The 133,815-nt window shown below is 39.5% G+C and overlaps 1 protein-coding gene across 6 annotated transcripts; it reads right to left on the bottom strand.

Annotated features, from left to right (window-relative positions):
- Positions 1-55,673: 55,673 nt before the first annotated feature.
- LOC114382809 (protein FAM91A1-like) lies at positions 55,674-108,153 on the bottom strand. 6 transcript variants are annotated; one of them, XR_003660291.1, is made up of 12 exons: positions 107,921-108,153; positions 107,643-107,808; positions 98,921-99,038; positions 98,001-98,097; positions 96,369-96,475; positions 79,016-79,138; positions 78,729-78,882; positions 71,759-71,819; positions 71,300-71,661; positions 69,583-71,194; positions 56,186-56,571; positions 55,674-55,905 (listed from the first exon to the last, which is right to left on the bottom strand). XR_003660291.1 is itself a non-coding variant. In XM_028342434.1 (11 exons), exons 2-11 carry the CDS (start codon positions 107,768-107,770, stop codon positions 55,848-55,850), a joined length of 2,820 nt encoding a protein of 939 aa, XP_028198235.1. In that variant the 5' UTR covers positions 107,771-107,808; positions 107,921-108,153; the 3' UTR covers positions 55,674-55,847. The 6 variants fall into 6 exon arrangements, 5 of the variants coding, with proteins under 5 accessions (XP_028198235.1, XP_028198234.1, XP_028198233.1 ...); XM_028342434.1 differs by lacking the exon at positions 56,186-56,571; XM_028342433.1 differs by lacking the exon at positions 55,674-55,905 and having other exon boundaries at positions 55,993-56,571; positions 107,643-107,823.
- Positions 108,154-133,815: the final 25,662 nt, after the last annotated feature.

Raw genomic sequence — 133,815 nt, 5'->3', positions numbered from 1 at the left:
TCATGCGGTGATGCTTCCTTTTTAACCTCGATCGGTCATCTTCCTGGCCGATGTCGACTGGCATTTTTTTCGATCAATATCGGTGAAAAATATTTTTTTGCCAGAGATGGGCTAAATGTTTTCCTGGCCGAATAAATGCGAACATGCCAGTTTCGGCCGAAAACAAAACGTCGGTTGAGCTCGCTCAAAAAAACCTAGCCGACCTACATTGTACATTTTTATGCAACACCAAAACAAGAAACTTCTCTGCCGTAAAAAAAACATTATCGGCCAGCGAGCGTTTTTAAAAGAAATTGCGCAATGTCAACTGAAAAATATCAGTCGGGGCTACTTCACGACAGATGTCGGCTATTGAGTTTTCTATCAATCCCTTAATGAAATATGCATGATGTCGGTAAGGAAATGTTCGATCGGCGTCATGCGGTGATGCTTCCTTTTTAACCTCGATCGGTCATCTTTCCTGGCCGACGTCAACTGGCATTTTTTCGATCAATATCGGTGAAAAATATTTTTTTGCCGAGATGGGCTAATGTTTTCCTGGCCGAATAAATGCGAACATGCCAGTTTCGGCCGAAAAAAACGTCGGTTGAGCTTGCTCAAAAAAACCTAGCCGACCTAAATTGTACATTTTTCATGCAACACCAAAACAAGAAGAGTTCCTCTGCCTCAAAAAAACATTATCGGCCAGCGAGCGTTTTTAAAAAAAATTACGCAATGTCGCTGAAAAATATCAGTCGGGATACTTCACGACAGATGTCGGCTATTGAGTTTTCTATCAATCCCTTAATGAAATATGCATGATGTCGGTAAGGAAATGTTCGATCGGCTCATGCGGTGATGCTTCCTTTTTAACCTCGATCGGTCATCTTTCCTGGCCGACGTCGACCAGCATTTTTTTCGATCAATATCGGTGAAAAATATTTTTTTGCCGAGATGGGCTAATGTTTTCCTGGCCGAATAAATGCGAAAATGCGAGTTTCGGCCGAAACAAAACGTCGGTTGAGCTCGCTCAAAAAAACCTAGCCGACCTACATTGTACATTTTTTATGCAACACCAAAACAAGAAAACTTCCTCTGCCGTAAAAAAACATTATCGGCCAGCGAGCGTTTTTAAAAAGAAATTGCGCAATGTCAACTGAAAAATATCAGTCGGGCTACTTCACGACATATGTCGGCTATTGAGTTTTCTATTCAATCCCTTAATGAAATATGCATGATGTTGGTAAGGAAATGTTCGATCGGCGTCATGCGGTGATGCTTCCTTTTTAACCTCGATCGTCATCTTTCCTGGCCGACGTCGACTGGCATTTTTTTCGATCAATATCGGTGAAAAATATTTTTTTGCCGAGATGGCTAATGTTTTTCCCTGGCGAATAAATCGAAATGCCAGTTTCGGCCGAAAAAAAAACGTCGGTTGAGCTGCCAAAAAAACCAGCCCACCTACATTGTACATTTTTCATGGCAACACAAAACAAGAAACTTCCTCTGCCTAAAAAAAACATTATCGGCCAGCGAGCGTTTTTAAAAAAAATTACGCAATGTCGCTGAAAAATATCAGTCGGCGCTACTTCACGACAGATGTGGCTATTGAGTTTTCTAATCAATCCCTTAATGAAATATGCATGATGTCGGTAAGGAAATGTTCGATCGGCGTCATGCGGTGATGCTTCTTTTAACCACATCGTCATCTTTCCTGGCCAACGTCGACACAGCATTTTTTTCGATCAATATCAGTGAAAAATATTTTTTTGCCGAGATGGGCTAATGTTTTCCTGGCCGAATAAATGCGAAAAGCCAGTTTCGGCCGAAACAAAACGTCGGTTGAGCTCGCACAAAAAAACCTAGCCGACCTACATTGTATATTTTTTATGCAATACCAAAACAAGAAAACTTCCTTTGCCGTAAAAAAAACATTATCAGCCAGCGAGCGTTTTTAAAAAGAAATTGCACAATGTCAACTGAAAAATATCAGTCGGGATACTTCACGACAGATGTCAGCTATTGAGTTTTCTATTCAATCCCTTAATGAAATATGCATGATGTCGGTAAGGAAATGTTCGATTGGCGTCATGCGGTGATGCTTCGTTTTTAACCTCGATCGGTCATCTTTCCTGGACGACGTCGACTAGCATCTTTTTCGATCAATATCGGTGAAAAATATTTTTTTGCCGAGATGGCTAATGTTTTCCTGGCCGAATAAATGCGAAATGCCAGTTTCGGCCGAAACAAAACGTCGATTGAGCTCGCACAAAAAAACCAAGCCAACATACATTGTACATTTTTTATGCAACACCAAAACAAGAAAACTTCCTCTGCAATAAAACAAACATTATCGGCCAGCGAGCGTTTTTGAAAAGAAATTGCGCAATTTCAACTGAAAAATATCAGTCTGGATACTTCACGACAGATGTCGGCTATTGAGTTTTCTATTTAATCCCTTAATGAAATATGCATGATGTCGGTAAGGAAATGTTCGATCGACTTCATGCGGTGATGCTTCCTTTTTAACCTCGATCGGTCATCTTTCCTGGCCGAAGTCGACAGGCATTTTTTTCGATCAATATCGGTGAACAATATTTTTTTGCCGAGATGGGCTAATGTTTTCCTGGCCGAATAAATGCGAAAAAGCGAGTTTCGGCCGAAACAAAACGTCGGTTGAGCTCGCACAAAAAAACCTAGCCGACCTACATTGTATATTTTTTATGCAATACCAAAACAAGAAAACTTCCTTTGCCGTAAAAAAAACATTATCAGCCAGCGAGCGTTTTTAAAAAGAAATTGCACAATGTCAACTGAAAAATATCAGTCGGGATACTTCACGACCGATGTCAGCTATTGAGTTTTCTATTCAATCCCTTAATGAAATATGCATGATGTTGGTAAGGAAATGTTCGATCGGCGTCATGCGGTGATGCTTCCTTTTTAACCTCGATCGGTCATCTTTCCTGGCCGATGTCGACTGGCATTTTTTTCGATCAATATCGGTGAAAAATATTTTTTTGCCAAGATGGGCTAATGTTTTCCTGGCCGAATAAATGCGAACATGCCAGTTTCGGCCGAAAAAAAACGTCGGTTGAGCTTGCTCAAAAAAACCTAGCCGACCTAAATTGTACATTTTTCATGCAACACCAAAACAAGAATAGTTCCTCTGCCTCAAAAAAAACATTATCGGCCAGCGAGCGTTTTTTAAAAAAAATTACGCAATGTCGGCTGAAAAATATCAGTCGGCGCTACTTCACGACAGATGTCGGCTATTGAGTTTTCTAATCAATCCCTTAATGAAATATGCATGATGTCGGTAAGGAAATGTTCGATCGGCGTCATGCGGTGATGCTTCCTTTTTAACCTCGATCGGTCATCTTTCCTGGCCGACGTCAACTGGCATTTTTTTCGATCAATATCGGTGAAAAATATTTTTTTGCCGAGATGGGCTAATGTTTTCCTGGCCGAATAAATGCGAACATGCCAGTTTCGGCCGAAAAAAACGTCGGTTGAGCTTGCTCAAAAAAACCTAGCCGACCTAAATTGTACATTTTTCATGCAACACCAAAACAAGAAGAGTTCCTCTGCCTCAAAAAAAACATTATCGGCCAGCGAGCGTTTTTTAAAAAAAATTACGCAATGTCGGCTGAAAAATATCAGTCGGCGCTACTTCACGACAGATGTCGGCTATTGAGTTTTCTAATCAATCCCTTAATGAAATATGCATGATGTCGGTAAGGAAATGTTCGATCGGCGTCATGCGGTGATGCTTCCTTTTTAACCACAGTCGGTCATCTTTCCTGGCCAACGTCGACACACATTTTTTTCGATCAATATCGGTGAAAAATATTTTTTTGCCGAGATGGGCTAATGTTTTCCTGGCCGAATAAATGCGAAAAAGCGAGTTTCGGCCGAAACAAAACGTCGGTTGAGCTCGCACAAAAAAACCTAGCCGACCTGCATTGTATATTTTTTATGCAATACCAAAACAAGAAAACTTCCTTTGCCGTAAAAAAAACATTATCAGCCAGCGAGCGTTTTTAAAAAGAAATTGCGCAATGTCAACTGAAAAAATATCAGTCGGGGCTACTTCACGACCTATGTCGGCTATTGAGTTTTCTATTCAATCCCTTAATGAAATATGCATGATGTTGGTAAGGAAATGTTCGATCGGCGTCATGCGGTGATGCTTCCTTTTTAACCTCGATCGGTCATCTTTCCTGGCCGACGTCAACTGGCATTTTTTTCGATCAATATCGGTGAAAAATATTTTTTTGCCGAGATGGGCTAATGTTTTCCTGGCCGAATAAATGCGAACATGCCAGTTTCGGCCGAAAAAAAACGTCGGTTGAGCTTGCTCAAAAAAACCTAGCCCACCTAAATTGTACATTTTTCATGCAACACCAAAACAAGAAGAGTTCCTCTGCCTCAAAAAAAACATTATCGGCCAGCGAGCGTTTTTTAAAAAAAATTACGCAATGTCGGCTGAAAAATATCAGTCGGCGCTACTTCACGACAGATGTCGGCTATTGAGTTTTCTAATCAATCCCTTAATGAAATATGCATGATGTCGGTAAGGAAATGTTCGATCGGCGTCATGCGGTGATGCTTCCTTTTTAACCACAGTCGGTCATCTTTCCTGGCCAACGTCGACACACATTTTTTTCGATCAATATCAGTGAAAAATATTTTTTTGCCGAGATGGGCTAATGTTTTCCTGGCCGAATAAATGCGAAAAAGCGAGTTTCGGCCGAAACAAAACGTCGGTTGAGCTCGCACAAAAAAACCTAGCCGACCTACATTGTATATTTTTTATGCAATACCAAAACAAGAAAACTTCCTTTGCCGTAAAAAAAACATTATCAGCCAGCGAGCGTTTTTAAAAAGAAATTGCACAATGTCAACTGAAAAATATCAGTCGGGATACTTCACGACAGATGTCAGCTATTGAGTTTTCTATTCAATCCCTTAATGAAATATGCATGATGTCGGTAAGGAAATGTTCGATTGGCGTCATGCGGTGATGCTTCGTTTTTAACCTCGATCGGTCATCTTTCCTGGACGACGTCGACTAGCATCTTTTTCGATCAATATCGGTGAAAAATATTTTTTTGCCGAGATGGGCTAATGTTTTCCTGGCCGAATAAATGCGAATATGCCAGTTTCGGCCGAAACAAAACGTCGATTGAGCTCGCACAAAAAAACCAAGCCAACATACATTGTACATTTTTTATGCAACACCAAAACAAGAAAACTTCCTCTGCAATAAAACAAACATTATCGGCCAGCGAGCGTTTTTGAAAAGAAATTGCGCAATTTCAACTGAAAAATATCAGTCTGGATACTTCACGACAGATGTCGGCTATTGAGTTTTCTATTTAATCCCTTAATGAAATATGCATGATGTCGGTAAGGAAATGTTCGATCGACTTCATGCGGTGATGCTTCCTTTTTAACCTCGATCGGTCATCTTTCCTGGCCGAAGTCGACAGGCATTTTTTTCGATCAATATCGGTGAACAATATTTTTTTGCCGAGATGGGCTAATGTTTTCCTGGCCGAATAAATGCGAATATGCCAGTTTCGGCCAAAACAAAACATCGGTTGAGCTCGCTCAAAAAAACTTAGCCGACCTACATTGTACATTTTTTATGCAACACCAAAACAAGAAAACTTCGTCTGCCGTAAAAGAAAACATTATCGGCCAGCGAGCGTTTTTAAAAAGAAATTGCGCAATGTCAACTGAAAAATATCAGTCGGGGCTACTTCACGACCTATGTCGGCTATTGAGTTTTCTATTCAATCCCTTAATGAAATATGCATGATGTTGGTAAGGAAATGTTCGATCGGCGTCATGCGGTGATGCTTCCTTTTTAACCTCGATCGGTCATCTTTCCTGGCCGACGTCAACTGGCATTTTTTTCGATCAATATCGGTGAAAAATATTTTTTTGCCGAGATGGGCTAATGTTTTCCTGGCGGAATAAATGCGAACATGCCAGTTTCGGCCGAAAAAAAACGTCGGTTGAGCTTGCTCAAAAAAACCTAGCCGACCTAAATTGTACATTTTTCATGCAACACCAAAACAAGAATAGTTCCTCTGCCTCAAAAAAAACATTATCGGCCAGCGAGCGTTTTTTAAAAAAAATTACGCAATGTCGGCTGAAAAATATCAGTCGGCGCTACTTCACGACAGATGTCGGCTATTGAGTTTTCTAATCAATCCCTTAATGAAATATGCATGATGTCGGTAAGGAAATGTTCGATCGGCGTCATGCGGTGATGCTTCCTTTTTAACCACAGTCGGTCATCTTTCCTGGCCAACGTCGACACACATTTTTTTCGATCAATATCGGTGAAAAATATTTTTTTGCCGAGATGGGCTAATGTTTTCCTGGCCGAATAAATGCGAAAAAGCGAGTTTCGGCCGAAACAAAACGTCGGTTGAGCTCGCACAAAAAAACCTAGCCGACCTAAATTGTACATTTTTCATGCAACACCAAAACAAGAAGAGTTCCTCTGCCTCAAAAAAAACATTATCGGCCAGCGAGCGTTTTTTAAAAAAAATTACGCAATGTCGGCTGAAAAATATCAGTCGGCGCTACTTCACGACAGATGTCGGCTATTGAGTTTTCTAATCAATCCCTTAATGAAATATGCATGATGTCGGTAAGGAAATGTTCGATCGGCGTCATGCGGTGATGCTTCCTTTTTAACCTCGATCGGTCATCTTTCCTGGACGACGTCGACTAGCATCTTTTTCGATCAATATCGGTGAAAAATATTTTTTTGCCGAGATGGGCTAATGTTTTCCTGGCCGAATAAATGCGAACATGCCAGTTTTGGCCGAAACAAAACGTCGGTTGAGCTCGCACAAAAAAACCTAGCCGACCTACATTGTATATTTTTTATGCAATACCAAAACAAGAAAACTTCCTTTGCCGTAAAAAAAACATTATCCGCCAGCGAGCGTTTTTAAAAAGAAATTGCACAATGTCAACTGAAAAATATCAGTCGGGATACTTCACGACAGATGTCAGCTATTGAGTTTTCTATTCAATCCCTTAATGAAATATGCATGATGTCGGTAAGGAAATGTTCGATCGGCGTCATGCGGTGATGCTTCGTTTTTAACCTCGATCGGTCATCTTTCCTGGACGACGTCGACTAGCATCTTTTTCGATCAATATCGGTGAAAAATATTTTTTTGCCGAGATGGGCTAATGTTTTCCTGGCCGAATAAATGCGAATATGCCAGTTTCGGCCGAAACAAAACGTCGATTGAGCTCGCACAAAAAAACCAAGCCAACATACATTGTACATTTTTTATGCAACACCAAAACAAGAAAACTTCCTCTGCAATAAAACAAACATTATCGGCCAGCGAGCGTTTTTGAAAAGAAATTGCGCAATTTCAACTGAAAAATATCAGTCTGGATACTTCACGACAGATGTCGGCTATTGAGTTTTCTATTTAATCCCTTAATGAAATATGCATGATGTCGGTAAGGAAATGTTCGATCGACTTCATGCGGTGATGCTTCCTTTTTAACCTCGATCGGTCATCTTTCCTGGCCGAAGTCGACAGGCATTTTTTTCGATCAATATCGGTGAAAAATATTTTTTTGCCGAGATGGGCTAATGTTTTCCTGGCCGAATAAATGCGAACATGCCAGTTTCGGCCGAAAAAAAACGTCGGTTGAGCTTGCTCAAAAAAACCTAGCCGACCTAAATTGTACATTTTTCATGCAACGCCAAAACAAGAAGAGTTCCTCTGCCTCAAAAAAAACATTATCGGCCAGCGAGCGTTTTTTAAAAAAAATTACGCAATGTCGGCTGAAAAATATCAGTCGGCGCTACTTCACCACAGATGTCGGCTATTGAGTTTTCTAATCAATCCCTTAATGAAATATGCATGATGTCGGTAAGGAAATGTTGGATCGGCGTCATGCGGTGATGCTTCCTTTTTAACCACAGTCGATCATCTTTCCTGGCCAACGTCGACACACATTTTTTTCGATCAATATCGGTGAAAAATATTTTTTTGCCGAGATGGGCTAATGTTTTCCTGGCCGAATAAATGCGAGAAAGCGAGTTTCGGCCGAAACAAAACGTCGATTGAGCTCGCACAAAAAAACCAAGCCAACATACATTGTACATTTTTTATGCAACACCAAAACAAGAAAAGTTCCTCTGCAATAAAACAAACATTATCGGCCAGCGAGCGTTTTTGAAAAGAAATTGCGCAATTTCAACTGAAAAATATCAGTCTGGATACTTCACGACAGATGTCGGCTATTGAGTTTTCTATTTAATCCCTTAATGAAATATGCATGATGTCGGTAAGGAAATGTTCGATCGACTTCATGCGGTGATGCTTCCTTTTTAACCTCGATCGGTCATCTTTCCTGGCCGAAGTCGACAGGCATTTTTTTCGATCAATATCGGTGAAAAATATTTTTTTGCCGAGATGGGCTAATGTTTTCCTGGCCGAATAAATGCGAATATGCCAGTTTCGGCCAAAACAAAACATCGGTTGAGCTCGCTCAAAAAAACTTAGCCGACCTACATTGTACATTTTTTATGCAACACCAAAACAAGAAAACTTCGTCTGCCGTAAAAGAAAACATTATCGGCCAGCGAGCGTTTTTAAAAAGAAATTGCGCAATGTCAACTGAAAAATATCAGTCGGGGCTACTTCACGACCTATGTCGGCTATTGAGTTTTCTATTCAATCCCTTAATGAAATATGCATGATGTCGGTAAGGAAATGTTCTATCGGCGTCATGCGGTGATGCTTCCTTTTTAACCACAGTCGGTCATCTTTCCTGGCCAACGTCGACACACATTTTTTTCGATCAATATCGGTGAAAAATATTTTTTTGCCGAGATGGGCTAATGTTTTCCTGGCCGAATAAATGCGAAAAAGCGAGTTTCGGCCGAAACAAAACGTCGGTTGAGCTCGCACAAAAAAACCTAGCCGACCTACATTGTATATTTTTTATGCAATACCAAGACAAGAAAACTTCCTTTGCCGTAAAAAAAACATTATCAGCCAGCGAGCGTTTTTAAAAAGAAATTGCACAATGTCAACTGAAAAATATCAGTTGGGATACTTCACGACAGATGTCAGCTATTGAGTTTTCTATTCAATCCCTTAATGAAATATGCATGATGTCGGTAAGGAAATGTTCGATCGGCGTCATGCGGTGATGCTTCGTTTTTAACCTCGATCGGTCATCTTTCCTGGACGACGTCGACTAGCATTTTTTTCGATCAATATCGGTGAAAAATATTTTTTTGCCGAGATGGGCTAATGTTTTCCTGGCCGAATAAATGTGAATATGCCAGTTTCGGCCGAAACAAAACGTCGATTGAGCTAGCACAAAAAAACGAAGCCGACATACATTGTACATTTTTTATGCAACACCAAAACAAGAAAACTTCCTCTGCAATAAAATAAACATTATCGGCCAGCGAGCGTTTTTGAAAAGAAATTGCGCAATTGCAACTGAAAAATATCAGTCTGGATACTTCACGACAGATGTCGGCTATTGAGTTTTCTATTCAATCCCTTAATGAAATATGCATGATGTCGGTAAGGAAATGTTCGATCGACTTCATGCGGTGATGCTTCCTTTTTAACCTCGATCGGTCATCTTTCCTGGCCGAAGTCGACAGGCATTTTTTTCGATCAATATCGGTGAAAAATATTTTTTTGCCGAGATGGGCTAATGTTTTCCTGGCCGAATAAATGCGAATATGCCAGTTTCGGCCGAAACAAAACATCGGTTGAGCTCGCTCAAAAAAACTTAGCCGACCTACATTGTACATTTTTTATGCAACACCAAAACAAGAAAACTTCCTCTGCTGTAAAAGAAAACATTATCGGCCAGCGAGTGTTTTTAAAAAGAAATTGCCCAATGTCAACTGAAAAATATCAGTCGGGGCTACTTCACGACCTATGTCGGCTATTGAGTTTTCTATTCAATTCCTTAATGAAATATGCATGATGTCGGTAAGGAAATGTTCGATCGGCGTCATGCGGTGATGCTTCCTTTTTAACGTCGATCGGTCATCTTTCCTGGCCGACGTCAACTGGCATTTTTTTCGATCAATATCGGTGAAAAATATTTTTTTGCCGAGATGTGCTAATGTTTTCCTGGCCGAATAAATGCGAACATGCCAGTTTCGGCCAAAACAAAACGTCGGTTGAGCTCGCTCAAAAAAACCTAGCCGACCTAAATTGTACATTTTTCATGCAACACCAAAACAAGAAGAGTTCCTCTGCCTTAAAAAAAAAACATTATCGGCCAGCGAGCGTTTTTTAAAAAAAATTGCGCAATGTCGGCTGAAAAATATCAGTCGGCGCTACTTCACGACAGATGTCGCCTATTAAGTTTTCTAATCAATCCCTTAATGAAATATGCATTATGTCGGTAAGGAAATGTTGGATCGGCGTCATGCGGTGATGCTTCCTTTTTAACCTCGATCGGTCATCTTTCCTGGCCGACGTCGACAGGCATTTTTTTCGATCAATATCGGTGAAAAATATTTTTTTGCCGAGATGGGCTAATGTTTTCCTGGCCGAATAAATGCGAATATGCCAGTTTCGGCCAAAACAAAACATCGGTTGAGCTCGCTCAAAAAAACTTAGCCGACCTACATTGTACATTTTTTATGCAACACCAAAACAAGAAAACTTCGTCTGCCGTAAAAGAAAACATTATCGGCCAGCGAGCGTTTTTAAAAAGAAATTACGCAATGTCAACTGAAAAATATCAGTCGGGGCTACTTCACGACCTATGTCGGCTATTGAGTTTTCTATTCAATCCCTTAATGAAATATGCATGATGTCGGTAAGGAAATGTTCTATCGGCGTCATGCGGTGATGCTTCCTTTTTAACCACAGTCGGTCATCTTTCCTGGCCAACGTCGACACACATTTTTTTCGATCAATATCGGTGAAAAATATTTTTTTGCCGAGATGGGCTAATGTTTTCCTGGCCGAATAAATGCGAAAAAGCGAGTTTCGGCCGAAACAAAACGTCGGTTGAGCTCGCACAAAAAAACCTAGCCGACCTACATTGTATATTTTTTATGCAATACCAAGACAAGAAAACTTCCTTTGCCGTAAAAAAAACATTATCAGCCAGCGAGCGTTTTTAAAAAGAAATTGCACAATGTCAACTGAAAAATATCAGTTGGGATACTTCACGACAGATGTCAGCTATTGAGTTTTCTATTCAATCCCTTAATGAAATATGCATGATGTCGGTAAGGAAATGTTCGATCGGCGTCATGCGGTGATGCTTCGTTTTTAACCTCGATCGGTCATCTTTCCTGGACGACGTCGACTAGCATTTTTTTCGATCAATATCGGTGAAAAATATTTTTTTGCCGAGATGGGCTAATGTTTTCCTGGCCGAATAAATGTGAATATGCCAGTTTCGGCCGAAACAAAACGTCGATTGAGCTCGCACAAAAAAACGAAGCCGACATACATTGTACATTTTTTATGCAACACCAAAACAAGAAAACTTCCTCTGCAATAAAATAAACATTATCGGCCAGCGAGCGTTTTTGAAAAGAAATTGCGCAATTGCAACTGAAAAATATCAGTCTGGATACTTCACGACAGATGTCGGCTATTGAGTTTTCTATTCAATCCCTTAATGAAATATGCATGATGTCGGTAAGGAAATGTTCGATCGACTTCATGCGGTGATGCTTCCTTTTTAACCTCGATCGGTCATCTTTCCTGGCCGAAGTCGACAGGCATTTTTTTCGATCAATATCGGTGAAAAATATTTTTTTGCCGAGATGGGCTAATGTTTTCCTGGCCGAATAAATGCGAATATGCCAGTTTCGGCCGAAACAAAACATCGGTTGAGCTCGCTCAAAAAAACTTAGCCGACCTACATTGTACATTTTTTATGCAACACCAAAACAAGAAAACTTCCTCTGCTGTAAAAGAAAACATTATCGGCCAGCGAGTGTTTTTAAAAAGAAATTGCCCAATGTCAACTGAAAAATATCAGTCGGGGCTACTTCACGACCTATGTCGGCTATTGAGTTTTCTATTCAATTCCTTAATGAAATATGCATGATGTCGGTAAGGAAATGTTCGATCGGCGTCATGCGGTGATGCTTCCTTTTTAACGTCGATCGGTCATCTTTCCTGGCCGACGTCAACTGGCATTTTTTTCGATCAATATCGGTGAAAAATATTTTTTTGCCGAGATGGGCTAATGTTTTCCTGGCCGAATAAATGCGAACATGCCAGTTTCGGCCAAAACAAAACGTCGGTTGAGCTCGCTCAAAAAAACCTAGCCGACCTAAATTGTACATTTTTCATGCAACACCAAAACAAGAAGAGTTCCTCTGCCTTAAAAAAAAAACATTATCGGCCAGCGAGCGTTTTTTAAAAAAAATTGCGCAATGTCGGCTGAAAAATATCAGTCGGCGCTACTTCACGACAGATGTCGCCTATTAAGTTTTCTAATCAATCCCTTAATGAAATATGCATTATGTCGGTAAGGAAATGTTGGATCGGCGTCATGCGGTGATGCTTCCTTTTTAACCTCGATCGGTCATCTTTCCTGGCCGACGTCGACAGGCATTTTTTTCGATCAATATCGGTGAAAAATATTTTTTTGCCGAGATGGGCTAATGTTTTCCTGGCCGAATAAATGCGAATATGCCAGTTTCGGCCAAAACAAAACATCGGTTGAGCTCGCTCAAAAAAACTTAGCCGACCTACATTGTACATTTTTTATGCAACACCAAAACAAGAAAACTTCGTCTGCCGTAAAAGAAAACATTATCGGCCAGCGAGCGTTTTTAAAAAGAAATTGCGCAATGTCAACTGAAAAATATCAGTCGGGGCTACTTCACGACCTATGTCGGCTATTGAGTTTTCTATTCAATCCCTTAATGAAATATGCATGATGTCGGTAAGGAAATGTTCTATCGGCGTCATGCGGTGATGCTTCCTTTTTAACCACAGTCGGTCATCTTTCCTGGCCAACGTCGACACACATTTTTTTCGATCAATATCGGTGAAAAATATTTTTTTGCCGAGATGGGCTAATGTTTTCCTGGCCGAATAAATGCGAAAAAGCGAGTTTCGGCCGAAACAAAACGTCGGTTGAGCTCGCACAAAAAAACCTAGCCGACCTACATTGTATATTTTTTATGCAATACCAAGACAAGAAAACTTCCTTTGCCGTAAAAAAAACATTATCAGCCAGCGAGCGTTTTTAAAAAGAAATTGCACAATGTCAACTGAAAAATATCAGTTGGGATACTTCACGACAGATGTCAGCTATTGAGTTTTCTATTCAATCCCTTAATGAAATATGCATGATGTCGGTAAGGAAATGTTCGATCGGCGTCATGCGGTGATGCTTCGTTTTTAACCTCGATCGGTCATCTTTCCTGGACGACGTCGACTAGCATTTTTTTCGATCAATATCGGTGAAAAATATTTTTTTGCCGAGATGGGCTAATGTTTTCCTGGCCGAATAAATGTGAATATGCCAGTTTCGGCCGAAACAAAACGTCGATTGAGCTCGCACAAAAAAACGAAGCCGACATACATTGTACATTTTTTATGCAACACCAAAACAAGAAAACTTCCTCTGCAATAAAATAAACATTATCGGCCAGCGAGCGTTTTTGAAAAGAAATTGCGCAATTGCAACTGAAAAATATCAGTCTGGATACTTCACGACAGATGTCGGCTATTGAGTTTTCTATTCAATCCCTTAATGAAATATGCATGATGTCGGTAAGGAAATGTTCGATCGACTTCATGCGGTGATGCTTCCTTTTTAACCTCGATCGGTCATCTTTCCTGGCCGAAGTCGACAGGCATTTTTTTCGATCAATATCGGTGAAAAATATTTTTTTGCCGAGATGGGCTAATGTTTTCCTGGCCGAATAAATGCGAATATGCCAGTTTCGGCCGAAACAAAACATCGGTTGAGCTCGCTCAAAAAAACTTAGCCGACCTACATTGTACATTTTTTATGCAACACCAAAACAAGAAAACTTCCTCTGCTGTAAAAGAAAACATTATCGGCCAGCGAGTGTTTTTAAAAAGAAATTGCCCAATGTCAACTGAAAAATATCAGTCGGGGCTACTTCACGACCTATGTCGGCTATTGAGTTTTCTATTCAATCCCTTAATGAAATATGCATGATGTTGGTAAGGAAATGTTCGATCGGCGTCATGCGGTGATGCTTCCTTTTTAACGTCGATCGGTCATCTTTCCTGGCCGACGTCAACTGGCATTTTTTTCGATCAATATCGGTGAAAAATATTTTTTTGCCGAGATGGGCTAATGTTTTCCTGGCCGAATAAATGCGAACATGCCAGTTTCGGCCGAAACAAAACGTCGGTTGAGCTCGCTCAAAAAAACCTAGCCGACCTAAATTGTACATTTTTCATGCAACACCAAAACAAGAAGAGTTCCTCTGCCTTAAAAAAAAAACATTATCGGCCAGCGAGCGTTTTTTAACAAAAATTGCGCAATGTCGGCTGAAAAATATCAGTCGGCGCTACTTCACGACAGATGTCGCCTATTAAGTTTTCTAATCAATCCCTTAATGAAATATGCATTATGTCGGTAAGGAAATGTTGGATCGGCGTCATGCGGTGATGCTTCCTTTTTAACCTCGATCGGTCATCTTTCCTGGCCGACGTCGACAGGCATTTTTTTCGATCAATATCGGTGAAAAATATTTTTTTGCCGAGATGGGCTAATGTTTTCCTGGCCGAATAAATGCGAATATGCCAGTTTCGGCCAAAACAAAACATCGGTTGAGCTCGCTCAAAAAAACTTAGCCGACCTACATTGTACATTTTTTATGCAACACCAAAACAAGAAAACTTCCTCTGCCGTAAAAAAAACATTATCGGCCAGCGAGCGTTTTTAAAAAGAAATTGCGCAATGTCAACTAAAAAATATCAGTCGGGCTACTTCACGACAGATGTCGGCTATTGAGTTTTCTATTCAATCCCTAAATGAAATATGCATGATGTCGGTAAGGAAATGTTCGATCGGCGTCATGCGGTGATGCTTCCTTTTTAACCTCGATCGGTCATCTTTCCTGGCCGACGTCGACTGGCATTTTTTTCGATCAACATCGGTGAAAAATATTTTTTTGCCGAGATGGGCTAATGCTTTCCTGGCCGCATAAATGCGAATATGCGAGTTTCGGCCGAAACAAAACGTCGATTGAGCTCGCACAAAAAAACCTAGTCGACCTACATTGTACATTTTTTATGCAACACCAAAACAAGAAAAGTTCCTCTGCCGTAAAAAAACCATTATCGGCCAGCGAGCGTTTTTAAAAAAAACTTGCGCAATGTCGGCTGAAAAATATCAGTCGGGGCTACTTCACGACTGATGTCGGCTATTGAGTTTTCTATAGAATCCCTTAATGAAATATGCAAGATGTCGGTAAGGAAATGTGCGATCGGCGTCATGCGGCGATGCTTCCTTTTTAACCTCGATCGGTCATCTTTCCTGGCCGACGTCGACTGGCATTTTTTTCCGATCAATATCGGTGAAAAATATTTTTTTGCCGAGATGGGCTAATGTTTTCCTGGCCGAATAAATGCGAAAATGGCAGTTTCGGCCGAAACAAAACGTCGGTTGAGCTCGCTCAAAAAAACCTAGCCGACCTGATGAGGACATGACCAAGAGCAAGGGCAAGGATCCAGTTGAAGGGCTTGGAGGACCTATGACAAGGGCTAGAGCAAGGAAAGCCAAGGAAGCTCTTCAACAAGTGCTGTCCACACTGTTTGAATACAAGCCCAAGTTTCAAGGAGAAAAGTCCAAGGTTGTGAGTTGTATCATGGCCCAAATGGAGGAGGACTAAATGACACCACTTTGTTTCAATTTTAGAGTGTTTAGTTTGTCTAAATAATGGCCCAATCCTTGTAAAGTTGGCTGACCAAAAATATGTTTTGGGTTAATTAACTAAAAGGGCTTTAGTTAGGTTTAGTTCAAGTTGTAATAAGGGCCCAATTGGCAACCTAGGCATCAGCCTTTTGGGAGACCAAATGGTGGCTGACTTGTTGGCTGTTGGGGGTGACTTTTGGTTGCCACAATTTCAGTTACACTCAGCCATTAAGTTTTTTTTAATTCCCTAGGTTAATGGCATTAAGTTATTTTAATTCTAGGTTAGTGGGTCATTACTAAAATCTGCTGTAAAGCTTCTATATAAGCTGAACCATTTTATCAATAAACACAAGTTGAGTTTTATTCAGAAAATTAGAGTTTATCTCTTTTATCTTAGTGAGAGTGATTCTCCTAAATTCTTGAGTGATTCAAGAACAACTTGGCTGTATCAAAGGACTTTCACAACCTTTGTGTGTTGCCTTCGCTGGAAAGAGTGATTCTTTCCTTCCTATCATCATCACCCTTGTTCTTTCAAACCACAATTCCAGAAAATCCACCTCTGCCCAGAATTATCTCGTGGCCATAACTCCCATTTTACGCACTCAAATTAAGTGATTCTTGAGCCTACATTGAATTTCAAAACGAGACCTTTCACCTCGTTTTGGAATCACCTCATTTGGAGCCCTGTAGCTTCAGTTATTGCCATTTCTATATTTCTGTCCAGCCACCACTTAACCTACGTTTTACCATCCCATTCATCCATTTTATGCCAAGAACCACCTTATTAAGACCCACGAAATTAGCCACCTTATTTTCCATCCTTTCCTTAATCAATTTCCGCATTTTCCATCAAGGTTTAATCCTAGACGATCCTAAGTCAGCCCTTGTGCCATGTGGGTTCATATCATGAAATATGCATGATGTCGGTAAGGAAATGTTCGATCGGCGTCATGCGGTGATGCTTCCTTTTTAACCTCGATCGGTCATCTTTCCTGACCGACGTCGACTGGCATTTTTTTTATCAACATCGGTGAAAAATATTTTTTTGCCGAGATGGGCTAATGTTTTCTTGGCCGCATAAATGCGAATATGCCAGTTTCGCCCGAAACAAAACATCGGTTGAGCTCGCACAAAAAAACCTAATCGACCTACATTGTACATTTTTTATGCAACACCAAAACAAGAAAAGTTCCTATGCCGTAAAAAAAACATTATCGGCCAACGAGCGTTTTTAAAAAAAAAGTCGGCTGAAAAATATCAGTCTGGATACTTCACGACAGATGTCGGCTATTGAGTTTTCTATTCAAACCCTTAATGAAATATGCATGATGTCGGTAAGGAAATGTTCGATCGACGTCATGCGGTGATGCTTCCTTTTTAACCTCGATCGGTCATCTTTCCTGGCCGAAGTCGACAGGCATTTTTTTCGATCAATATCTGTGAAAAATATTTTTTTGCCGAGATGGGCTAATGTTTTCCTGGCCGAATAAATGAGAAAAAGTCAGTTTCGGCCGAAACAAAACGTCGGTTGAGCTCGCTCAAAAAAACCTAGCCGACCTACATTGTACATTTTTCATGCAACACCAAAACAAGAAAAGTTCCTCTGCCGTAAAAAAAAACATTATCGGCCAGCTAGCGTTTTTAAAAAAAAATTGCGCAATGTCGGCTGAAAAATATCAGTCGGCGCTACTTCACGACAGATGTCGGCTATTGAGTTTTCTAATCAATCCCTTAATGAAATATGCATGATGTCGGTAAGGAAATGTTCAATCGGCGTCATGCGATGATGCTTCCTTTTTAACCTCGATCGGTCATCTTTCCTGGCCGACGTCGACAGGCATTTTTTTCGATCAATATCGGTGAAAATTATTTTTTTGTCGAGATGGGCTAATGTTTTCCTGGCCGAATAAATGCGAATATGCCAGTTTCGGCCGAAACAAAACGTCGGTTGAGCTCGCTCAAAAAAACTTAGCCGACCTACATTGTACATTTTTTATGCAACACCAAAAGATGAAAACTTCCTCTGCCGTAAAAAAAACATTATCGGCCAGCGAGCGTTTTTAAAAAGAAATTGCGCAATGTCAACTGAAAAATATCAGTCGGGCTACTTCACGACAGATGTCGGCTATTGAGTTTTCTATTCAATCCCTTAATGAAATATGCATGATGTCGGTAAGGAAATGTTCGATCGGCGTCATGCGGTGATGTTTCCTTTTTAACCTCGATCGGTCATCTTTCCTGGCCGACGTCGACTGGCATTTTTTTCGATCTTTATCGGTGAAAAATATTTTTTTGCCGAGATGGGCTAATGCTTTCCTGGCCGCATAAATGCGAATATGCCAGTTTCGGCCGAAACAAAACGTCGATTGAGCTCGCACAAAAAAACCTAGTCGACCTACATTGTACAATTTTTATGCAACACCAAAACAAGAAAAGTTCCTATGCCGTAAAAAAAACATTATCGGCCAACGAGCGTTTTTAAAAAAAAAGTCGGCTGAAAAATATCAGTCTGGATACTTCACGACAGATGTCGGCTATTGAGTTTTCTATTCAATCCCTTAATGAAATATGCATGATGTCGGTAAGGAAATGTTCGATCGACGTCATGCGGTGATGCTTCCTTTTTAACCTCGATCGGTCATCTTTCCTGGCCGAAGTCGACAGGCATTTTTTTCGATCAATATCTGTGAAAAATATTTTTTTGCCGAGATGGGCTAATGTTTTCCTGGCCGAATAAATGAGAAAATGTCAGTTTCGGCCGAAACAAAACGTCGGTTGAGCTCGCTCAAAAAAACCTAGCCGACCTACATTGTACATTTTTCATGCAACACCAAAACAAGAAAAGTTCCTCTGCCGTAAAAAAAAACATTATCGGCAAGCTAGCGTTTTTAAAAAAAAATTGCGCAATGTCGGCTGAAAAATATCAGTCGGCGCTACTTCACGACAGATGTCGGCTATTGAGTTTTCTAATCAATCCCTTAAGGAAATATGCATGATGTCGGTAAGGAAATGTTCAATCGGCGTCATGCGGTGATGCTTCCTTTTTAACCTCAATCGGTAATCTTTCCTGGCCGACGTCGACAGGCATTTTTTTCGATCAATATCGGTGAAAATTATTTTTTTGTCGAGATGGGCTAATGTTTTCCTGGCCGAATAAATGGGAACATGCCAGTTTCGGCCGAAACAAAACGTCGGTTGAGCTCGCACAAAAAAACATAGCCGACCTACATTGTACATTATTTATGCAACACCAAAACAAGAAAACTTCCTCTGCCGTAAAAAAAACATTATCGTCCAGCGAGCGTTTTTAAAAAGAAATTGCGCAATGTCAACTGAAAAATATCAGTCGGGCTACTTCACGTCAGATGTCGGCTATTGAGTTTTCTATTCAATCCCTAACTGAAACATGCATGATGTCGGTAAGGAAATGTTCGATCGGCGTCATGCGGTGATGCTTCCTTTTTAACCTCGATCGGTCATCTTTCCTGGCCGACGTCGACTGGCATTTTTTTCGATCAATATTGGGGAAAAATATTTTTTTGCCGAGATGGGCTAATGTTTTCCTGGCCGAATAAATGCGAACATGCCAGTTTCTGCCGAAACAAAACGTCGGTTGAGCTCGCTCAAAAAAACCTAGCCGACCTATATTGTACATTTTTCATGCAACACCTAAACAAGAAGAGTTCCTCTGCCTTAAAAAAAAAACATTATCGGCCAGCAAGCGTTTTTAAAAAGAAATTGAGCAATGTCAACTGAAAAATATCAGTCGGGATACTTCACGAAAGATGTCGGCTATTGAGTTTTCTATTCAATCCCTTAATGAAATATGCATGATGTCGGTAAGGAAATGTTCGATCGGCGTCATGCGGTGATGCTTCCTTTTTAACCTCGATCGGTCATCTTTCCTGGCCGACATCGACTTGCATTTTTTTCGATCAACATCGGTGAAAAGTATTTTTTTGCCGAGATGGGCTAATGTTTTCCTGGCCGCATAAATGCGAATATGCCAGTTTCGGCCGAAACAAAACGTCGGTTGAGCTCGCTCAAAAAAACCTAGGCGACCTACATTGTACATTTTTTATGCAACACCGAAACAAGAAAAGTTCCTCTGCCGTAAAAAAAAACATTATCGGCCAGCGAGCGTTTTGTAAAAAAAATTGCGCAATGTCGGCTGAAAAATATCAGTCGGGCTACTTCACGTTAGATGTCGGCTATTGAGTTTTCTATTCAATCCCTTAATGAAATATACATGATGTCGGTAAGGAAATGTTCGATAGGCGTCAGGCGGTGATGCTTCCTCTTTAACCTCGATCGGTCATCTTTCCTGGCCGACGTCGACTGCCATTTTTTTCGATCAATATCGGTGAAAAATATTTTTTTGCCGAGATGGGCTAATGTTTTCCTGGCCGAATAATTGCGAATATACCAGTTTCGGCCGAAACAAAACGTCGGTTGAGCTCGCACAAAAAAACCTAGCCGACCTACATTGTACATTTTTTATGCAACACCAAAACAAGAAAACTTCCTTTGCCGTAAAAAAAAACATTATCGGCCAGCGAGCTTTTTTAAAAAGAAATTGCGCAATGTCGGTTGAAAAATATCAGTCAGGGGCTACTTCAAGACCGATGTCGGCTATTGAGTTTTCTATTCAATCCCTTAATGAAATATGCATGATGTCGGTAAGAAAATGTTCCATCGGTGTCATGCGGTGATGCTTCTTTTTTAGACCTCGATCGGTCATCATTCTTGGCAGACGTCGACTGTCAATTTTTTCAATCTATATCTGTGAAAAATATTTTTTGCCGAGATGGGCTAATGTTTTCCTTGCTGAATAAATGGAAACATGCCAGTTTCGGCCAAAACAAAACGTCGTTTGAGCTCGCTCAAAAAAACCTAGCCGACCTACATTGTACATTTTTTATGCAACACCAAAACAAGAAAACTTCCTCTGCCGTAAAAAAACAACATTATCGGCCAGCGAGCGTTTTTAAAAAGAAATTGCGCAATGTTGGCTGAAAAATATCAGTCAGGGGCTACTTCAAGACCGATGTCGGCTATTGAGTTTTCTATTCAATCCCTTTATGAAATATGCATGATGTCGGTAAGGAAATGTTCGACCGGCGTCATGCGGTGATGCTTCCTCTTTAACCTTGATCGGTCATCTTTCCTGGCCGACGTCGACTGCCATTTTTTTCGATCAATATAGGTGAAAAATATTTTTTTGCCGAGATGTGCTAATGTTTTCCTGGCCGAATAATTGCGAATATGCCAGTTTCGGCCGAAACAAAACGTCGGTTGAGCTCGCACAAAAAAACCTAGCCGACCTACATTGTACATTTTTTATGCAACACCAAAACAAGAAAACTTCCTTTGCCGTAAAAAAAAACATTATCGGCCAGCGAGCTTTTTTAAAAAGAAATTGCGCAATGTCGGCTGAAAAATATCAGTCAGGGGCTACTTCAAGACCGATGTCGGCTATTGAGTTTTCTATTCAATCCCTTAATGAAATATGCATGATGTCGGTAAGAAAATGTTCGATCGGCGTCATGCGGTGATGCTTCTTGTTTAGACCTCGATCGGTCATCATTCTTGGCAGACATCGACTGTCAATTTTTTCAATCTATATCTGTGAAAAATATTTTTTGCCGAGATGGGCTAATGTTTTCCTGGCTGAATAAATGGAAACATGCCAGTTTCGGCCGAAACAAAACGTCGATGAGCTCGCACAAAAAAACCTAGCCGACCTACATTGTACATTTTTTATGCAACACCAAAACAAGAAAACTTCCTCTGCCGTAAAAAAAAACATTATCGGCCAGCGAGCTTTTTTAAAAAGAAATTGCGCAATGTCGGCTGGAAAATATCAGTCAGGGGCTACTTCAAGACCGATGTCGGGTATTGAGTTTTCTATTCAATCCCTTAATGAAATATGCATGATGTCGGTAAGAAAATGTTCGATCGGCGTCATGCGGTGATGCTTCTTTTTTAGACCTCGATCGGTCATCATTCTTGGCAGACGTCGACTGTCAATTTTTTCAATCTATATCTGTGAAAAATATTTTTTGCCGAGATGGGCTAATGTTTTCCTGGCTGAATAAATGGAAACATGCCAGTTTCGGCCGAAACAAAACGTCGATGAGCTCGCACAAAAAAACCTAGCCGACCTACATTGTACATTTTTTATGCAACACCAAAACAAGAAAACTTCCTCTGCCGTAAAAAAAAACATTATCGGCCAGCGAGCTTTTTTAAAAAGAAATTGCGCAATGTCGGTTGAAAAATATCAGTCAGGGGCTACTTCAAGACCGATGTCGGCTATTGAGTTTTCTATTCAATCCCTTAATGAAATATGCATGATGTCGGTAAGAAAATGTTCCATCGGTGTCATGCGGTGATGCTTCTTTTTTAGACCTCGATCGGTCATCATTCTTGGCAGACGTCGACTGTCAATTTTTTCAATCTATATCTGTGAAAAATATTTTTTGCCGAGATGGGCTAATGTTTTCCTTGCTGAATAAATGGAAACATGCCAGTTTCGGCCAAAACAAAACGTCGTTTGAGCTCGCTCAAAAAAACCTAGCCGACCTACATTGTACATTTTTTATGCAACACCAAAACAAGAAAACTTCCTCTGCCGTAAAAAAACAACATTATCGGCCAGCGAGCGTTTTTAAAAAGAAATTGCGCAATGTTGGCTGAAAAATATCAGTCAGGGGCTACTTCAAGACCGATGTCGGCTATTGAGTTTTCTATTCAATCCCTTTATGAAATATGCATGATGTCGGTAAGGAAATGTTCGACCGGCGTCATGCGGTGATGCTTCCTCTTTAACCTTGATCGGTCATCTTTCCTGGCCGACGTCGACTGCCATTTTTTTCGATCAATATCGGTGAAAAATATATTTTTGCCGAGATAGGCTAATGTTTTCCTGGCCGAATAATTGCGAATATGCTAGTTTCGGCCGAAACAAAACGTCGGTTGAGCCCGCACAAAAAAACCTAGCCGACCTACATTGTACATTTTTTATGCAACACCAAAACAAGAAAACTTCCTCTGCCGTAAAAAAAAAACATTATCGACCAGCGAGCTTTTTTAAAAAGAAATTGCGCAATGTCGGCTGAAAAATATCAGTCAGGGGCTACTTCAAGACCGATGTCGGCTATTGAGTTTTCTATTCAATCCCTTAATGAAATATGCATGATGTCGGTATGAAAATGTTCGATCGGCGTCATGCGGTGATGCTTCTTTTTTAACCTCGATCGGTCATCATTCTTGGCAGACGTCGACTGTCAATTTTTTCAATCTATATCTGTGAAAAATATTTTTTGCCGAGATGGGCTAATGTTTTCCTGGCTGAATAAATGGAAACATGTCAGTTTCGGCCGAAACAAAACGTCGATGAGCTCGCACAAAAAAACCTAGCCGACCTACTTTGTACATTTTTTATGCAACACCAAAAAAAGAAAACTTCCTCTGCCGTAATGATGAGAATCATGAAACTGGCCAAATACAGGCTAAAGGCCCAAGTGGAGAAGGACGAAGGCCCAAGTGGAGAAGGACAAAGCCCCCGAGTGGAGAAGGATGAAGGCCCAAGTGGAGAAGGATGAAGGCCCAGAGGCAGAGACACTATCAAGACTATTAATTGTTGCTGAAGGCCGAAACTAATTTGAAGGCCCAAGTTAAATAAGTTTTTAGTTATAATTTATTGTAATTTTGGCCCAAACTGTTTAAAAGGCCCATGTCTATTTTTATCTTTTTGTTTAGCTACACTATAAGTATGGGTTTTTGTTTTGAATAAAAAAAACTTTTGGCATTTGATAAAATTTGGTGAGAGTTTCTCTCTAGGTTCCTTGTTGAACCAATTATCAGACTTATCAAGGTAACCCTTGTGGCGTCTGTCCAGACTTATCTTCCTTCACCGGAAGTGGCGTCTACCCAGACTTATCTTCCTTCATTGGAAGTGGCGTCTACCCTGACTTATCTTCCTTCACTGGAAGTGGCGTCTACCCAGACTTATCTTCCTTCACCGGAAGTGGCGTCTACCCTGACTTATCTTCCTTCACCGGAAGTGGCGTCATCCAAAAACTCTACAGCCTGTATCAAACGATCCGCCCCGTAAGATTCACATCACGTAAAAATAAACATTGTCGGCCAGCGAGCGTTTTTTGAAAAGAAATTGCGCAATGTCAACTGAAAAATATCAGTCGGGCTACTTCACGACAGATGTGGGCTATTGAGTTTTCTATTCAATCCCTTAATGAAACATGCATGATGTCGGTAAGGAAATGTTCGATCGGCGTCATGCGGTGATGCTTCCTTTTTAACCTCGATCGGTCATCTTTCCTGGCCGACGTCCACTGGCATTTTTTTCGATCAATATAGGTGAAAAATATTTTTTTGCCGAGATTTGCTAATGTTTTCCTGGCCGAAAAAATGCGAATATGCCAGTTTCGGCCAAAACAAAACGTCGTTTGAGCTCTCTGAAAAAAACCTAGCCGACCTACATTGTACATTTTTTATGCAACACCAAAACAAGAAAACTTCCTCTGCCGTAAAAAAACAACATTATCGGCCAGCGAGGGTTTTTGAAAAGAAATTGCGAAATGTCAACTGAAAAATATCAGTCGGACTACTTCACGACGGATGTCGGCTATTGAGTTTTCTTATCAATCACTTATTGAAATATGCATGATGCCGGTAAGGAAATGTTCGATCGGCGTCATGCGGTGATGCTTCCTTTTTGACCTCGATCGGTCATCTTTCCTAGCCGACGTCCACTGGCATTTTTTTCGATCAATATCTGTGAAAAATGTTTTTTTGACGAGATGGGCTAATGTTTTCCTGGCCGAATAAATGGGAACATGCCAGTTTCAGCCGAAACAAAACGTCGGTTAAGCTCGGACAAAAAAACCTAGCCGACCTACATTGTACATTTTTTATGCAACACCAAAACAAGAAAAGTTCCTCTGCCGTAAAAAAAAACATTATCGGCTAGCGAGCGTTTTTAAAAAAAAATTGCGCAATGTCGGCTGAAAAATATCAGTCGGCGCTACTTCACGACCGATGTCGGCTATTGAGTTTTCTACTCAATCCCTTAATGAAATATACATGATGTCGGTATGGAAATGTTAGATCCACGTCATGCGGTGATGCTTCCTTTTTAACCTCGATCGGTCATCTTTCCTAGCCGACGTCCACTGGCATTTTTTTAGATCAATATCCGTGAAAAATATTTTTTTGCCGATATGGGCTAATGTTTTCCTTGCCGCATAAATGCGAATATGCTAGTTTCGGCCGAAACAAAACATCGGTTGAGCTCGCTCAAAAAAACCTAGCCGACCTACATTGTACATTTTTTATGCAACACCAAAACAAGAAAACTTCCTCTGCCGTAAAAAAAACATTATCGGCCAGCGAGCGTTTTTAAAAAGAAATTGCGCAATGTCAACTGAAAAATATCAGTCGGGATACTTCAGGACAGATGTCGGCTATTGAGTTTTCTAATCAATCCCTTAATGAAATATGCATGATGCGGGTAAGGAAATGTTCGATCGGCGTCATGCGGTGATGCTTCCTTTTTGACCTCGATCGGTCATCTTTCCTGGCCGACGTCGACTGGCATTTTTTTCGATCAATATCGGTGAAAAATATTTTTTTGCCGAGATGGGCTTATGTTTTCCTGGCCGAATAAATGGGAACATGCCAGTTTCAGCCGAAACAAAACGTCGGTTGAGCTCGCTCAAAAAAACCTAGCCGACCTACATTGTACATTTTTTATGCAACACCAAAACAAGAAAACTTCCTCTGCAATAAAATAAACATTATCGGCCAGCGAGCGTTTTTAAAAAGAAATTGCGCAATGTCAACTGAAAAATATCAGTCGGGATACTTCACGACAGATGTCGGCTATTGAGTTTTCTAATCAATCCCTTAATGAAATATGCATGATGCAGGTAAGGAAATGTTCGATCGGCGTCATGCGGTGATGCTTCCTTTTTGACCTCGATCGGTCATCTTTCCTGGCCGACGTCGACTGCCATTTTTTTCGATCAATATCGGTGAAAAATATTTTTTTGCCGAGATGGACTAATGTTTTCCTGGCCGCATAAATGCGAATATGCCAGTTTCGGCCGAAACAAAACATCGGTTGAGCTCGCTCAAAAAAACTTAGCCGACCTACATTGTACATTTTTTATGCAACACCAAAACAAAAAAACTTCCTCTGCCGTAAAAAAAACATTATCGGCCAGCGAGCGTTTTTAAAAAGAAATTGCGCAATGTCAACTGAAAAATATCAGTCGGGCTACTTCACGACAGATGTCGGCTATTGAGTTTTCTAATCAATCCCTTAATGAAATATGCATGATGTCGGTAAGGAAATGTTCGATCGGCGTCATGCGGGGATGCTTCTTTTTTAAACCTCGATCGGTCATCTTTCTTGGCGGACGTCGACTATCAATTTTTTCAATCAATATCGGTGAAAAATATTTTTTGCCGAGATGGGCTAATGTTTTCCTGGCTGAATAAATTCGAATATACCAGTTTCGGCCGAAACAAAACGTCGGTTGAGCTCGCACAAAAAAACCTAGCCGACCTACATTGTACATTTTTAATGCAACAAGAAAACTTCCTCTGCCGTAAAAAAAAACATTATCGGCCAGCGAGCGTTTTTAAAAAGAAATTGCGAAATGTCAACTGAAAAATATCAGTCGGACTACTTCACGATAGATGTCGGCTATTGTGTTTTCTTATCAATCACTTATTGAAATATGCATGATGCCGGTAAGGAAATGTTCGATCGGCGTCATGCGGTGATGCTTCCTTTTTGACCTCGATCGGTCATCTTTCCTGGCCGACGTCGACTGGCATTTTTTTCGATCAATATCGGTGAAAAATATTTTTTGCCGAGATGGGTTAATGTTTTCCTGGCCGCATAAATGCGAATATGCCAGTTTCGGCCGAAACAAAACGTCGGTTGAGCTCGCACAAAAAAACCTAGCCGACGTACATTGTACATTTTTTATGCAACACCAAAACAAGAAAACTTCCTCTGCCGTAAAAAAAACATTATCGGCCAGCGAGCGTTTTTAAAAAGAAATTGCGCAAGGTCAACCTAAAAATATCAGTCGGGATACTTCACGACAGATGTCAGCTATTGAGTTTTCTATTCAATCCCTTAATGAAATATGCATGATGTCTGTAAGGAAATGTTCGATCGGCGTCATGCGGTGATGCTTCTTTTTTAGACCTCGATCGGTCATCTTTCTTGGCAGACGTCGACTGTCAATTTTTTCAATCAATATCTGTGAAAAATATTTTTTTGCCGAGATGGGCAAATGTTTTCCTGGTCGAATAAATGGGAACATGCCAGTTTCGGCCGAAAGAAAACGTCGATGAGCTCGAACAAAAAAACCTAGCCGACCTACATTGTACATTTTTTATGCAACAACAAAACAAGAAAAGTTCCTCTGCCGTAAAAAAAAAACAATATCGGCCAGCGAGCGTTTTTTAAAAAAAATTGCGCAATGTTGGCTGAAAAATATCAGTCGGGCTACATCACGACAGATGTCGACAATTGAGTTTTCTAATCAATCCCTTAATGAAATATGCATGATGTCGGTAAGGAAATGTTCGATCGGCGTCATGCGGTGATGCTTCCTTTTTAACCTCGATCGGTCATCTTTCCTGGCCGACGTCGGCTGGCATTTTTTTCGATCAATATCGGTGAAAAATATTTTTTTGCCGAGATGGGCTAATGTTTTCCTGGCCGAATAAATGCGAATAAGCCAGTTTCGGCGGAAACAAAACGTCGGTTAAGCTCGCACAAAAAAACCTAGCCGACCTACTTTGTACATTTTTTATGCAACACCAAAAAAAGAAAACTTCCTTTGCCGTAAAAATAAACATTGTCGGCCAGCGAGCGTTTTTAAAAAGAAATTGCGCAATGTCAACTGAAAAATATCAGTCGGGCTACTTCACGACAGATGTCGGCTATTGAGTTTTCTATTCAATCCCTTAATGAAACATGCATGATGTCGGTAAGGAAATGTTCGATTGGCGTCATGCGGTGATGCTTCCTTTTTAACCTCGATCGGTCATCTTTCCTGGCCGACGTCCACTGGCATTTTTTTCGATCAATATAGGTGAAAAATATTTTTTTGCCGAGATGTGCTAATGTTTTCCTGGCCGAAAAAATGCGAATATGCCAGTTTCGGCCGAAACAAAAAGTCGTTTGAGCTCGCTCAAAAAAACCTAGCCGACCTACAATGTACATTTTTTATGCAACACAAAACAAGAAAACTTCCTCTGCCGTAAAAAAACAACATTATCGGCCAGCGAGCGTTTTTAAAAAGAAATTGCGCAATGTCGGCTGAAAAATATCAGTCAGGGGCTACTTCAAGACCGATGTCGGCTATTGAGTTTTCTATTCAATCCCTTAATGAAATATGCATGATGTCGGTAAGGAAATGTTCGATCGGCGTCATGCGGTGATGCTTCTTTTTTAGACCTCGATCGGTCATCATTCTTGGCAGACGTCGACTGTCAATTTTTTCAATCTATATTTGTGAAAAATATTTTTTGCCGAGATGGGCTAATGTTTTCCTAGCCGAATAAATGGAAACATGCAAGTTTCGGCCGAAACAAAACGTCGATGAGCTCGCACAAAAAAACCTAGCCGACCTACATTGTACATTTTTTATGCAACACGAAAACAAGAAAATTTCCTCTGCCGTAAAAAAAAACATTATCTGATAAGAATCTTACAGGGCAGATCGTTTGATACAGGCTACGAAGGTTTGGATGACGCCACTTCCGGTGAAGGAAGATGAGTCAAGGTAGACGCCACTTCCCGTGAAGGAAGATAAGTCAGGGTAGACGCCACAAGGATTACCTTGATAAGTCTGATAATTGGTTCAACAAGGAACCTAGAGAGAAACTCTCACCCAATTTTATGAAAATGCCAAAAGTTTTTTTTATTGAAAACAAAAACAAATACTTATAGTGTATCTAAACAAATAGATAAAAATAGACATGGGCCTTCTAAACAGTTTGGGCCAAAATTACAATAAAAATAAATTATAACTAAAAACTTATTTAACTTGGGCCTTCAAATTAATCTGGGCCTTCAGCAACAATTAATAGTCTTGATAGTGTCTCTGCCTCTGGGCCTTCATCCTTCTCCACTCGGGGGCTTTATCCTTCTCCACTTGGGCCTTTGCCCTTCTCCACTTGGGCCTTTAGCCTGTATTTGGCCAATTTCAGGATTCTCATCATTATCGGCCAGCGAGCGTTTTTAAAAAGAAATTGCGCAATGTCGGCTGAAAAATATCAATAAGGGGCTACTTCAAGACCGATGTCGACTTTTCAGTTTTCTATTCAATCCCTTAATGAAATATGCATGATGTCGGTAAGGAAATGTTCGATCGGCGTCATGCGGGGATGCTTCTTTTTAAAACCTCGATCGGTCATCTTTCTTGGCGGACGTCGACTATCAATTTTTTCAATCAATATCGGTGAAAAATATTTTTTGCCGAGATGGGCTAATGTTTTCCTGGCTGAATAAATTCGAATATGCCAGTTTCGGCCGAAACAAACGTCGGTTGAGCCGGTACAAAAAAACCTAGCCGACCTACATTGTACATTTTTTATGCAACACCAAAACAAGAAAAGTTCCTCTGCCGTAAAAAAAAACATTATCGGCCAGCGAGCGTTTTTAAAAAGAAATTGCGAAATGTCAACTGAAAAATATCAGTCGGACTACTTCACGACTGATGTCGGCTATTGAGTTTTCTATTCAATCCCTTATTGAAATATGCATGATGCCGGTAAGGAAATGTTCGATCGGCGTCATGCGGTGATGCTTCCTTTTTGACCTCGATCGGTCATCTTTCCTGGCCGACGTCGACTGGCATTTTTTTCGATCAATATCGGTGAAAAATATTTTTTGCCGAGATGGGCTAATGCTTTCCTGGCCGCATAAATGCGACTATGCCAGTTTCGGCCGAAACAAAACGTCGGTTGAGCTCGCACAAAAAAACCTAGCCGACCTACATTGTACATTTTTTATGCAACACCAAAACAAGAAAACTTCCTCTGCCGTAAAAAAAACATTATCGGCCAGCGAGCGTTTTTAAAAAGAAATTGCGCAATGTCAACCAAAAAATATCAGTCGGGATACTTCACGACAGATGTCAGCTATTGAGTTTTCTATTCAATCCTTTAATGAAATATGCATGATGTCGGTAAGGAAATGTTCGATCGGCGTCATGCGGTGATGCTTCTTTTTTAGACCTCGATCGGTCATCTTTCTTGGCAGACGTCGACTGTCAATTTTTTCAATCAATATCTGTGAAAAATATTTTTTTGCCGAGATGGGCAAATGTTTTCCTGGCCGAATAAATGGGAACATGCCAGTTTCGGCCGAAAGAAAACGTCGATGAGCTGGAACAAAAAAACCTAGCCGACCTACATTGTACATTTTTTATGCAAAACCAAAACAAGAAAAATTCCTCTGCCGTAAAAAAAAACAATATCGGCCAGCGAGCGTTTTTAAAAAAAAATTGCGCAATGTGGGCTGAAAAATATCAGTCGGGCTACTTCACGACAGATGTCGACAATTGAGTTTTGTAATCAATCCCTTAATGAAATATGCATGATGTCGGTAAGGAAATGTTCGATCGGCGTCATGCGGTGATGCTTCCTTTCTAACCTCGATCGGTCATCTTTCCTGGCCGACGTCGACTGGCATTTTTTTCGATCAATATCGGTGAAAAATATTTTTTTTGCCGAGATGGGCTAATGTTTTCATGGCCGAATAAATGCGAATAAGCCAGTTTCGGCTGTAACAAAACGTCGGTTGAGCTCGCACAAAAAAACCTAGCCGTCCTACTTTGTACATTTTTTATGCAACACCAAAAAAAGAAAACTTCCTCTGCCGTAAAAATAAACATTGTCGGCCAGCGAGCGTTTTTAAAAAGAAATTGCGCAATGTCAACTGAAAAATATAAGTCGGGCTACTTAACGACAGATATCGGCTATTGAGTTTTCTATTCAATCCCTTAATGAAACATGCATGATGTCGGTAAGGAAATGTTCGATTGGCGTCATGCGGTGATGCTTCCTTTTTAACCTCGATCGGTCATCTTTCCTGGCCGACGTCCACTGGCATTTTTTTCGATCAATATAGGTTAAAAATATTTTTTTGTCGAGATGTGCTAATGTTTTCCTGGCCGAAAAAATGCAAATATGCCAGTTTCGGCCGAAACAAAACGTCGTTTGAGCTCGCTCAAAAAAACCTAGCCGACCTACATTGTACATTTTTTATGCAACACCAAAACAAGAAAACTTCCTCTGCCGTAAAAAAAAAAACAATATCGGCCAGCGAGCGTTTTTAAAAAGAAATTGCGCAATGTCGACTGAAAAATATCAGTCAGGGGCTACTTCAAGACCGATGTCGACTATTGAGTTTTCTATTCAATCCCTTAATGAAATATGCATGATGTCGGTAAGGAAATGTTCGATCGGCGTCATGCGGTGATGCTTCTTTTTTAGACCTCGATCGGTCATCTTTCTTGGCAGACGTCGACTGTCAATTTTTTCAATCAATATCGGTGAAAAATATTTTTTTGCCGAGATGGGCTAATGTTTTCCTGGCTGAATAAACTCGAATATGCCAGTTTCGGCCGAAACAAAACGTCGTTTGAGCTCGCTCAAAAAAACCTAGCCGACCTACATTGTACATTTTTTATGCAACACCAAAACAAGAAAACTTCCTCTGCCGTAAAAAAAAACATTATCGGCCAGCGAGCGTTTTTAAAAAGAAATTGCGCAATGTCGGCTGAAAAATATCAGTCAGGGGCTACTTCAAGACCGATGTCGACTTTTGAGTTTTCTATTCAATCCCTTAATGAAATATGCATGATGTCGGTAAGGAAATGTTCGATCGGCGTCATGCGAGGATGCTTCTTTTTTAAACCTCGATCGGTCATCTTTCTTGGCGGACTTCGACTATCATTTTTTTCAATCAATATCGGTGAAAAATATTTTTTGCCGAGATGGGCTAATGTTTTCCTGGCTGAATAAATTCGAATATGCCAGTTTCGGCCGAAACAAAACGTCGGTTGAGCTGGCACAAAAAAACCTAGCCGACCTACATTGTACATTTTTTATGCAACACCAAAACAAGAAAAGTTCCTCTGCCGTAAAAAAAAACATTATCGGCCAGCGAGCGTTTTTAAAAAGAAATTGCGAAATGTCAACTGAAAAATATCAGTCGGACTACTTCACGACAGATGTCGGCTATTGAGTTTTCTTATCAATCACTTATTGAAATATGCATGATGCCGGTAAGGAAATGTTCGATCGCTGTCATGCGATGATGCTTCCTTTTTGACCTCGATCGGTCATCTTTCCTGGCCGACGTCGACTGACATTTTTTTCGATCAATATCGGTGAAAAATATTTTTTGCCGAGATGGGCTAATGTTTTCCTGGCCGCATAAATGCGAATATGCCAGTTTCGGCCGAAACAAAACGTCGGTTAAGCTCGCACAAAAAAACCTAGCCGACCTACATTGTACATTTTTTATGCAACACCAAAACAAGAAAACTTCCACTGCCGTAAAAAAAACATTATTGGCCAACGAGCGTTTTTAAAAAGAAATTGCGCAATGTCAACCTAAAAATATCAGTCGGAATATTTCACGACAGATGTCAGCTATTGAGTTTTCTATTCAATCCCTTAATGAAATATGCATGATGTCGGTAAGGAAATGTTCGATCGGCGTCAAGCGGTGATGCTTCTTTTTTAGACCTCGATCGGTCATCTTTCTTGGCAGACGTCGACTGTCAATTTTTTCAATCAATATCTGTGAAAAATATTTTTTTGCCGAGATGGGCAAATGTTTTCCTGGCCGAATAAATGGGAACATGCCAGTTTCGGCCGAAACAAAACGTCGGTTGAGCTCGCACAAAAAAACCTAGCCGACCTACATTGTACATTTTTTATGCAACACCAAAACAAGAAAAGTTCCTCTGCCGTAAAAAAAAAACAATATCGGCCAGCGAGCGTTTTTAAAAAGAAATTGCGCAATGTTGGCTGAAAAATATCAGTCAGGGGCTACTTCAAGACCGATGTCGACTATTGAGTTTTCTATTCAATCCCTTAATGAAATATGCATGATGCCGGTAAGGAAATGTTCGATCGGCGTCACGCGGTGATGCTTCCTTTTTGACCTCGATCGGTCATCTTTCCTGGCCGACGTCGACTGGCATTTTTTTCGATCAATATCTGTGAAAAATATTTTTTTGCCGAGATGGGCTAATGTTTTCCTGTCCGAATAAATTGGAACATGCCAGTTTCGGCTGACACAAAACGTCGGTTGAGCTCGCACAAAAAAACCTAGCCAACCTACATTGTACATTTTTTATGCAACACCAAAACAAGAAAACTTCCTCTGCCGTAAAAAAAAAAAAAAAAAAATCGGCCAGCGAGCGTTTTTAAAAATAAATTGCGCAATATCAGCTGAAAAATATCAGTCGGGCTACTTCACGACGACTTCGGCTATTGAGTTTTCTTTTCAATCCCTTAATGAAATATGGATGATGTCGGTAAGGAAATGTTCGATCGGCGACATGCGGTGATGCTTCCTTTTTGACCTCGATCGGTCATCTTTCCAAGCCGACGTCGACTGGCATTTTTTTCGATCAATATCGGTGAAAAATATTTTTTATCCGAAATGGGCTAATGTTTTCCTGGCCGCATAAGTGCGAATATGCCAGTTTCGGCCGAAACAAAACGTCGGTTGAGCTCGCTCAAAAAAACTTAGCCGACCTACATTGTACATTTTTTATGCAACACCAAAACAAGAAAACTTCCTCTGCCGTAAAAAAAAAACATTATCGGCCAGCGAGCGTTTTTAAAAAGAAATTGCGCAATGTCAACCGGAAAATATCAGTCGGGATACTTCACGACATATGTCGGCTATTGAGTTTTCTATTCAATCCCTTAATGAAATATGCATGATGTCGGTAAGGAAATGTTCGATCGGCGTCATGCAGTGATGCTTCATTTTTAGACCTCGATCGGTCATCTTTCTTGGCAGACGTCGACTGTCAATTTTTTCAATCAATATCGGTGAAAAATATTTTTTTGCCGAGATGGGCTAATGTTTTCCTGGCCGAATAAATGGGAACATGCCAGTTTCGGCCGAAACAAAACGTCGGTTGAGCTCGCTCAAAAAAACCTAGCCGACCTACATTGTACATTTTTTATGCAACACCAAAACAAGAAAACTTCCCCTGCCGTAAAAAAAAACATTATCGGCCAGCGAGCGTTTTTAAAAAAAAAATTGCGCAATGTCGGCTGAAAGATATCAGTCGGGGCTACTTCACGACCGATGTCGGCTATTGAGATTTCAATTCAATCCCTTAATGAAATATGCATGATGTCGGTAAGGAAATGTTCGATCGGCGTCATGCGGTGATGCTTCCTTTTTAACCTCGATAGGTCATCTTTCCTTGCCGACGTCGATTGGCATTTTTTTCGATCAATATCGGTGAAAAATATTTTTTGGCCGTGATGGGCTAATGTTTTCCTGGCCGCATAAATGCGAATATGCCAGTTTCGGCCGAAACAAAACGTCGGTTGAGCTCGCTTAAAAAAACTTAGCCGACCTACATTGTACATTTTTTATGCAACACCAAGACAAGAAAAGTTCCTCTGCCGTAAAAAAAAAACATTATAGGCCAGCGAGTGTTTTTAAAAAAAATTGTGCAATGTCGGCTGAAAAATATCAGTCGGGGCTACTTCACGACCGATGTCGGCTATTGAGTTTTCTATTCAATCCCTTAATGAAATATGCATGATGTCGGTAAGGAAATGTTCGATCGGCGTCATGCGGTGATGCTTCCTTTTTAACCTCGATCGGTCATCTTTCATGGCCGACGTCGACTGTCAATTTTTTCAATCAACATCGGTGAAAAGTATTTTTTTGCCGAGATGGGCTAATGTTTTCCTGGCCGCATAAATGCGAATATGCCTGTTTCGGCCGAAACAAAACGTCAGTTGAGCTCGCACAAAAAAACCTAGCCGACATACATTGTACATTTTTTAAGCAACACCAAAACAAGAAAACTTCCTCTGCCGTAAAAAAAACATTATCGGCAAGCAAGCCTTACCGCATCGGTCGTAAACTAGACCGGACTGATTTTTGTGGACAAGCCTTACCGGAAAGCTTGGCACAATATTTTTTTTTTTTGCCGACATTGTGCAATTTTTTTCTTATTTTTCACCAACGCCAGGCAATAATTGTTTTAGTACGATCAAGCTAATTTTCCTTGTTGATTTCGCTCTATGATAGGTTTACCATCGAGGTCGCCTTTGGTATTTCGTGGGAACTCAACCGCCGTTGTGTTTCGGTCGACATTGGCCTGCGCTGGTAAAAGAGGCAAAGAAAAATATAGCCGACCTTGGCAGCAAAAACAAATCCCTTGACAAACTTTGATAAAAAACAACTCTAGCCGACATCGGCCAAGAAAGATTAACTGTCGCTGTATCCCAAAAAGAATCACCGGATGAAGACAATCGAAAATTTCCTTATCGACATCATCCGAAAATTATTCTGCGATTGAACAGAAAAGCAATAGCCCAAAACGGTCGTAAACTACACCCAACTGACATTTGTGCACAGACCTCACCGGAAATCCTGGCAGAAGAATGTTTGTTTTTCGGCCGACATTGTGCAATGTTTTTATTTTCCATCAGCGCCGGCCAATAATATTTTTCGTACCATCGAGGATGTTTTCTTATTCATTGTCGCTCAAAAAGTTTTCCGTCAAGGTCGCCTATGGTATTTCGTGCACACTCAACCGACGTTCATTTCGGGTGACATTAGACTGCAGAAATTGAATAGGCAAAGAAAAATATAACAGACCTCAACAGAGAAAAGACTCCATTACAAACATTGATCGAAAATAATCCAATGCGACATCGGCCAAGAAAGATTACCAGTCCAGGCATGCCAAAAGGCATCACCGGATGAAGCCAACCGAACAGTTCCTAGTCGACATCATCCAAAAATTATTCAGGGATTGTACTGAAAACAATAGCCCGCATCTGATGAGGACATGTTCAAGAGCAAGGGCAAGGATCCACTTGAAGGACTTGGAGGACCTATGACAAGGGCTAGAGCAAGGAAAGCCAAGGAAGCTCTTCAACAAGTGCTGTCCATACTATTTGAATACAAGCCCAAGTTTCAAGGAGAAAAGTCCAAGGTTGTGAGTTGTATCATGGCCCATATGGAGGAGGACTAAATGACACCACTTTGTCTCAATTTTAGAGTGTTTAGTTTGTCTAAATAATGGCCCAATCCTTGTAAAGTTGGCTGACCAAAAATATGTTTTTGGTTAATCAACTAAAAGGGCTTTAGTTAGGTTTAGTTCAAGTTGTAATAAGGGCCCAATTGGCAACCTAGGCATCAGCCTTTTGGGAGACCAAATGGTGGCTGACTTGTTGGCTGTTGGGGGTGACTTTTGGTTGCCACAATTTCAGTTACACTCAGCCATTAAGTTTTTTTAATTCCCTAGGTTAATGGCATTAAGTTATTTTAATTCTAGGTTAGTGGGTCATTACTAAAATCTGTTGTAAAGCTTCTATATAAGCTGAACCATTTTATCAATAAAGACAAGTTGAGTTTTATTCAGAAAATTAGAGTTTATCTCTTTTATCTTAGTGAGAGTGATTCTCCTAAATTCTTGAGTGATTCAAGAACACCCTGGCTGTATCAAAGGACTTTCACAATCTTTGTGTGTTGCCCTCGCTGGAAAGAGTGATTCTTTCCTTCCTTTCATCTTCACCCTTGTTCTTTCAAACCACAATTCCAGAAAATCCACCTCTGCCCAGAATTATCTTGTGGCCATAACTCCCATTTTACGCACTCAAATTAAGTGATTCTTGAGCCTAAATTGACTTTAAAAACGAGACCTTTCACCTCATTTTGGAATCCCCTCATTTGGAGCCCTGTAGCTTCAGTTATTGCCATTTCTATATTTCTGTCCAGCCACCACTTAACCTACATTTTACCATCCCATTCATCCATTTTATGTCAAGAACCACCTTATTAAGACCCACGAAATTAACCACCTTATTTTCCATCCTTTCCTTAATCAATTTCCGCATTTTCCATCAAGGTTTAATCCTAGACGATCCTAAGTCAGCCCTTGTGCCATGTGCGTTCATATCAGCATCGGTCGTAAACTAGACCGGACTGATTTTGTGGACAAGCCTTACAGGAAAGCTTGGCACAAGAATTATTTTTTTTGCCGACATTGTGCAATTTTTTTTTATTTTTCACCAACGCCGGGAAATAAATGCTTTAGTACGATCAAGCAAATTTTCCTTGTTGATTTCGCTCAATGATAGGTTTACCATCGAGGTCGCCTGTGGTATTTCGTGGGAACTCAACCGCCGTTGTGTTTCGGTTGAAATTGGCCTGCGCTGGTAGAAGAGGCAAAGAAAAATATAGCCGACCTTGGCAGAAAAAAAAAATACCTCGACAAACTTGGATAAAAAACAATTCTAGCCGACATCGTCCAAGAAAGATTACCGGTCGCTGTATCGCAAAAAGAATCACCGGATGAAGCCAATCGAACATTTCCTTATCGACATCATCCAAAAATTATTCAGGGATTGAACAGAAAAGCAATAGCCCAAAACGGTCGTAAACTACACCCGACTGATATTTGTGCACAGACCTCACCAGAAATCCTGGCAGAAGAATGTTTGTTTTTCGGCCGACATTGTGCAATGTTTTTATTTTCCATCAGCGTCGGCCAATAATATTTTTCGTACCATCGAGGATGTTTTCTTATTCATTGTCGCTCAAAAAGTTTTCCGTCAAGGTCGCCTATGGTATTTTGTGCACACTCAACCGACGTTCATTTCGGGTGACATTGGACTGCGGTAATTGAATAGGCAAACAAAAATGTAACCGACCTCAACAGAGAAAAGACTCCATTACAAACATTGATCGAAAATAATCCGATGCGACATCGGCCAAGAAAGATTACCAGTCGAGGTATACCAAAAAGCATCACCGGATGAAGCCAACCGAACAGTTCCTAGTCGTCATCATCAAAAAATTATTCAGGGATTGCACAGAAAACAATAGCCCGCATCGGTCGTAAACTGGACCGGACTGATTTTTGTGGACAAGCTTTACCGGAAAGCTTGGCACAATAATTTTTTTTTTTTGCCGACATTGTGCAATTTTTTTCTTATTTTTCACCAACGCCAGGCAATAATTGTTTTAGTACGATCAAGCTAATTTTCCTTGTTGATTTCGCTCAATGATAGGTTTACCATCGAGGTCGCCTTTGGTATTTCGTGGGAACTCAACCGCCGTTGTGTTTCGGTCGACATTGGCCTGCGCTGGTAAAAGAGGCAAAGAAAAATATAGCCGACTTTGGCAGCAAAAACAAATCCCTCGACAAACTTGGATAAAAAACAACTCTAGCCGACATCGGCCAAGAAAGATTAACTGTCGCTGTATCCCAAAAAGAATCACCGGATGAAGACTATCGAAAATTTCCTTATCGACATCATCCGAAAATTATTCTGCGATTGAACAGAAAAGCAATAGCCCAAAACGGTCGTAAACTACACCCAACTGACATTTGTGCACAGACCTCACCGGAAATCCTGGCAGAAGAATGTTTGTTTTTCGGCCGACATTGTGCAATGTTTTTATTTTCCATCAGCGCCGGCCAATAATATTTTTCGTACCATCGAGGATGTTTTCTTATTCATTGTCGCTCAAAAAGTTTTCCGTCAAGGTCGCCTATGGTATTTCGTGCACACTCAACTGACTTTCTTTTCGGGTGACATTGGACTGCGGTAATTGAATAGGCAAACAAAAATGTAACCGACCTCAACAGAGAAAAGACTCCATTACAAACATTGATCGAAAATAATCCGATGCGACATCGGCCAAGAAAGATTACCAGTCGAGGTATACCAAAAAGCATCACCGGATGAAGCCAACCGAACAGTTCCTAGTCGTCATCATCAAAAAATTATTCAGGGATTGCACAGAAAACAATAGCCCGCATCGGTCGTAAACTGGACCGGACTGATTTTTGTGGACAAGCTTTACCGGAAAGCTTGGCACAATATTTTTTTTTTTGCCGACATTGTGCAATTTTTTTCTTATTTTTCACCAACGCCAGGCAATAATTGTTTTAGTACGATCAAGCTAATTTTCCTTGTTGATTTCGCTCTATGATAGGTTTACCATCGAGGTAGCCTTTGGTATTTCGTGGGAACTCAACCGCCGTTGTGTTTCGGTCGACATTGGCCTGCGCTGGTAGAAGAGGCAAAGAAAAATATAGCAGACCTTGGCAGCAAAAAAAAAATACCTCGACAAACTTGGATAAAAAACAATTCTAGCCGACATCGGCCAAGAAAGATTACCGGTCGCTGTATCCCAAAAAGAATCACCGGATGAAGCCAATCGAACATTTCCTTATCGACATCATCCGAAAATTATTCAGGGATTGAACAGAAAAGCAATAGCCCAAAACGGTCGTAAACTACACCCGACTGATATTTGTGCACAGACCTCACCAGAAATCCTGGCAGAAGAATGTTTGTTTTTCGGCCGACATTGTGCAATGTTTTTTATTTTCCATCAGCGCCGGCCAATAATATTTTTCGTACCATCGAGGATGTTTTCTTATTCATTGTCGCTCTAAAAGTCTTCCGTCAAGGTCGCCTATGGTATTTCGTGCACACTCAACCGATGTTCATTTCGGGTGACATTGGACTGCGGAAATTGAATAGGCAAAGAAAAATATAATCGACCTCATCAGAGAAAAGACTCCATTACAAACATTGATCGAAAATAATCCGATGCGGCATCGGCCAAGAAAGATTACCAGTCGAGGCATGCCAAAAAGCATCACCGGTTGAAGCCAACCGAACAGTTCCTAGTCGTCATCATCCAAAAATTATTCAGGGATTGCACAGAAAACAATAGCCCGCATCGGTCGTAAACTAGACCGGACTGATTTTTGTGGACAAGCCTTACCGGAAAGCTTGGCACTATAATTTTTTTTTTTGCCGACATTGTGCAATTTTTTTCTTATTTTTCACCAACGCCGGGCAATAATAGTTTTAGTACGATCAAGCAAATTTTCCTTGTTGATTTCGCTCAATAATAGGTTTACCATCGAGGTCGCCTTTGGTATTTCGTGGCAACTCAACCGCCGTTGTGTTTCGGTCGACATTGGCCTGCGCTGGTAAAAGAGGCAAAGAAAAATATAGCCGACCTTGGCAGCAAAAAAAAATCCCTCGACAAACTTGGATAAAAAACAATTCTAGCCGACATCGGCCAAGAATGATTACCGGTGGCAGTATCCCAAAAAGAATCACCGGATGAAGCCAATCGAACATTTCCTTATCGATATCATCCGAAAATTATTATGGGATTGAACAGAATAGCAATAGCCCAAAACGGTCGTAAACTACACCCGACTGATATTTGTGCACAGACCTCACCGGAAATCCTGGCAGAAGAATGTTTGTTTTTCGGCCGACATTGTGCAATGTTTTTATTTTCCATCAGCGCTGGCCAATAATATTTTTCGTACCATCGAGGATGTTTTCTTATTCATTGTCGCTCAAAAAGTTTTCCGTCAAGGTCGCCAATGGTATTTTGTGCACACTCAACCGATGTTCATTTCGGGTGACATTGGACTGCGGAAATTGAATAGGCAAAGAAAAATATAATCGACCTCTTCAAAGAAAAGACTCCATTACAAACATTGATCGAAAATAATCCGATGCGGCATCGGCCAAGAAAGATTACCAGTCGAGGCATGCCAAAAAGCATCACCGGTTGAAGCCAACCGAACAGTTCCTAGTCGTCATCATCCAAAAATTATTCAGGGATTGCACAGAAAACAATAGCCCGCATCGGTCGTAAACTAGACCGGACTGATTTTTGTGGACAAGCCTTACCGGAAAGCTTGGCACAATAATTTTTTTTTTTTGCCGACATTGTGCAATTTTTTTTTTTTTATTTTTCACCAACGCCGGGCAATAATTGCTTTAGTACGATCAAGCAAATTTTCCTTGTTGATTTCGCTCAATAATAGGTTTACCATCGACGTTGCCTGTGGTATTTCGTGGGAACTCAACCGCCGTTGTGTTTCGGTCGACATTGGCCTGCGCTGGTAGGAGAGGCAAAGAAAAATATAGCAGACCTTGGCAGCAAAAAAAAAAATACCTCGACAAACTTGGATAAAAAACAATTCTAGCCGACATCGGCCAAGAAAGATTACCGGTCGCTGTATCCCAAAAAGAATCACCGGATGAAGCCAATCGAACATTTCCTTATCGACATCATCCGAAAATTATTCAGGGATTGAACAGAAAAGCAATAGCCCAAAACGGTCGTAAACTACACCCGACTGATATTTGTGCACAGACCTCACCGGAAATCCTGGCAGAAGAATGTTTGTTTTTCGGCCGACATTGTGCAATGTTTTTTATTTTCCATCAGCGCCGGCCAATAATATTTTTCGTACCATCGAGGATGTTTTCTTATTCATTGTGGCTCTAAAAGTCTTCCGTCAAGGTCGCCTATGGTATTTCGTGCACACTCAACCGATGTTCATTTCGGGTGACATTGGACTGCGGAAATTGAATAGGCAAAGAAAAATATAATCGACCTCTTCAAAGAAAAGACTCCATTACAAACATTGATCGAAAATAATCCGATGCGGCATCGGCCAAGAAAGATTACCAGTCGAGGCATGCCAAAAAGCATCACCGGTTGAAGCCAACCGAACAGTTCCTAGTCGTCATCATCCAAAAATTATTCAGGGATTGCACAGAAAACAATAGCCCGCATCGGTCGTAAACTAGACCGGACTGATTTTTGTGGACAAGCCTTACCGGAAAGCTTGGCACTATAATTTTTTTTTTTGCCGACATTGTGCAATTTTTTTCTTATTTTTCACCAACGCCGGGCAATAATAGTTTTAGTACGATCAAGCAAATTTTCCTTGTTGATTTCGCTCAATAATAGGTTTACGATCGAGGTCGCCTTTGGTATTTCGTTGGAACTCAACCGCCGTTGTGTTTCGGTCGACATTGGCCTGCCCTGGTAAAAGAGGCAAAGGAAAATATAGCCGACCTTGGCAGCAAAAAAAAATCCCTCGACAAACATGGATAAAAAACAATTCTAGCCGACATCGGCCAAGAAAGATTAACGGTCGCTGTATCCCAAAAAGAATCACCGGATGAAGCCAATCGAACATTTCCTTATCGATATCATCCGAAAATTATTCAGGGATTGAACAGAAAAGCAATAGCCCAAAACGGTCGTAAACTACACCCGATTGATATTTGTGCACAGACCTCACCGGAAATCCTGGCAGAAGAATGTTTGTTTTTCGGCCGACATTGTGCAATGTTTTTATTTTCCATCAACGCCGGCCAATAATATTTTCCGTACCATCGAGGATGTTTTCTTATTCATTGTCGCTCAAAAAGTTTTCCGTCAAGGTCGCCTATGGTATTTCGTGCACACTCAACCGACGTTCATTTCGGGTGACATTGGACTGTGGTAATTGAATAGGCAAAGAAAAATATAACCGACCTCAACAGAGAAAAGACTCCATTAGAAACCATGATCGAAAATAATCCTATGCGACATCGGCCAAGAAAGATTACCAGTTGAGGCATACCAAAAAGCATCACCGGATGAACCAACAAAACAGTTCCCAGTCGACATCATCCAAATATAATTATGGGATAGCACATAAAACAATAGCCCGCATCGGTCGTAAACTTCACCGGACTTATTTTTGGTGACAAGCCTTACCGGAAAGCTTGGCACAAGAATTTTTTTTTTGCCGACATTGCGCAATTTTTTTTTTTATTTTTCCCCAACGCCGGGGAATAATTGCTTCAGTACGATCAAGCAAATTTTCCTTGTTGATTTCGCTCAATAATAGGTTTACCATCGAGGTCGCCTGTGGTATTTCGTGGGAACTCAACCGCCGTTGTGTTTCGGTCGACATTGGCCTGCGCTAGTAGAAGAGGCAAAGAAAAATATAGCCGACCTTGGCAGCAAAAAAAAATCCCTCGACAAACTTGGATAAAAAACAATTCTAGCCGACATCGGCCAAGAAAGATTACCGGTCGCTGTATCCCAAAAAGAATCACCGGATGAAGCCAAGCGAACATTTCCTTATCGACATCATCCGAAAATTATTGAGGGATTGAACAGAAAAGCAATAGCCCAAAACGGTCGTAACTACACCCCGACTGATATTTGTGGACTGACCTCACCGAAAATCCTGGCAGAAGAATGTTTGTTTTTCGGCCGACATTATGCAATGTTTTTATTTTCCATCAACGCCGGCCAATAATTATTTGCAGACCATCGAGGATGTTTTCTTATTCATTGTCGCTCAAAAAGTTTTCCGTCAAGGTCGCCTATGGTATTTCGTGCACACTCAACCGACGTTCATTTCGGGTGACATTGGACTGCGGTAATTGAATAGGCAAAGAAAAATATAACCACCTCAACAGAAAAAAGACTCCATTACAAACATTGATCGAAAATAATCCTATGCCACATCGGCCAAGAAAGATTACCAGTCGAGGCATACCAAAAAGCATCACCGTATGAAACCAACCGAACAGTTCCTAATCGACATCATCCAAAAATTATTCAGGGATTGCACGGAAAACAATAGCCCGCATCGGTCATAAACTAGACCGGACTGATTTTTGTGGACAAGCCTTACCGGAAAGCTTGGCACAAGAATTTTTTTTTTGCCGGCATTGTGCAATTTTTTTTTCACCAACGCCGGGCAATAATTGCTTTAGTACGATCAAACAAATTTTCCTTGTTGATTTCGCTCAATAATAGGTTTACCATTGAGGTCGCCTGTGGTATTTCGTGGGAACTGAACCGCCGTTGTGTTTCTGTCGACATTGGCCTGCGCTGGTAGAAGAGGCAAAGAAAAATATAGCCGACCTTGGCAGCAAAAAAAACTCCCTCGACAAACTTGGATAAAAAACAATTCTAGTCGACATCGGCCAAGAAAGATTACCGGTAGTTGTATCCCAAAAAGAATCACCGGATGAAGCCAATCGAACATTTCCTTATCGACATCATCCGAAAATTATTCATGGATTGAACAGAAAAGAAATAGCCCAAAACGGTCGTAAACTACACCCGACTGATATTTGTGGACAGACCTCACCGGAAATCCTGGCAGAAGAATGTTTGTTTTTCGGCCGACATTGTGCAATGTTTTTATTTTCCATCAACGCCGGCCAATAATATTTTTCGTACCATCGAGGATGTTTTCTTATTCATTGTCGCTCAAAAAGTTTTTCGTCAAGGTCGCCTATGGTATTTCGTGCACACTCAACCGACGTTCATTTCGGGTGACATTGGACTGCGGTAATTGAATAGGCAAAGAAAAATATAACCGACCTCAACAGAGAAAAGCCTCCATTACAAACATTGATCGAAAATAATCCTATGCGACATCGGCCAAGAAAGATTACCAGTCGAGGCATACCAAATGATGTGAACCTGAGTTGGAGCGGATCGTTTGATACAGGCTACGAAGGTTTGGACGACGCCACTTCCGGTGAAGGAAGATAAGTCAGGGTAGACGCCACTTCCGGTGAAGGAAGATAAGTCTGGGTAGACGCCACTTCTAGTGAAGGAAGATAAGTCTGGGTAGTCGCCACTTCCAGTGAAGGAAGATAAGTCAGGGTAGACGCCACAAGGATTACTTTGATAAGTCTGATAATTGGTTCAACAAGGAACCCAGAGAGAAACTCTCACCCAATTTTATGAAATTGCCCAAAAGTTTTTTTTTATTTAAAACAAAACTAATACTTATAGTGTATCTGAACTAAAAGTTAAAAATAGAGATGGGCCTTCTAAATAGTTTGGGCCAAAATTACAATAAATAAAAATTATAACTAAAAACATATTTAACTTGGGCCTTCAAATTAATCTGGGCCTTCAGCAGCAATTAATATAGTCTTGATAGTGTCTCTGCCTCTGGGCCTTCATCCTTCTCCACTCAGGGGCTTTATCCTTCTCCACTTGAGCCTTTGCCCTTCTCCACTTGGGCCTTTAGCCTGTATTTGGCCAATTTCAGGATTCTCATCATTCCCTCCTTCTTGGAAAACATTTGTCCTCAAATGTCCATGATCATCACCGGGTTCAAGTACCACTTCCTTCCTTTTCTTATTGGCTTGCTTGGCATAGCTTTCATTCTTCTTTGCAATTTGCACCTTCACTTGGTCATACAATCTTTTCACATACTCAACTTTGGCATGTGCATCCTTACGTTGAGTCTCTTGGGGATTGCTTTTGTAAGTTGGCCTGTTAGGCAATGAAGCTCCGGGGAGGAGATCAACTTGATGTTCTATGCCTCTTGAAGGTGGCAGTCCATGAGGAATCTCCTTAGGAAAGACATTTTTAAATTCCTGCAATAAGGGTTGAACACTAGGAGAAATAGAACTAGTAAACTCATTAGAATTATCAGTAGAAATTTTACTGTCTTTGCAATACTGTAGATTGAGTGGTTCATGAGCAGGTAACACTTTCCTCACTTCACTCGCCTCTGCAAAATAATTAAATTTTCTCTCATGTGTATCACTCTCTCTCTTATGTGTATCACTCTTTTCCTCGGGTGTATCACTCTTCTTTTTTCATATTCCTTTGTGGTGCCTCACTATTTTCTTTCTCTTGTTCTCTCTTTTCTCTCATTCTGATTTGGTCATCACACACTTCTTTAGGGGATAGAGGTTTAAGAGTAAACGAGGAAGATTTGGCTATTCGTCTGTAGGGCTCTTCTTTGTTACAGTTCAACAAACGTTGCATTTGTGTAGTCCACGCATCCAAAAATAAGCGCTGAGATTCGTCCAGTTGATGATATACACCCCCATTGTCACCAGCTCTTGCCATAATTAAGGAACAAAGAATTTTGCAGTAAATTAAAAAAAAAAATTCAGAACCTCACCACACTCTACTCACGTGTTTCTCTCTTTGATGGTAGTTCACTCGTGTTTGATGCTCTCAAAATAGGCTTTTGTGTGATGTTTTCACTCTTGCCTTTTACCACTCATGTTCCCTCTTAAGTTTAGATGGACCGAATTAGACACACAAGGTAATATAAAATAAAAGGAAAGACAATATAATTATCAGAGTAATAGATTTGATTTGGGATAACAACTTGGACTTGATTTGGATAGCAGATTGGATTTGATTTGGATAACAGATTAGATTTGATTTGATTTGGATAACAAATCTGATTTGGATAAAATTTTTTTGATTTGATTTGATTTGGATAATAGATCATATTTGGATAACAAATTAGATTTAATTTGGATAACAAATATGATAACAAATAAGATAACAGATAGGATAACAGATAAGATAACAGATATGACAAGTAAACTTCAAATGCTCATAACTTTTGCTACGGTTCTCACTATATATCAAAACGCTCAGAATTCAAAGGAGAATCTAGATAAGTGGATTTGGTACACGATTTTCTGCAAAAAAAAAAAAAAATTTGTGGACCAATACTTATAGTGTATCTGAACTAAAAGTTAAAAATAGACATGGGCCTTCTAAATAGTTTGGGCCAAAATTACAATAAATAAAAATTATAACTAAAAAACATATTTAACTTGGGCCTTCAAATTAATCTGGGCCTTCAGAAACAATTAATAGTCTTGATAGTGTCTCTGCCTCTGGGCCTTCATCCTTCTCCACTCGGGGGCTTTATCCTTCTCCACTTAGGCCTTTGCCCTTCTCCACTTGGGCCTTTAGCATGTATTTGGCAAATTTCAGGATTCTCATCACCAAAAAGCATCACCGGATGAAGTCAACCGAACAGTTCCTAGTCGACATCATCCAAAAATTATTCAGGGATTGCACAAAAAACAATAGCCCGCATCGGTCGTAAACTAGACCAGACTGATTTTTGTGGACAAGCCTTACCGGAAAGCTTGACACAAAATTTTTTTTTTTTGCCGACATTGTGCAATTTTTTATTTTATTTTTCACCAACGCCGGGCAATAATTGCTTTAGTACGATCAAGCAAATTTTCCTTGTTGATTTCGCTCAATAATAGGTTTACGATCGAGGTCGCCTTTGGTATTTCGTGGGAACTCAACCGCCGTTGTGTTTCGGTCGACATTGGCCTGCCCTGGTAAAAGAGGCAAAGGAAAATATAGCCGACCTTGGCAGCCAAAAAAAAAATCCCTCGAAAAACTTGGATAAAAATCAATTCTAGCCGACATCGGCCAAGAAAGATTATCGAGCGCTGTATCCCAAAAAGAATCACCGGATGAAGCCAATCGAACATTTCCTTATCGACATCATCCGAAAATTATTCAGGGATTGAACAGAAAAGCAATAGCCCAAAACGGTCGTAAACTACACCCGACTGATATTTGTGGACAGACCTTACCGGAAATCCTGGCAGAAGAATGTTTGTTTTTCGGTCGACATTGTGCAATGTTTTTATTTTCCATCAACACCGGCCAATAATATTTTTCGTACCATCGAGGATGTTTTCTTATTCATTGTCGCTCTAAAAGTCTTCCGTCAAGGTCGCCTATGGTATTTCGTGCACACTCAACCGACGTTCATTTCGGGTGACATTGGACTGCGGTAATTGAATAGGCAAAGACAAATATAACCGACCTCAACAGAGAAAAGACTCCATTAGAAACCTTGATCGAAAATAATCCTATGCGACATCGGCCAAGAAAGATTACCAGTCGAGGCATACCAAAAAGAATCACCGGATGAACCAACAAAACAGTTCCTAGTCGACATCATCCAAAAATTATTATGGGATTGCACATAAAACAATAGCCCGCATCGGTCGTAAACTTCACCGGACTGATTTTTGGTGACAAGCCTTACCGGAAAGCTTGGCACAAGAATTTTTTTTTTTGCCGACATTGCGGAATTTTTTTTTTATTTTTCCCCAACGCCGGGGAATAATTGCTTCAGTACGATCAAGCAAATTTTCCTTGTTGATTTCGCTCAATAATAGGTTTACCATCGAGGTCGCCTGTGGTATTTCGTGGGAACTCAATCGCCGTTGTGTTTCGGTCGACATTGGCCTGCGCTAGTAGAAGAGGCAAAGAAAAATATAGCCGACCTTGGCAGCAAAAAAAAATCCCTCGACAAACTTGGATAAAAAACAATTCTAGTCGACATCGGCCAAGAAAGATTACCGGTAGCTGTATCCCAAAAAGAATCACCGGATGAAGCCAATCGAACATTTCCTTATCGACATCATCCGAAAATTATTGAGGGATTGAACAGAAAAGCAATAGCCCAAAACGGTCGTAACTACACCCGACTGATATTTGTGGACTGACCTCACCGAAAATTCTGGCAGAAGAATGTTTGTTTTTCGGCCGACATTGTGCAATGTTTTTATTTTCCATCAACGCCGGCCAATAATTATTTTCGTACCATTGAGGATGTTTTCTTATTCATTGTCGCTCAAAAAGTTTTCCGTCAAGGTCGCCTATGGTATTTCGTGCACACTCAACCAACGTTCATTTCGGGTGACATTGGACTGCGGTAATTGAATAGGCAAAGAAAAATATAACCACCTCAACAGAGAAAAGACTCCATTACAAACATTGATCGAAAATAATCCTATGCGACATCGGCCAAGAAAGATTACCAGTCGAGGCATACCAAAAAGCATCACCGGATGAAGCCAACCGAACAGTTCCTAATCGACATGATCCAAAAATTATTCAGGGATTGCACAGAAAACAATAGCCCGCATTGGTCGTAAACTAGACCGGACTGATTTTTGTGGACAAGCCTTACCGGAAAGCTTGGCACAATAATTTATTTTTTTTGCCGACATTGTGCAATTTTTTTTATTTTTCACCAACGCCGGGCAATAATTATTTTAGTACGATCAACCAAATTTTCCTTGTTGATTTCGATCAATAATAGGTTTACCATCGAGGTCGCCTGTGGTATTTCGTGGGATAAAAAACAATTCTAGCCGACATTGGCCTAGAAAGATTACCAGTCGCTGTATCCCAAAAAGAATCACCGGATGAAGCCAATCGAACATTTCCTTATCGACATCATCCGAAAATTATTCAGGGATTGAACAGAAAAGCAATAGCCCAAAACAGTCGTAAACTACACCCGACTGATATTTGTGGACAGACCTCACCGGAAATCCTGGCAGAAGAATGTTTGTTTTTCGGCCGACATTGTGCAATGTTTTTATTTTCCATTAACGCCGGCCAATAATATTTTCCGTACCATCGAAGAAGTTTTCTTATTCATTGTCGCTCAAAAAAAGTTGACCGTCAAGGTTTCCTATGGTATTTCATGCAAACTCAACCGACTTTGCGATTTGGGTGATATTGGGTTGCGGTAAATGAATAGGCAAAGAAAAATATAACCGATCTCGGCAGCAAAAAAAATCCTTCACAAACATTGATTGAAAAAAACCCTATCTGACGTCGGCCAAGAAAGATTATCGGTCGAGGTATCCCAAAAAGCATCACCGAATGAAGCCAACCGAACATTTCCTAATCGACATCATCCAAAACTTATTCAGGGATTGAACAGAAAAAGAATAGCCCACAACGGTCGTAAACTAGACTCGACTGATATTTGTGGACAAGCCTTACCAGAAATCTTGGCACAAAAATGTTTGTTTTTCGGCCGACATTGTGCAATTGTTTTTTATTTTTCACCATTGCTGGCCAATAATATGTTTAGTACGATCAAGGAAGTTTTCTTGGTTGATGTCGCTTAATTGGTTTACCATCGAGGTCGCCTGTGGTATTTCGTTCGAACTCAACCGACGTTGTTTTTCGGCCGACCTTGGCCTGCGCTAATAGAATAGGCAAAGAAAAATATAGCCGACCTTAGCTCCAAAATAAAATCCTCGACAAACTTGGATCGAAAAAAATTCTTGCCGACATTGGCCAAAGAAAGATTACCGGTCGAAGTATCCCAAAAAGCATCACCGAATGAAGCCAACCGAACATTTCCTAATCGATATCATCCAAAAATTATTCAGGGATTGAACAGAAAAACAATAGCCGACATCGATCGTAAACTACACCCGACTGATATTTGTGGATAGACCTCACCGGAAATCATGGCACAAGAATGTTTGTTTCTCGGCCGGCATTGTGCAATGTTTGTATTTTTCACCAACGCCGGCCAATAATATTTTTTGTACCATCGTGGAAGTTTTCTTATTCATTGTCGCTCAAAAAGTTTTCCGTCATGGTCGCCTATGGTATTTTGTGCAAACTCAACCGATGTTGCATTTCGGATGATATTGGACTGCGGTAATTGAATAGGCAAAGAAAAATATAACCGACCTCAACAGCAAAAAGACTCCATTACAAACATTGATCGAAAATAATCCTATTCGACATCGGCCAAGAAAAATTACCGATCGAGGCATCCCAAAAAGCATCACCGGATGAAGCTAACTTGATGTGAACCTTACGGGGCAGATCGTTTGATACAGGCTACGGAGATTTGGATGACGCCACTTCCGGTAAAGGAAGATAAGTCAGGGTAGACGCCACTTCCGGTGAAGGAAGATAAGTCAGGGTAGACGCCACAAGGATTACCTTGATAAGTCTGAGATTGGTTCAACAAGGAACCCAGAGAGAAACTCTCACCAAATTTTATCAAATGCCAAAAGTCTTTTTTATTCAAAACAAAAACCAATACTTATAGTGTATCTGAACAAAAAGATAAAAATAGACATGGGTCTTCTAAACAGTTTAGGCCAAAATTACAATAAATAAAAATTATAACTAAAAAACATATTTAACTTGGGCCTTCAAATTAGTTTGGGCCTTCAGCAACAATTAATAGTCTTGATAGTGTCTCAGCCTCTGGGCCTTCATCCTTCTCCACTCGGGGGCTTTATCCTTCTTCACTCGGGGGCTTTATCCTTCTCCACTTGGGCCTTCGTCCTTCTCCACTTGGGCCTTTAGCCTGTATTTGGCCAGTTTCAGGATTCTCATCACCTGGAATGTAGATGGAGCGTTACACAGTCCAAAAGGCATCACTCTAAACTCGTAATGCCCTTGATGCGTTCGGAATGCGGTTTTGTTGATGTCTCCTTCCTTCATCAGAATTTGATGATATCCCTGCATCAAATCCAACTTGGAGAACCATCGAGCTCCACCCAGTTCGTCTAATAGCTCATCCACCGTTGGAATGGAGAATCGATCACGTACCGTGATCGCGTTAAGCGCCCTGTAGTCGACACAAAATCTCCACGATCCATCCTTCTTCTTCACCAACAGAACTGGGGAAGAAAATGGGCTAGCACTGGGCCGTATGAATCCTTTCTCCAACATGGAACGTGAGGATACCTATACGGTCTCACATTCACAGGAGCTGCATTGGGTATAATGTTGATGGCATGATCAATGGTTCTTGAGGGTGGAAGATCTACAAATGGCTAGAATAGTTGAGAGTAACGTCCAATTAAGTCCTCGATTTCTTGTGGTATCGGGGTAATTTCCTCCGGCGTTGGCAAGTGTGGCTCCAGTTGAATGTGGAACAACGTGCTTGCTCCATCTGTGTGTATCATTCGACGTAACTAGGATGAGGAGATGGATTCCAATGCCTGTTCATGGTCGCCATGTAACTCCACCAGTTGGCCGGCGGCGATAAATTTCATCATTAATGTAGTATAATCAGTTAACACCGGCCCCAATGTTTTCAGCCATTGAACTCCCAACACCAAATCAGCACCACATATAGGTAAAACATGAAAGTCTATAACAAAGGCATGTTGTTGAATAGTTACCTCTACATTTGGACAAGTCTGTTGACACTGCAGCTCGTCGGCATTACCCACTATGACTCTCAATGGTGACATCATAGTCGGGGTCAATCCTAGCGTCATAACTACCCTGTGATGCACGAAATTGTGCGTACTACCGCCATCTATCAAAATACTCACTGGCAGTCCTCTAATGTAACCTTGCATCCTTAGAGTTTCTGGGACTACCTGACCAGACAAGGCATTGAGGCTTAACTGCGCCGGTGGTGGATCGGGAACGATTTCTGAAAGAGAGAGAGGTTCTGCCCATTCAACTCTGAAGCCCCATTGTCATCCTCAACTATTAACAGGAAAAGTGAAGAGGAACACTTATGTCCTCGTGAGTACTTCTCATCACACTGAAAGCATAATCCCTTTTCTCTCCTCATGGCCAATTCTTCAAGCGTGAGTCTCTTGAACCGAATGCTGGAAGATGTCGTTCGTGCAGGCGTTGGTAACAGTGGGGGATTGGTTGATGGAGTGGGTAATAGCGGTGGCCGAGAGCTTGGGGTAGCTCCTTTAACTGATGAAGGTCAAAATGTCCTCCGTGCATCGTTCTGCTTTTCTTCTTGCAATCTAGCATATGTTACAGCTTGACTCAACGAAGGTTGCAGAACTTGGACCTCACGGCGTATCGCCGGATTTAGTCTCGAAATGAAGCAACTCAAGGCAATTGAAGAAGGCAAACCTATGATTCTATTTGCTAAAGCTTCAAACTCAAAGAGATAGTTGTTTACCGTCGTTCGTTGCTGCAGTTTGCATAACAAACCAGTTGGATCTTCGTACGTTGCCGACGCAAATCGCGAGTGAAGAGCATGAAGGAAAGCTGGCCAGGACGATAATTGGTCGTTTCGATGCATCCATTGAAACCATGCCAAAGCTTGTCCTTCCATGTAAAACGACGCGATCGTTAATCTCTCGTGATCTGGTGTTGTATGATACTCAAAGAACTGCGTGATCTTGAAGATCCAGCCTATGGCATCGGAACCGTCGAACCTTGGAACATTAAGCTTCATCCGGTGCGGTGTTGTGTGCATTCCTGATCCCGAGAACGGTGTCGTTTCTGGTTGTATTGGTTGCGGAGTGCGCCGATTTGCCTTGAGGTGTGACATTCGTTCTGAAAGGTCCTCCATCTTTGCTTCGAACGAAGCTGCAAATTTCGCGAATAACTCTTCCATTTTTTCCGATGATAGAACTTTCGATCTCGTGCCTTCCGCCATGCTCAAACAAGGGGTGCGCAGAATCAATGAAAGCACCAACGATACCAAGCTTTCGAGGCCAAGGTAACCTCCTCGTGAATGCCGTGAAATCGAGGGAAAAACGATGAGAAGTTCAAAAGAGGAAGAAGAAGAACTCGAGGAAGAGGAAGAATGCAAGGGAGAACTTGAGAGAATTTCACGAGGAAGAAGAAGCTTCTGGATTCTTGTTGTTTGTTATTCGAAGCTTACAAGCTATTTATATGCTCCTGGCAACCAAGCATAACCGTAAGTGGTTAGTTAGCTGTTGTGCCCTAACTAACTACTAATGCTTACAACTCTAATAACCACCCTTCCCGCCTAAAGCTATTATGAATATTTCCCCACTTGTGCCTTCTCAGCCCAGCTGATAGTCGTCCCAATGCTTGGGCAACTTCTTCAGTCGACTTGGTCATCCCCGCGCCGTGCCTTCATCTTCAGTCGACTTCTACGTTCATAACATAAAAAATGCTAATATCTTTTTGGTATAACGTTGATAAGGGATACATAAAAAAAATGTATGGGGGAATCTTTGTCTAAATTGGAAAAGTATGAGGCATTAAAAATGTATATATTGCACTATTGACACTACTCTTGTTTTTATTCTTTATATGTACGATGCAAGATGCTAGTTAAAATACTATACTGCAGACTTGTCATATATATTGTTAAATCCTTTTTAACAATTTGGACTTTCAATATTTATGAGAAATAGGAATGTATTATATACACACTGATTCACTCATTTAAATTTTCAAGTTCATTTTTAATCCCAAAAGACAGGATCCAAGTTGCTTTAAGCCTAGTTTAAACATTTAAAGATGGAATAATTTGAGTCATTTGTTATCTCAACCTCCATGTAAAGCATTGATAAATGATAATATTAATGTTTAAAAATGGAAAATTTTTATGCTCTGTTTTCTAGTTTTAGATTTATTAATTTTGATAATAAAATGGAAAAAAAAAACTAATAACGACAGCATAGGTGCAAGTGAAATTGCATTTTTATTATTGAGGACAAGCAAAGTGGTTATTTTGTATTTTTATTATTGAAGACAAGCAAAGTGTTTTAAGTTGATTCAATGAGGATAAGGCGTTGTGCATGATTCTAAAAGCTTTTTTTAATTTAAAGAAACGACAGTTAAAAATAATTAAAAAGGAATGCTCCTTAAAAATAGGAACCGTTTACCACTTGTTTAAAATTCATAACACAAATTTAATGGATTTCAGAAGACGGAGAACATGCTTTGATTTCAAGAGGAGCAATTATCAGCTGTTACTAGAAGATTAGTATATAACAATTAGTTGAACTAACACAAATTAGCCGAATGCAATCACTAGAATAAACAGGCCTTGACTTAATTGTGAACAACACAATCAATCCAATTCAAACTCAAACTCATTTTACCTTGCAATTTATGATTATCACATTTATTTACTGTTTTTTCTTTACTTCTTTCTTTTTCCTTTTTTTCTTTTTTTGCAAATGTCATTCTCTTTCTTCATATTTTCACCTCCAGCAAGTATTTATTGATGGAACTTGGAAACCCATCTCTTAGAAGCAAATTCCCCTCAGTACCAAATCACTTGATAGTTTTGGGATCGTGTTGGAACAAGATTAGTCAATCAATCCGGCTAATTATTTCACGAAACAACACATTATATTTGTATTATTATTTATTGAATGACCATGCATTGTATTGTTCTTTCTTTTAGTAGGTTTTCTAATTCTAATTAGTGAATTATATGCATACACTCTACAAAACAATCTAGTATCAATCTAGGTAGTCTCAAAAGTAATCAGAAACTATAAACATTGGGCGACTAACCTCATTTTTTTAATTTGAAAAATGACCAATACAAAACGTCTTGGAAAATAAAAGAATCTCTAACACTCGGCTGGCCATTTTAATTTTAATCTTTGACGTTCTCGGTCAGGGGAAGCATAAGTTGTGCTCATTATTTTTCCTAAATTAAAATATGGAATTTACTACACTCACATGCAAAATGGTAATAAATGAGGGAGCAATTAAAGTAAAAAACACTGAATTCACATTTTAAAAAATTGAACAACATGATGTCTCATGGGATCATATTTTCCTAGGTTGATTGTGTCTTTTTTTCAGTTAAATTTTTTATCTTTTAAAAAGTTTAATTTCTTCTTTTATCTCTTTTTTTCATCTTTTATCCTTTAAAAAGTTCAATTTCATCATTTATATTCTTTTTTTTTTCAATTTAGTCTTTTATCTTTTAAGAAAAATTATTTAGTCTTTTATCTTTTTTTTTTTTTCAGTTTGATCATTTATCTTATTTTTCTGTTCAATCTGATCCTTTAATCTATCTAAGATTGAAGTCGTTAATCATTTAAAAATAAATTTTAGTTTAGTTTTCTTCCCTTTCCTTCCACTTCATTTTTAAAAAAAAGTTCATTCTTAAATGATTAACGACCAACGACGTCAATCTTAAATGAACCAAAAGATCATAAGATAAATAAACAAACTAAAAAAAAAGTTCATTCTTAAATGATTAACGACCAACGACGTCAATCTTAAATGAACCAAAAGATCATAAGATAAATAACCAAAATAGACTTTTTAAAAGATAAATGACTAAACTGAAAAAAAAAGATTAAAGACCAAACTGAATTTTTTAAAAGATAAAGAATCAAAGGAAACCAAAAAAATAAAATAATGATCAAATATGTCATTCTGCCTATTTTTCTCCAATATGAATTAGGGTGGCTCAATGTCCGTTTTGCCGCAAGCATGTAAAAAGAATCTTGTTGTACATCTATGGACTTGATTAACAATGATTACACAGTTCTTCTGTCCTTGGCTCTAACTGACGTGAATTTCTTGATCTAGCAAAACCCAAAACAAATGCAATCCAATTTAAAAGCAGGAAACTAACACAAACAATTAAATGGTTAGGATCAAAATGTAGAAAATGCAGAGCAAATAGAAAGGAATTCCTTAGAAAGAAATTATCTTCGCAACTTCCGCAAATCTGTTGGGGCATCATTTTAATACATCCTCGTTTCAAAGACTTAAGGCTGCTGCTGGTACTACGACAAGGTTGAGCATTGAAAGTAGTTTTTAACAACTAAAACAGCGTTACAACAGGAAAAATGTGAAACTTACCTTCAGAGCCCAACAATAAGGGCAACGAAAAATCTCGAAGATGGTAACAAACCAAACAGTAGCAATAACATTGGCACATCACTCGCTAGCATTACCATTCATGCACTTCGAAGTAGTGTAATCTACATTAACTGTAGAACTATTTGATTGCTAAAGATGCTGAGGCAGCTGCTGCCTCTGCTATTAAGGAAATAGGTTGCCGTGCCTGGAGGCAGGCACCTATATCAAATGGATGCAACTCAGAACCGTCATAAATAAGATCCACTCCAGGAAGGATTACTTCTTTACTATCACTCTCATCTGTTTCAGCTTTTACTGAGTTGGCTTGAGTAGCTTCTTCAATGGGCCTTGTAGCAGCTTCGTAAACAGGAGTTAAAGCATAAGATCTGTATGCACCATCCAAAAGTATATAGTTTCTGAGAATTTGAATGATTAGCAAACCAAAATTATGGAGCTATAATGAACAGATGGAAGGAGTTATACTAGGTTTATTAATATTTCAATGTCTTGAGTTTGTATCAAATATCACCATTATAATTTTAAACTACTCCGACCATATTCACACACATAATAACTGTCTAAGTTAGAACAGAGGCATTTGACTGAAACCGTGTATCTGAAATACAAAACAGCTGATTCTTTATATAGGCAAATTGAATTGATTACACATAAAAATGGAGAGGATATTCAGTTTCCTGATTTTCCTCAAAATTGGGATAATACAATGAATGCAGAATATTTTATTCTCAACATTCCCCTTCAAGCGAGAGAATATAAGTTATATGTGCCCATCTTGTTACAAATGAAACCAATTCTAGTCCCCTTAGAGACTTGGTGAAGACATCAGCTAATTGGTCACTAGAGTTGACAAAGCTTGTGGTAATGTCCCCTGACTCAATCTTCTCTCAGAATGAATGGCAATCAACCTCTATGTTTGGTCCTCTCATGAAAAAGACTGGATTGGATGCAATGTGCAAGGCTGCTTGATTGTCACATATAAGAGTCATCTGTTTAGTCTCTTCAAACTTGAGCTCCCTGAGAAGCTGTTTCAGCCATGAGTTCACAAGTTACCAATGCCATGGCCCTGTATTCTACTTCGGCACTTGATTTTGCTACAACACTCTGCTTCTTAATTTTCCAAAAATGCCAAGTTTCCTCCCATCAGCACACAATACCCAGATGTGGATCGCCTATCAATGGGTGAGCCAGCCCTGTCAGCATCTGAGTAGCCAACCACTCGTGCATGTCACCTATATTCATAAATGAGGCCTTTGCCTAGAGTACTCTTAATGTACTTTAGGATCTGAATAACTGCATCCCGAAAATCCTGACAAGGAGAGTTCAAGAATTGGCTTGCCACACTTACTGCAAAGGCAATGTCTGGACAAGTGACTGAGAGGTAGTTCAACTGCCTTAACATTTAGTAGGTCAGTTTCTTCCAAGATGTCAAGAGCATACTTTCTCTGGGAGATAACTAAACCGTCCTTGGATTGAGCAACTTCAATCCCTAGTAAGTACCTAAGTTTACCAAGGTCTTTGGTCTCAAACTGGCGTGAGAGGTATTGTTTTAAGCTAGTAATGTCATGTTGATCACTTCCTGTAATGACAATGTCATCAATGTAGACAATGAGATAGATGCATCCCTAGGGTGAATGGCAATAGAAGACAAAATGGTCGGCTTCACTACGTATCATGCCAACCGTACAGAATTGGCCAAACCAAGCTTGAGGGGACTGTTCAAGTTCATATAGGGACATGTTGATGAGGACATGACCAAGAGCAAGGGCAAGGATCCACTTGAAGGACTTGGAGGGCCTATGACAAGGGCTAGAGCAAGGAAAGCCAAGGAAGCTCTTCAACAAGTGCTGTCCATACTATTTGAATACAAGCCCAAGTTTCAAGAAGAAAAGTCCAAGGTTGAGTTGTATCATGGCCCAAATGGAGGAGGACTAAATGGCACCACTTTGTCTCAATTTTAGAGTGTTTAGTTTGTCTAAATAATGGCCCAATCCTTGTAAAGTTGGCTGACCAAAAATATGTTTTGGTTTAATCAACTAAAAGGGCTTTAGTAGGTTTAGTTCAAGTTGTAATAAGGGCCCAATTGGCAACCTAGGCATCAGCCTTTTGGGAGACCAATGGTGGCTGACTTGTTGGCTGTTGGGGGTGACTTTTGGTTGCCACAATTTCAGTTACACTCAGCCATTAAGTTTTTTTTTAATTCCCTAGGTTAATGGCATTAAGTTATTTTAATTCTAGGTTAGTGGGTCATTACTAAAATCTGCTGTAAAGCTTCTATATAAGCTGAACCATTTTATCAATAAACACAAGTTGAGTTTTATTCAGAAAATTAGAATTTATCTCTTTTATCTTAGTGAGAGTGATTCTCCTAAATTCTTGAGTGATTCAAGAACACCCTGGCTGTAACAAAGGACTTTCACAACCTTTGTGTGTTGCCCTCGCTGGAAAGAGTGATTCTTTCCTTCCTTTCATCTTCACCCTTGTTCTTTCAAACCACAATTCCAGAAAATCCACCTCTGCCCAGAATTATCTCGTGGCCATAACTCCCATTTTACGCACTCAAATTAAGTGATTCTTGAGCCTAAATTGACTTTCAAAACGAGACCTTTCACCTCGTTTTGGAATCACCTCATTTGGAGCCCTGTAGCTTCAGTTATTTCCATTTCTATATTTCTGTCCAGCCACCACTTAACCTACATTTTACCATCTCATTCATCCATTTTATGCCAAGAACCACCTTATTAAGACCCACGAAATTAACCACCTTATTTTCCATCCTTTCCTTAATCAATTTCCGCATTTTCCATCAAGGTTTAATCCTAGACGATCCTAAGTCAGCCCTTGTGCCATGAGGGTTCATATCACATGTGAAGCCGATAAACCATAGTGGAGGATTCCCCCTAAGCAACGAACCTGATGGTTGCTCCATGTAAACTTCTTCATCAAGATCACCATGTAGGAAAACATTCTTAATGTCAAGTTGGAAGAGGGGCCAATGGCAAAAGGTAGCCATAGAGAAAAGCAGTCTAACTGACGCCATTTTGGCAACTAGGGAGAAAGTATTAGTGTAGTCTTGTCCATACACATGTGTGTATCCTTTCAACACCAAACGAGCTTTGAAAAGATCTATTTTACCATCATGGCCAACCTTAAGGGTGTATAACCAGCAACAGCCAACTACGGATTTCCAAAAGGAACAGAGACCAAATCCCAAGTACCATTGGTTTGGAGTGCATACATCTCATCAATCATTACTTGCCTCCACTATAGATGTGATAATGCTTCACCTGGAGAGTTAGGGATAGACACAGACAATAAAGAGGAAAGGCAAGTATAATGCAAAGAAGAAAGGCAGTAATAACTAAGGTTAACATAGTGAGGAGATGGGTTTCAAGTAGCGCGAGGCTAGGAATGAGTGAGAGAGACACCGAGAGAGAGATCGAGAGAGAGAGTGAGAGAGATAACCAGTGGGTGAGAGTCAGGTCTAGGAATGAGGCGGGAAGCGAGGCTTAGAAAGGATCCCCGGCATAGCCATGCCGACAGCAACCAAAACGGACAACCCAGACGCTCACGTGGCAATTGGCGAAAGAGAGCAGACATATCAACCTTCTACTTCACGAGGTTTCTTGATGATGTAACGGAGAACAACCTGTGGGTACAGTTCAAAAGGTGGGGAGACGTCCGAGAGATCTTCATCTCCAAGCAACAGAACAGAGCTGGAAAGAGGTTTGGATTTGTGAGGTTTAGAGGGGTTTCAGACGTCCGTGCTTTGGAAAGACAGTTAGATAACCTCATAATAGGAGGCCTGAAACTGTACGTGAACACCCCAAGGTATGAAAGGGGGAGGAGAAATCATGCTCATAGAAGTTGGGAGCATGGTACCCGGACGACTGCGCGTAGGCAAGGAATGGTAGCTTCCACTCAAAGACAGGGGCAGCACAGGAGAGCATCGATGACATACGCCCAAGCTTTGCGCTCAAACATGGCAAAATCAGGGCCAAAGCAATCCTTGCTTGAGGTCGGTGCCAACGGGTCATAGTCATCAATCTATCTAGACATCACGACAATGACCAAATCATGGTTCTCGGATGCATGGGTGGGTCGTGTGAAGAAAATGACAAGTTTCGACAAAGCTGAGGAAGAAATAACATGGGAGATTGGCGGCGATATAGCACCTAAGTACCTCGGTGATGATGCTATACTGCTCCTCGGCCTCACCGACAATAGGGCAGAGGACCTAGCTAACGAAGAAAACACACACAGGACGACGCTGTTTTATGCTTTGGAGAAATGGAATCCAGGAATCAGAATGGGTTATAGACTGGTTTGGCTCCTATGTTGGGGTATTCCGTTAGCGGCATGGGACATGGAACATATCCGCAAGGTCGTCGCTGCGATTAGGGACCTGGTGGAGGTAGATGACGACGTAGAGGAGTTGCGTCGTTTGGATAGGGCGCGGGTATTAGTTCGGACCTCATGGAAACCGATTCTTCACCACAAGGTGAATCTTCATATCGGCGATGAGGTGTTCCCTGTTGAGATAGTGGAAGAGATGACGAACGACACCAGGAGATTGCCAAGCTCGCGGCAGCATTGGATTCTCCGACGACGAGATTATTTCCTCTGACGACGCCAGGGATGATATTCACGCCGCAATAAGTCCCCGGACAGAGGGGCCAAACAGCTCGCCGAAAGAACATGAAGGTACCACTACGGTGATGCCGAGCTCCGATTCCGGGAAACCATCCGACGTCCCTGTACCTTTTGCTTCAACCATTGGGTCCAAACCAGTGGGTAATAACCCACGTGCGACGACCAGTGGCACGGTTAACCAAGCAACTATGCCATTAATGAAAGCCCCAAATGGGAATGTAGTTGACACACTTTCATTGTGTAGGGCAGAAATAACTTGCATGAATGAGGAAAGTTCTATAGTGAAGAAAGGGTATAGCGCAGAAGGTAGGGAGAAGCATGTGGTGTTAGGAGATGATTTCCAGATGGCTAAGGATAATCTTCAGCAAATTCAACAACCCAATATGACCATTGGAGATGATGGTAAACAGCTGGCATTGTGTGAGACCACGTGTCCTGCAGGCCTCTGCCTTTTGTGAAAAAGATTCATATTTTAAAAGCCCCAACCTGGTCACACAACCTTGTGAAATAGACTATGGGCCACTGAATATGGACCTTCATAGTCACACCCCCCCTTTACTAACACCCTTGTCCAGCCAAAGCCCATATCATAAAAAAATTAAATCCCCTGGAACACTTAAGGTGTATTCACAAGGAACATGGTGCAAAAAGAAAAAAGGCTTGTCCAACACATGCGCGAATCTAATGGAGGCAGGTACGGAGGCTTGGATCCAGCAGCAACGTGAAATAACTCCTGTGATAAACCTCAGACCCACCACTGGTCATGAAGCACCTCATTCCGACACACATACAGACTATGAAGTGAACTAGCAAGCAGAGAACAAGGAAGACATTACAGAGCACTTTCAGCAAGCTAAACAGCAATGGGAAATGGCTCAGGAGCTGGGGGTGTCAACTAATATAGGACATGACAGTATTATTGCAAGAATCTGTGACATGGAAAGCAGAGATAGCAAGGAAGCCGAGAAGCTGGGCAATAGGAGTGTTACCTCATGAACATCCTATCATACAATGTAAGAGGATTAGAGAGGGGGGTCAAGTGGAGTGCAATTAGGAGGATGGTGAGGAAGCACAATGCTGACATACTATGCCTTCAGGAAACAAAGAAGGTGAAAATTGATAATTCCATGTGTCAAGCTATATGGGGAGAGGCGGATGTGTGCTGGGAAATGCAGCCTTCAATAAATACTGCAGGAGGGCTATTATGCTTATGGAATGGGAATCGATTCAAAGTGGAAAGAAAAGTTTCAGGTAGGGGCTTCATTTTACTGGAAGGTGTATGGAAGAATGAGGCGCAAAAGGTGCATATAATCAATATTTACGCCCCTTGTGATGCTCAGCACAGGAGAGAACTGTGGGATTCTCTCAAACAGCTTAAGAGCATGAATCCATATGGACTTTGGTGCCTCATGGGTGATTTCAATAGCATTAGAAATACATCAGAAAGAATGGGTTTATCCCAACGAGGGGTGGATGATAGACACATGATTGAATTTAATGAATGGATCGCGGATCTTGAATTAGAAGAGCCAACATGTGTGGGGAGAAAATTCACTTGGTTTAGACCAAATGGGGCCGCAAAAAGCAGATTGGACAGAGCATTAGTTACAGCTGAGTGGCTTAACAAATGGCCTTCAAGCTCACAATTCATTCTAAACAGGAATTTTTCAGATCATTGCCCCATTCTACTCATTTCTAAGAATGTGGATTGGGGGCCTAAACCGTTTCGAATTTTTGATTGCTGGCTCCAGGAGAAATCATTCAGGGATGCGGTTACTAGCTGCTGGTCACAGGTATCGACTAGGGGTTGGGGAGGATTTGTTCTCAAAGAAAAAATTAAACATCTTAAACAGAAGCTGAAGTTGTGGCACAAGGAGCACTTTGGAGGAACCTTTAAGAAGGTCCAGGACTTAGAGGAGGAAATAAATAAGCTGGAAATCGAGTCAGCTGATAGACAGCTATCTTCTGAAGAATGCATGAAAAAGAAAAAGTTACAGCAGGACCTGTGGTTAGCTGCTCAATCCCATGAGTCAATTATGAGGCAGAAAGCAAGATCAAAGTGGGTAAAGGAAGGTGACTGTAATTCCCGGTATTTTTACCTGCTGCTTAACTCAAATAGGAGATCCAATGCAGTAAATGGAGTGCACATTGAAGGTGCATGGATTGATGATCCTACCACAGTGAAAGAAGAAATATTCAGATTTTTCCAGCAGAGATATCAAGAGCCAGAACTCATTAGACCTAAACTGAATGGTGTTAGCTTCAACAGCATTGACCAGCAGCAAAATCAGATGCTTGTAGGATGTTTTTCAGAGGATGAAATTAAGAGGGCAGTTTGGGAGTGTGGTAGTGATAAGAGTCCGGGCCCGGATGGACTCAACTTCAAGTTCATCAAGCAATTTTGGCTTCTTCTCAAACCAGATATCATCAGATTTCTCTATGAATTCCATGCAAATGGGATCTTTCCAAAAGGAGGAAATGCATCCTTCATTGCTTTACTTCCCAAAGTGCTGGACCCTCAAAATCTGAGTGAATTCAGACCTATTTCATTAATAGGTTGTGTCTATAAGATCGTGGCCAAAGTCTTAGCAAACAGGTTGAAGAGAATCATGCCGGATATCATAGATGAAAGACAATCTGCTTTGTGGCTGGAAGGCAGATGCTACACAGTGCAATTACTGCCAATGAAGTAGTGGAGGAAGCAAAAAGAAGAAAGAAATCGTGTTTAGTTTTTAAAGCAGACTTTGAAAGGGCTTATGATTCTGTTTCGTGGGATTTTCTAATTTACATGATGCGCAGGATGGGCTTCTGCAACAAATGGATCAAGTGGATCCAGGGCTGTGTTAAATCTGCCTCCATATCTATTTTGGTTAATGGCAGCCCTACTCCCCAATTCTCTCCGCAAAGAGGACTTAGACAAGGCGACCCGTTAGCACCTTTGTTGTTTAACATTGTAGCAGAAGCCTTAGCGGGTCTCATGAGGGAAGCAATCAACAAGAACATCTACACCGCATTTGCTGTGGGGAAAAACAGTATTCCAGTTAGCTTTCTGCAATATGCAGATGACACTATATTTTTTGGGGAGGCCACCATTCAAAACATAAAAGCAATTAAGGCAATTCTGCGGGGATTCGAATTAGCATCTGGTCTCAAAATAAATTTCGCGAAAAGCAGCCTTATGGCCTTTGGGAAATCAGACCTGTGGAATAAAGAGGCAGCAGAATATTTGAATTGCAGAATCTTGGCCATGCCTTTCAATTATTTGGGTATACCTATTGGGGCAAACCCAAGGCATTGTGAGCTGTGGGATCCGGTGATTAGGAATTGTGAGAGAAAATTGTCTAGATGGAAGCAAAGATACCTATCCTTTGGGGGGAGAGTGACTCTCATAAAATCCACACTATCATCTATCCCAATTTATTTTCTTTCTTTTTTCAGGTTGCCTAGCAAAGTAGCAGAAAAACTAATCACAATTCAGCGCAGGTTTTTATGGGGGGAGACTTGGATCAAAGGAAGATTGCATGGGTGAAATGGGATTCAGTTTGCCTCCCAAAAGAAAAAGGGGGTTTGGGGATAAAAGATGTCCGTAACTTCAACAAAGCATTACTCGGAAAGTGGAAGTGGGATATGATTCACCAAGAAAGAGATTTGTGGGCAAGAATATTGGAGTCTAAGTATGGAGGGTGGAGAGCGTTGGCTGAAGGTAAAAGAGACACTAATGACTCATTGTGGTGGCAGGATTTAATGGTGGTCACACAGGAACAGCAGCTCAATAATGTGATGCAATCTGGATTATCATGGAATGTGGGGTCGGGTGATAAAATCAAATTTTGGGAAGACTGCTGGAATGGTGAAGGAGTTGCATTAATGCAGAAATTCCCAAGGCTGTATCAGATATCTAGACAGCAACACAAGCTCATCCAGCAAGTGGGAAGTTTTTCTGATACATCCTGGGAATGGAATCTGACTTGGAGAAGACAATTATTTGATAATGAAGCTGACTCTGCATACGAATTCATGAGGGAGCTCTCACAGCTGGTAATTCAACAACAAGTACCTGATAGATGGGTATGGAAACATGAGCCTAACGGACTTTATTCGACAAGGAGTGTATACAAATTGCTGCAGGGTCATTTATAGGGTGAAGATCAGGATGGAGCAGTTCAAGATTTGTGGAAGCTAAAGATTCCTGCAAAGGCATCAATCTTTGCTTGGAGGCTAATTAGAGATCGCCTACCGACTAAGTCGAACCTGCATAGAAGACAAGTGGTGCTGGAAGATGCCCTCTGTCCATTCTGCAGAATTAGGGAGGAGGATGCATCCCACATATTTTTTGAATGCAATAAAATACTACCTCTATGGTGGGAATCTCAAACTTGGGTGAGATCCTTGGGGGTGTTTCCAATGAACACAAGACAACACTTTTTGCAGCATGTACATGGGCAGCCAGGATCGCAGAGGTATAACAGATGGAAGACTTGGTGGATAGCCTTAACTTGGTCTATATGGAAGCATAGGAATGAGGTCATTTTCCAGAATGCACAATTCAACAGAAACAAGCTGCTGGAGGATGCTGTCTTTGTGCACTGGACGTGGCTCAGAGCTATGGAGAAAGACTTTTCTATGCACTATAACCAGTGGTCTAGCAACCTAATAGATGGTTTTTGTAATTAGGAAACAAAAATCTGTGGGGCAGGGTGTTGGATGTTGAGAATTCTGGACTGATCAGACTGATATATAGCCTGATTTTCTATAGTTACTAGTCTATCTAAAACTATAACTATCTTGTATCTTTAGTACCTCTGGTACTTTTATCTATAAAATATAGTTTTGCTGTCCAAAAAAAAAAGTAGAACGTATACTTTTTCATAATGCAACCGGCCAATCTAGGTCAGCTGGAGGGACTAGATCCGGTAAAGGAGATGGTACTGAGGAAGAGTCAGACATGGCCTCTACTAGATCCGGTCAGCTGGATTTTGCTTTTGTTTTAGCATGAAAATGATTATGTATCTTTTCCCACACTTGATGGGCATGAACACAGCCAACAACTTTTGGCAGAATTGCCTCGGATAAGGACACTGAAGCCAAACTAGCAGTGATTGATCTTGATATTCCCATGCTGCATTTGCTGGATTTTCTTTATCCGTGTCTGCATCTTCTTGTGTAAGGTACATTGGGGGAATTAGTGGACTGACAACAAACCATTGAAGTCGATGAACCTTTAGAACTGGTTCAATTTGCTGCTTCCAAAGCAAAAAGTTATCATCCGTAAGTTTAGCCGTAACATCATATGTGAAATTATCACCGGAGGAGGAGTTTACCAGACCTCCAGTCACCGGAACTGAATTGATCGGCAATGATGACAAAGCGAACACAAAAACCAGAAGAGCGAAATCTGATTCTGAAATCGCAAGAGAACATGAATCTGAGACCATGAGCAGAGAAACGCAATTAAAGAATAACGAACAGAGATGCCGTAAGCAGATGCCGCTAACACTAGCAAAACATGCGCAACCAGAGATCGAGACCAAAGGAGTGCGAAAAACGGAGAAATTGCACAAAACAGAAATCGCGATCAAAGAGATAACAGAATTGCGATCCAAGAACAGATCCAAACAGGATCGAAATCGCGATCAAAGAGACACAACAATTGATCGAAGGGACACAACAATTGAAGAAACGCAGTTTTCCAGATCGAAAATCCAAACAGAATCGAAAAATCGTGGATTCGCTAGAATCTCATGAACAGCCAAACAGAACACGAGCAGAATGTGCTTGCAGAAGCGAAAAAATAGGATCGAACTGCCATTGAAGGCTTTAGGAAGCTCAGGATACCATGAAGAAATCCATGGAGGTGAGAGAGAAAGAGAGAAAACTGATATATTATGAAAACTGTTATTGTATTATGAATGAGAGTTAGTTACAACAGAACTACACAATAAAGTAGTTATAGAGTTCTAACTACAGAAGTAGTTAGATTAACTAACTAACTCTTATGCTGAGTCAGCAATGACTCAGCTGTATCTACTATACACTAGAGCGTCCAGTTACTGCTTTGGGAAGCAAGAGCGGATGTGTCCCCTATCGAAGGAGCAGGGGCCACAGTAGTATACTTCATTGGAATCCAAAGAAGCACAGAAGAAGCGGATGTCATCGTTGGAGCCACAGGAAACCAAGAATCTGGTCTCGTGTGGCAGCATACTCCAGAGGCAAACTATAAAGTGCAAGAGTCCTGAAAAAGGTGTTGTGATTGTCTAATTCATTCTTGGCCTCAACGGCAATGATGCAGCGGGCGGAAGGAGCTCATTATACTCATGTAGGGCTGCATGGGCACACCCAAGATAAGCAGACATAGGACTGTCAAAGCATTGGAGTCCAACAAGAGTCATCAAGTCGCAGAATACTTAATATAAATAAACGCTGAGTATCATTTGTGTAGAGGGCTCGAGCCTCACTCCAAACCGACTTGCAAGTCATGTGAGGTTGAAAAACCGATTTGAGAGGGGTGGAGGATGGACTTAATAACATTATATAGTTGTCCATCGACTTTTCCCATTGTGGACGATCAACATCAGGCACAAAATCAATGGTCTTTGTGAAATGGGATTTGTAATACAACCCACTAATCCAAAGAGTGATATTGGTGGCCCAAGTAAAATAGTTTAAAGCCCATCCAATTTCTCAATGTTGAGAGGAATGTTTGGGAAAATAGGCCAGTCTGCCTTAACAAGGGTAGGAGTATGATTCCCTGTGTCAGCCATCAGAGTGGAAAATTATACCTGCAAACAACAAAGAAACAGAACACAGAACCCAAAAAAAAAAAAATTGGCAGAAGAAGGGCTCTATTAAAAGTGCTCTGATGAAACTGCAAGTGGCGGGTTGCATTGGGAGGGCGACCACCCCAGTGGAAGTTCCGGTCGGAATGGCGCTGTGCATGCCACCACAGGCCAGTTGAAGAGGCTATTTAGTTGGGTCTGGCATGCAAACAGGGACACGCGTGAGGTGCGTCAGAAGGAATCTGAGAAAACCGATGTCAGATTCGACAGATTGGAGTCTGGCGAGTCTTTCCGTTGTGTCTCCGGTCGGAAAAGATGTCAGAAATGCGGCAGTGGCCGGAAAGTTACCGGAAAGAAGAAAAAAGTTGTCAGAAGTATGTCGGCAATCAGAGTGGCAAACCAGTGATGTACACATTCACAGAAAAGAGAAAAAAATGTCTCCAGGAACAGTGGGTTCACCGGGAAGGCACGGTTGTCGAGGACCCTCTGTCAGGCTCTAGCTACCATGTTAAGAAAGATAGAACAGAGGCATTTGACTGAAACCATGTATCTGAAATACACAACGGCTGATTCTATATATAGGCAAATTGAATTGATTACACATAAATGGAGAGGATATTCAGTTTCCTGATTTTCCTCTAAATTGGGATAATACAATGAATACAGAATATTTGATTCTCAACAATAACAAAAAAAAAGAACAAGATAACAAACCACTGGACAGTTATCATTATGGTGCAGGTCTCAAGGTACAAAGAATATGAGATTCAAAATGAGAGAATAAGGAGATAAAGAATATGAGATTCAAAATGAGAGAATAAGGAGATCAAGAGAGTTTGAGAAAGAGTATCTCTATGATTCAGTATGTAATGAGTGTGTTAGTTGTATTCGATTACAGTTCGTGTAGTTATACAGTGATTAGCAAGGTCCTCCTTTGCCATGTGTCAGACTACTACTGTTGTTTGTTTGTGTTGGGATCCCTACTCTCTTAGGTTCAATGGTGACATCGGCACTGTTGTCTTATGGGTAACACACCTCAAGTCGGTTCTTATTTAGATTTCAAACTTAGGGTAACCCTTAAGCACTAAGTTGATATTTACCCCGGAACAGTTGTCCCTGAGTTGACATTTCCTTATAAAAACAACGTCGGCTTTACAAGTGAAATGAATATTTACCCAGGAACAGTTATAAATGTTGACACGTATATGGGTTAGCATGGCAGAGATTTTAGGCAGCAGAATAAGCGGGAACAGCCTCAAAGAAACCCAGGACACCGGAAACATCTCTAATTATGATGAGTCAAAGAAAAATTAACAAAAATAAGAGAAACACAGAATATGATAAACCGTGCACACAATGATATGTGCACAATGAACACCAAAATCATGGGACCAACAATTAGAAACACACTTGAAATGGCCAAGTACCAAAAAGTAGGACATGGAGAGGACAGCAGCAAACTGAGTTTGGTGTCAAGAGAAGGCAGTTCTGATCCAGGGGTTACCAGATCAAATCTGAAATTTGCCATTGCCGGAAAGTTTATCTACAGTGAAAACCCATCAGAAAGGGTCATATAAAGCAGACTCATCACTAGCATTGACAAGCAATGATGAATGATTTGTCATTGTGCAGTGGGACAGCAGATTTAGGGTTTTGTTGGGAGAGATGGGTTGAAAAATGCTCCAATACCAACTTAAGAATTACAAGAACAATATGACTAGGGATAAAACTGTATCTAGTCAGCCCCCATACCGTCACCATGTATGATATGCTACCAAAAACATCTAAGATATTCTATTCACCTTCATTGCACAACCACCACAGTTGTCAATTTTGTACTCCTAATTTAGAATGTATCACAAAAAATGTTTACAATCATTGGATTAGATTACAGAAAAAGCATGAAAATTCAGCAATCTTCAAGAGTTGAACGTTTAGAAGTTAACAAACCTAAGAATGCTGCCATCAAAGCTTAAAACTTCAGTTCGGCAGTGTTTTCGATTGGCAAGTTTTAACCTTTGATGTTCACTTGAGGCCCCTGAAATTGGAGAAGAAGGATCCATGAGCGGATTCCACCTTCCACTTGCATAACTCATAAGTTGTCGAGAGGATTCCTTAGCTTTCTCCTTCTGGTAAAGAATCTTTGCAGCAGGACCTGTTGCTTGGTACTCAGCACAAATGTCACGCAAGTTTTTCCTTAAACTTTGCATTGCATGATGGTGTTTTTCAAATGAGCCAGATTGAAGTAATTCAGATGAAACAACCCTTTGACATATATCATTACACAACTTTGGACTGAATAGTGGCATCCCAAATTCAACACTCAACGGAACCCATTCATACTTCTCTTCTTCAGGTGAGAACTGGTTTGATTCTCGTCCATTATATAATTTCAGTAGGCGAATATACCCAACCGTCCACAGTTCCATCTTGTTTGCCAAATCAGTCAGGAGAGAATTCAGTTTTGAACTTTCCCCTTCACATAATCCTAAGTCTTTTCCAACATAGGTATTTGATCCATCAGAATTCTTTAAGGGCAAAGGGATATCCATTGTAATCACCTTTCCAGATTCATCAAGGTCAAACCTACTTAGGGGCTGCACCAGCACAGCTGAATGCTTAAGAAGTGAATTTAAACAATGCAGGAGTATACTTCCCTTTACTAAATTTCCTTCATGCTTCCCTCCCAACCCTCCTACTGCGGAACCATCCCAGGACCATATGAGAGCTTTCTCACAACCAGCCAATGGAGCAGGAAGCAAGCGCAGACACTGTCCTTTCATCAGAACAACTGATAGAGGCCCACTAGCTACAGTTGAATATAATACCAATTTCATCCAAGGAGTCATAAAAGAATAGGAGGGGGGACCAAAATGAACCAGACCTGTGGATCCAGGAAGAACTGATGAATGAGGAAGAGGCACAATGGACACAACTACATCATAATCACGAACAAACAATCGATCAACAGTTGCTGGTGCAAGAGAAGCTAAGCTTTCACAGCGGAGAATGTTTACACGATATTTCTTTTTTCTTTTTAACATTTCAGTTCCAACATCCGACTCTTCAACCATTAGTTTCTCATCATTCTGGAGATTCCCATCTTCATTGGCTTCCTGTACATGACTATCATCACCTTCCAAAGGAATAGAACGGGTTCCACCAACCATATTACTAGGAGCAGATTCAGTGGAAGCAGGAGCCTCTACTGACTTCTCTAAATCTGAACTTAATATATCATAGCTATTCATCCCAGCTTCTGTAATACCAGATTCTCCTGATTTTTCAGTCAGAGAGATTTCGGATATTAGAGAACTAAACTCATCATTGCTTACAGTAGCCAAATCCATCTTATCTTCACCCACTTTTGCATCAGAAGCAACTCCACCTGATTGTAGACATTCTAATACACAACGCAAGCTAAATGCATGATTAGCAAATTCCTGCAGTTCTCCCTCAAATTTGGCACCTTCCAGAGTGCTAAGATCCTTGCAAAGATCAGTAATACTGGCATGACCCAATTTACCCGCTTCATAGAGTGTAACAGCATGAGATTTCAGGCCTGACAATTGTCAGCATATCAGACTTTGCAATAACAATAAAAAAACATAATTCAAAAAAGTCTAGTAAATGAATTTGAGCTTTAGGAAATGAGAAAGGTATATACCTGGTGAAACAGAACCCATCATAAGATATGATGTTATATTAGCATCAACTATGAAAGCAACACGAGTATGGCAAGAATGAGGACCATAGGCATCGCTTTGATTGTTGTCATTATCAATAAGCATATTATCAAAACCATGACTAGCAATAGAAGCATCTTCATCATTGACTGCACTTTTTGGAGAACCAGGTATGTTTGTATCTTGAAGAATAGAGGCTGGATCAATTACTTTTGTCGCCCATCCCAATCGACATACAAAAGATGCAGCAGCCTGCAGTTGTGACAAGTCAGCCTGTAGGGTTGCTGCCAATTCAGCAACAGATGCATTTTCATTTGAAACAACAAAAACTGCGTATAATAACCTAGATGAAAACAATACAATGTTACTCGTGGTCTCGCTTTATGGAAACAACATCTGAAAAGAAAAAGGTTGGAAACAGACTGAAATAAATGCATTACTCTTCAATGGGATCTTCATAAGACTGCTCCCTGTTGGAAACGAAACCTTCAAGCCTGGAAACTAAACCACCACCATAAATATAAAAATTAATCAAGTTAATTGAACAAACATGGGAAAAAATACCCCAAAAATCATGAGATACAAGGCATGCTCTGATTATATAAGGGGGTGTAGTCAATTAGTTTTAGTTCTTGATCCAAGTTTATTGGGATTTCCAAATAATTCTGGTGATCACCCAATTTTTTGTTGCTGTTTTTGGTTTTACTTTTGGCCACATGTTGTGCCCTCATTGTCTGAATAAAAAATCATTACAAGTTATGTTGTACCTTCATGGCAGACTGACCCCCACACCACAGAGCGGCACATAAAGCAGTTTCCGTCGACATCCACTTCCCGGCGATCCTTCCCCGGTCCTCTACTGCCTCCGACAACCCTACCCAGCCCCCGTTTGGCTGTTTTTTATACTGTTTGGCTCCTGTTTAGCCTGTTTGGCCTTTGTATGTTGTTTTGCTCCTGTTTGGCCCCATTTGTCCATGATCTTACTCTAGGTAAAGATAAACTCTTTGCCAAGTCCCTTCAATGTGTTTTTCTTGGTTATTCTCGCCTCCAAAAAGGAAATCGTTGTTTTTGACCTACACTTAAATGGTACCTTGTCTCTACTAACATCGCCTTCTTTGAGTCTACCCCTTTCTTCTCGACGTCCACCGTCGACGCTACTTTTTTGGATGTTCCAACCCCAATCGTTGTCTCTGCTCCACCACCTCTTGTCATCTACCAACGACGACCACGACCTTCAGCAGTTCCACCTACTAATCCTTCAGCAGTTCCACCTACTAATCCTTCAGCATCATCTCCAGCGCCAAACATGCCTCCACCAACATCTTCTGCACTTGAGCTTCCTATTTCCTTATGCAAAGGTATTCGGTCTTCTCACAACCCTGACCCTTTATATGCTTGCACTATTCACTGTCACCATTTATCCCCTTTATATTTCTCTTTTATCTCTTCTTTGAATTTTATGTCTATTCTCAAGTCTACAGGTGAAGCCATGACTGATCCTCGTTGGCAACTAGCGATGTTGGATGAAATGGCTGCTTTACATGCTAGTGGAACATGGGAGCTAGTTCCCTTGCCTCCCGAGAAGACTACCATTGGTTGTCGTTGGGTTTATATGGTGAAGCTTGGACCGAATGGGAATATTGATTGATTCAAAGCTCATCTAATGGCTATACTCAGATCTTTGGCCTGGATTATGGGGACACCTTTTCCCTGTAGCCAAGATCACTTTTGTTCTACTATTTCATGCTATGGCTATCATTACCATTGGCCGCTTCACCAGTTGGATATCAAAAATGTCTTCTTGCATGGTAAGATGCACCTGTGCATCAAATGATTGATTGTTCAAATTGCCATTCAACGAATTAGGCACATTGAGAACAAAATTAGGGATTTCAACTGTTTGGACAATAGTGGAATTAGATGTCAAGGCACCTTCAGTCAGATTGACAGAAACTAAGGATTTGTTCTTGTGGAACTTATCAAGACGAGCTTCATGTGCTTGTAGCAAAGTTTCAACCTCATCAATGTATAGAGGTTCAAACTTGCTGCAGATCAGAGACATGGTGGTTTGTACCTGTTGAGAATCAGTATTGATATTTTGCATTCATTGTAATAAATATAGTTTATAGGCACAATCACTGATTTACGAAAATCAAATATCCTCCATTTATTTGTAATAAGCCTATATAAACTCATAATTGTGTTGTATTCACATACACGGTTTCGATCTCAATATCCCTCTATTCTTTCTCTTTAACATGGTATCTAGAGACTAACAAAGGCACCTCAATAACCGTGTTGTCCAGTGGACCCCCTGTCCCTATGATAATTTTCTTCTTCTAGTGAACCACTTGCATCCAATTCGACCTCCTTAAGCGCCCTTCTTCATCAGCGCACTATGTTCATTCGTTTTCCGGCAACCACCGACAGCGACATTTTCAACCGGTGATCCCTGCGTTTGACTAGTCTTTCATCGATCTTCTCAAATCTACCACTCACGTCTCCATCGGAGTTCTTAGGCATTGCTCCTTGATGCGCCAAACAACACCTATCCCCAACAGGTGACGGCCCAAGTCTGACCCTTTCCGGCCGCGCTTCCAACTGTGATCTCGCCTCCCTAGGGCGACCCTACCCCAAGGGTTTCACCTTCATCGAAGCACTTTGACAAAAACTCTGTTCTTTTTGCAGGGGCTGTTGATGTTTTCTCTCACCATGGCTTCTGATGGTACCCCACCCCAACTAAGGCAAACACTCCAATGTTTTCGAACCTCCCACTCTTTATGGAGAAGTTGGATGGTTCGAACTACTCCGCTCAGGCATCTGACATCACTTTGTGGTTTAGTGGGCTTGGCCATAAATCTCATTTCACTACTTCAGCTGAATCCATACCCGAGGCTGAACTTGCACAATCGAAAAATATCGATTGTCAGTTATGCAGTGTTATTAGGTCCATTCTCCACTTCTCTCTCAAACCAATTTCCAGGCCCTACAACACCTATGAATCTGTTTGGAGTGAGGCACGTGCTCTCTACACAATTGATGCTCAACGGTTATACAGTGTGCGTAGAGACTTGATGACCCTCCTAGCTCCTTAGCAATTTGGCATGCCCATGACTGCCTACCTTGGGCAAGTTCATGCAGCTCTCTCCATGATTTCAATGAGCTTCTACCCCATGCTGCCTCTATCGCCACCAAGGCTAAGAAGGAACTCAAGAACCATGGCACATCCTTTATGACTCTGTCCCTTTATAATCTGCCTCGGGAACATTTTACCACATGAGACCAAATTCTTGGGTCACCTATGGCACCAACAATGCAATCAGCATTTGTTGCATTACTTTAGATTTCGTCAAAGCCCACATCTGACATTCCTAAATCTACCATAGGTGATGCATTTGCTCTGGCTTCCCAGAGCAATATGTGTTGACACTCTCGCATAAGGCCATCAAAACCCAAAGGTTGTTTTTGGTGCACCCATTGTCACCGAGATAACCATAGACTGGTTGATGCTAGTAGATACATGGTAAACCACCTTGCCCTACCAATGTAGCTTAGACATCTCCAGATGGATTCCACTCAACCTATTACTCAGTCCACTGATTAGTCTCATGCTACTCCGACTACTTACGAGGACTTTCTCCAATGGTTCAAGAGCCACCAAGTACTGGTGCTAGTACTTTTGTCACACACACCATTAAATCTATTGCTTGCATCTCTCCTTCCTTTTCCTTGTTTTATCTTATAGAAATAATAGAAAAATGCATTAAATTATGTCTTCGCGTATCAAATATTTTCTTTTCATATCAATGGGTATGATATTTTTCCAGCAATTAATGTAGTTCACTTAGATGTTTGGGGTCCGTCTCGAGTTGTTACCCCCAACAGGTTTTAAGTATTTTGTTACTTTTATAGATGATTTTTCATGTTATATATGGGTTGGGTTAATGAAAAAAAGGTCTGAATTGTTTTCCATCTTTGAAAATTTTACAATGAAATAAAAACCTGGTTTAGTATACATATCTGATGTTATCGTAGTGATAATGCCAAAGAATACCCCTTTCATCAATTTCAGCAGTTTATGACATCCAAAGGCATCCTTCATCAAACATCTTGAGCCCACACTCGTCAAAATGAATCTATTGTCCATCGGGTTGTTCCACCCAGAGAGCCACCGGCTGGACAACCCTTTCAAGTCTATCATTGAAGACAACAACCAACAAACATTTCTCGGCCATGCCATCTCGTATACCGGATTCGGACCTGTCTTCTGACCTTAATTGGCCCATTGCTATGAGAAAAGGTATTCATTCTACTCGAAACCCATCTCCTCACAATGTTAACCTTAGCTATCACAGGCTTTCTCCCTTGCATTATACTTATCTGTCTTCTTTGTCTTGTGTTAATCCCTAGTTCTCCAAGTGAAGCATTATCTCACCCAAAGTGGAGGCAAGCAACGACTGATGAGATGTGTGCACTTCAAAGTAGTGGCACTTGGGAACTAATCTCTCTTTTGCCTTGGAAATCCATTGTTGGGTGTCAGTGGTTGTATACTCTTAAAATTGGCCCTAATGGAACCATTGATCATATCAAGGCACGCTTGGTAGCAAAAGGTTGCACTTGGGTGTATGGATAGGATTACACAAATACTTTTTCTCCAGGTAGAGACCAACATGGCATTACCAACTTGAAGCAGTACCTCTGTTGCCAATTCCAAACTAAAGACCTTGGTAAGCTTCAGTATTTTCTTGGTATTGAAGTTGCTAATCCAAGAATGTTGTGGTGATCTCTCAAAGGATATATGCCCTTGACATCCTGGAAGAAATAGGCCTATTAAATGCCAAGCCAGTAGGCACTCCTATGGATCCTAGTGTCAAATTGTCACCAGATCAGGGGGAACCATTCTCAGACCTTGAAAGATATAGAAGTCTGGTTGGGAAACTGAACTACCTCACAGTCACTCGTCTTGATATTGCCTTTGCAATGAGCACGGTAAGTCAGTCTCTAAACTCTCCCTGCCAAGATCATTGGAATGCAGTCATTCGAATTCTGAAATACATTAAGAGTGCTCCTGGAAAAGGTCTCATTTATGAAGATAAGGGACATCCCCAAAGTAGGGTCACCCAGTGATACACAGTCCACATCGGGATATTGTGTATTGATTGAAGGAAACTTGATATCTTGGAAAAGTAAGAAGCAAAGTGTCATAGCCAGATCAAGTGCTGAAGCAGAATACAAGGCCATGGCTTCGGTAACTTGTGAACTCATATGGCTGAAACAACTTCTCAAAGAGCTCAAGTTTGAAGAGGACATACAAATGATGCTTACATGTGACAATCAAGCAACTTTACATATTGCCTCCAATCCAGTCTTTCATGAGAGGACAAAATATATTGAGGTGGATTACCATTTTATCAGAGAAAAGATTGAATCGAGAAATATTACAACAAGATTTGCTAACTCCAGTGATCAGTTGGCAGATATCTTCACTAAGTCTCTAAGGGGACCGAGAATTGGTTATATTTAAAACAAGTTTGGCGCATATGATCTATATGCTCCAGCTTGAGGGAGAACGTTGAGAATCAGTGTTGATATTCTGCATTCATTGTAATAAATATCATTTATAGGCATATAATCACTGATTTAGAGGAAATTAAGTATCCTCCATTTATTTGTAATAAGTGCAATAAGCCTATATAAACTCATAACTGTGTTGTATCCACATACACAGTTTCGGTCTCAATATGCTTCTGTTTTTTTTCTTTAAAAGTATTCTTTAGGTAGTCCTCGAGGATAACATCAAGATGCTCTTCCGGAGTAATAGAAACCAAATTGAATCCAGAGAATTAACAAGAGATTGAATGTGAAGCAAATATTTAGACACTAACCGATTTTCCAACACAAGACTATGAAACTCGGTCCAAAGTTGACATGTCTTGGCACGAATCACAAAATGAAAGTGTGAGTGAAGCTTGTCCCAAAGATGCCACACGGTTTTGCAACCTATTAAATGCGGAAGCACTTCATCGGAAATTGTTGACTAAAGCCAGGACAACAAAAGTTGATCCTGTTGTTCCCAAGCAACAAACTCCGCGAGACATTGCCGAGATCACAATCTGCTAAGGTTTTGAACCTCAGCGGAATCATTGGATGCACGAGGAAGTGATGAAGATGATGATGACCTATAAGCACTGGTTCTACTTGCTGACACCAAAGCAGGTAGTTCGAGTTCGTTAATTTCTTTGAAATTGAATGCGAGAAAGAAGTCGCAGATTGCGATAACGGAGTCGCAGCCGTCTGAAGTGGTGTCACAGCCATCGGAAACAACGTTTAAGTCACCAGAAACAGTGAAATCGGCAGTGGTTGGGGAGGAGGAGGATTAAAAGAAGTAACATTGTTGTTTGCGAAAGCCATTAACAATCCTTAGGATCAAACAAAGCTCTGATTACCATAAAAGGTTTCAGTAATGAAAAGAAGAGAAAAGATAAATCTGAAATGGAGTTTTTGATATTAACTAACCAAACTGAAAAGTAGTTACACCTCTAGTATTTATACTAGAGCTAGGACAGCTGTGTACAGCTGTCAGAACAACCGTCAAATAATCCAAGGTTAGTTGAGTTGACTAAAATAACTAATTCTACTTATCCTTTTTGTTGTGTTCCTCCTAGCTCCACTCACCAAAAATCGTCATCCACCAAGGTTTGCACCAATATGCACCTTGTCTCTCCAATCTCCGCCTTTTCTATGCAGTTGTGACATAATAGGAAATGTTTTGATGTTTTTTGGGATAACTTTGTCACTTTTGACTAGTGCTCAAGCAACTATACTGTCTCTAGCAGCTTCTAGGTCTTTGTCAAGGCTTTCTAGCCAAATTGAAATGAAAGCTAATAAGGGCTAATTTGGAGTTTTCTGGATGATATGGCTATATTTTATTGATGTTAGGTATTTTGTGTTTAATTCTTGCCCAATGTGTTATGAATATGATTACAAAATCAAATATCAAACATCCTGTGCTGAGTTTTGATTGATTTGGACAAGTTTTTAGTCATTTCACTTATGAATGGATGATCTATTTGTGTGCAAAACCAACTCTGAAACAATTCAACCACATTGGAACTAATAAGCTAAAAAACAATACCCTATTGGATTTGGTATCATTCAGTTGCAAAACCACGAACAGTTTAGTTACAATTTTAAAATACAGATGCCTCTAAACAGAACAAATTGAACCGATGAACAACTCTAATTTGTGAGCCATACCTCCCCCAAGGCATGCCTTAGATTATAATGTATTAGGGATATGAAGTTGTTCCAAATAAGAAGCTTTAAATTTTGAATGCTTCAGAATCATAGCTTTGAAAATGATATTTTGAAAGTAAAGCCCAGTAAGCAAAAAATAGAACCAAAACACACCTTTAAACCGATCATCAGGATATACAGGAACATCAAAATAGATCAATCCCCGGCTATAAAGACCCTTCACAACATCAGGATCAAACAGGATAAATGAATTTGCTTCCTCCTTACATACTTTATCTATCATGGCCATTTCCTCTTCTGAAAGTTTCTATAAAGGGAGAAGACAACACAAGAAAAAAAAGTGAATTCCTAAATTTCTTCTTATTTCCTAATTAACACAATGAACAACGTTATTGTAAATGAACCTTCCTCTGTTAATAAGGGTGAAATGCAGACCTCACCTTAAATTCTTCCAAAGTAAAGTTCACCAGACAAACTCCCCACCAAGGTTCAATAGGAAAATCCACAGGTTGTGTAGGTAAAAGTTCTTTTGCAATTGACTTGTTCAGTTTCCACATGATTTTCTAGATACTCCAAAAGCATAAGTGACAAGTAAGGCAAGAATATATAAAATCATTATCCAGTTCAAGACAAGGAGCAGCAATGTTTTTTTTTTTTAATCAGCAAACATAAATTATATATATAAATAATCAAGTACCAGAGGTACAGTGAATACAAGTAGTTAAATTTCCAGACAAATGGTTCCAGAATCAGACTATAATCAGTCTCGACAGGAACCAATAGTTGGGTGAATACATTGTTAAAGTGCTACCCCTTTCTGAACTTACTACCCCATCCTAATAAACAAAAGCCGCTGGCATGTTAGACGACCAATGGCTGTAGGGGAGAGCAAAATCCTTCTCAAAAACCTCCAGCCACGTCCATAGTGTAAATATAGCATCGTCCATCACCTTGTTGCCATCAAAAGTTTGGTTTGAAAAGATTATATTGTTCCTGTGTTGCCACACTGCCCATGTAAGGGCCAGCCACCAACACCTCCATCTGATATCCCTAATACCCTTGGCCAGACAATTCACATGTTGGGAGAAATGCTGCCTAGGGTTTTGCGGGAAGACACCTTGAATTCTCACCCACGACCACGATTTCCTGCAAAAGGGACATAATGTATCAATGATTGTCACCTACCTCTTAATCAAATTCTTTTTTGATGGCAATCTTTCTTTAAGCAATCTCCATGCAAAAACCACAAATTTAGGTGGGATCCTTAGCTTCCATAACTCTTCAAACACCTTCACATTGTCCCCTTTGAAGTCCTCTCCTCTCAACACATCATAGACACTTCTAATTGAATACTGTCCACTCGGGTGTGGCTTCCAAATCCAAGCATCCCTTCTATGAGGTTGAATAATGTCTCCATTCACATCGTTAAGGAAACAATCAGCCATGACAAGCTCATTCTCGAACAAATTTCTTCTCCATTCGAATTTCCACTCCCAACCATTAACCTCCTGGACTCCCATCTCCTGAATTGTCTGATTGTGTTGGCATGAAATTAGATACAGCCTAGGATATTTTGCAAGTAGTGTTGTGTCACCATCAAGCCACCTGTCCTCCCAAAATCTTATCTTGTCACCACTCCCCACCTTCCATACTATTCCTCCCTGTAAAGCGGTCTCATATTGCGGATTGTGGATAGCCAATTTTAGATCTCTCCACCATAACGAAGCATGACTATCATTTGATGCCTCATCAAGGCCCCTCCATCCTCCATACTTTGATTCCAAAACCCTTGTCCGTAGCTCTCCACCATGATTGAATAGGTTCCACTTCCATTTGGTAAGCAATGCAAGATTGAAATTGTTGATGTCCTTGATTCCCAACCCTCCTTTGTCTTTAGGGAGGCACACTGTCTCCCACTTGACCCAAGCAATCTTGTGTTGGTCGACTCCTCCCCCCCAAAGAAATCTCCTTTGTATGCATACCAACTTGTCCACCACCCTTCTAGGAACCCTGAAAAAAGATTAAAAAAAATAAATTGGAATAGAGGTTAGGATTGAATGAATAAGAGTGATTTTCCCCCCAAAAGATATATGTCTCTGTTTCCATTTTACTAGTTTCCTCTCACATTTATGGATGATTGGATCCCACAACTGACTTCTCCTTGGATTTGCCCCAATGGGAATCCCCAAATATACAAAAGGAATGGCCAACAAACTACAATTCAAATAATTTGCTCGTTTTGCTTCCACGATTCCGGCATGCCAATTGCACCAAAGCTGCTTTTTGCAAAGTTGATTTTAAAGCCTGACACCATTTCAAATGTCCTTAAGATGGCTTTGATTGCTACAGTATTCTCCATTGACGCCTCACTGAAAAAGTTGGTATCATCTGCATACTGTAGGATGGAAACATCCACTTTGTCTCTCCCAACTGCAAAGCCTATATACAGTTTCTTATCGATAGCTTCCCTCACCAATCCGCTTAGACCTTCAGCTACAATATTGAAAAGAAAAGGCACCAGTGGATCTCCTAGCCTTAGCCCTCTTTGGGGGGTGAACTCTGCCGATGGACTTCCGTTCACCAGAATCAAAACGGACGCAGATGATAAGCAACCTTCAATCCATCTAGGACAAAAACCCATCCTTCTCATCATATAGAATAAAAAATTCCATGAAACTGAGTCATATGCCTTCTCATAGTCTACTTTGAAAACAAGGCATGGCATCTGCTTTCTCTTAGCCTCCTCCACCACCTCATTCGCTACTAGCACTCCATGTAATAAGTGTCTACCTTCTATGAACGCTGATTGTCTTCCATCTATAATAGACGGCATCACCATCTTTAATCTTTTGGCCAACAGCTTGCTGACGATCTTGTATATACAGCCTATTAATGAAATAGGTCTGTGATCTGACAGTCCTTGCAGATCAGATACCTTTGGGATTAAGGCTATGAACGACGCATTACAGCCCTTCGGGAAGATCCCATTCACATAGAACTCATCTAGGAAACGAAGGATGTCAGGCTTGAGGGTTTGCCAGAATTTCTTAATGAACTTGAAGTTGAGACCATCTGGACCCGGGCTTTTCTCACTTCCGCAATCCCAAACCGCCTCTTTTACCTCCTCCTCCTTAAATCTTGCTACCAATGACTCATTCTGATAATGGTTAATTTCTTAGAACCGTACTCCATCAAGTGTTGGTTTGAAAGGCTTTGGCTCTTGAAATCTTTGTAGAAAGAACTCTTTAACTACCTCTTTCACCTTATGGGGTTCGTCAACCCAGGATCCTTCAATCATTATTCCCTTCAGTAGACTGCTTCTACGAGGCGCATTGATCATGAGGTGAAAATACCTCGAGTTACAATCCCCCTCCTTAATCCATCTTGTTCTTGCTTTTTGCCTTAGAAAGGACTCATGTGAGTGGGCAGCCACCCACAGTTTTTCCTATAGCTGCTTTCTGAAGATTACCTCCTAGGGTGATAGTTGCCTATCCATTGTCAACCCTTCAAGATTGCTTAACTCATCTTGGATCTGCTTTACCTTCTTATATGTGTCCCCATAATTCTCCTTATTCCATATCTTCAATCTGTTTTTGAGTCGTTTTATTTTTTCTTTGAGAACGTAGCCCCCCCATCCACTTTGTTGGGTAGATGACCAGCAATCATGCACATCTCTTATAAAGGAACTGTCTAGAAGCCAAGAATTCAGAACCCTAAAAGGTTTGGGTCCCCAATCAATAACTTTCGACCTAAGGATAATCGGACAATGATCTAAGAAGTTTCTATCCAAGGTGCATTGCGTGGTTGCAGGCCATTTGGTGATCCACTCAGGTGACACTAGAAATCTATCAAGCTTGCTTTTGGCTGACCCATTCAGTCTATACCAAGTGAACTTCCTTCCCATCCATGGTGCATCCTCTACCTCCAAATCTTCAATCCACTCGTTAAACTCCTTTATGCTATTATCTGCCTCTCCTCTTTGACATCTGCAGATCCTTTCTGAAGGGTTTCTGACATTGTTGAAATCCCCCAGAATGCACCACAATCCTCCATTATGAGAATTTTTTAGTTCCTTTATGTTCTCCCATAGACTTCTCTTGCTCTGAACATCACAAGGTGAATAAATGTTTACAATATGCACCTGTTGAGCCTCCTTAAGCCATTGACCTACCAATAAGATGAAGCCACTGCCTATGACTTTGCTGTGCACTTTGAAATCTTCTTCACTCCATAAACACAATAACCCGCCTGCTGTGTTTGTTGCGGGCTGCAATTCCCATCCTACCTCCGAATCCCCCCACAAAGCTTGGCACACACTCTTGTCAATGTTTTCTGTTTTAGTCTCTTGAATACACAGCAAATCGATTTTTTCTTTCCAGACCATTCTCCTAATTGCAGCCAATTTTACCCCCTTCCCTAAGTCCCTTACATTGTAGGAAATAATATTCATGGGTCTTGTATTCTTGCACCCAATCTCTCTGCCTCCTTCAAATCCCTTTCCTCCATTTCCTCAATTCTGTTGATTAGCCTTTGTTGGTCTATTTCACTTGTCATCCCCATCACTTTAGCCATGTTCCCGATAGCTTCTGCTTCCAGTAACTGAGAAGTGAAAAGTTTGGCTTTTTGTGTCCTGCGTAACTGGTGTATCTATTTTTTGGCCCAAGTGCCCACTGTTCAGAGAAGCTCCTTTATCATTCTCTGCCATTTGTTGTTGTTGTGTGTTGATGGGAATTTTTTTTCTTTCAGGCAACCCTCTGAAATTTGCCTTTGATGCCACCTTGTTCGTGAATAAAATTTAAAATTGTTGGGGGTGAAATCTATTTTTTGTGGGCTGTTTCCGCACATGGGCTTATTAGCAGTGGGGGTGTGGGTAGAAATTCCAAGCCCATTACATCCCACTTCAGTTTCCAGCTGGCATTCATGTGCCACTTTTCCCATTGAAATGAAACTCCCCTCCACGGCACCTACGCTGTCAATTTCTAGATTTCCCTTTTTGTGCTCCTTTGCTTCCCCCTCGGGTTTGTCGACAACCCCCATCTGCTCCCCATCCTTCTTTTGGTTTCGTTCAACTTGCGAGTGTTGTCCTCCTTCTGATAGCTCATGTCGTTCCACGTGGCAGACATTGGTGGCAGCGCAGGTATCCGTTACGCGTAGTGTCGGGTAGAGAGGCTTTGTCCGCTGGACTAAGGGAATGTCCAGTGGTCCGTCGTAGTCAGGTTGACCATTGGTTAAAGCGACATTGTGGGCCTTCATCGCCGGCAGATTCAGTCCGTCGTGGGTCCCTGTTGTGTCAGCGCTTGATGGTCATCGTAGCTCAATCGCTTCCCCGTGACTGCTCGTTTCTTGCGTCTCGTCGTTAGTGAAAGCTCCCCCGGTGTCCTTTATCGGCGTTCCCAAACAGCTGTCGTCGGAGTCTATTTCCTCCGACAACCATATCTCCCTCCGTCGCCAGCAGTTACACTTTTCAAGGCCTCAACTAAGTTCCTCCACTACCTGCACTTGGTATGCTTCCCCCCCAATATCGACACTTACGGTGTGATGGATGGTGGGGCTCCACGGCGTACGGATGAGCACCCTAGCATGGTCCACCCTTCTAACCTCCTCTGTATCGTCATCAACATCCACCAGGTCCCTATTGCGGCCACAATCTGCTGGATGTACTTCCTATCTCAGGCTATAAGTGGAATGCCCCAGTACTGTACCCAAGTTAATCTATGCCCCGTTCTTAGGCTCGGGTGCCATTTTTCCAGCAAGTAGACATGGAGTCTTCTTCCTCCACTACCTCGTTCACCATGCGTTTGGCTGTATCGTCCGTAAGCCCGAGTAAAAGCACCATGTCGTCCCCCATGTACTTCGGGGTTATTTCTACGCCAAAGTCCCACTGTGGGTCTTCTTCAAGTCTATCGTACCACCTCAAGTCTTTCAGTCGCCCAACCCATGCTTGTCTAAACCACTGCTTGTCATGCAGAGGAATATCGAGGAGTAACGATGATCGTGACTCGACTCGCTTGGTAGCCTCCTTGTATAAAACCTTCGGTTGACCAGCATTGTACTTGTCTCTGGCTACTACCGCCGCATACGAGGTCGAGCCCCTTGTTGCTTGATGCTGTCCTCGATGTGGTGCTTCTTTTGGCTGCTTCCCCTCATGCCCGAGTGGTACTGATGGTGCCGCTGTCTTCATTGCCGTGTCTCTCCCATATTTAGGTATGTTCACGTACAACTTCAAGCCTCCGATGACAATCTGGTCCAGTTGCCTCGCTAACTTATGCGCATCGTTCACTCCCTTGAATCTAGCGAAACCGTATCTCCTACCATTCCTGTTTCTCTTCTTTGAGATAAAGATCTCCCTCAAATCGCCCCACTTCCTAAAACTTTGCCACATGTCCTGTTTTGTGATGTTGTCTGGAAATCTTGTGAAGTAGAAGGACGAAACATCCTTCTTGTCCCTCCAGTTTTCCCGTCTGTAGTTTTGTTGTTGACCATCCCTGTTGCCGGAGTATGTCCATCGAGGATCCACATGTAAGCTCACTATCTCTCACTGTTGTCCTACCTCTGGTCCTAACTCTCTCCCACCCCGTGTTTCTCTCTCTACTCATTCTCTCATCCCATATAATAGGAGCAGCAAAGTCTTCGATATGAGATTCAAATTTATGAGAAACAAAATGGAAGTCTGGTCAAAAACATAATTCAGAAGTGTTTGATGATGAAGATAACCATTAAGGTATATTATTCAGTTTAACATCTCTAGAAGCAATGCCTCGCCTAATTACGTGAAAGCAAGTCTTAAAAGGTAATATTGGCACTAAAATTGTATTGGAGAATTGTAAAGGAACTGCAGTTTGGGTAGTTAGTTTGCTCAGTTAGTTAGAGTTAGTTAGTTAGTGACAGCTGTTGACAGCTGTCCTAACTAACTGATTAGTCTATAAATATGAAGCTGTAAGCATTGAGTTAGTTGGGTTAATAAAACTGAATTTCTCCCCTTTTTCATTTCTCTGTTATCAATTCTAATATGGTATCTAGAGCCTAGTTCGATCAAGCGATCAATAATGGCAGAATCAAACAACTCCTTTCCCTCCTCTTCCGTGTTTCCTAATTCGATCAGTGAAAAGCTTGATGACTCCAACTTTCTGTTATGGCATCAACAAGTTAAACCAGCGATCCACACCAGCTTCAATGTTTCATTGCAAATCCTTTGATTCCACCGCAATTTCTTACTAATGCAGATTGTCAAATCGGAAAAGAAAATCAAGTCTGGGAGAAGATTCATGAATACTTCAACAAACAAACGCGAGCTCAAGCAAGGAAATTGAGCACTGAGCTGCGATCTACAATGCTCAAGGATAAGTCGATGCATGCGTTTCTTCCCAAAGTTCAGGAGATCGCTGATTCTCTTGCTTCGGTAGGAAGTCCGATTTCTCCTCAAGAGCATGTCGATGCGCTGCTCAAAGGTCTCCCACGAGGTTATAATTCTGTTATTTTAGTGGTTGAAAGCAAGTTTGAACCTCTTCCGATTGCAGAAATTGAGGCTCTTCTCCTAGCTCACAAGATTATAGTATGGTCATACCGCTTCTCATTGTCATTATCGATATGATCAGAAAGTATCAACCAAATCCTAATTTGACACTTAATGATCGCTCAGTTCCACCTCCTAACTCATATCAGTCAAGTCAGAATTATCAACCAGCCCAAAATTACTTATCTCAGAATTATTCTTCACAGCAAAACACCTCTAATGCTGCTTCTAGACAGACCACTAATGGTTCTCATCCCTCCGATGTTTGATAAATCCTAACAGCTATAAAGCTTCAACCTCTCATCCACCTAGTGCTATGTTGACAAATATCGATCTACAGTCTAATAATTCTAATTAGATCCCTGATTCTGGAGCATCTTTTCATGTTACTGGAAAATCCCAAAATATTCAGCAATTAGCTCCTTTTTTTTTTTTTTTGCACAGCAAAAATCAATATATTATATATGAAATCCAGTACTAGGTGTACTGAAAATACAAAGATAAAAGCAATACAAATACAGTCTGCACCCCATTAGGAGAGACCGAAGGCAGCCCACCAAAGTACAAACCCATCCCCTCTAGGAAAAAACATCCTTTAGATTGGTTGACCAGAAAGTAAAGTGCATGTTGAAGTCCTTCTCCACACATTTTAGCCAGGACCAGGTGTGGAACAAGGCATCATCCATGACCTTTTCAGGAGTGAACGGCTGGTTCTTGAAAAGAATGGCGTTTCTATGAGACCAAATGGAGAAGGACAGGGCTAGCCACCGAAATTCCCATCTTTTGATTGTCCTAGCTTTGCTATTCCACTGGGTGAATTGTAAAAAGTGATTCTTTGGATCCATGGAATGAGGACCCACTCTATTAACCCATCTCATTGTCTCCCACCAAAGACTCCTAGTCTTTTCACAGTTGAACATAAGGTGATAAATCGATTCTTCTTCATGGTCACATAGAGGACAGCTATAAGAAGGCATTGTGACCTGTCTCTTTCTGAGATTGTCCATAGTGGGAAGTCTATTTTTGAAAAATCTCCAAGAAAATGCACTCACTTTTGGAGGAATTTTCAATTTCCACATACAATTAAGAACAATGTCCTCACTATCATTATGGTGAGACTCCTGCAGCACTTTGTAGGCAGATTTTGTTGAAAATATTCCATTAGTGTCTGGCTTCCACCAAAGGATCTCTGCTGGATTGTTGAATGAGAGCAGAATCGATCTCAGCTAGGAAATCAGCTGCCACTTGAATTTCATGATCAAAAAAGTCCCTTCTCCATGATAACTTCCATTCCCACCTACCTTCCACATAATCTCCCATAGAATTGATTGGTGAATTCTGCTGTTTACTGATCAAATATAATTGGGGATATTTTCCTTGGAGATTACAATTTCCCTCCATCCATTTATCCTTCCAGAAACTGATACTGGACCCCCTTCCTACCCTCCATATTAAATTATCAATAAAGCAGTCCTTGTGATGCTGCTGAAATATGCTCTTCAAGTCCTGCCACCATTGGGAAGTGAAGTTCCTCCTTGTACCAGAAATCAACTCCTTCCACCCACCATACTTAGAGATTAAGATTCTAGCCCACGGTTGGTCATGATTATTAGCCAGATGCCACCCCCATTTGCCAAGTAAAGCTTCATTAAATAGAGATAGGTCTTTAATCCCTAAACCCCCTTTGTTCTTAGGAAGACAAACTTTGCCCACTTCACCCAAGGAATTTTGTTGGCCTCTTGGTGTCCTCCCCACAGAAGGATAGAAGGTAGATAGGTAAGGCTGAGAGGACAGAATTAATAAGGGTGATTCTGCCCCCCATAGACAGAGTTCTTTGCTTCCATGTTGCAAGTTTAACTTCAAACCTCGTTACAATGGGCTGCCACACGATCCAGCTCTTAGAGGACACCCCAACTGGAATTCCAAGGTAAATAAAAGGAAAGTCCAAAGTATTGCAATTAAGGAATAAGGCAGCTTCCCTGCACCAGCTTACAGATTTACCCAAGCAACCAAAGTGACTTTTAGAGTAGTTTATCTTGAGGCCAGATGCCTCCTCAAAGCACCTTAGAACACATTTTAAGGTTCTAACATTATGCTTAGTTGCATCTCCAAAAAACAGGGTATCATCAGCATATTGGAGGATGTTCACTTCTTCTTTTAAAGATCCCACAAGGTAACTGCTAAACAGATTCTTGGACACAGCTGACCTCATCAAACCTGTAAGACCTTCCGCTACAATATTGAAGAGGAAAGGTGCAAGGGGATCACCTTGCCTTAGACCTCTCTTAGGGGTAAACTCCTTAGATGGACTCCCATTAACTAAAATGATAAGGTTGCAGTAGAAAGATAACCATTTATCCATTTCCTCCACCTTTCACAAAAACCCATCCTCATGAGCATGTAGTCAAGAAAGCCCCAAGAAACCGAGTCATAAGCCTTCTCAAAGTCCGCTTTGAAGACCATGCAAGGTTTACTTCTAGATTTGGCCTCAGCTATAGCCTCATTGGCAATTAAGACACCATGTAGAATGTGTCTCCCCTTCATAAAAGCCGTTTGCCTTTCATCTATAAGGTTTGGTAAAACAGCAGCCAGCCTCTTTGCCAAGACTTTTGCCACAATTTTATAGACACACCCTATGAGGGAGATGGGTCTATAATCATTGAAAGATTGAGGTTCATTAATCTTTGGAATGAGGGCTATAAAGGAAGCATTAGTTCCTTTTGGGAAGGATTCATTGATGTAGAATTCATCCATGAATCTCAAGAAGTCTGGTTTCAAAATCTCCCAAAAGTGTTTAATGAAATTAAAATTGAAGCCATCCGGGCCAGGGCTTTTGTCCCCCCCACACTCCCAAACTGCAGATTTGATCTCCACTTCATTAAATCTGGATACCAGACTTTCTTTGTCTCTTAGATCCAGAGATGGAAAGAAGACACCATCCAGAGTTGGCCTGTTATAGCATTCCTCAAGAAATCTGTCTCTGAAATAAAGGACAGCTGCATCTTTGACCTTGCAAGGTTCATGAATCCACACACCATCCATGAAAATACCTGGAATAGCATTTTTTCTTCTTCTATGGTTGATCAATCTGTGAAAATAAGTAGAGTTGTTGTCCCCTTCTTTTAGCCACGTAACTCTAGCCTTTTGTCTCAACATAGATTCATATGCATAAGCTGCCTCCCACAATTGGACTTGAAGAGATTTCTTAAGAGTGACTTCCACTTGGGATAGAGGTCTGTCATTTGTACCATTCTCCAAAGCATTCAACTCCTTTTTAATCATAATGACTTTTCTAGCATTAGCTTCACCATTTGTTAAACTCCACTGCTTTATGCATTGTTTGAGAAGTTTTAATTTATGGTTCAGGACATATCCTCCCCATCCTGGAGGATGATAATTGCCCCATTGCTGCTAAACTAGGTGCTGGAAACCCTTGTCCTGCAGCCACCAATCCATAACCTTGAATGGTTTTGGCCCCCAATCTATGTTTTTTGACTTCAACAAGATGGGGCAGTGGTCTGAAAAGTCTCTGTCAAGCACATACTGAGTAGAGTCAGGCCACTGCAACAGCCATTCATCTGATAAAAGGAATCTGTCCAGTCTACTCAAAGCACTGCCATTAGGTCTGCACCATGTAAATCTTCTCCCAACAGACCTAACCTCCTCTAAGTTCATGTCTGAAATCCAAGCATTGAATTCAGAAATGCAAGGGTCCACACTTACAGATTGGGTTGAGCTCACCCTCTCATCTTGGTGTCTTATAGAATTGAAATCACCTAATACACACCACATGGCTGCTTGAGAAGCTGTCTTCAACTGCAGGATATCTTCCCATTGCTGCCTCTTTCTTTGAAGATCACAGGGTGCATATACATTAATTATGGAAACCCTTTTGTTGTCCTTAATCCACTTCCCTTCCAACAGAATAAACCCATTCCCAACCACCTTTCTGTCTACTATATAAGAGTCATTGTTCCATAAACATAAGAGGCCACCAGCAGAATTAAATGCAGGAGCAAACTCCGAGGAAACATTACAGTCAGCCCATAAATACTGACAAAGTTTTCTATCAATAGACTCCATTTTAGTTTCTTGGATGCAAAGAACATCAAGGTTGTTAGACAAAGAGAGCTTTCTAATGGCTGACCTTTTAACAGCCCCACCCAAGCCTCTAGAATTAAAGGTTAAAATATTCATGAGGCAAGATTATTCCTTCCCATCATAGCTGGTGAAGTTACTGCATCCTCACAAAATTGATCATCAAAAGTCAAACCCAGGTGTCTAGCTAGATCATGGTGGAGAACCTCCTCATCCTCTGCAAGATCATTGGTGAAACTGGTTGAAGAAATGGGGCTGAGACACGTCTGGGGCTAAGGTGTAACAACGTGGTCTGGATGCACCCCCCTGACACGTCATCTTCCTTATAGATGAGGCCTCTGTCTGCATGGTCCAGAGGTGATGTCTTATTTGCATTCCTGGTTGTCTCAGCAAACTTAGTGTGGCCCGAAAACCTTCTTCCTACACCCACCTTTTTCCTAGAGTAAACCTTGAGGTTATGGGTAGTTTCTTCTCCAAATGATACTGGGCCTTTAATATGCAGGCCCAAATTCTGCATTACCCCTTTTGGCCCCCTATTGTGAGTGCTATTAAACGAACCGTGACTCACTTTAGAAGGGGAATTTAAATTTGTATTGACCGCAGGGCATAGGACTGGGGAAAAATCCTCTGGGTTATGTTGAAGGACCCTAAGGTCAGCGCTTTTGACTCTGTCATCTTCATTGGGGCCAGCGTCTTCTTTTTCCTCATGCGGCAAAGATTTCTGATCATGAGAGGAAGTCCTACGAGCTTCCGTTCCACTTCCATGCAAAGGTTCTGTGAGAGGACCGTTGAGGACCTCCTATCGCGTGGCGCAGTGCATCAGAGTCGCAGCAGGAGGCAGCTCCCTCTGGTGAGATGACACGTCACCATCAGAAGAGACCTCGGAGTCCGTGCACCATAGATTGATGGCGTTGGTCCATCTTTGCCGCCGCCCGACCCTCCTGTGTTCCGACGAAGCTCCGTCAGGGACGCTAGTAATGGAGTCTTCGTCGGAATCCTCCATTACCGTCGTGAACGGTGATGGCGATAAAGCTTCTAACTCCAACCACCACCCTCGTTTACCGATAGGTCGAGCTACCTCCTCCTTCAGAAACAAGTGATGCTCCTTGTCGTTAACCAAAGCCTTCATCGATTTGGAGAAGATTGGTTTCTCCTTTGTGCGAATCAGAATCCGCGCGACGTCAAGCCTCGAACGGTCCACTGTCTGCTCATCGAGTTCAACAATCTCTCCAAATGTCGAAAGCAAGGTCTGAAAGTGCTTTGCTTCCCATATCTCCAGAGGAACACCCCAGATATGAATCCATATCAGCCTGAATTCAGTCTTCATCTCCGGCGTCCATTTCTGGATGGAATGAATGGTTGACACTCCGTTGGATTGTTCTCTACGGTTTAGTTTGTCTGCTTTAGCCTCATCCATATCTTGGAGAATAATGGCGTCGTCCCCCCAGTATGAGACCTTCACATCCATACCTACCATCTCCTGAACCTCATCCACCGCCTTCTCAAACATACCTCTATTTTTTAAACGGCCCACCCAGAGATTATCCAACCAGTTAGTTTTGTCCTTCCCAGTTTGAATGACTACAGATACGTCAGGAACTTCTGGTCCCTTCTTCCCCATCAAAGGCATCGTAATCTCCATCTCTTTCGGCTTATGGTCGAGCTTGACAGCTTCAGCGTACGATTTCATACCAGTGGAGGTCGTGCTGTTGATTCTGGCTTGTTTGTTTTCCATATGGTCCATGGATACCTTCCTTGCTCGAACCACTTCACCCCCTGTTCTCCCCACTTCCTTTTTACCTCCTCTCTGAAACTTGGGTTTGTTGACAAACAACTTCTTCCCTTCTATGTAGATTTTGTTGTCCAGTTGTCTCTCCAACCAGCCTGCATCCTCCACTCCTTTGAAGCGGACAAAACCATAACGTTGACCCTATTTATTCTTTGATTGAGGTATAAACACCTCCCACACTTTTCCCCACTCCTGGAATAGATTCCAGAGGTAAGTTTCGTTCACAGAGTCTGGGAAATGAGAGAAATAAAAGGATGTGATGTCCTTATTGTTTCTCCATGATAGAGCTCTGTGTTTCTCTCCTATCAGATGAGCGTGAGAAACATATTGTCGAGGTGATCCTATTCTTTTCTGTAGTCGAGCCTTCCTTCTACCTTCCACTTGAATCCACGGGTGTTCGTAGTGGGTGTTATCGCTGTCTCTGGGATTGGTCTCTGTTTTGTTGTAAGCTGTTTCGTTGATGACATGACCTCTGCTCCTCCGATCCTCCTTGCTCGTTGTGAAACGAGCCCTTCCATAAGGAAACTCATGCAGGTGTCTAGTAGTCGAGCGTCCTCTCTCTCTCTCAGGATTCCTCTCAGAAACCGACACTCCCTTTCTCCTTGATACTCTCTCTCGCTCTGTGTCTAGCGTTGTCTCTCTCACTCTCTCCATCTCTGAATCTCTGTCTCTCTCGTTCTCTGATTCTCTTTCCCTCACGTTCGCTCTCTCTAACTCTGTTTCTCTCTCTCTCTCGTTCTCTCTCTCTGTTTCTCTCTCTAACCATCTCTCTTATCCAAGTTTTTGAAGGACCTGACCAGATCTTCATTGGTAATGGTCAAGGTCTAAATATTTGATCCACTAGTTCCTCTCATTTTATTTCCCCTCATAATTCTAAAGTTTCTTTGTCTCTTAATCAACTTTTACATGTGTCATCTATTACTAAAAATCTTATGAGTGTAAGTAAATTTGTTAAAGATAATCAAGTTTACTTTGAATTTCATTCACATTTCTGTGTTGGTAAATCTCAGGTTTCCAATGAGATCTTACTTCAAGGCTCTGTTGGACCTGATGGACTCTATTCATTTCCAAATCTACAACTACAAAGCTTTCCATTCAACTCATCACCAGCTTCCTATTTTGTTTCCAATTCCAGTTATTCTAATTCTGTTTTTCCTAATTGTACAAATTCTGTTGCTTCTGTGGAGACCAAGTCAAGCAACCTATGGCATGCTAGACTTGGTCATCCAAATTTCCATGTAATGAAACTTATACTACAGCAATGTAATATACAACTATCCAATAAAAATGCTGTTGATTTTTGTGCATCTTGCTGTGTAGGAAAGTCTGACAGACTTCCTTCTTCTCTGTCTAATATTGTTTGCTCTGCTCCTTTAGAGTTAATTTACAGTGATCTTTGGGGACCTTCTCCTGTTACTTCCACCAATGGCTTTTTATATTACATAACCTTTGTCGATGCCTTTTCAAAGTATACTTGGATTTATCTCTTAAAGAATAAATCTGAAACTTTCAGTATTTTTCAACAGTTTAAGGCCATGGTAGAACTTAAGTTTAATGCCAAAATTAAAAATCTCCAAACTGATTGGGGAGGAGAGTTTAGACCTTTTGCCCCTTTTCTAGCTAAACTTGGCATAAACCACAGATTGATATGTCCACATACTCATCATCAAAATGGAGTGGTGGAAAGAAAACATAGACATATAGTTGAGTCAGGCCTTACACTTCTCAAACATGCATCCTCAACTCTTAAATTTTGGGACTATGCTTTCACTACAGCTCTTTTTCTAATAAACAGATTACCATCATCCTCCCTTAACTTTGATGTACCCTATACTGTGCTTTTTAAACAACCACCTGATTACAATGTTTTAAAGACTTTTGGTTCTGCCTGTTTTCCCTTTCTTAGACCTTATAACAGACATAACTTTGATTATAGGTCACAAGAATGTCTCTTCTTAGGGTACTCAACCTCACACAAAGGCTATAAGTGCTTTTCATCTTCAGGAAGACTGTTTATCTCTAAAGATGTTGTCTTCAATGAAATCAGATTTCCATATACTGATTTGTTTGAGTCATCTTCTGTCTCTTCTACTATTCCCTCATCTTCTACTCATTTTTCTCAGTTCCATTCCTCTGGTTCACTCTCCACAGGTCACTTCTACTGTTTCTTCTCCACTGCTTCTATTGAGACTTTTGTTTCTGTTGACAATTCCGTTTCTGTTGAGAATTCTGCTTCTTCTCAACCAGTTTCTGTTGATAATTCTGTTTCTAATCACGATTTACTTTCTGATGGTGGTTCTAATACCGGTTCTGTTGAGCATTCAGTTTCATGGTTCTAATGCTGGTTCTGTAGAGCATTCAGATTCCAACCCTGATATTCATTCTCCTTTACCTGCCATAACTACTAATGCTCACCCTATGCAAACTAGATCAAAATCTGGAATTTTTCAACCCAGAATTAATCCTACAATTCTTCTCACTCATTGTGAACCAAAGTATTAAGCATGCCATTTCTGATCCCAATTGGCTGCATGCTATGCAGCAAGAATACTCAGCTCTCTCATTAACAATAATACATGAGATCTAGTCCCTCTTCCTCCAAACAGAAGGGCTATTGGATGTAAATGGGTTTTCAGGATGAAGGAAAATTCAGATGGATCTCTTAACAGATACAAAGATAGACTAGTGGCTAAGGGTTTTCATCAAGTTCAAGCATTTGACTTCAATGAAACATTTTCTCCAGTCATAAAACCTGTCAATATTAGACTCATTATTACTCTAGCATTGACTCATAATTGGGATCTCTTTCAACTAGATGTCAACAAAGCATTCCTAATCGATACTCTTGAAGAATCTGTCTGTGTCACAGCCACCTGACTTTGTAAACTCGCGCTCTGGTTTGTATGCTTAAAAAGGATATCTTTATGGCTTAAAACAAGCCCCTAGGCAATGGTTTGACAAACTACAATTCACTCTTCTTCAGTTTGGCTTCAAAGCAAGCAAGTGTGACCCCTCATTGTTTGTTTACACAGCTCAACATCAAACTGTTTATCTCCTGGTATATGTTGATGACATAATAATTACTGGTAGCTCTTCTATGCTGATCCAGAAACTTACCTCTAAACTGAATTCCAGCTTTGCTTTTAAGCATCTTGGAAAATTGGACTATTTTTTGGGAATTGAGGTCAAAGCACTGCCTGGTAACTCTCTTGTTCTCACTCAGAGCAAGTACATCAGAGATCTTCTTCAAAAGACAAAGATGACAGAGGCTCAGCCTATCTCCTCTCCAATGACAACTACCTGCAAGTTGTAATGACTTATTTTCGGATCCTACTTTTTACAGATCAGCTGTGGGAGCCTTACAGTATACTACAATTACTCGACCAGAAATAAGCTTTGCAGTTAACAAGGTCTGTCAATTCATGGCTAATCCATAGGACATTGGACAGTAGTCAAGAGAATTCAAAGACATCTAAAAGGGTCTCTCTCTCATAGACTTCAACTAAGACCTGCTATATCAGGTCAACCTATACCTCTTAGAGGTCTTTGTAATGCTGACTGGGCCTCAGATGTTGATGACAGAAGGTCAACATCAGGAGCTGCAGTTTATCTAGGACCTAATCTCATTTCCTGATGGTCAAGAAAACAACAAGTTGAAGCCCAGTCAAGTACTGAGGCAGAATACAGAAGTTTAGCCCAAGTAACAGCAGAGATTTTATGGATTCAGACTCTCTTGTCTGAATAAGGTGTTCCTTTTAAAACACCAGTGATTTTTTGTGATAACCAAAGTTCTGTAGCACTGACTCACAACCCTGTTCTCCATACAAGGACCAAACACATGGAAATTGATGTGTTTTTTGTCAGAGAAAGAGTTCTAACCAAGCAGCTGATTGTTCATCACATTCCTGGTCTTGATCAGTGGACTGATGCTTTAACAAAACCCTTCTCTCCAACCAGGTTTCAGTTTCTAAAAGGCAAACTCAATGTGATTGATCTTTCTTCTAAGTCTCAACCACCTTGAGTTTGAGGGGGGGTATTGAAGTATTGTAAAGGAACTGCAGCTATTACTGCAGTTCTGGGTAGTTAGTTTACCTGAGTTAGTTTGTTCAGTTAGTTATAGTTAGTTATAGTTAGTTATAGTTAGTTATAGTTAGTTAGTTTGGGACAGCTGTCCTAACTAACTGATTAGTCTATAAATATGAAGCTGTAAGCATTGAGTTAGTTGGGTTAATGAAACTGAATTTCTTCCCTTTTTCATTTCTCTGTTATCAATTCTAATAAATTGGAACAGGTAATAAAACAACCACAGATGCATAGAATATCATGATGATACATGAAATCTAAGAATCAAACACATATTTCTGTATACGGTATGGGAAAATCTATCCAGTACCTTAGATCTGCACTTGTTCATTATATCAATAAATTCATTTCTCCCAATTCCTGTAAGTCTTAAAACATCTGCAGCACTAAAATTTGGGATGCTGTCATAAGGTTGCTCTGCAAATAATTCAAGCATGCAGAATTTTTTAGGCCAGCTCATTTGCAAGCAAATGTTTACTATTCTGCATCTTAATTAACCTATAGCACACAAGTGAACAAGTACTAGATAGAGTTCTTTGATCAGGAAGAAAATATAAACTCCCATAGACTAAGTAAAAAACTAAATAAGCAGCTCAAATAATAAAAAACTAAATAAAACCAAATAGGAATATTGTCCTCTACACTACCACAACTGTGTAACTTAGGAAAAGCCCAAAGGCATTAGCAGCTCAAATATATACAAAATATCATAAATATTATTAATGAGTCAGAATATCTTAGAGTATCTTGAATGATCTCTTAGGAGTGGTTTTCATATTTTGTTATATTTCATCATTTTTGCCTTATTTAATTAGGTATTCTACTGTTAGGAATAAATATAAATAAGCGGTTTTACACAATCTCTCTCTGAGTCCAAATTTTTTAATCACCATCTCCTCGATCATCACACTGAAATTGTTGTGATTGAGATTGAGATTAACCCTAACATATGTATATTTCAATTATTCCTTACTTTGGTTCTCCGTTAGACTAGGATTGTCTGACTGTGGAACCAGCAGTAAGGTATACTTTATATGTATATCAGTACCTCTGGTACTTCATTTTATATAAATACTATATTATCTTTGCCAATCCAAAAAAAAAAATCAAAGTTCTAACACACTCTGTAGCTTATCCCATCAATATTCACTGCCAAATTACCAAGAATCGGGAACACCAAATAATTTCCATAATTATTTTCTTTCTTCAAACAATTAGTCATCCCTCTTATAATGTTCTTCTTATACCCCTCCACTATCTTTCTTCTAACACAGAAATATTTATTTCCAAGAGCATACTCAGCAAAACCACAAATCTTGAATGCCAATGCCCAACAACAGTTGCTCTGGCCAAATTGGCTTTTAGATCCACATCAGGTTTAATAAATATTGAGCACACACTTCATCCCCAAGTTTACACAAATATTATTTGGCTTTCTGCCTACTAGACCATACATACTCACTACTAATCACACTTCATCATGTAGGATGAGTCTGCACCCTCAATTTAGACAAGGTAGCATTTTCCTATGAACAGGGGGGAAGAAGCAGATTTACCATTTCAGAGACAATTTCCGTCACTTCAAGGGCTAACCAAGAACATTATATCCAATAGAAAAGTTCAATTCTATCCTATAGAAAAGTTTTTACAAGTCAACATTATACTTCTTACTATCAATCTGTATTATGAACATAATTATCAATTCAAGATCAAAGAAAATGACCAACTCTTCCAGTTCCAACCATTCAAGTTACAAAAGAACACAGTCATAAATATTCTTACAAATACTATTCATTTGGTAGTCAACAATCTGGATAAGAGGGCATGATTTTACATACAAGTCACTCAATTGCAAGCTATGCTATATGCAGCAAATATTAATCAGGTCTCATCATGAAGAAATAATGCATTTGAGAATTGCAACAAGCAAGTAAAAAGTTACCATTTCTCATTACTTCAAAAATCATATCACAATAATATCTGAATGGCGATACTCTCATTACACGGCAAATATACTCGGCCAGATGATAAGGAAATAGCTGCAAGTGAAAAAACAAGCATATTAAATGCGGATGCATTGCAACAAAAGCAGAAGATGAGCTCACTGCTTAATATCCAGGTTCTGAATTCCTTGTCTTATTGGGTTAGTGTACCCCTTAAACTCTATTTAATGAAATTTTAATTATAAAAGAAATGCCCAACATCCAGGAAGTGGTAGTGTAGTAGCTATATCTGGCATTCATTGATCCAAGTACACAGATGAGAGTTTTTTTTTTCCTTTACAAAATGACAAGTTAATATAGTTAAACTATTTACTATTAACTAAAGTTGGTCCTAAAACAAAAGAGAAACAAAGTCCAGATTTCAATTACAGTGTTGTAATTTTTGTTTTGAAGCATTAAAACTTCAATTTTCTCCCAAAAAAATTTGGCTAAAATGTAATTTTGGTCCCTTATCTACATGTTAGGTTTCAGTTTGGTCCTTTATGTTTAAAAAGTTCCACTTTGGTCCTTTAAAGTGTCTCCGTTAGACCAAATTGGTCCTACTATCAATTTTTGGCACTAACAGTGTCAATTTTGGCTGACATGGCATCTTCACAGTTTGCCACGTGTCACCAAGCTGACCAGATTAGCATGATAACTAACGGAAGGACCAATTTGGTCTGATAGAGAAACTTTAAGGGACCAAAGTGAAACTTTCTAAACTTAAAGGACAAAATTGAGACTTAAAATGTAGTTAAGGGACCAGTTATCGATTTTAGCCATAAAAAATTCTATCAACAAATTGTTGTGATTACTGAACATCTAATAATGTATTTGAAATACAGTTTCAGAATCAGATAGCATTCAGTCAAGGACATACAGCAAGATTCTTCCGCAAGTAACGCATCATCTCTTCATAATATTCACTTTCTTTACAAACTTTACGAGCATAACAACTATTCCATTGAAGTCTCTTCTTTATGCAACTTTCAATTATCCTGCACAAAATTTTCATTACCAACAAAAAGAAAAGGCAATATTGAGATTGTCATTGTCAAAAAGAAAGTAAATTGGATAATTACTCATACAGTGCTATGTAGGTGGTTTGAACAGCTGCAAAGAAGGCCACCAGAAACACTGGTGAGGAAAGTAAATTGTATGGTTTTTAACACTGTGAAAGGGGGTAGAAGAAGACCAAGAAGGACATTGGAGAAAATTGTAAAGGGATCTCATGGTGAACAATATCCTTGAGAATTTGGTATTTAATTGAACCCAATGGCTTTGTGTGATCCATATAGTCAATCCCACCTTGTTTGTGGAGGATAAGACTTTTGTTGATGTTATCGCAGTTATACAGTACAATGTAATTACAGTAATTAGGGTAAAATTGTAAATCTTTGTGAACACTTTTAGAATTAATTAGGGTAAAATTGTAAATCTTTGGTGGACTTTGATGACGATGTGGAAGAAAGGCGGAGGTTGGACAGGGCAAGGATCCTTATCAAAATCCCTTGGCGATCGTTAATCCACCATTCAGTAGCAGTCCTCATCGGCGGCGAAACCCACATAGTTCAGATGGTGGAAGAAACTCACAGCGCAGAAGGAAGGCGAGCCCGACACCGGCGGAGCTTCTCCGGGTCATCGGAAGAAATTACGTCCGACGTTAGCGACTTCGACACACCATTGACTGGGTACAGTGGTCCTTCGCCGAGGTTTCTCGCCACCAAAGCCATGGATGGAAGCAACGTCCATTGGGTTGAGAAAATACCAAGCAGTCTCCCAGGGAATGAATACCCAACGGGTATTGAAGGAAGTAGCAAGGCACACGGCTCTATACCTGACCAGTGCGTGACAAAAAGTGACAAGGGGAAAACCATCGCGCTCGAAGCTGGCCCAATGTCGGAAGAAATTGCCATTAGCGGTGAAGGTGCAGGTGGGAACGCGAATAGCACTGCCAACTCAAGGGGAAAAAAAGGAAAGTGAGTTGTGTGAGCTGGTGGGGTGCACGGAAAGCATTTATGGAAAAGCAGAATATGTCTTGGAGATTGGTCAAAAGGAGGCTGAGAGTCAAAATCACAACGGGTCACAAAAAACTTCATTCAAAAACTCACGTGACCCACACTTGGAACCTACTGGGCCTAATCCTGATTTGGGCCTTACCATCCACACGGAAGGAGCAGTTTTAAATTGTGAAGGGGAAAAACACCAAGAGCAGGTAGCGGAGACGGGGAGCGATTTTAAGGTGTATGTAAGGGCCAGGGGGTGCAGAAAGAAAGTGGCCCAACCGAGCAGGACAGAATATTTACCTGTAAAAACAAAAGCTACACATCCCCAAAAACAACCCCGACAAGGAATGCAAACAGCAATTAGAGGCAACGAAGGATACACAGCTCCCTCGATTTCAGACTATGATTCAGACTCAATGGATCCTAACTCACAGCCAGAACAAACGAAGACATCACAAAGTAGGGACCAATGTAGCAACAAATTTATCGAAGAAGCAACAGCGCAATGGGAAATGGCAAAAGATTTGGGGATGACATGGGGGTCAAAACAACCAAAAATCATTGAAAAAATTTCTTCAATGGAGATAATAGACAGGAACAACGCAGAGTTACTGGGAAAAAGAATTAGTTCATCATGAATATTCTATCCTATAATGTCAGAGGATTAGGGAGAGGGGTGAAATGGACAGCTATCAGAAGACTGGTCCAGAAACACCATGTTGACTGTTGTGCATTCAGGAGACGAAGAAAGATCATATAGATAGGGCCATGTGCATATCTCTATGGGGGGACAGCGATATGAATTGGGAATCTCAGTCGACGATTAACACAGCTAGTGGACTTCTTTGCGTATGGAACAAACAAACTTTTAAAGGGGAAATGAGGGTTTCCGGTAGGGGATATATCCTATTGGAGGGCACGTGGACTCAAGAGATGCAGAAAATTTTCATTGTGAATGTATATGCACCATGTGATGCAGCCTGTAAGCGCATCTTATGGGATTCCATTAGGCAACTTAAGAGCCTGGCACCCACTGGCCTTTGGTGTATTTTGAGTGACTTTAACAGCATCAGGCACCCATTTGAGAGAGTGAGTATGACTCAGAGGGAGGGGGATCTCAGTAGTACTATAGAGTTCAATGACTGGTTGGCGGTAGGGGTGGAAATGAGTCGAACAGCTTGTCGAGGGCTTTTGGCTCGGCCTATGTAAGGCTCGGCTCGGCTTGGCTTGTTTACTATAAAGGTCAAGCTCAAGCTTTTTAAAAAGTCTTTTTAGATAAAAAGGCCAAACTCAAACTATAAAAAAAGCTTATTAAGCTTGACAAGCCGGCTAATAATAATAATAATAATAATAATAATAAATTTATTTTATCAAATTTTATCTTATCCAGATTTTATTCTATCTAGATTTTATTTTATCCAGATTTTATTCCATCTAGATTTTATTTCGTCTAGATTTTATTTCATCCAATCTTATCTTATCTTGTCCAGATTTTATTTTATTTCGTTTGTGGGCTTAGACTTAAAATAGATTTGTGAGCTTTGGGGCAGAGGACCTATATAATAGCACCAAGGTTTTAGTTTAGGGAGTTTTTTTTTTTGGAGAGGAGAATAATTCTAGGATTTTAGAATTCCAGTTTTTATTACTATTCATGCACACTGTTCACGTAGAATAAAATTCGTTTTCTACAATTTCGTTTCGACTTCAATCTACAATTTTGTTTCTACTGATTAATGGAAGGCTAAGTCTCCAACATTGTTTTCTCTTGAGGATCAAGCACAACTCTCTTTGAGGTTTTGTTATTACTATTGAATACTGATCAGTTTTTCCTCTTCACCAATTACGTTGTATTTGTTGCTATTAATCCATGCATGCTTAGTGCTTGATTAATTATCTTTACGCTTAATTTACGTTCATGCTTAATGATTAGTTTCGTTCATGATTAATCGGTGTATGTGTTGTTTAATCACATAATGACAACCTTATGTTATTTTCGCTTAGTAATTTAATTTAGGGTTGGATTAAGTGGTTGAACTGATTAAGGATAAATTCTCGTAACCTAGGATAAGAAACTTGCTTGTGAATCAAGGGGAAACATGTTTTAATTCTGTTATTTTCTAATTCAAATTTGTTTGCTGTTTAATTTACAAAAACAAACAGCCCCCCAATTCATTACTGTTTTATTACTATCTGTTATGAACATTTGGTTGACCATTGCTCATTGGAAGACGACCTAGGATCACTTCCTAGATACTGCATTTTTAATGTTTATTTGATTCGGGTACGATCTCGATCAATAATATATAAGATACGGCTTGAGTAGACTAAGATGAAATTATTGTAGACATATTTTTTAAAAAAATATTTAATATAATTATATATTCAAAAAATTGGATTAAAAATTGTTAATTTAACTAATAATAATTTTTGTTTGGCTATATTAGTGTAAATCATCTCTAATCCATACATTTTTTAATATTATGCTCTTTTTATTTTCTTTTGATATACTTTGTGCTTTAATGACTTGAATTCAATATGATTTTGTTTATCAATTATTTTTGGATTTTTACATTACTTATACGAAATTTTATAAGTTTATTTTTTTAGTTAGGCTCGTGGGCCAAGCCAGGCTTTTATGTAAGCCGAGCCGAGCCTTAAAAAAAAGCCTATGACAGATAATGAGCCAAGCTCAAGCCTTACGTATTCAACTCAAGCCGAGCTCAAGCCTAGTAAAGCTTGGCTTGGCTTGGCTCATTTCCACCCCTAGTTGGCGGACCTAGCAGTAGAAGAAGTGTCATGCGTAGGAAGATCGTTTACTTGGTTTAGACCAAACGGGACTGCAAAAAGCAAACTTGACAGATTTTTCGTCTCCGATGAATGGATTTCAAAATGGACTGGATCTACGCAGTTTATTTTGAATAGAAATTTTTTGGACCACTGTCCTATTTTGCTTAGGGCTAAATTTGTGGATTGGGGACCCAAACCCTTTAGGGTTATGGACTGCTGGCTGAAAGATATGGCATTCCAGAATCTAGTCAAGGAGACCTGGTCAAATACACAACCAAGGGGGTGGGGGGGGGGGGTAAGCTTTAAAAATCAAATAAACGGGGCCAGAATAGAGAGAGAAATGCATAGAGAGAGAAACACTGGGTGGGGGAGAGATAGGTCTAGAGGAAAGGCATTTCAGAGTGACGGAGTGAATCCCAGGGAGGCAACCCGACGGGTTTATGCCAGAAACAGAGGAAAAGCCCAGCAACACTATGTTGTGACGAACTGGAGAGATAATAAGGATATCACATCCTTTTATTTCACCCGTTTCGGAGATGATGTTACAGAAAGGGAGCTATGGTATCATTTCAAGAAGTGGGGAGACGTCCGGGAGATCTTCATACCAAACCGAAGAAACTACATGGGAAGAAGGTATGGACTTGTCAGATTCAAAGGGATACGAGATACGAGATACACGGCAAGGCAGCTGGATAACATAGTAATTGGCGGGCTGAAGCTATATGTTAATATCCCTAAGTTCGGACGGGAACAGCCAAGGAAGGAGGAAACAGGCAGTAAACCACAGAATTATAAGGAGGAGACTCTAACAGAGATTGATCGCGCCAGACAAACAAACCAGACAAAACCATTTTCCTACCTGGATGCGTTGACACGCACTAACTGGGTACCGAGACATCGAATGGCTCCCAACAGCCAACCCAACAGTCGTGGATCCTCAACATCTTCGGTCCACATTGAAATTGGGCCAGAAGACACCAAATGGTTGAAAGATGCGTGGATAGGACGATTAAAAAACCCAGCAATGTTTGAGAGGGTGGAGGATGAGATATGGTGGCCGACAGGACTAGACTTAAAGCCCAAATACATAGGTGATGACTTAGTTCTACTCTTTGATCTCACTGACGAGGTGGCAGAGCAAGTCATGGATAGTGGAATAGACGGAGGCACTCCGTTATTCTACTCCTTGGAAAGATGGAGCCCGAACATACGAATAGGAAATAGGCTGACCTGGGTTCATGTTTGGGGAATTCCACTTCAAGCTTGGAGTATGAAACATATTCAGAAGATGATGGCGGTTATGGGTGAAATGGTTGACATGGACGATGATGCGGAGGATAAACGACGGCTGGATAGAGCAAGGGTGCTCATTAAGACCCCATGGAGGCCGACAATACAACACACCATTAACGTGCATGTTGTAGAGGAGTGCGGGAGTGTCTATCACGACCGTAATGGGAGGGATCGAAGCATAGGAGGATCGTTGGAGGAAATCAACTCCGATGATATCCACCTGGACTGCAACACGCCAGCCTCGACGGAGAAAGGGAGGTTCGAAGAGGTTCCGCACCGTTGGACGGAGAAGATGTCGGGGACGGTGATAACCGAAAACCAGTGGAGAAACGAATTACCCAATAGTCAAAGAAAATGCTCTTACCCACTGGTTATCGATGCTGACCGGGAGTCGTTTGGTGAAAAAAAGCAGCAACCCGAGGCCGAACAGAAAGATACCCAATTGCGGATAACAACGGTCACCGACAACAGTGACGTTGAAGCCAAACAAGGGCAGGCATTGTGCGAGGACACTCTCATCATGGCAGAAGAGCCTCAGAACTTTCATGAAAATGGAACCAATTTAATCCACAAAGGGGGCTCAGGCAAGGGGACCCCCTAGTGCCCTTGCTGTTCAACATTGTTGTAGAAGGTCTAACCGGGTTGATGAGGGAGGCTGTGGATAAAGAGAGATTCAGCAGTTTTTTAGTAGGGAAAAACAAAGAACCAGTCAGTATTCTGCAATACGCTGACGATATCATTTTCTTTGGGGAGGCCACAATGGAAAACGTGAAGGTTATAAAAATGATCCTCAGATGTTTTGAATTAGCATCAGGCCTCAAGATAAATTTTGCAAAGAGTCGATTCGGGGCAATTGGGAAACCTGAGCAATGGGGGAAGGAGGCTGCTGAGTTTTTAAACTGCAGTTTGTTGTCCACGCCTTTTTCTTATCTTGGAATCCCAATTGGGGCAAATCCAAGCCATAGCGAGTTGTGGGATCATATCATTAGTAAGTGTGAGACAAAACTAGCTAGATGGAAACAAAGATACATATCCTTTGGGGGGAGAGTCACACTTATAAATGCAGTTCTAATAGCACTTCCAATTTACTTCTTTTCATTTTTCAGGGTTCCAAACAAAATAATAGAGAAGTTGGTCAACATTCAACGCCGATTCCTGTGGGGTGGAGGAATGGAGCAAACGAAAATTGCGTGGGTCAATTGGGAAACAATTTGTCTCCCAAAAGCGAAAGGAGGATTAGGCATAAAAGATCTCCGAGCGTTCAACACAGCTTTGCTTGGCAAGTGGAGATGGGAAATGTTTCAGCACAAAGGAGAAATGTGGACCAGAATTCTGATTTCAAAGTATGGAGGATGGAGATCTCTAGATGATGAAAGAAACAGCACCTATCACTCTCACTGGTGGAAAGATCTGAAGAAGATTAATCAGCAGCAGGAGACATCTGTTCTAAAGAAACAGATAAAATGGAGGGTGGGAAGCGGAGATAAGATCAGATTTTGGGAGGACACATGGGCAGCCGAGGATAGACCACTGATGGAAAAATACCATAGCATGAATCAGATATCAAACCAACAGCAACAAATTATCAGCCGCATAGGGAGTCATACCGAAGTAGGGTGGGAATGGAAGTTCAGCTGGAGGAGAACCTTATTTGATAATGAAGTTTTCATGGCTGCAGATTTTCTGGAGGAATCAACACGGCTAACAATACAACAGAATGGAGAAGATTCATGGATATGGAAGGCTGATTCAAGTGGGAAGTATTCAACAACAACGGCATACGAGCTACTGCTGGAAGCAGCAAGGGGGGAAACTAAGGATGAGACTTTTGTGGAATTGTGGAAACTCAAGATTCCTCTCAAAGCAGCAGTGTTTGCATGGAGGCTCTTTAGAGACAGACTAGCAACGAAAGTGAATTTGAGAAGGAGACAGGTGGAGCTTAATGACACACTTTGCCCACTATGCAACACTAAGGAGGAAGACACAGCTCATTTATTCTTCAACTGCAGCCACACCCTCCCCTTATGGTGGGAATCACGGACATGGGTGAATACTGTGGGTGTTTTCCCAAAAAAATCCGAAAGATCACTTCTTACAACACAATAGAGGGATGGCTGATGGAACTAAAGATTCAAGATGGAAATGCTGGTGGGTGGCATTAACATTGACTATCTGGCAACACAGAAATGGGTTGGTTTTCCAAAACCAGTCCTTTAATGGATCTAAAGTCCTGGATGATGCAATCCTATTAATCTGGTCCTGGCTTAAAAACTCGGAGAGATTTTGGATTGCAGTTTAATTACTGGTCAACTCACTTGACAGATGCTTTTGGGTAATTTTGTAATGATGGCAGCTGTAGAGACCTGTATTTATAAATGCAGATCTCCCAAACCACTTGTATTGGGTTCAAATGGTTCCCTATATGTTAGGCTAACATCGGGAACCAGTTGTGCACCCAATCTTATTATGTAATTTGGTACCTCTGGTACTCTTCATTTATATATATAAAATCTTATTTTTGCTGAGCAAAAAAAAACTTTTAGAATGAATAATATTCTCTCATTTGTTTTCCTCTCAACAAAGATTATTTATTTCAAGATATATATTCAAGGCAATGAGCCTTGAAATAAGTGGAATGTAGCAAACTGTGATTATCTTAAAAAACAAAAATACAATTTCTAAAAGAGAATTTTCCAATCCAAGTTTATTGTTTCCAGAGGAATGAGGATAGATTTTTTTTTATCACTAAAGGCACAATAGCCTCTCAAAAAAAAATCCCCTCATTCCAATGAAAAATTATTTATTTTATTCTACTCTACAGTTATTTAAGAAATATGTTTTTTTTTAATCGGCAAAGATAAGTATTATATATAAAAAGAAGTACCAGAGGTACTCATAGTACAAAAGAGATCCATATAAATGGTTCCACAGTCAGACTTAAAATTCTGAGGGGGAACCAAACTATGGATACAAAAGCAAATGATTTAAGAAATATGTTGGCCAACTTGAAACTCAACTAGCAATCTTGGCCCAGTTCCAGTCACTTAGTCTGGGTTGAGATGACAATGTTAGAGATCCTTCACTAGATCTCTTACCCTCCTCAAACAACTAGGTTTTCACCTAAAAGGGCATACGAACACATACTTGGAGATTAAAGGGTCATGTATAGCATACTAACTCTAAAGCATGGTATACATATGAAAAGTTTATTGAGTGACCTGCTTAGTACCATTGATGCAACTTGTAATGTGTAATCCTACCTCCTAACACACATGGCATGTAGAGGATGAAAACAATCCAATAAAGAATGGTACAGTTTGAATCATGTATTTTTATTTAAAAATCTTTCAGAAAAGTTTAGTTATAATTACTAGTAACAGAAAGTGAGCAATTTAGCTTCCATGACCAATATGCTTTCTAAGCCTTTAAACCGGTTTAAAGTACAATGACGAAATAGAGAAAAAGCGTACGATAGGGAATGGGTCAAGAATCAGACGAAAAGCCACTCTCTCTAACCTTCTGTGCCATTCTTCTTTAGAAGAAAGAGTAGCTTGAATCCGCTTCGGAAGGTTCTCCCATGTACACTCTTCCTTAATCGCTTTTTGCAACAACTGTTCCTCAACTGTCACCGGAGCACGCTGCATTTCTCACTCCCCAAACACCACAAAAGTCAACGGCGAAACTGCAAAATTGAAACCTATTATAGAAAATCGTACAAAACAAAACAAAGATCAAACAAGATCCGAAATGAATCGATTGCGTTCACTGCGAAAGCCAAAGAGAATGATCAGAACCTGAATCGTTGGATTCAAGCTAGGGTTTAGGAATTGGAGTTCTCACAGACACTGTTGAGTTCGGTTTTCTTCGAACGAGAGAGAATTCGTTTCGGTGGAAAGTAAGAATAGTCAGTCAGAGATCGTGGTTTCCGCTATGTTATGGTGGTCGGTGCTGCCCGTTTTCATCATTCATTACACATTCCGTTGGGGGTTTTAGCCGACACGTTTTGGACAAAACGTTCAGGTTTTGTGCCAAGTAACGCGGTTTTTTAATATTTAAGGCTAAATTCATTTTATGTCCCGTATGTTTTAAGGATTTTTTTATTTTTGTATAAGTTTTAAAAATCTTACTTATATTGTTTTTCAAAATTATCATTTTGGTCCTATTTTAATTTTATAAATAACGTTATTATTTTATTAATTTTTTATTTTTAAAATAATTAATTTAAAATAACAATAACTAAAATCTATCTCTATTTTTGAAAATTTATTAAATCAGTTTCTCATGATTTCTAACCGCCAAAAATTACATAAATTTAGAAATGCACATATCGTGGTGCAAGACCATCATCATCCAGCTTATCATTAGAACATGTCTCATGCTTTTATTTTATTATTTTGCTAAACATTTGACATGTATGCATCATCATGTGTGCATTTTTTTTTTTACATATCACATGTTTGCATGATGAGTGATTAAATATTATTCTAAGTTTAAAAATAAAAAAAAATTTAATAATTTCTTACTATAATTGTTTAAAATTTTTAATTTTTTTACAATAATTATTTTTTGTATCTAAGTATTTTAAAATTATTTCAGTTAAAATTGACTCTAATGATAAGAAAATTTACTTTATTATTTATTTATCGAATATTATACATGTAAATTATATTTGGAAGATGAATTAACTAAATATAATTATAAAATTTAAGTAAACTCAAGAATTAAAAATTAGTAAATTAATATACATTATCATTTATTAAATATAATTATAAAATTTAAGTAAACTCAAGAATTAAAGATTAGTAAATTAATATATATTATTATTTATGTTAACATTTTCTAATTATTAATTATTTACACATTATGAACTTATTTATATAGTCAAATAAAATTGTTAATTTTTTTACGTCATTGTTGTTAGTTATTGTTAGCTTAATTATCACTGGCACTTCACTCAACATCCTTATTTGTTAAAATCATCCACTAGTCAGAACCCTCTAAAGGTAGTCATTTTCGAGATCTTGAAAATAAGTTTTGTCTGCTTCTATGATCAATGACTGATCCCACAAACTAATGTAATGACTCGCCTCGTCACTACGATATCACAACTCTAAATCGGAAAATTTTCAATTTTTAATTGAAAACTCCATTAATTTGCTTGTGGACAAAGAAAATAAATTTTTCACGATATACATTCATCAAACAATGCACCATTACTTAAATGAATACATATATATATAGTATATAATAAATATATATATATATATAGTAATTCAGTACACATCATTCACACAATAGAAAGTAAATTAGTTCATACATATAATTAAATCTGTTATTTACATCCTCAATTCAAAAAAAAAAGAATTATGGAACCAGCTATAGAGGAGTTGATTAACAAAACACAACTCTTTCCCAAAATAATCTCAACGTCATCACGTCGGCTTGGCGGCTCCAAAAAAGAATCTTACTTCACATACTCTATTGCTGTCATTCTGCTCCCACGAACAAAGGTTCACGATCATCACAGGTACCAATCACACGATACAAAAATTGCGAGGGTGAGTTTATTATAAAAGAAATTAATACAAAAATCAAATAATCATAATTAGTAAGAAAACATTAACAAATACCATAAGCATACACAAACATCCATTAGTCCAACATACACTCAACAAGTAATCTATTGGGAAGATTCGAGGGGTACACATGTGGACCACGAGCCACCACATAAGGAGACCTGACACCACACTCTAACCAAAAACCTTAAGGCTCAGGTTTATGGGTCTTCTCCTCACTTATATGGTGCTCAACCTTTCCACTTCTACCTGACGTGGGACTTCACCTCTCACTTGTAATCCAACACATCTCCCCCTCAAGTGTGAGTCTCTTCCACATCGTAGCCTCCCCCTCGAGCGAAAGTCTTTATCATCCATGAGTATAGTCATGGCCACTTGCGGTACTTGCCCTACCCGCTAGCCATTCTGGCCACCCCGCTCCACCTGCGGGGGCACGCTGTGCCGCTAGCCATTCTGGCCACCTGTGGTACTTGCATACTCGTCTGAGTCGGTCACCAATTTGAACCATCGGCTCTGATACCAATTGTTGGGGAGATTCGAGGGGTACACCAGTGGACTACGAGCCACCACATAAGGAGACCTGACACCATACTCTAACCCAAAACCTTAAGGCTCAGGTTTATGGGTCTTCTCCTCACTTATATGGTGCTCAACCTTTCCACTTCTACCCGATATGGGACTTCACCTCACACTTGTAACCCAACATAATCATCATCCATCCATAATTTCAATCAATCATGTTCAGTATGATGTATGCACCTAACCTCAACTCTCAAATGCAATGTGGTACCATTCATCAAGGAAATAGCCTAAGCGTGTCCACACGACACTCTCACTTAGGAAAATTAGGCAGTAAGTGTCGAGGTCACCTTGTCATGCACAGGCAACTCCCCCCCTACGGTGATCAGCCTGAGTCTCAAGGGAGTTCCAAATCGAGGGACATGCCCCAAGTACAAGTATTCCTCCTCATGAGAAATTACAATTACTTACTGACAAAGTTTATATTATTTCCATGCAATATGAAGTATGAAACATGGGCTCCATTAATGCATTGATCGTGGATAATTAAAGATTCTAAGTCATCCCCCTTTAGAGATGCCTAAAACTCTTTAACCACTCTATTTCTCCCCATCAGGGATATCCAACATAATCATTGCACCCCCATGTACATACACAACATACATCATCACAATGACATTTTCTACATCATCAACATCTCACCTCAATGTTATCATCAACATCAACATTGTCTCGTCTCATTGTCATTCTCAGCATCAACATCATCTCATATCAATTAATATCACCAATAACAATATCATCAGTAAATCATATTCCGCATATACATACATATACAGTTCATGCCTGAGATTCACACTCCCCAGGTCTTTAGACAACACAAGTCTAATAAAAACAATAATGTCATTTATCAATAACAGACATATCGCATCCCATTGGTCAAAACATTATTTTTCTTGAAAACCAGCAGGCAACAGGGACAAGCATACATCCCTATAGTTAGGTTCCCTGACCCCAACTATAGTATCAAAAATGGTAAATTATAATAAACTCCCCTCACCTATCGTGAGCTCTATGTCAGTTTCTCTTTGCATCGCTCAGAGACCTCTCTCATTCACGTTCGTCAGTCCAAACGCAAGGTTCTATATCGCAAATTAAAGGAAATTTAGGATAGATTTCAGAAACAAGGTTAATGACAACATTCGGGGTTAATTACCCTTGTCAAAACATAAAGGGCTAAGGGGATGTTTCAAATTCTACTAAAAGGAGACGTCATTTTGAAATTCCGATCACGTTAATGTGACCGGGGTTCAGTGAAGATCACGAAAATAACATTAATTTTATAAAAAGATAACTTTTACAACGTCTCATTTTCAAGGATTTTTCAAAGGAAGTGTAAAAGCACTTTATTACAGTACCCAAAACACAAGAGACACTAAGATAAACTCAAACTAACTAAGAGAAAGGATTAAAAGTCAAGATTACCTCAGAGAAGCTATGAAAGAAAGGATTGAGGGATTTTTCTCCACCAAATCCTTGAGGTGGATTATGAGGATTCCACTCCGATTAAAATTTCCTCTTGGTGTGGTGGTTCAGTGGCAAGAAACAGTAGCTCGTGATGGCCACCAGTGGTCGTGGGTGGTGCAGAAGAAGCTGTTAGGGTTTGGGTGGGCATTTGAAGAGGAGGATAGTGGAAAAAAACATGTTTTTTCACATTGAAGAACGTATTTATAATTTGCAGATCTCGCTTAGCGAGCTCATCTCACTAAGCGGGAGTCCACTTTTGGAGCTAAGCGCGACAATTCTCCCTCATTGCAATTCCCTCTCGGGTTGGAATTTGTGTTGAGTACGACAATTTGCGTTGAGTGCAATTTCTCTTGCACTAAGCGCAACAATTCCCTCTCAAGTTAGAATTGCGCTTAGCGAGCTTCTTGCACTAAACGAGAGGTCAAACTTTGTTATTTTTAAAATCCCAACTATCAGACTTTGGGGACATGTGTTAGGAACCCAAAGTCAAAATTTGAAAACGATCCAACGATTACTAAATCCAAGATCGCGATTTTACTAAAATAGGTTTAGGTAAAATTTGAAATCTCATAATTTCAACTTAGGTCAATAAAACTCCATATAACTCAACATCAACATCAAGCAAATCACACATGACTAATTCACACCATATCTCAACTCATTCAAGTCAATCATATAATCAAATAACATGATAAATACAATTAAAGATCAATTTATAATTAGTGATATTTCTGGGTGTTACAACTAACACAAGACTTTTCAGCGTGTTTTTCCCATCCTCACATGCTTTCCGAGAAACTTCCCAGAAGGTCGCCCATCTCATAACTACTCCAAGCTAAGCACGCTTAACTATGAAGTTATTAAGTGATGAATTAGTGAAAAATAGATGCATCTCGTTGGTATATGTAGTACCAAATAATTCATTTAAATCATCTTCAACCGTAAAGTCTCACACCTACACAAACTCTAAATCCCTCTCATTCTGGTGTGATTCGATCAAGATCTCAAAAAGGGCTACCTACGGAGGGTTCTGACCAACAAGAATATTGAGTAAAGTGTCATAGTGTCATATCTAGTGAGAAGTAAAAAATTAGAGATGTTATTACACTTCCTATCATCTCATTCAACACACCATCAAGCCAACCTAATTTCCTTCGTGAAACAACAACTGATAATTTTGATCGGGGCTCCTTAAGTGATTTGGGACTCGTGCCTCCTAAGGGCCAATGTCTTATCCTCCATCGATATCTAAGAATTGACAAATTTGAGCCAAAAAGGTAAAATATTGGCAACTAATTAATTGAGCTTCTCTAAATTCAATTGTTTTGGCCAATCATTCACAAAGTTATCAAATTTTTAAATTCGATTACCAACAATATGTTAAAACTCTCCATAAAGAAAAAATAAGGAGAAAACATGAAGTTACATATGAAGAAATGAATTGGTATAACAAATTTTATAAATTAGTAAATAACATAATTTACCCATAATTTTTCTCTATTTTCCTCTTCAAGATTATACCTAACTAGTTAGTGATAGAAAAATGAAGTAAAACAAAACAATGGTATTAAGGTATTGTTAAATAAAAGAAATAAAAAATAAACATAAAAGAAAAAATATGAAATTACCTATAATTTTTTACTATTTTCATCAATGACACGTCTACGCAAGAATGTGATAACAGGTAAAAAAAAAAAACTAAGCAATTGGGTGTTCAAGGGGAGATTGAAGAAAAACAATGAAAGGAAAAAAGAATATATGTTAGCCTTGATTATTCTAATTTATTTAAAATTATATAATATTATTATCTTAATTTAAAATAATCTTAATTACCATGATTAAAAATTATATATGTTTTGATCATAATTAATTTAATTATTTCAAATAAGAATATATATATATATATATATATATATACTTATTATAATTACCTTAATTACTATATTTATATAGTTTTATAAATTAAAACAGACAAAAGAGATTCTCTGAAAACTTATGTGTTGATAATAATTAATTTAATTATTCAAAGTTTCAAATCAGAATATAAAAAATCACATAATTAACTTAATTACTATATATATATATATATATATATATATATAATAGATTAAAAAAATCTCCAAAAAGTTATGTGATGATATTAATAAATTTAATTATTCAGAATTTTGAAACAACATATATACACTAATCATAATTACCTTTTGCATAAAAAATTACAATTACCTTAATTACTATATTTATATAGTTTTTTGAATTAAAAATAGATAAAAGGTTTTCCGTTATCATCAAGGTGCAAAAGTATTTGGTTGGACCCTAAAGCTCAAACATTGGTAGCCAAAAGATCCATCCACCAACCTATCTATATCAAAAAACGAGTATGAGTCTTTTGGACAATGCTTGTTTAGATTAATATAATCAACACACATCTTTCATTTTCCGTTATGCTTTTTGACAAGAACAACATTGGCTATCCAAGTTGTATATCTGATCTCTCGAATGAACTCTACCTTTTGCAATTCCTTTACCTACTTTTCAATCTCCTTTAATCGTTTGGGAGTCATTTCCTCCTTCTTTAGCACGCAGGCTTGAAAGATGGATTAACTGCCAACTTATGACAGAAAACGTTTGGGTTTATACCTGACGTATCTCTCGGCTTCCATGCAAATATGTCGACATTTCCTCTAAGAAAAGAGGATAAGATTTCTCTGGTTCCCTCATCCAGGTTCTCTCTAATGGATGTCACTTATCATAATTACCTTAATTACTATATTCATATTTATTTAAAAAAATTGATAAAAAAAATTCTCTAAAAATTTCTGGCTCAAATGTATAAGAATTCTCCCTAAGTTAGTTTTCGTTACTTTTATTAATATAAAAACAAGATGTACCAAAAGGAATAAACACTAAAACATAAAGGACAAGATAATTAATACTCTATTTTTAATATAGTTAATTAATTAAAAATTATTGCTAGTTTAATTTCTGAAGTATAATGATCCAAATAAGAAAAAGTTGGAGATGTTAAGCAATCAACAACTTTATTTCCCTGCCACTTAGTGAAGGTGTTGTAAAAATAATTTATGGCAAACCGAAAAAATTATTGGTTGAGTCGCGGACAATGTCGCCTTCTTTAAGACGTTTCGTGACACTGTAAAAAATTATGCAAGCAGACTATCAACCACGAAGTCCCCAAGATAAAATAGTCAAGATCACTGTATAAGATTCCCACTGCATTGAGGGAACCTTTCTAGAATTACACCCTCTTGTATGACTTGAAAAGTCACTTTAAAGCCACCTTAAAATATGACTTGAAAAGTCACTCTAATAGCCAACCGAAAATATGACTTGAAAAGTCACTCTAATAGCCAACCGAAAATTTAGTGCGACAGAAAGAAAGAGGGAGAAGTTTGTCGGAAATGCATCGACTGAGATTTGGGAGAGAGAAGGAAAAGTTTAGGAAATGCTTCTCAACTAGGACAAGAAAAAATAAAGAAAGAGGATCTCTATATATAGGGAGTGAAACACTATTCAAGTGTTTACCCTGAGCGATGTGGGACTTGAAGTTTTTTTTTTCCTTTTTTTTTTTCAAACTTTCACCCATTGTCTCCTTTGTTCTAATAATCCCCCACTTGAAATTTGAAAAGAAGATTTTCGAGGATTTCATAAAATTATGCATAAACAAAGGTGTCATACAACTTGAACCTTTGCATAGTGAGTAAGATTCAGATTTTACTAGACTGACTCGAAGTCTTGAACTCTATCTCCGACATCAAACCACACACAACCTTTTCATAGGTGTATTCTATAAAGCTCGTGTGTTAAAGGTCATGCACGTCTATCCCGGTATAGTGAACGCTCTAGAAATTTTTGCCCAAAATTTCATATGAAGCGGCCCCCACTTCCACATTCACATAGGTGAGTCTATCAAGAGTACTCCTGTAGCCTAGGTACTCCACTCAACATAGAGTATAGATCTCATTAAGAATTAAGAATTTTTCATAACTCATCCTCTTGTTACTTCAGGAATCATGCTGCTTTCACTTATAACAGCATGTTCATCTCATATCACTTCATAACTTGTTATTACCTATTGAACCTAGTTCTTGGAATCTCTAGTCATTTAGGTCGGGTTACCATCATGAATGATAATCACAATAAGGGCAATAGTCCCATTCTTTTAGAAGTGTTATGGACTTTCTCTCTAGCTAATCCTTTCGTCAAAGGATCTACTAAATTATCATCAGTGCATACGTGATCCACTCTAACAGCTCCTGTTGAGAGTAATTCTCTAATAGTGTTGTGCTTACGACGTATCTGTTGTTTCATACCATTGTAATAACGGTTCTTAGTTTTTGCAATAGCCGCGGAACTATCGCAATGGATCAACACAACTGGTATCGGTCTTTCCCATAAAGGAATCTCTGCAATTAAGCTTCTCAACCAACTTGCTTCCTCACTAGCAGTTGCTAGTGCTATCATCTCAGATTCCATAGTGGACTGAGTTAAGATAGTTTGTTTCTTTGACTTCCAAGAAACAGCCCCGCCAGCTATGCTAAATATATAGCCGCTGGTTGCTTTAGAATCATTTGAAAGAGTGTTCCAATCTGCATCATTGTATCCTTCAAGTACAGCGGGAAACTTTTTATAATGTAATCCAAGGTGTATGGTTCTTTTAAGGTACCTCATTACCCTTTCAATAGCGTGCCAATGCTCCATACTAGGTCTACTGGTAAACTTGTATAATAATCCCACAACATAGGCTATGTCGGGTCTAGTACAATTAGTAGCATACCTAAGGTTGCCAATGATACTTGCGTACTCAGTTTTGTCGTATACCTTCACCAGTGTTCTTAATCAGTTTTACACTTGGATCATATGGTGTACTAGTAGGTTTACAGTCAAAGTAGTCATATTTCTTTAAGATCTTCTCAATGTAGTGAGATTGATCCAGAGAAATTCCCTCTTTTGATCTGGTAATCTTAATACCAAGGATTACACTTGCTTCTCCGAGGTTTTTCATATCAAAGTTGTTACACAACAATGATTTCACATCGTTCACTACATGAATATTTGAACCAAATATGAGAAGGTCATCGACATATAGACATATGATAGTGCAAATATTATTTACAGATTTGTAGTAAATGCATTTGTCACTTTCATTCACCTTAAACCCATTCGAGACTATTAAGTTATCAAACTTTTCATGCCACTGCTTAGGTGATTGTTTTAGACCATACAAAGATTTATCTAACTTGCAAACTTTATCTTCTTGTCCATGAATCACAAACCCTTTAGGTTGCTCCATATAGATTTCCTCTTCCAATTCACCATTTAAAAAAGCAGTTTTAACATTCATTTGGTGTACCACTAGACTGTGAATAGTAGCAAGAGATATTAGCACCCGAATAGATGTTATTCTAGTGACTGGTGAAAAGGTGTCGAAGAAATCCACATTCTCTCTTTGCCTAAAACCCTTGGCTACAAGGCAAGCCTTGTATTTATCCACAGTACCATCAGGTTTTAGTTTCTTTTTCAAGATCCATTTACAACCAATTGGTTTACAACCAATTGGCAAGTCTACTAAATGTCAGGTCTTCTTAGATTCTAAAGAATCCATCTCATCATTAATGGCTTCTTGCCACAAGTTAGCATCCAAAGAAGACAAAGCTTCTTGGAGGTTTGATGGATCCTCCTCTAATGTATAGGCCATATAATCGGGCCCATAGTCTTTAGCAATTCTTGCTCTGTTACCTCTTTGAGGCTCTATTTTTGGTTCTGGTTCTGCAAGATTTTCACTACTAATAGCAGGAAGGTGACTAGATGAAGTACCCTCATTATTCCTTAATTTTAAAGGAAATTTATTTTCATAAAAATCAGCATCATTTGACTCTATGATCACTTTTGCGTTTAGGTCTTAAAACCTATACGCTTTGTTATTAATAGCATAACCAATGAACACACATTCATAGGCTGTACTTGCGAGTTTAACCCTCTTGGGGTATGGGATCCTTACATAGGCCAGACATCCCTAAGTTCTCAAATAGGACAAATTTGATTGTCTTTTCTTTAGTATTTCATAGGGAGATGTCTTGCTTTGTGATTTGGGGATTCTATTTAGCATATAACAAACAGTTAATAAAATTTTGTCCCACCAAAAAGATGTTGCACTAGAACTCAACATAGTAGCTACAACTAATTATGTAAAAGTTTTGTTCTTTCTTTCAGCTTTACCGTTCATTTCAGGTGAAAATGGAGCAGTCGTCTCATGTATGATTCCATGCAAATTATAAAACTCATTAAACAAACTAGAATCATACTCTATGCCTCTATCACTTTGAAGTTTCTTAATTTTCTTATTGAATTGATTTTCAATTTCTGTTACATATAACTTAAACATGTCAAGCGCTTCAATTTTATTTTTCATAAGATATACATATGTATAATCATAGCAGTCATCAATAAAAGTGATAAAATATCGTTTTCCATTTCTGGTCAACGTTCCATCAAATTCACATATATCAAAATGTATTAAATGCAATGGCTCAGATTCTTTAACTATTGATTTGTGTGATTTCTTAGTTATTTTAGATTGATTGCAAAAAACACATTTTTCAAAGTGATTTGAAGATAGCTTTGGAATAAAACCTAAGTTACTCATGTTAGATATGCAACGACTATTTATATGACAAAGTCTAGAATGCCAGATATTAAAATCACACAACATGTAAGCAGAAGGAGAAACTTTATTAATATCAAGATTCAATTTGAACATGCCATCAGTGGCGTACCCTTTCCCTACAAATACCCCATTCTTGGTCAAAGTAAATAAATTTGCACCTATGGTCTGAGTAAACCCAGCCTTGTTTAAAAGAAAACCAGAAACCAGATTCTTTCTCATCTCTGGAGTATGCATCACATCTTTTAGGATCAAAGTCTTTCTAGAGGTAAACTTCAATTCAACATCTCCAGTTCCAGCAACAATAGTGGTGTGGGAATCACCCAACACTACTTTATTATTTTCAACATTCGTATATGTTTTAAACATAGCATAATCATAGTAGACATGGCGAGAGGCGCTATTGTCTACCCACCATCCATCTGATCCTCCAATCATATTGATCTCAGTTATCACTGTGAAAGCAATGCCTTCCAAGATTATTTTGATGATGCCAAAGAATCAATAGTTAAGCAAGTCCCAAAGAATCAAGAGTCAAAAAGCTTCAAGAATCAAGTTTCAAAGAATCAAGATTCAAGAATAATCAAGTTTCAAGAATCAAGATTCAAGACTCAAGATTCAAGAATCAAGAGAAGACTCAATCAAGATAAGTACTAATTTTTTTTCAAAACATTGAGTAGCACAAGAATTTTTCACAAAATCTTTACCAAAAAGTTTTACTCTCTGGTAATCGATTACCATAAGGTAGTAATCGATTACCAGTAACCAACATTGTTTTCAAAACTAATTTACAAAGCTGTAATCGATTACCATGAGCATGTAATCGATTACCAATGGTTTAAAACGTTAGATTTCAAATTTTAAAAGTCACAACTAGTAATAAAACCTTTTCAAATCATTTTTAACTTGTGTAATCGATTACACAATACTTGTAATCGATTACCAGTGTTTCTAAACGTTTTGATTTTCAAATTTAAACATGAAGAGTCACATCTGTTGATGTGTAATCGATTACACCTTAATGGTAATCGATTACCAGTGACTGATTTCGAAAAATGAATTACCAAAAGTCACAATTCTTAAATTGACTTGTTTCTGAAGAATTTTTCAAAAGTCACAACCTTTAAGTGACTAGTTTTCAAAAGAGTCACAATCTTTTAAAGTGATTAGTTTTAAAAAAATTGCCAAGAGTCACAAACTTTAACTTGAGTCATCAAATGATTATAAATATGTGACCATGGCATGAATTTCAATAACAAGTTTTTACAGAAATTTCTGATTCATTTCTCAACTTCTTTCTAAGAATTTTTGCTCAATACTTTCTTTTCCAAGAAAAGTTCATTGTTCAAAAAACTTGTGCTATTCTTCTTCTTCATTCACTTATCCCTTTGCCAAAAGAATAGAAGGACTAACCGCCTGAATTCTTTTGTGTCTCCCTTCTCTCTTTCCAAGAGAATTCAAAGGACTAACCGCCTGAGATATCTTTTGTTTTCCCTTACAAAGATTCAAAGGACTAATCGCCTGAGAATCCTTTGTCCTAACACATTGGAAGGTACATCCTTTGTGGCACAAGTAGAGGGTACATCTACTTGGGTTGTTGTACTGAGAACAAGAGAGGGTACATCTCTTGTCGATCAGTTCAAGTGGAGGGTACATCCACTTGGTTGTTCAAAGATAACAAAGGAGGGTACATCCCTTGTGGATCTTTGGCTTGTAAAGGATTTTACAAGGTTGAAAGAAATCTCAAGAACCGTTGGTTGTTTAGGGATTGAACGTAGGCACGGATTGTGGCCAAACCAGTATAAATCTTGTGTTTGTCTTCTTCTTCCCTACTCTTTTTACTTTTCCGTTGTGTTCTTTTATTTTCGCTTTACTTTTGTCTAAGTTATTGTTTTTTGTTCTTTACTTCTTCATAACTTAGTAGTAAAGCCTAATTGAATTTAGTAATATTAAGAAGGATAAATTTATAATTAGTCAAGACACATTAATAATTAATTCAACCCCCCCCTTCTTATTTATTCCTAGGCCACTTGATCCAACAATCACAACTATGTATGGCTCTTGAGTCATGTTAGCCTGGGGAGCACCTGTCATTGAAGGATTTATGCATTTACGTGCTATATGTCCTGGTTTGCCACAATTGTAGTAGAGGAATGGTTCACCAAGATTATTCTTGGTAGGTGGATGTTGTCTAGCATGTTGGACCCTTGGGGGGTTCTTGTTGCGGTTGGAGGTATTGTTCACATTGCGGTTCTGATTCTTAAGGTTTTTGCCAGTAGGCTTCAGAACTGCACATGTGTTCTTCCCTTTAGTGTTGTTGTGAGACATAGCCAACACTTCATCGTTTTTATCTTGTCTGTGTGCATCTTCCTCAATGCGCAGATGTGTGATCAGAGACTCCAAAGAGAATTCTTTGGTCTTGTGTCTGAGAAGGTTTTTGAAATCCTTCCAGCCATGAGGCAGCTTGTCTATGATGACAGCAACCTGAAATTGCTTATCCAAAGCCATACCCTCTGATATGATATCATTAGCAATTTTTTGTATCTCATGGGATTGAGACTCTACTGATTTATCATCAGTCATTTGATACTTAAGGTAGCGGCTAACAACATACTTTTTAGTCCCAACTTCCTCGGTATCAAACTTCTTTTTTAGAGCCAGCCAAACTAATTTGGCAGACTTATATGGGCTATAATAATCATAAAGATCATCAGCTAACCCATTCAAAACGAAATTCTTGCATAGGTAGTCATTTTCATTCCAGAGAACTAATTCTATAGTCATTTTATCCTTCACTTCCTTCTCAGCATCTTCAGGTACCACTAGAATATCAATGTTCAAAACACATGCAACTTTTCTCATAGTTAAAGAAAACATCATCTTTTGTTGCCAATGTTTGAAATGATACCCTTCAAACTTAAAAGGTTTGTTGAGGTCATTGTTGTTCGAGCCAGTAATATCTACGGTAGCTATGGCAGAACCAAAACTCGTCTTAAAATTGTTGAAAAAATAATTTATGGCAAACTGAAAAAATTACTGGTTGAGTCGCGGACAATGTCGCTTTCTTTAAGACGTTTCGTGGCACTGCCAAAAATTATGCAAGCAGACTATCAACCACGAAGTCCCCAGGATAAAATAGTGCAGATCACTGTATAAGATTCCCACTGCACAGAGGGAACCTTTCTAGAATTACACCCTCTTGTATGACTTGAAAAGTCACTCTAAAGCCACCTGAAAAAATGACTTGAAAAGTCACTCTAATAGCCAACCGAAAATATGACTTGAAAAGTCACTCTAATAGCCAACCGAAAATTTAGTGCGACAGAAAGAAAGAGGGAGAAGTTTGCCGGAAATGCATCGGCTGAGATTTGGAAGGGAGAAAGAAAAGTTGAGGAAATACTTCTCAATTGGGACAAGGAAAAATGAAGAAAGGAACTCTCTATATATAGGGAGTGAAACACTATTCAAGTGTTTACCCTAAGCGATGTGGGACTTGAAGTTTTTTTTTTCAAACTATCACCCATTGTTTGCTTTGTTCTAACAGAAGGTAATGTTTTGAAGCTATTGATTTGGCCAGATATGCCTACAATCATCCAATAATCCATGGAATAAATCCCCTCCCCCCCACCTAATTATTTATTCTTCCAACATTGAAAAAATTGTAAGTTATCACTTTCAAATTAAGCTCCTAGCAAACCTAGTTCATTTACTTTAATGATTTCCCACCTGAATGCATAGACTTCTACCTCCCTAACTTCCATCTTAGCATCTATAAAGTAAGTTGCAGCCACCATGACTTTGCCTTTATTATCTCGTGTAATCAACCCCAACCCTGTGCCTACATTCCTTTTGATTGAGGCATCAGAATTAACATAATACGACCCACATGATGGTGTTTTCCACCTCATTTCTTTTGTTTCATGCGAGGATGTCCCATGGGCTACAATATTATATTTCCACAAGTTGCTAAGCATTTTGCTAGAATCTGATTGCACTCCATCTTCTTGTTTTGGAACACAATTTGGTTACAAGCATACCAAATAGCCCTTGCCAAAGTAAACAACACCATTTCTTTTGTCTCATTTTCTAGTTGGTACATATATTGGTTCAACCATCCTTGGAAATCTCCAAATCTGGCTACATAAATTATGAATCCAATTGGACATTCGAACCAAATTCTTTGAAGTAGAGGGCAAGTAAGCAAAACGCGCAAAACTATCTCGCCATCTTCACCATATAGCAGCCAACAATGATCAATTTCCTATCCTTTATTTGCTAGATTTTTGCTCACTTGTAGGATATTAGAGCATGCTCTCTAGATCAAGTTTTTGCACTCAACACTCCAAACTATCTTCCAAGTGTTATGGTGTAGGACACAGTGTGATTTGACTCATGCAACGTTGGACAAATTGAACGAGAAAGAGAGAACGTGAAAAAGAATTCAAAGAGAGTTTGAGATATTCATAGTATTGAAATTATGATGTTTCATCCCCCCCCAATGTGATTACAAGATGCATATCTATAGTGTATGCCTGCATAGTGTTACCATCTATGTGGCTTATACAAGTATTTGCGTTAAGTATCCTATTATAAAAGTTATATCTGATGTGCCTAGAGTCGGCTTGCCACTAGGGTATTTCTTATTTTAGTCGACTTCTTGATCCTATAGCTAGCTTGTAATCCTTAGTCGGTCTTCATGTGTCTATGTTTTGTGTCACATATCCATGATGCATAAAGTTAATATTTATCCCAAAACAGAAGTAGGATCATGCGGCAATATGATAACCTGACTTGATGGAATAAATCACGTTGCTAATGTACTTCCAAAATTGTCACCATGAGCTTTAAGGGTATAAATTTAATGTAATAAGCCATGACTGGGGAGAAAATGTTGGAGTTTCATGGTCTATAATTTTTTTTAAAAAAAAAAATCTAAGAGACTCTGAGCGGAAAGTAAATCCCATCCTATGGACCATGCATTACACATGAATCACTAAGGGATCAGAACATACCTTTGTAGCATGCTTTCAAAGAATGGGTTGCTCTTGATCACCAAGCATCAAAAGTACAACCCCTTACCATTGTCCATGTGAGCAACATTCCGTGTGGGATCCGAGTACTAGCCGATTGTAAATGTGTAGGAATTTAGTGTGACACACTTTTCTCTCTCAATAGTGAATAATGAATTTCTTGTAATGTGTTAGTTTCACATCTTTCATATATTTAGGAGAGAGATTTTATCCAAATCTCAATTAAATCTTATTTTTATCATATCTTATTTGATACAAATAATTATTTTATCAAATTTTATTTAATCTCATCAAATCTTATTTGATTTAAATCTATAGATAATTATCTTATAAGATATATATAGATAACTAATTAATCATATCTAATTAACTATCTCATTAGATTGCATCTTATTTAATTAAACATTATTTAATTAAATATATTATTGATTAATTAAACCTTATTTTATTAATTAACTATTAACTAAATTAAATCACATTTAATTTAATCATTTGCTCCAATTGATTACTCTATGTGTGTGACCCTATAGGTTGCTACTAGACTCGTAATAATATTATCATATAATAGTATAGACAATGATTGACATCTAGCAATGCATCGCAGCCACCTAGCCTGTGAGAAAAATCGATGATTTGATTTCAACCTTACTACAACCATTTCCATCGTGTAGCCTTTGTCCATTCATCCAAATGTCTTGATCGATCATGAGCCATAAGAGTGTCATCCTCGTTAAGTTCGATCATCAATTTCTTGATACCCAAGTGGAGGTGTAAACACAAACAAATCTAATATCTCATATTGACCCATTTTTGCGTGGTCGTGCATACAACTCGCCCTTCTCTATTGAGAGGCCCGTAGACATAACTCCTACTTGTAGGAGGGACGAATTGTATCTACATCACTCACATCCCTCAACATGATTCATTGCAAGCTCAAGTACTACCTTTATGATCACCCTGTTATGGACAACATTTGATAGCATTAAAACCTACAACTCCTACATGTAGGAATCATAGTGACTTTAAGTTGAAGGACTACTATCACCTCATGGTTGCCATGAGAAACACTTATGACACTTACATAACTATATGAAACCTTCTCATAGTGAGTCTATCCAATATAAATATTACTCCTAATTTTTATACCTGCATGTCGACTTGATATCTCATATAAATGACCTGTGAGACGTGGTCATCAATCTACTCACACAATAGTCTCATTGCATTATTGTTGCCCTGGTCAACAATAATACTTGACTACAAATGCTTTTAGAATAGTGTTTCATTGTTCAATGAATCTCACAATCAAGTCTCACTCGATTTGCCATTGAATTAATCGCCTATTCTAGGGACGTTATCATGCTATTCAACTAATAACATAATTATTGACAAGCCTCAAAACATTTTTGTTAAGGATTAGATGGAAGGTGAGGAGTCGACGCTCCATCTTAAGGCTGAGTGCACTTGAAGGTGGTGGATACCTGATGTGACCATAGGTACCTCTGCTATACACAGATGTCTGCTGAGTTATGCTTTTTGTGTAGTTTCCACATACAATTTGGTGTTAGAGACAACTACTCTAAGTTTATGAACTTTCCTTTTATATGTAATTGATTTGGATAGCCTAGGCTTCAATACTTTTGTTTTGTATATTCAGCCATCTTCTTTATCATCATATACAGTGTACCTTAAGGTTGTACTCGTAACTTTACTTGGGGAAATAGTTATGCGTGCACACACACACATATTTATATTTTGTAATTTAGATATGTTCCATTTCTTCTATTCCACTTTAAATTGAAGAAGTAAGCTTCTAAGTAAAACTGCATTATGCTTTCCTTTTGAAAATATGAAGTTGTTTTATTTATTACGCAATAAAATTCCGGTTCACTTTTTCCCAAGTTTATATAATTGTGAACTTAAATTCATCAATATTCTTTATAAAATAAAGAAATAAAATAATTAAGGTATAATTACATTTTGAGAAATTAGGGTGTTACATTCTTCGTAGTTAAGGGGTTCCATTGCACATGGTATTGAATGGCATCAAATGGCAAACCGAGTCTAAGGCGAAGCCCCAACTCTAACAACATATATTTGATTTCATGGTGTGAAAACTGCCAATTGGATGTCGTCTTGCAAGCTTTGACAACTTTCCTGCATGATGCCCCACACGACTCTTTTCAATTTGTACTTTTTGCATTCCACTGCATATTTGCATCCACTTGCACATCTCTCAAGTGCACTAATCTTACTAGAATGAAGTCTTAGTCAGATCGATAGTTGTGCTCGAGTCCCTGTGAACTATCACACAATTGTTGATTGTTGGACGATGTACAATAGTGATAGGGTGGATGATAGTGTTGGTTGTTTAGTCTAGTACTCTTGTCTTTTGAATAGGTCGTCCAATCTTCTATAATGTTGTGGAGCGTCCAGTTACATAGAAGGGAGTGTCCAGCTCGATGGTTCATTGGCATAAGTTTTGTTATGATTGTTTTTTGTTGTAACTATTTTCGTTTAGACAATTATGTGTAACCTTATTTGTAAGGAGCTCTATATTCTAGATTTAAAGAGTTGGAGAGAGATTTGAACCATTTAATTGTAAATTATGTTATTCATAATAAACTTAACAATTTTGCGTAATATCTCTCTTCTCCCTATCTGAATATTATTTTTTGAATCTTCCCAACAACAATAATGCACGTCTTTCAAGACATGCAATGCCCATTAAAACAAAGTTTTAGCACACCAAGGCTCGTGCTCGAGTCCCTATAACTACCACACAATAACATCTAACACACAGGGTAATCACTCACTACGGTTGTAAACCACTCGTATCACACAATAATCGCATGCATTTTCAGTGCCTACGATCACACCTACAAATCTCCAAATAAAATAGCACACATAACAATAATAGTTGCCCAAAATTCACACTTCTCGGATCTTGAAAACAACTCAAAACTGAACATGTACATATATATCAATAATTAATTTCATCAATCCAACACTTGCACAACAATAAGTAATTAATCTCAAAGCATGCACAACACCCCAAAACCCTAAGTCCTTGAAAACAAGCAAAATCATGGCACAATTAAATTTAGCTAAAGATTTTATACACAATTTTTTTTACATACAATAGAAGATATTTTTCTCAATTTTCTAGCAAGATATCCCAAATGATTAGAAAAAATCTACATAAAATCTTAAAATTCCACAAGGCTACAAGACAAAGTTGTTTATAGTTTTCACACAGTTCAAAGATGTATAATTTTCTCCCTCTTCCCAAACCAAACTGAATGGTACTTTTTCTTGATTGAAGCTAACAAAAAGATATTTTCGACAAGTTAAAACTTTTTCAAAATTCATTCTCTTCCATTCCTAATAAAATTTCATTCGAGATCTTTTTCTTGACTTCCAAAAACAATCTTCCAACAACTACTCTATGTTGCTTTACCTTTTAAACTTTGAAGGTAGCCTTGATGCAATCCTACCCCCCAAGGGTATTGGATATAAGACTCCAAGAAGATTTGGCCAGAGATGCAGGAGAAGGTCCTAGGGTTCTCATGAGCCTTAAGGTAGATTTTACATCCATGGGCTAAGTATGAGCCCACTTATCTTTGTATATATTAGATTAAGATTTCATTATTTTAGGGCCTTGTATTTAGGGCTCCATAGTGTAGGGAGGGTACCCTAGTAATGTAGGATTTTTCAGCCCTTGTATTTTAGGGCACTTAGACTAGTTTTTGTATTAGGAGTAATTTTGTAATTTCACATGCATTAAGTGCACTATTTGATGTGTGTGTTGAGAGAGAAATTTAATTGAATTAGGAGAAGCTCAATCCAATTAAATTTTGGACCATCTTAAGGGGGAGGTGAGCATTTGCTTGTTACATTCTATTGTCACATCCTATAGTCACACTTTGTGCATATCCTTCATGCTTTACATATCTCATGACATCTAAGCACACTTAGTGAAGAATCTTGGACTTGATCTTGGATTAGTGGGCTGAACCATAGCTGAAATTCACTAATCATAATTAGTGAAATTTTGGCTCCAAATTTGGCTCCACAAATTCAAATTCAAGTGAAATTTAAATTGTAATTCAAATTTCCTTCCAATTTTGTGTGACTCTTAAGCTATAAATAGAGGCCTTGTGTGTGTATGTTTTTAACTTTGATTATTTGAGAAATTACACTTCACAGTTCAGATCTCATTTGAGGCATAAATTTCGTGCCCCTTTCTCTCTCCACTCATCTTCTCCTACCTTCAAGCTTTTATCCATGACTTCCTATGGTGGTGAGCTTGTTCTTGACTCATCTTCTCCTTGAAGTTGTAACGACCCGCCTCGTCACTACGGTATCCACACTCTAATATTCGATAATTTCTATTTTTATAAAAAGAACTCCCTTAATTTTTTTGCTTATGAAAATAGAAGTGATTTTGTCACAACATAAATTCATCCAACAACACGCCATTACTTAAGTGAATATGCATAATTACATAGAAACAATGATTTGGTACATGTCATACACATAACGAAAATTAAATTTGTTCATATATATAATTAAAATCCCAGTTTTACATCTTTAACTCAACAAAATAAAACTTAAAAACCAACTACGAAGGAGTTGATTACAAAACACAACTCTATCCCAAAATAACGCCAACGTCATCACGGCGGCTCGGCGGCTCTTCACCAGAATCTTACTCCCTGCACCCTACGACTATCATTCTGCTCCCATGAACAAGGTTCGTGATCATCACAGGTATCAACCACGCGATACAAAATTGCAAGGGTGAGTTCATTATAAAAAGAACCAATACAAATTCCAAATAACCATAATTAGCAAGGAACATAGGCAAACATGATGAGCATACACAACAATCATTATTCAACACTCATATCCAACAAATATTCATCATCCACATTCAACAATTACTCATCATCCATCCATGGACCCAATCAAGACTTCACAGAATGATGCATGCACCTGACTCAACACTCAGATGCAATGTGGTACGTACCAACAACAACCAAATCTCAGGAAATAGCCTAAGCGTGTCCACATGACACTCTCACTTAGGGAATTGTGCTGAGTTTGTCGAGACCACCCGGTTGTGCACGTAACAGCCCCCCTCCCATAGGTGATCAGCCTGGGAGCCCAAAGGTGTTTCCTACCAGGTGACAGACCCCTAGTACAAAGTACACTTGGCCACAGTTACTTTATTTCCTGTGTCGTATGAGCTATGATCACGGCCAAAAGTAAATGCCAAAGACCATGGACCAATTAAAGCGCCTAAGCATCCCCTAAAAAATGCTTAGATTCTCTAACCATGCTAGTTACCCACGTCTGGGCCATCCGACAAGGTCAGTGCACTCTACCCCCCATGACATACACTCCATACGACATATGATCGTGGCCAAAAGCTAGTGCCAAAGACCCTGGAAGGTCAGTGCACAGTGCCCCCCACGATCATACACAACATCCAACGTATGAACGTGGCCAAAAGCTAGTGCCAAAGACCCTGGAAGGTCAGTGCACAGTGCCCCCCACGATCATACACAACATCTAATGTATGAACGTGGCCAAAAGCTAGTGCCAAAGACCCTGAAAGGTCAGTACACAGTGCCCCCCACGAACATACACAACATGCACATGCCAATGCGTTTCCAACATCAATCAACATTCCATTTCCATGTCATTCACAACATAAATATCATCTCATCTCAATGACGTTATCAACAACAACAACAACCTCATTTCATATTCACATATTCATCAATAATAACAATTCATGTTGACATGGTCTTTATTAACAACGTCATCTCAAATCAATATCATCATAATTACCATTATCATCACATATCAATTAAAATCCTCAATAGCAACATCAACAACAATTCAAACAAACACAACAATATCATTTCCACACGCACGGTCTTCAAACAACACATTTCAAACAACCAAAACTATATCATTCATCACAATACATACATATATATATATATATATATATATATATATATATATATATATATATATATATATATATATATCGCATCCCATTAGTTAAAACGTAATTTTCTTTGAAGAAAAATCAGCATGCAACAGGGACAGGCAGATATCCTCATAGCTAGGTTCCCTGACCCTAACTATGGTGTTAAAACTGTAAATTTTATAATAAACTCCTCTCACCTATCGTGAGCTACCCCGTGGATTCCTCGTCGCGTCACTTGAAGATTCCTTTTCATCCTTGCTCTTCGATTCCACGCAAGCCTCTACTATGCCAAAACGAAGGAGACTTAGTATGGATTTCAGAAAACAAAGCTAGTAACAGTGCTCTGGGTCAAACACCCACATCACTACATGAAAGAGCTGAGAGCATTTCGGGTTTTACAAAGGAACATCATTTGGAAATTCTGACCATGCCAATGTGACCGAGGTTCAATGTAGGTTACGAAAATAACATGCATTTCATGAAAGGATAACGTTTACAAAGTCTCTTTCTCTAAGGTTTTTCAAAGGAAGCATAAGACATGCAATGGCGGTTCCAAAGTCAGAAAAGATGCAAAGACAAGCTGAAACTAACAAGAAACAAGTGTAGAACCATGGTTACCTCGAAAGAAAACGAAAGGTCAGATTAGGGTTTCGTTCTCTACCGAAACCGCAAGCCAAGTTGGAAGATTCCACTTCGGTTGAAGGGTTCCTCTCGGTGTGGAGAACAACGATGGTTTGTGGTGGCTAATGGTGGCTGTGGGTGATGGAGAAAGTGCTTGGAACTTTAGAAATGACTTTGGAAGAAAGAAAGAAGAAGAAATGACATTTTTCCTAAGCTACACGAAAGCAAAAGCTGAAGTGCTTAAATAAGAAATGCTCTCAGAATCGGAAGCTTCTAGCACACTCCAGACATATTCTCAAAGATCCCAACGGTCAGATCGTGGACAAGTATCTTGTGAAGCTGAAGACCAAATTTCGAGATGATCCAACGGTTAACGAAGGCTGGGAAGCGTTTTTACCGAGACAGCTCCATGTAGCTTTCTCTAGAAGCTTCATTAAGAGGCTTCCTCCAGAAGCTTCCTCGTGGCTTCTTTGAGAAGCTTTCTCAAGAGGCTTCTTTGAGAAGTTAGATCCTTATCTATCCACACCCCTCCATTAACTAAATTAACCTCCTTAAAAATAATTACGGATGAAAATAATGCAACAAATAATCAAACATCAAACATAATTACTAATAATATATAGATATATATATCAGGGTGTTACAGAAGTAGCATCTCCAATCACCTTTCCTCCTTCTCCATTCTACTGCCATTGATCTTCAAGAAACAAAGAACTCCATTGATGAAGAAAATCCAAGGCCTACAAGCTCCACATAGAGCTACATCAAACCTTTATAATTTTTCTAATATACATGGTTAAAAAGGATTTTTCTCTCTAGTTTAAGGAACTATAAAAACATTTTCTAGATGATCACCACAAAAGTAAAAATTAAGAAAAATCACATACTGCTAGAGTAAAAATGCACAATAGAAAAGTTGGTGCATTTTGCATGTCATGAATGATCCTCAATTTGATTTCATCTCGCAAAGGTGCCAACATATAAGTTGTTGAATTTTGTGTCTAGTTTAATTCAAGACCAATTTTACAAAAAAAAATCAACAGGTAGATTTTGAGAAAAAATCAAAACATTGAACCCAAAAATCCAGCAAGCCTCGCCATCATTGTGGCTAACGATTTTACACTCAAAACTTTTGTAAAAATCTTGAAAAAATTTGGGCAAAGTCTCCTTTGTATTTGAAGCTCTCCTAAAGTAAATACAAAGAAAAAAATGAAGAAAAATGGCACATGCATCATGCACAACCAGCAACATAGTAGCCATAATTTTCAAAAAACCATATTCTTACCCAACCAATTTACATGCAAAGAGAAAAGAAAAACAATGGAAGCACCATAAACCATTCCAAAGGCTAAACCTTCAAGGTCAAACATGGTTATGAGTCCACACAAAGACCTGCCCCCTTCTCTTACCTAGGGTGTGCTACACGAAATGAAGAGAGGAAGAGGTGAGGATGACAAGTTGATCCCCGAGCTCTAGCAACCTTGCACCAATCATGGAGGAGAGGATTTTTGCTTTCTCTTAGTGTGGGTGGTGGTGAGTGTTAGAGAGAGAGAGAGAGAGAGAGAAGTGAAGTTGTGGGCAAGTCAGAGAGGGAAATTGAAACTGTGATTGTGACTAGGGAGAGTGAGTGGAGTCCATATATCCTCATGAGGTGTCACCAAGAAAGGGTTCAATTATGTAGTGTGATTTTATACCATGTAATTATACCGTGATGCAATTAAGTTTTTATAAAGCTTAACCATAAAAATATAATCTATATTATTGAATTATAATTTTATGTGTAAACATTTATTTATAGGTAAAATTTCTCGAGTACTAACGAAGAGACTTAGAACTCAAGTAATTTAAATCAACGACAAACAAAACAATTAATTTCAAACACTATAATAAATATCTAATTAAAATACTACAAATAATTCAATCATAGACAAATTTAATTACAAACAACAATTAAAGAAATTAATCACAAAAAATATATGTATATTGTAAATTCTTGAACTTAACCCTAATTAAGAAATTTTAATTTCCTCTATTTTCCATTCTTTTCTTTAATTACTTGATTAATTACTAGTCACATGCAATTACTCAAGACACATTTTTCTCATTAAAAACAATTAAAGTTCAAATAAATCCTAATCAAATTGCTTATGTGTTTACTTACCGGGTCAAAATTTAAGGGTGTTACAGTGGCTTGGTAGTAAAAGAATATGTTGGTCGTTTAAAGCTTGGGATAAACTTTGTTGTAAGAGTCATAAATGACTATGAAGAGTACTTGTAACTTTGTTAAGAGTTAGTGAAACTTAATGGATTGTCAAGAATTAGATGTAGTCTCAATGGTAGAGATAAACTAGTATAAAACCTTTTGTGTTGACCTATCTATCTTATCTGCTTGAACTAACCAAGCGTTTAAATCTAAATTTGTTTTAGAAAAGTGTTTTACAAAATCTTTTAGTTATCATCTAACTATGAGTATTTTCTCTCTCTTTACATTGTATCAGATGATAACGTTCTTTGTAAAAAAGGTTTACAAAAATTCTTTAAATCACAATTCAACCCCACTTATTGTGATATTTAACTTTATCACTTAGCCTAACCGTGCACCTTGAGCCTATAACATCTTTAGCTTGGCCTCGCGCCTAGAGCATCTTCATCTCAGCTTCATGCCTTGTGTGTCTTTAGCTCTGTCCTGCATCTGAAGCATCTTGAGCTTGGCTAGGTGCCTTTATAAGTTGACTAGTATCTTCATTAGCTATCTCAAGCGCAAAGCTTAGTGGACATGTGTACCACTTGGACTTTGCAAAACCCATGTAAAGAACGATTAGTCTAGTAGTAGATTACAACATTAATCTAGGAGGCAACTAATATACTTAATCTCTTTCAGCAAGTTTCAGAGCTTAAGGGACATTTGTACTACTCGAACTTGGAACACCACCAATAGGGCGACCGATCAAGTATATCTCTTCCCAAGTAGATAAAAGACTTAATAAAACAGGAAAATGAGAAAGTCTATCTTTACCACCTAAAAGATTAAGATGAAAAAAGATCATATAAGTTTAGGTAAGAAGAGATAGATAAATTTTCTATCTTTATCTATTGGATCTTCTTTATATTTGATGACATTTATATTAGGAAACTAAGCCCATGGACCTAGAGAAAAACTCTATAAAAACAACCTCAATGATATTTGTAACATCCTTGATTTTCAACTTCTCGGTGCTTCTCATACTATGACACTTCACGCGAAGACACTTCACTCAACATCCTTGATAGTCAGAATACTCCACCGGTCAGAACCCTCTATAGGTAACCCTTTTCAAGACCTTGGAAATCAGCTCTGCCTGCTTCTAGGATCAATGATTGACCCAACAAACTAACACAAGATTTTTCAGCGTGTTTTGTCCTCACTCACACGTTTTTTAGGAAACTTTCCAGAAGGTCACTCGTCCCATAACTGCTCCAAGTTAAACACACTTAACTATGAAAATCTTAAGTGATGGACTACTGAAAAGTAGATGCATCTCGTTGGTATAGATAGTACCAATTAATTCCTTTAAACTATCCTTAACTACACAGTCTCATACCTGCACAACCTTTAAATCCTTCTTATTTTGGTGTGGTTTGATTAAGTGTTACAATATTAGATAACCAATTTCACTCGAACTCATTTTAGATATCTTTCTTCTATCTTTATGCCTCTAACTTAGTCTCATAAAGGAGACATAAGAAAAGCACT

Source organism: Glycine soja, chromosome 13 (genome assembly GCF_004193775.1).
Source record: "Glycine soja cultivar W05 chromosome 13, ASM419377v2, whole genome shotgun sequence".
NCBI lineage: Eukaryota > Viridiplantae > Streptophyta > Magnoliopsida > Fabales > Fabaceae > Glycine > Glycine soja.
The sequence above is the reverse complement of the archived record's forward strand: the minus strand, read 5'-3'. Positions and strand labels throughout refer to the sequence as shown.

What these genes read in the sequence shown, in the direction of transcription:
- LOC114382809 (XM_028342433.1), bottom strand. Translation starts at nt 107,770, where the DNA reads ATGCAGCGTGCTCCGGTGACAGTTGAGGAACAGTTGTTGCAAAAAGCG. An exon ending in AAAGAAGAATGGCACAGAAG is followed by an intron (nt 99,039 to 107,642) that starts GTTAGAGAGAGT and finishes AATTTTGTGCAG; the next exon opens with GATAATTGAAAGTTGCATAA. An exon ending in TTACTTTGGAAGAATTTAAG is followed by an intron (nt 78,883 to 79,015) that starts GTGAGGTCTGCA and finishes CTCCCTTTATAG; the next exon opens with AAACTTTCAGAAGAGGAAAT.